Consider the following 141,464-nt stretch of genomic DNA (forward strand, 5'->3'; position numbering starts at 1 on the left):
TCCCCACTGTGCTCCGCACTCAATCCCAGGTGGGCACCCTCAGCTCAACCGACCTCTGTGAAACTTGCCTGTGTGTATGCTGCCACCATGTGGCAGGCCTTGGAACTGCAGGAGTGACTTGGTATCTTCTGGGTGAGAATCCAGCTGGGTGCAGTGATTTGCCGGGAGGGACTGGCGCTGTGGGTATCACACCCACAGGACATAAGCGCGCCACTAAGAGAAATACAAATGTCCAAGAGATGGGCAAAAGGCGTTCAGCCTTCCTGTAGTTACTCATCAAACTTTTTAAACTATAGGTCGAATCCTAGAGACACAATGTATCACATCAGGCTCTGGGAAGACACTGTGGGAATGGGGATCAATTCAATGGGGATCTGAATGTCACCGGGTACAGCGGGGTGTGACATGAGTACAGAAGCCTATAGGTCTGTGCCAGGCAGAGAAACGGCCAGGCAAAGTCCACCTCTGCAGGGCTGTGCCCATTACGAACAGCTTTGCTGGCCGGCATCCTCGAGACTGGATGTTATGGGGGTTAGGAGATGGAACAGAACCTGTAACAGACCCCTTGGCTCCCTTTGGGACATGGTCTGTGGTACAAACCAGTGAGGGAAAGACATCCACCAGGCAGGAAGTGGGGGTGGACCTGGTGGGCCGAGGTCACCTTCAGGACCTCTACTGAAGATGCAACCACTGAGATGTGCTGATGATGGGGGCGTGGGGTTACTGTGCCTCTGGGGTCTGAACCGCAGCCAGAAAGGGTTTGATGAGTGACTACACAAAGGTCGAACTGCTTTGTCTGTCCTTGACTGTTCTTGTTCCTCTCTCTGCCTGTGACTTATAATCACAGCCCTTGGGAGGCTGAGCCAGGAGGGGGCCGCTTTGGGTTTGCCAGGCCAGTCTGGAAAACTACACATGAGACTCTGGTCAAAAGACAGAGAGAGAGACTATGCATCCTTCTGTTGAACTCAGTAGTCAGCCATGGCAGTGAGGAAGCCATCTTGAGCGCATGGCCCAGCCTGCCTCTCACGTCCTCGGGGTCTCTGAGACCTGGGGTCCACCTCTCCTGTGGAGACCACAGCCACACCTTTGAACGTCACCAGCCCTATAATGGCGAGTATCTTTTCTTCTAAAGCACTGACACTGGAGGGTGACTAAATCCGGATGTCTACGTCATAGCAGGTTTGTGGCCTTCTTTACAAGGGAATCACGAACCATGAGAGAAAAAGGATTTCATTAACTCCGCAAGTCCCAGGCATGGTGACGCAGGCCTGTGACCCTGCGCCCAGGAGGTGGAGGCAGAAGGATCAAGAGTTCACGGTTCACGGTGGCACACACCTTTAATACCAGCACACACACACACACACACACACACACACACACACACACACACACTGCTCCAAAGCAGAAGCAGGTGGATCTCTCCAAGTTCAAGGTCAACTTGAGCTACACAGTGGGACCCCAACTTTAAAAAAAAAAAAGATGTTTTTTGATATTTCTGACCTAGAAATACCAGTTAATTGACAGGACTCTGACAGGCGGCCATGCACCAATGCTCGTGACGTCACGCGGGTGTGGTCCCGCAGAGGATGGAGAAGGATGAGGTGGCTTTGTGGAGGAAGAACGGGATGGTGCCGTCCAACAGAACTCTCTGGTGTGCCGGAACAGCCTCGCCCTGTGTCCTTTCAGCCACATGTGGCTCCCCAGCACCTGGAGCCTGGGCGATGCCCTTGAAGAGAAGAGTTTTCACTGCATTCTTGTATAGTTGTTTTGTCTTTGAAACAGTCTCAAGTAGCCCTGCCGAGCTGATCCCCTTTGCCTGCACTGGGGGACAAGTGTGAGCCACCACCCCGGCCGTGGATTTTAATAGGTAAGTTCTCTCCTGTGGCTGGTGACCATTGTACTGAGTGGTAATCATCTCTACAGTCTATTGTTTGGAAATCTGTTGTTTTGATTTGTTCTGTTTTGTGTTTAACGTATGTCTGTGCCTGGTGTCTGTGGAGGCCAGAAGAAGGTGTCGAATCCCCTGGAGCCGGAGTTATGGATGGTTGTGAGCCACCATGTGGGTGCTGGGACTAGACGCTGGGTCTTCAGGAAAAGCCACCCCTGAGCCGTCTGTCCGGCCCCCTCTTTGGTGTTTTGTTAAATGAAAAACAGCTGTGGAGCAGGACTCTGCTGTGTTTGGAGGGTGACAGCTCCTGCCTGAAGTGCGCCATGAGGAAGCATGCAGACTGGGGCCAGGCAGTGTACCCCAAAACCCACTGGCTTCACCTTTGTTTTAGCCTGGCTCATCGGCTATAAACCCAGCACTCAGGAGACTGAGCTGAAGAGAGTGCCAGCCTCAGCTACATGAGGTTGGGACCAGCCTGAGCTACAGAGTAAGGCCTTGTGAGGGAGGGAACATAATAAAAACCCACATGACTTACCTTTCTAGGTTTCCAGGAGTTTAAGAACATGGGCATGGCAGGCCAGCTGCCCACTGGGACATCTACCAGGTGGCTCCCTCATCCCTGAGTGTGGCCCTCAGCTAGGGTGGTACGCATGGCTGATGGATGTCTGTGACGGCAGCCTCTGTTCCTCAGTTGTTCCCCAGGGAGATGTTGCAACAGCTCCTGTGTGGTCTCCCACATGGTTTTCATGTCACCTTAGTACATAGTCCACATGGGCTCTCCCAGTGTCCTCCTCATGTGGCCCGATCTCTGTGCCTCCCAGCACACACGCTTCTGACACAGCAATGAGCTTAAATCCAAGAGTGGCCCCAGGACAGAGGTCACAGCCTTCATCCACCCTGCACACCAGGATGAGGATGAAGTGGAAGACCTCCACCCTTCTGTCAGGTTTTCATCACTGACAGAATGCCTGAGAGAAAAGACCTAAAGGAAGAAGGGTGGTGATCACGTGACCCACCTGGTCACCGATGCTGAGACTCAGGGCCACAGTTCAATCCCTGAAACTCATGTGGAAGGAGAGACAACTTCCAAGGTAATGGACGCACTCAGGAGGCGAAGGTGGAAAGACCAGGAGTTCAGGGCTAGCCTGTGCTACATAGAGACTTTGAGGCCAACCTGTGCTATATGAGACTCAACAATAAAGAGAGAGCTCCAGAGAGGCTGGAGAGACACTCTCAATGGTCAAGAGCACTTGCTGCCCCTTAGAGGAGCTGGCTCAGTTCCCAGCACCCAATGGTGGCTCACAACCATCTATAACTCCAGTTCCAGGTGATCCGATGCCCTCTTCTGGCCTCTGCAAGTACTGCATGCATTTGGTGTACCGACATGACATGCCGGCAAAAACCTATACACATAAAAAATCAAATTTTAAAAAAATGAATCTTTAGCCAGGCAGTAGTGGTGCACACCTTTAATCCCAGCACTCAGGAGGCAGAGGCAGGCTGGTCTCTATGAGTTTGAGGCCAGCCTGGTCTACAAAGAGAGTTTCAGCACAGCCTGGGCTGTTACACAGAGAAACCCTATATCAAAAAAATTTAAATAAAAATAAATCTTAAAATATATATAGAGAGAAAGAGACAGACAGACAGACATAAATGAATTAAAGAGGATAAAGAACCTCTGTGCCGGCTCACAGTTCAGAGATCTTGTTCCCAGTCAGCATCGCCACTGCTGTGGCCTGAGTTCAGACTGAAGCATTATGGCAGAAAGACCTGAGGAGGGGAGGTAAACAAGGCTGTGGGCATGCAGAGGCAGAGAAGGCATGCCCTCGGTGCCCACTTCCCCTTACAGCCCTGGTGATGTCCAGGCCCCCAATAACGCTGCCCCCTACCCCCGCCCCCACCTCGGACCAAGCCTTCATGGACCACCATCTGGAAGACACTTCAAATACAGACCACAACAGGAGTGAGAAAGCCCTGCCACCAATCTTTGCCCGTTCTCTTCCCCCTCTGTCACCCTTTCCTGTCCTTGGTCAGCCAAGGCAAACTCCCCCACACCCCTTCTGTGTGGTCCCTCAAGGTCAACCACCCTGGGTGTACCTGCAGGTGCAGTGCAAAGAGCTGCCACTAGGGGGAGCGTCCGCCCGCTGTTGCTTGACATCAGATCACACCCAGTTGATGGCCCTGAGGATGCTCACCAGGTAAGAATACGCTGCCCTGCCCCAAGGAGCCAGTGCCCACCCAGCTGGGCGTCTCTGTGCACACCATCTACATAGGCAAGCATTTTGCAAGGGGGTGACTTTCTGTGTACTAACCCTCTGTCCACCACCCACCCTGATGATATCTTGGCTTTGGAGATGGAACCTAGGACCCACTCCAAACCACTTTTTTGAACTTTCTAAATGTTGCATTTATTTATTTGTGTAAGGGGACAGGTGAAGGTCAGAGTATAACTTGTGAGAGTCAGCTCTCTCCATCATATGGGTCTTGGGGATTGAATTCAGGTCCTCAAGTTTAGCAACAAATAAGTTTTTAACCCACTGAGTGATGTTGCTCACCCCTAACGTTTGTTGTTTTTTAACAAGGTTTTTTGTGGTTGTTGTTTAATGTATTTATTATGTATACAGTGTTCTGTCTGCAGGCCAGAAGAGGGCACCAGATCTCATTACAGATGCGCACTGTGAATCGAACCAGGATCCTCTGCAAAAAGAGCAAGCTCTCTCTAACTGCTGGGCCAGCTCTCCAGCCCTCTAACTGCCCAAGCTGTCTTTGAACTCCATTCTTCCTACCTCAGTTTACCCTATAGCTAGGATTACAGGCCTGACCACAAGGTCTTGTGTAGCCCAGGCTGGCCTCACTATATAGCTGAAGATGACCCTGAACTTCTGATCCTCCTGCCTCCACCTCCATGGTGCTGGGATCACAGGTCTGCCTCAGCACACCCAGTTTATGTGGTGCTGGGGATGGACCCATCACCTTTTAAGTGTTTTAATTAGGAAATGATTTGAGGCTTAGAGAACAGTTTCTGTATCATTACCTGCCGAGTTTAATTTCACACGGGTTCTTTATTCTTGTTTCTGAGCCCGGGGCCGGGTCAGCACCTCTGAATGCCTCGGTAGGTTTGCAGAGAACAGAGCTTCACTAACACAGACCAAGGCTTCCCAGTGTCTTCCGCTCCCTCGGGTGGCACCGCTGGCCCAGCAATGTCCTCTAAGGTGCGCTGTGGCCTGCCTGTCCCTGTTGCCTCTTCACTGCCCTGTGTCTGAAACAGTTGCTCGCTCTTTTTCTTTTTTGACAGGGTCTGGCTGTCCTCAGGGCAGCTCTCCTGCCTCACCCTCCCAGGGCCTGGCATCGGCCATATTTTGGAAACCCAGGCTTTTTGTCTCAAGTCAGGAGGTGAGGAAGAGGCCGGCCATCTTGGAAATCCACCACCTTCATTACCTGGCCGTGGCCCTTCTCCCTGTCTGGAGGCCGACCATGGAGTCTGACTCCTCAGAACCCTGACAAAGGCCGCTCACAATCCCAGGTTACAGTCCGTCGTTTGGGGAAGTCACAGGGGGACATCACAGCCACAGTCAGCAGAGCAATGAATGCTTGCCCGTGTGCACTGACTGGGCCCTCTCTACATTCACACAGTGCAGGACCCCCAAGTCCAGGGAATGGTGCCACCCACAGTGGGCAGGTCTTTAACATCAATCATTTGATCAAGACATCCCTCACAAACATTCTCAGATGATTCTAGATCAGCATTTCTCAACCTATGGATTGTGACCCCTGTGAAGGTCACCTAAGAGGGTGGGAAAACACAGATATTTACATTCACAGTAGCAACATTACAGTTATGAAGTAGCAACAAAATAATTGTATAGTGGGGGGGGTCATCACAACATGTGGAACTGTATTAAAGGGTCACAGCATTAAGAAGGTTGACAATTTGTCACCCACCTCCAGTGTCCCACTAGGCACATTCATCAGTTTGTTCTCTAGGGGACAGGACCCAGGCTTGCATCCTTAGCACCTTGGTAAGCTCCTCAGGTCCCAGGCACCTGTTATTGCCCCAGTAAAGTATCAATAAATGAATACTTTCTAGCAGCCCAGAGCAGAGGCATGTCTCAGAAACCCGTTCCTGTTAAGAAGTAGGATAAACCAGGTTCGCTCACTCGCCCAGCGTGGAAGCTAGAATTCGATCTCAGATCCCTGGTTTTAATCTCGACTCCCCAGCTCTTTGCTCAGTTGCCCCTAAGGAACCAAAGCTGGGTCTGAAAACCCCTTACAACCACGCAGATGGCAGTACCGAAATCTGCCAGCAGGTGTCGCCAGAATTCCCTGACCGCAGTCAGACAAGCGTGCCCCAACACAAATATTCACGCAAATACTCGGGGTGTTTGTAGTGTGTGTTTGGAGGAGGGCGGATTTTACCTCCCAGGCAGTTTGCAAGATGTTGCACCTCAAACAAAGCTGCAGCTGCATTTCTCACCTTTGTTCACAGGCTAGACACAGAATCTCAAAGGGTAAAAGCCACCCTTAAGGTTCTTAGATAGGACCCAGAGAGGGCATGAGGTTAGCCAAGGACACACAGCAAGATAAGGGGCAGGACGCCCAAGGACTGCCCCTCTCTAGCTGTGGATTTCTCCTGCATGTAGATTTTGCTCCCCACTAAGTTGCGGCAGTCTGCAGCAGGGCGGGACGGCGCCTCCACTCCTGTCCATTCGGTCATAGACAAAAGAACGTGGCCTAGAATGCAATGGTGTATTTCTGCTTTCAGGGACCCCTCTCCTTCTGTCTTGTGTGCAATTGGAAATTTCCACCTTCTGGTCCAAAGTGGCTGCTCTAGCACCTAGCATCGTAATTACCTTTGAGTGTATGAGAAGCAAAAGAAATTAGCTTCTTGATAAGCCCATGTGTGCACGAACCATTCTGAAATCAAGACTGGGAAGGAGAGCCAGGCGGTGGTAGTGGTGGTGGCAGTGGCCCCACGCCTTTAATCCCAGCATTCCATAGGTGGATTTCTGTGAGTTCCAGAGGCCAGCCTGGTCTACAGAGGAGTTCCAGGACAGCCTGGTCTACAGAGGAGTTCCAGGACAGCCAGGGCGACACAGAGAAACCCTGTCTCCCAATAAGCTAAGCCAGGCATCATCGTCACTAACTTCCAAAGCAGGGCGGCCACCATAGAGTGTCCCTTCACCAGAGAAGATGGCTGTAGTGTATGGAATTTTCTTTGGGTCACCAGCCAGCTCCCAAATAAAGACAGAGACTTATTATTAATTATGAATGCTCAGCCTTACCTTAGGCTTGTCCCACTAGCTCTTTTAACTTAATTTAACCTGTTTCTCTTCATCTACATTTTTTATCTCGGGGCTTTTTACCTTTCATTCTCTGTGTCCTACTTTCCTGCTTCCTCCTGGCTGGCTGGCCCCTGGTGTCTCCTCGGCATCTTTTTCTTTCTTCCTTCCAGCCAAAATTCCTCCTCCTACTTACTCTCCTGCCTGGAAGTCCCACCTATACTTCCTCCTCACTATTGGCCGTTCAGCTTTTTATTAGACCAGTCAGGTGCCTTAGGCAGGCAAGATGAAACATCAACACATCTTTACATAGTTAAACAAAGTTCTGAAACAGATGGCACCCACTCTCCACCAATCACGTGCTGCAGGGAGGGTCTACCGTGTGGGTCAGTGCCCTAGGAATAGTGCAGCCAGGAGTTTAGGGTGAGTCCTGATCCTGCCTTCCCCAGCTGTGTGTCAGGATTCTCTCTGGGCCTCAGTTTCCTTGTTTGTAACATGAAGACAGTGAGAGAATGCATGGGCCCATGTCTGCACCACACACCCTCAACAGGAAAGGAATGGGAGTGATCAGAAGTAAAAGTATGTCAGACAGGTTTGCCATGAGTTTTGGGCTAGCCTAAGCTACAGAGTGAGACCATGAAAGTGGAGACATTAACTACTAACTCAGAGAGAGAGAGAGAGAGAGAGAGAGAGAGAGAGAGAGAGAGAGAGAGAGAGAGAGAGAGAGATGGACATCTCAGAAGCCCAAGGAGCAGCTGCCTGGGCTGACCTGAGATCCTGCTGTTCCATCAAAGTCCCAGTGACTTTTTCTTTTTTTCAGAAATAGAAAAGCTGTCCTCAAGGTCATATGGAATGTCAAGGGATACCATACAGCCTCGTCAACCTTGAAAAAGAAAAGCTGGGCAGGGGAGTGTTGTCCTTTTTTAAAATGTTGCTGCCTTTTAAGCCACAGCTGTCCAAATCAGCTACTGCAGCTCTGTGGCCGCCAGCCACGGTTACACTGCAAGGGCCATGGGGGGCGGGGGACACGTCTATTCCCTCAGGCTCCAACTCTCGCAAAGCTATGAAGGGGACTTCACTAAACCTCTCTCCCTCTAAAGAACTCAAGATTCAAAGGTTAAGGTGGAATTCTGCTCTTCAGACAGGCTGAATAGCAAGCAGCTCACCTCCTCTCCTTGCTCTTATCTCCCAAAAAGCCCCCCTGCTTCTCCTCACCCCTCCTTATAAACCCTTTCTCACCTGGCTCCTCCCTACCACTTCCTGTCAGCTAGTTCCTGACCACAGGTGAATTTTATTTAATCAAATACATCTTTGCATCATTAAATAAACGTTCTGGAGTATAAGCAAAAGTAACACACCATGAAATAATATTCTACAATATTTCTCCCTTTTTGTCTAAACAAAGAACGGTTTTAACTTTAACATAATAAGACTGTACACAATAAGAACAATCCTCAAAGTAAAGATTACATTCACAATGTAATGAATTCAGTTCATCTGAGTCTGGCAACTTAAAATACTCCATTATAGATCCTATCTTAATGAATCTAAAGTTTTATACCTGATTTATAACTGAGGAAAACTGCACCTGTAACTATCTAGTCTTCAACTCCATCAAAGGCCCCAGAGGACAATATTATTTGAATAAACAAAAAGTGCATTGCAAACAACTTCCGAAACTCCAGCAATGATAGAGACATCTGACTGCCTGGACAGTCACCCAAAGTTCCTTCTGCGACATTGGGGCATCCATCTTCAGCCTACAGGTCCATAGTCTGGCAGACTTCTCAGTGAAGCAGGAAATTTAAAGGACTGTCCTGCCTTGTATTGGCAAAGTTTAACAGTCTTTCTCCTGTGTGTCCTGCATGTCCAGTCTGCACAGCACATTGTCAGCAGTCAAAGGCAAGAGCAGTTTCTTTGCCCAGTGGCTAACCTTGCACAGTGAAAGCAAATTCCATAAGGAGTTTCTTCAATGCCCATCATTTCTGAAGTAAATGGGTGCTGCCAGGAGCAGATGTGTCTCATTGTCATGAAAAACCCTAAGTTAACAAAACACTTTAAGTGCTATATTCTGTGGGTCTTTGAAAGGTTTGAAGACCATCTATCTATCTAAAATATATCTCTATATGATCTGGAAAGCAAACCTAACATCTACAATTTTAATAGTTATAAATGACTAACCACTAACGTATGTTCCTGATTATCTTATATAGTTTATAATAACAGCTTTCAAAAACTAGAATTTTACCTTACATTTTTTAATGAACTTCATAGGTACAAACTTTCTTTTTTAAGATTTATTTACTTATTATGTATACAGTGTTCTGTTTGCATGTGTCCCTGCAGGCCAGAAGAGGAAGCCAGATCTCATTACAGATGGTTTTGAGCCACCATGTGGATGCTGGGAATTGAACTCAGGACCTCTGGAAGAACAGCCAGTGTTCTTAACCTCTGAGCCATCTCTCCAGCCCCCCATAGGTACAAACTTAAACAAGAGTAGAAATATATATACAATATGTTGTGACAAAAATAACCTTAAATTTTTGTCAATATACAAAAATCCTTTAAACAAACGTAGAAATATACATACAGTGTAACAAAAATAACTTTAAATTTGTATCAATATTCTATATTCCCCCAAATGATAACAAACATCCATAACCCACCAAATAACCAATAGCCTCCCACACACCTCTTGGGAATGTGAACATGTTCCCCAAACTTCTTCCCGCTGTCTGTGGACAAAGTATCTTTAGGGTCTCAGAGAGAAAATTTTAAGATAATGACCAAGTCCTGGGAAGGCCAGCAGTAACCTTTGCTGATAGATGTCACCTGTCAAGTTTCAGGAGGTCTTGCCTGATCAAACCTGATCCATATTAACCTGATGGAATCTACAGCCTCTCATCTCCTGTGGGGACAAAACTCCAAAGCATGTTTGATTTCCATTTGACAAATGTTGCTAGAGTTTTCCACCTTGCCCACAGGGACAAATCTTTGTCACCCGCCAGTCCCACAGCCGCTCAGACCCAACCAAGTAAACACAGAGACTTATATTGCTTACAAACTGTATGGCCGTGGCAGGCTTCTTGCTAACTGTGCTTATAGCTTAAATTAGTCCATTTCCATAAATCTATACCTTGCCATGTGGCTGGTGGCTTACCGGCATCTTCACATGCTGCTGGTCATGGCGGCGGCTGCAGCCAGTCCTTCTGCCTTCCTGTCCTTTTATTTCTCCTCTCTGTTAGTCCCGCCTATCCTTCCTGCCTAGCCACAGCCGATCAGGTTTTATTTATTGATCAATCAGAACAACTTGACATACAGACCATCCCCCAGCACAGCCAAGTGCAGACCATCTCAGACACCTGCACTCAGGCCCATGGTCCTAATCATCCTCTATTCAGACCTGCTGGGTAACGCCACAAAGAACCCAAGAAGGGCTCCCACAGGACATACAGAACATCCCACAGCACTTCCCCTTTTCTTTTTTTTTAAAAAGGAAGGTTTTAACTTTTACACATCTTTAAAGCCAGCTTGGTATATTTGGGAATTTGGGCGTAGCTTCTCTTACTACTTCCTGCTGGAGGGGGTCGCAGTATCTTATGGGGATACAAAGAAAATTTTAGGTTCATGGAGTAGTCCGTGAGACTGTATCGTCTGAGCCAGTTGCCTTGAGACGATTCTGGATGTTGGATCATCGGGGCCATGGTGTCATCGGAGACCTTTCAGGGGGTCTTGGCTGGTCAAACCTGATGTATCTTAATCTGGAACAAATCCATAGCCTCTGGCTTTCTGTAGAGACAAAAACAGAGCCTCTTTTCCAAAGCAACATATCCTTACATCTAAATTTTGAAGTCAAGGTACCTTTAAAATATACATTTTGGCATAACTCAACAGCCTTTGCAATCAAATGTTTTTCTTCAGCTACAAATATCAAAGAGAACATAATCCAGATTCTCTGTGTGATAGCCATCTTTATGTGGCTTATTTTTTATATTACTTTTACTTTCTCTTTAAAGACTTTATTTTTTTAAACTTTCTATTTCTTTATATAACTGTCTATGTTCCTTTTCCTCTCTCTTCCAAGCCTATGTACATTTTTACACACATTGTAAAGCATTTAAAGTCTTGTTCCATCTGAATCTGTCTTATTGCGAACTTATTGCCTTCTAAGCCTGAAATGGCTCTGTGGCTGCTGGCTCCGCCCCCTTCAATTTCCCAACTTGGCGGTGGTACGTTTTCTACCAGCTCTGGGAGCCATCAAGTCTCAGAAATAGTGGGTCTACACTTTTATCCAAGCAGCGTGTAGCCCAGAAACCTCTTTTTTTGTTTTGTACTAGCAAAGGCTAAATCCGACACGCAGCTTAATGTTCCCTTTGCAGAGGCCTCATTCCCGCCATACTGCAGGTTAAGCGCACACGCCAGGAACCCGCCAGTAGCTCAAACCGGCAGCTGCTGCTCATTTGAGAGAGACAATTAAGAAGCTGTTTTTAGTTCCGTTTTAGAATCTTTTTTCTCAGGTTTTAGGTACAAACTCTTGCCCCACGTTGGGCACCAGACAAATATATTTTTTGACTTTTAAGGCATTCCTAAGTATATAGGCTGATTTATTTCAACATTCCCTCTTTCAATTCCAGGTCACTTTGCAGCTGTCCCTTGCTTTTCAACACAAAATTCAAAGTCAACACAATAGCATACAGGATCCAGACTACCTGTGTATTTCTCATCTTAAATGGCTTTTCTTTTACTCTCTCTTGACTTTATTTTATAAACTATTCACCTTTCCTTCCTATGACTATACCCTTTTCCTTTTCTTAAGCCTACACACATTGTTAAACACACTGTAACCTGTTTAGAGGTTTTTCCGTCTGGACTTCTTTTATTGCTTATCTTCAGCCTTTATGACCATATGAGCAAACCTTTAGACATCAGGATTCTCCGCACGCAGCTCTCATCTGGCTCCTCCCACTTCTTGGGCTGGGAAAGCCAAGCCTAAAGCTCACGTCCTGGTCAGAGGTTTGTGACTAAGCTGCATTCGACCTTCCTAGCTGTGGAAGCCAGCACTGTGCTGCCACGGGCGGTTTTTTCTCAGCTTGGGTTTTTATTTAGCACTGCCGGCTGAACAGCAGCGCCTCTTCTTAAAGGAGCCTTATCTTCACACACACCCCCCCCAAAGCTCTCTCAGGCCCTATGGAAATATGGCCCACGTTGAAACCCCAAAATGTTGGGGTGTTTTACTCTTTTGAGGGGGCCCTCCACCCAGCTCCCAAATAAATCACACATACGGAGGCTTATTCTTAATTATGAATGCCTGGCCTTGGCTTGGCTTAGTTTCTTGCCAGCCTCCCTTAACTTAAATTATCCCATCTACCTTTTGCCTCTGGGCTTTTCCCATTCTCTTAATTCTGTAAATCTTACTCTGTGGCTTGCTGTGTAGCTGGGTGGCTGGCCCCTGGAGTCCTCCTCCTTCTCTGGCTACTTCTCCTTCCTCGCAGATTTCTCCCTCTATATATTCTCCCTGCCTGCCAGCCCAGCCTATCCTTTCTCCTGCCTCACTATTGGCCATTCAGCTCTTTATTAGACCATCAGTTATTTTAGACAGGCACAGTAACACAGCTTCACCGAGTTAAACAAATGCAACATAAACAAAAGTAACACACCTTAAAATAATATTCTACAACAGGGGAGTGGCACACTGTGGTCCCATCACTTGGGAGGCAGGGGCAGGAAGATCACTAGACATTTCAAGTCAGCTAGGTCTACACAGCGATTGGTACGCCAGCTGGGGGTGGAGTGAGACCCTGCTGAATAAAGGAGGAGGGGAAGCCAGGTGGTGGTGGCGCACGCCTTTAATCCCAGCACTCGGGAGGCAGAGGCCGGAGGATCTCTGTGATTTCGAGGCCAGCCTGGTCTACAGGAATTCTATAGCACAGCCAGGGCTCCACAGAGAGACCCTGCCTCAAAAGGGGGGAAGGGGAGGGGGAAAGAGGGAGGAGGAAGAGGAGAGGGAGGAGGAGGGAAAGGCTGCAGGGTTAAAGCATCCTGAATTCAAAACTCACAACAAGAAAGAGGCAGGTGGAGTGTCCCCAGCCTGAAGAAGGCTCGGAGTTCAAGGTCACCCGCTACCACATGGTAAGTGTGAAGACAGCCTGGGTTAAGTGAGATGCTCTCTCAAACCAAAACAGGTGTTGATGTGATGTGAGCATTGAGCTGTGAGAGGAGGTGGGAGGGAGGTATGGGTTCCTGAGCAGGCAGCACAGGGTGGGTGTTCCTCAAACACTGAAACCAGGCATCCCCCGCCCCCAGACTGAGCGTTTCCCCTTCCGGTCCCCCAGAGAGTTGCACACTGGAGGGTTTGACACGCCCACATTCACGACACCGAAGCATGGAAGCTCCCGGCATTCCCTGCCAGGTGACCTGAGCAGCAAAGGGCAGCCCTCACCTGAGCACAAGCCTTCCCCTTCGGGTGGGAGAAGTGGAGCCAGGCTGCCGTGTGTAAGGACCCGGCGCAGGACCCCAGAGGCCGGGCCGGGCCCAGCAGGCCGGGCTGTGACTCCCTCAGAGGCAGGACAGGGTCAGAATCACAGAGGGGCAGGATGGTGAGGCCCATCCCAGATGTGTGTGTGTGTGTGTGTGTGTGTGTATGCATATACATATATATATTCCTAATGGAAAAGGGCTGGGGACTCCACTCAGTTGATAGGGAGCTTGCTTAACATGCACAAGGCCCTGAGTTCGGTCCTCAAGACAGCCTGAAACTTCAAAGGGCATGCCTTTAATCCAGCACTTAGATGATCTAAGACAGAAGGATCAGAAGTTCAAGGTTATCCTCAGATACATAGAACTCAAGGCCAGTGAGGCCTACATGAGACCCTGTATCGTTAAAAAAATTAAATTAAATTAAAAAAGTAATTAATTAAAAAAAACCACATTCCTACCACCTACATGGCAGTTATTGATTATAACCCTCTGTTTAACTAAAGTTCCAGGGGACCTAGCGCCCTCTCTGGCCTCCTCAGTCACCAGACCCGCCCAAAATGCACTTTAAATACATGCAGGCAAGGCTCATTCATACATAGCATAAAAATAAATCTTTAAAAAAACAAAAATGTTAAAATGCTGGATTTTCTGTGTATTTTATCATAGATTTAGTATTTATTATTGTGATGGTGGTTGTTATTGACAGGATCTTATGTAGTCCAGGCTACCCCCAACCTCATTACTAGCTGAGGATGACCTTGAACTCCTGATCTTCAGGCCTCTCCCTTGCTGGGGTGATAGGTGAGCATTATCACAGTTGTGGAGATGGAACCCAGGACTAAGACTCTACCAACTGAGCCACATCCCCAGCCCCATATCACCACAATTTTAAAGCCCTAGGGAGAAAGAAATGGTTGTTGTTTTCACCGGAGCCTAATGTGGTGACTCAGCAGAGGCCCCGCCCTCCCCAGACCAGGACCTTCTGGGACAGCCCTGTAGATAAAGCTGGTACCCAGCCTAGTGCCTCCAGCTTGACTCAGGCCAACACAGTCTCCTCTCTCCCTCTCCCTCTCTCTCAGCTGCCAGTTTAGACAGCTGCCAGCTGCCCAGGGCTCCCAGGGGACCCCTCCCCAGCTGCTGTCAAAGCAGAGCAGTTGATTTGTGTTGTTTTGAGATCGTGCTCTGCATTTTGAGTTGGGGGTGGGGCACACCAGAAGCGGATGTGCTGCGTCACTGGGCTCTGGATGATCACTTTTTCTCCCGGGCTGGAGACTGAGAGGGGGCATGCGTGGGGACACGCAGTCCATTTCCTTCCTTCCTTCCCTCCTTCCTTCTTTCCTCACTGTTTTATTATTATTGGGAGGTGTGCGTGTGGAGTCAGGACAATTCTGGGGAGTCTGCTCCTTCCACTGTGGGTTCAATCAGTGCAATTGGAATAGGGAGCGGATAAAACTTGGTGCCAAGGTTCAATTTGCTGGTGTGAAAACCAGATGATGCGGGCCATGGAGAGGAATTATCAGTGACATTTAGTGCCCGTGAGGCCAGGGCCTTTAGAAATAACCCAAAGAGCGTGTGGTGGCACCGGACCCTCGCCAGCCCAAACACCAAGAGTGTCCAAGTTCACGTGAAAACTGGAACCAGCTGGGCATGGTGGCACAGGCCTGTCATCCCTGTCCGGGGAAGGCAGAGGCCAGGGGATTGCCTCAAGTTAGGGTAGGACAAGGGAAGAGGAGACTGCGATGGTCGATGGTCGTTGGTAAAGCTGCCGGCCGCCAAGCCCAAGGACCTATGTCTGCTCCCGAGGACCAAAGGGTGGAATGAGAGAGCCAACTCAACTCCCAAGAGCCCACCAACTCCAGGCAAGTTGTCCTCAGACATCAATAAATGTAAGAAAATCTTTAAAAGAAAGGAGGGGAGAGGTAGGGAGGGGACAAGAAAGAAAACAGACAGTTCCATGGACCAGTAGTCTTGCTGGCTCCTGTGACTCCAGCAGCCAGCCCCTTCCCAGCAGCTCAGTGCCTCTAGGCTGAGACCTGTCAGTCCCCAGCTCCCTGGAGGGCCCAAGGGTCAAAGGGCAACCTCCACTGCACTGTTTCAGCCAAGGAGAAATAAGGAGCAGTTCCTGGAAGCTCCTGGGTTGTTTGACTTGCCTGGGTCAACACAGGGAGGAAGTGAGACGGCTCAGTCAGGTCAAAGGCTGCAGACCAGTAGCAGGTGCAGCCCTGGATCCAGCACCAGCCCCTGGGACAGAGGCTGCATATAGACCTGAGAACCTCAGCCATCCGAACTCCACCTCGGCCTCAGGAGGGGAAGTAGGAAGATGTCCGGTGCTGGGATCGCAGGTGTGTACCACTTCACTTGGTCTCTGTGGTACCTGGGACCAAATCCAGGGCTTGGTACATATTAGGCAAGGACTCCACCCACTGAAACACACCCCAGTCCTGTGCTGGCAGGGTCCTCTTGAGACCTTCACACCCCAGGATCCTGAAGTTCACCGTGACTGAACCATCTGAAGTCACATAGTCACTTCTTACCCAATCCCCGTGACCCCAGGGACCAGAGGAGGATGTTCCTTAGCTTATACTAAGGGAGGGTCAATCCCATGCTGATCACAAGCTGCGAAGGAACAAGAAAGATGCTTCTAATTACTTCAGGAACTGTTTCCACCAAGGTGGATGTCTCAGTCAAAGTTTCTATTGCTGTAATAAACACCATGGTCAGAAAGGCATGAAGAGGAAGGGTTGATCTCGGCTTACAACTCTCAGGTCACACTCCATCACTGAGGGAAGCCAGGGCAGGAACTCAAGGCAGGAACCGGGAGGCAGGAACCGAAGCAGAAGCCATCAAGGAACACTGCTGACTGGCTTGCTCCCCAGGGCTCTCTCAACCTGCTTTTTTTTTTATACAACTCAGGACCACCTGCCCAGAGGGTACCACCCACAGTCAACTGGACCTTCCCCCTTAGTCATTGATCAAGGAAATGTCCCCCCAGGCTTGCCTCACAGAGATCCACCTGCCTCTGCCTCACCACCTGGCTGAGGTTCACCCTTTCCAGATAACTCTAACTCATGTCAAGAGGACAGAAGAACCAGCCAGGACAGAGGAGGAATGGGGGTGGCAGCCCCTGGGGACATAAGACATCTTGCAGTGAATGATGGGAAACAGAAGAAGACTGCCATGGTCCAGGCAAGCAGCACCCCCACCCTGTCCCTTGGGCACATTGTGGCATATTTGCACACACACAGACACACAGCATACAAGTAAATTAGTAATGTTGAAAAAGAACTCTGACTGGTACTCTGTCATTGTACCTAGGTCCAGGTCTCCCCAGTGAGGAATGCCAGGTGCCTGGTGTCAGCAGGGGCCTCTGAGTGTTAATAGTGTCCCTGTAGGCTCATCAGGTGTGACACACGGGCCACCCTAGCAATGAGGGTAAAGAGAACATGCTGAGTGTGTGTGTGTGTGTGTGTGTGTGTGTGTGTGTGTGTGTGTATGTGTTGGGAGGGCCTGCAGGTCTCTTGGGACTTTGTCTCAGTTGCGCCATGAATCTAAAACTGCCCGGTACACACATAGTCTGGGGCTCGTGAAATGTCTCAGTAGGCAAAGGTGCTTGCGGCCAAGCCTGACGACCTGAGTTTGATCCCCAGAACCCATGTGGTAGGAGAGATTCAACTCTTCCAAAATGTCCTCTTACCTCCACGTAGTGTGGCTTAAGTGTTAAAAGTATCTTTTAGAAGTAGGAGGTGTCCAGAGGTAGGATCATGGAGGCCTTGAATGCCGGGGGAGAGTGTGGGTCCATGGGTCAAGTGTAACAGATGTAGGTGGTGGGAGGCACCCAGTGCCTCTGCAGCTGGAAGGTTCTTCCAAAAGCTCATCCAACCTTTCCTACAAGGCTCCTTTGCTGAGTCCGGATCCCTGTGTGTGTCACCAAATTCACTCACAGTTGTCACCCGCCGCTCAGTGTGCAGCCTGAGGAGCTGCGTCGCTCCATTTCACGAGGGGGGGGCACCTGCTTCAAGACGCCAAAGCCTCCACAGCGGCACCTTCGGCCAGCCTCCCTGGCCCTGGCCTTTGCTCTCACAGAAGGTGCATAACTCTACCAGAGCTGGTCATTTGTTACTAACTGGACACAACCCAGAGTCACCTGGGAAAGGAGAGTGAGCCTTCTTCTGTGGTTCCTGCTTGACCTCCTCAGAGATGGGCTGTGACCTGGAAGTATAAGGTAAGCTAAACCCTTTCTTGCCCAAGTTGCTTTTGGTCAGAGTGTATTATCACATCAACAAATACCAGTTAGAGTAAGCAGGGGGTTGCTGTGATGGACTGGACTTTGTGGTTTGGGGGAGAACTGCAAAGATTCTGGAGTGGAAACACTACTGAGCACTCAGCATTTAACAAGCTGTTCTGTGGCAGTCTGGAAGAACACTTGAGAGCAATGCAGACAGTGAGGTCTGGCTTGTGAAGGCTCAGGAAATGTGAAAGTTAAAGGTTGTCAGGGTCGTTCATATGATTAAGAATCTGTGGCCATAAAACCTTTGCTTCGCTGGGACAATCGATGCTGGTCAGATGGAGCATGAGATCAGCAGTGATTAGGAAGAGACCAGCATCACTGAGGTGAAATCTTTTGGGAAGTGTTTCCTCAGAGTCAGCACACAGAGGCCGTGGTCCAGAGGGGGCCAAGGCTGCATCTCAAGATGACAGCCAAACGTGGCAATGTGTAGGAGTCTCCCACATGTGCTGGTTTTGAAGGCCTGAGGAAATCCTGGAGAGCAGCAGGGACTTGGCACTATGACAGAATGGGAGCCTCACAGAGGAGAGGCCAGGAGGCCACTGGGGAAGGTGTGACCTCAGTTGCAGTGGGGACCCCAGGATTGAAGGATTCATGAAGAAAAGCTCAGGCTTGGCACCATGTAGCACAGATGGAGTCCCTGTAGATGGACCCAGGGGCCATTGGTATCGGCAAAGCCTCAGTCGCAGTGAAGATCCCAGGACATTAGGGGAGGCAGGACTACGGAACGACCATGACGGGCAGTGGTGAGTGTGAGGTGGAGCAGCCCCAGCCTGGGAGACAGAGTGTGTGCTGTGGATGGCAAAGCCAGAGCAGTAAGTGGCCCGAGCTTTAAGGGCACAGGAGATCATGAATGAGTCCCAGATGTCAGACACTGAGCTACAGATTGGAATTTTCACTGTTGTCATTTGGTTTGGTTTTGATCTGATTGATCCTCTGGCCTGGTTGTCTGAGAGAAGAAAATATGTCATTTGTTTTTCCCTTTTTACAGGAGCCCACGGTTAGGAGGCTTTGGGATTTTAAAGAAACATGGGACTTTTAAAGTGCTGGAATGTTCTATCTAATATTTTAATTGAGAATTTCATACAATGTTGTTTGTTTTTGAGACAGGCTCTCACTGTGTGATCTGACTGTCCTTGAACTTATGTAGACCAGGGTGGCTTCACACTCACAGAGATCTGCCTGCCTCTGCCTCCCGGGTGCTGGACTTATCTCTGGATCACACAAGGTGTATGATCTCTCTAACTCCTCACAGACCCACTCCCATCACTGGAATTTTTTGATACTGGGAATTTTTAAAAGTTGCATTGTTGGGCTGGAGAGATGGCTCAGAGGTTAAGAGCACTGGCTGATCTTCCAGAGGTCCTGAGTTCAATTCCAGCAACCACGTGGTGACTCACAGCCATCTATAATGAGATCTGGTGCCTTCTTCTGACCTGCAGTCATACTTGCTGTATACATAATAAATAAATCTTTTTTAAAAAGTTGGATTGTTTTATATTATATTTATATGAGACCTTGAGGACAATCAAGGAAAGGTTATGTTTGACAGTGATGTGTTTATGTGTCAAGTTGACAAGGAGTGAGTTGATCCTGGTCAGTTTTTAATAGTTAACATAACCCAAAGTGACCTGGGAAAGGGGACAAACCAGTGACCAGCATTCCTCCATGGTTCCTGTCTCCAGATTCTCACCTTGAATGCCTGCCTGTTTGCCTTTAAAGATGGACTGTGACCTGGAAGTGTAAGATGAAATAAACCTTGTCTTCCCCAGGTTGCTTTTGGTCATGGTGTTTTATCACAGCAACAGAGAGGCAAACCAGGACACCACCCCTCCCCTCCTGCCTGCCCTTGCTCTTCTGTGGTCACTGCAGTCCATGTCATTCTGCCCCAAGGTTCTTTCTGTCCTGAAGGACATGTTCCAGATCTTCAGCCACCAGCCTCAGGCCACCACATGATGTGAGCCTAGCATAACAGAAGGATTAAATGCTGAACATCTGTAATTCATTGACTAGCCAGCCCTACTGTCAGCAAGGCCCTGGCTGGTGCAAGAGTAAACCAGCATCCCCCACCCAGGGGCGGGTCTTCCTTGCTACCAGTTTGATTGACAGCATCTCTCTCAAAAAAAAAAAAAAAAAAAGTCAAGGCATTTAATATTTGTCTGAATAATAATGCCATGTCCCATGTGTGTCCCGTGGATCTACCTGTGCATGCAAAAATGACATCATACAGGAGGCTTATAATGTGCAAAGAAGAAGCAACACCCAGTGATGTCTAAAACACAGCAAACAAAAGGAAAAATATAGATAAATCTGAGTCCATCAAAAGTCAAATTTTCAAAAAAGTCAAACTTTCTGTGTACAAAAGGGTACTGTCAATAAAGTGAGAGGCTGGAGAGATGGCTCAGTGGTTAAGAGCACTGGCTGCTCTTCCAGAGGACCTGAGTTCAATTCCCAGCAACCACATGGTGGCTCACAACCATCTGTAATGGGATCTGATGCCCTCTTCGGGCACATAGACATACTCTACAAATAGAGCACTCATATACATAAATAAATAAATAATTTTTTTTTAAAAATGCATGGCCTCTTTAAAAGAAAGGAAGGAAGAAAGAAAGTGAAAAGGGGTAGGTGTGTTGGTGAATTGTCTTTAATCCCAGAGGCAGGAGGATCTGTCTGAGTCCAAGGCCAGCCTGGTCTACATAGTGAGTTCCAGGACAGCCAGGGCTACACAGTAAAACCCATTCTCAAAAACAACAAACAAACTCCGACTCTTTACATGGTAAAAGGATTTGAACAAATGTTTATGTGAGAAGTCACACGAGTGGCCAATGAGCACAAGGAGCCACTAGGGAATTGTGAGCCACGGGCACACTGAGACGGGCACACGCCTGTGATCCCACATCTGGCACACTGAGACGGGCACAAGCTTGTGTGATCCCGCATCTGGCAGGCTGAGACAGGTGGATTACTGCTGCCGAGGGGCCCAGCCCCCAGCAGGTCAGAGAAACTGGAGATGAGATGTGGAGTGGGCGAACTACTGGACGGACACACAGACACACACTGGAACTTTTATCTGGGGACCAAAACTTAATCCTTCATTGAGTTTTTCTCTGCTGGTTGTTCCTACTCTGTTCCTTTTCTGTTCTGTCCTTCTGCCCCATGCTTTCTTCTTCTTCCCAGCTTTTCTAGATCTTTCCTGATGTTCTTCTACTTCTTCCCTGATGGTTCCATTCTATTTCTTTCTTTCCTGATGCTTTTCCTTCTACATCTTTTTCCTTCTCTCTCTTATTTTTCTCTTATGCCTAATACAAAGATGTCTACACAAGAAAAGATTACCTCACAACCACAAGTTACATATTTTCCAAAAACAATTAAAATCTTTACATAAGAAATCACATTATGATCACAAGTTACATGTTTTCCTTAGAAGCCCACAAGTAGTTAGACATTTTTCCTTTGTATTAATTTTACCTCCATACCATCTTCACCCCAAGCAATGATTCTTTTGTGATTGAGTAACAAAATTTTAAGCAAGCCAAGTCTATTTCAGCCGCTTCCTTTGTCCTGGAGGCAGCTGTTTGTGCTTTCAGTGTGGCAGATTTTCATTTTATAAAAAAACTTTAAACCAGTGGTCAGCTAACCATCTATTTTTCTTTACACACAATAGGGTCATTTAATTTCCTTTCACAACTTTGTTTTTGCAAGGTGCATGCCAGGGCCTCTGATTAATTCTGTAAGTTACATGACCAAGGAACTAAGGCCTAATCTTGGGTGTAGGAACATAATTGCTTTCTTTAATTATCAGCCTGTTGTTCCACAGGCAAATTCATGAGTCTATAATGCATGACACTTCCATGTTCTTGTTTTCCATCTTCTGCAAATCTCACATCTAATGAAAAGGAAGGTGACTTCTTGCCTTTTTTTTTTTTTATCTCCTATGCTAACCTGAACCATTTCCTTAATCATCTTCACTAACTGTCCTAATCACTGTATCTTTTAGGCTAACCCAGAAAGTCCAATTAAATCATAGTTCTCACTAATCATTGCTCTTATAAAAACCATCTTCATTATGATCTGCAAGTAGAGTGCCCAGTGAGGAGGAGGATTTTCCTAAGAAACAATCACACCATACTAGATACAGTGGGACCCTTCATACAGTGTACCAGAGTCACACTATACTAGATACAGTGGGATCCTTCATACAGTGTACCGGAGTCACACTGTACTAGATACAGTGGGATCCTTCATACAGTGTACCGGAGTCACACCATACTAGATACAGTGGGACCCTTCATACAGTGTACCCGAGTCACACCGTACTAGATACAGTGGGACCCTTCATACAGTGTACCGGAGTCACACCGTACTAGATACAGTGGGACCCTTCATACAGTGTACCGGAGTCACACCGTACTAGATACAGTGGGACCCTTCATACAGTGTACCGGAGTCACACCGTACTAGATACAGTGGGATCCTTCATACAGTGTACCGGAGTCACACTGTACTAGATACAGTGGGACCCTTCATACAGTGTACCGGAGTCACACTATACTAGATACAGTGGGACCCTTCATACAGTGTACCGGAGTCACACTATATTAGATACAGTGGGACCCTTCATACAGTGTACCAGAGTCACACTATACTAGATACAGTGGGACCCTTCATACAGTGTACCAGAGTCACACTATACTAGATACAGTGGGACCCTTCATACAGTGTACCAGAGTCACACTATACTAGATACAGTGGGACCCTTCATACAGTGTACCAGAGTCACACTATACTAGATACAGTGGGACCCTTCATATAGCAATCACAGCATGTCAACCACAGCAGGAACATGGCAGCAGGAAGCTGGAGGATGTACGGCAGAAGCAAAGGAACATTCTGGAGACAATCTGCTGGGGCTTTGCCTCTCCACGATGGACCCCGAGTAGCTGTTATCCCCTGGGCTGTATTCCATAAGCTCCATCGCTGCCTGCAGCTCCTCTGACATGGCCACCAGCAGATTACCATGAGTTAGAGGCAAGCGGGCTACACTGTGAGATCCCGTCTCACAAACAACAAAGGCTGGGGAGGTGCTATGTGCCTGTTGTCCTAACACTTGGAAATAGAGACAGCAGAGTCAAGAGTTCAGGATCACCTTCAGCTAAATAGTAAGGAGTTTGAGGCTATCCTGGTATACATGGACCCCGTTTCAAAGAACAGAGGAATAAATAAATGGCACGTAATTCATTGTTATTCCAGGCTATCTGTCTGTCTTTCTGTCAGGAAGCCTTCTGTTGCCGATAGGACAAGTTAAAACCAAGAACCCAAGAACAGAATACTCCATTTCTTTATGTTAAAAAGGGAAGGACAGTAAGAATATGTGCTCATGGGGCTGGAGAGATGGCTCAGAGGAAAAAACACTTGCTGCAAAAGCATAAGGACCCGAGTTCAGATCCAACACCTGCCTAGAAACAGAAAACTGGCCGGGCGGTGGTGGCGCATGCCTTTAATCCCAGCACTCCGGAGGCAGAGGCAGGCGGATCTCTGTGAGTTCGAGGCCAGCCTGGGCTACCAAGTGAGTCCCAGGAAAGGCGCAAAGCTACACAGAGAAACCCTGTCTCGAAAACCGCCCCCCCCCCAAAAAAAAAAAAACATGTTAACATGAATCTTTAGGCCGGGCGGTGGTGGCGCACGCCTTTAATCCCAGCACTCGGGAGGCAGAGCCAGGCGGATCTCTGTGAGTTCGAGGCCAGCCTGGGCTACCAAGTGAGCTCCAGGAAAGGCGCAAAGCTACAGAGAAACCCTGTCTCGAAAAACCAAAAAAAAAAAAGAAACAGAAAACTGGGGTTGGAGGGGAGAACGTGGGGGCAGAGGCAGGAGATCACAGGCTTGCTAAAGGCCAGGCTACTTCAGGTTATACCTGTCTCAGGGAAATAAGGTGGCAAGGACTGACTCTGTTCTCTACATGAGCATGCATGGATGGGTATGCAACACATACATACACAACATCCATGCACATGCATACAACACACAGAACGTGTGCTCACTCTGCGTCTGCACAGAAGCACAGGAAGAGTGCGGAAGAATCGGGTAAGAAGTGGGGGGGGGGGCTGGAGAGATGGCTCAGCTGTCAAGAGCATGTGTTTGCTCCTACAGAGAACATGGTTTTGTTCCCAGATCAGTGTCCTGAGTGGCCGCAGCCACCTGTAACTCCAGCTCCAGGAGATCCCCGACCTTCTGGCTTCCAAGGGCACCAGAACATATGTGTCATATACACACAGAGACACATACACATAAATAAAAATCTGTAATCAACAGAAAGAAAAGAGCGGCAAACGGGCAGGGCAGGGGATAGGATCTCTTTCGGGGAAGGTTATACGGCTTTGATTTTCAAAGCATGTGAATGACTTACTTTAAAAATTAAAAAGCCAGGGGGCTGGAGAGATGGCTCAATGGTTAAGAGCACTGTCTGCTCTTTCAGAGGACCCAAGTTCAATTCCCAGCACCCACATGGCAGCTCAAAACTGTAACTCCAGTCCCAGGGGATCCAACATGCTCACACAGGCATACATGCAGGCAGAACACTAATACACATAAAATAAAAACAAATAAATTATTAAAAAAATAAAAAGCCAGAGCCAGGCAGTGGTGGTGCACACCTTTGATCCCAGTACTCAGGAGGCAGAGGCAGGTGGATCTCTGTGAGTTCAAGGCCAGCCTGGTCTAAGGATAAAGCTACACTGAGAAACACTGCCTCAAATAACCAATAAATAAATGTCAGGTGTGGTGCAGGCTGTCATCTCTGTAAGTTCAAGAGTGAGTTCCGGTAGACCAGAGTGCCCTCAAACTCGGAGATCTAAACTGCTGGGATTAAAGGTGCCACCACTGCCTCCCTGAAAAATTAATGTAAATCAGATCTTGTCATTCTGCTGTGCAAAACCCTACAGGACGCCATTTCTCACAACACCTGCTGCTACATCTGAGGACCTGAATTCAATCCCCGGGACTCACATGGTTGAAGGAGTAACCCAAGAATTGTCCTCTGACTCCACATGGGCACCATGGTAAAATGGTACACACACTCCCACCAGTGCACACAAAACAAACTACAGGAAGGAACCTCCCCCAGCCATCTCTAGCAAACATCAGAGACTGTGTAGGTCCAGGCTGGTGCTTCATGAGTTGGAAGAACAGTGACACAGTTCAAGGTTCCTTGGCCTTGCAGGTCACAGAGATCACCTGAATCAGTGGTAATCTGCACGTCAGCCTGCTTGCTAATAGGCACTTGGATACTGTGTAGTTTGGGAGGGTCTGCGACCCAGCACCTACCTAAACAAATCAGAATAAACCCCTGACACCCCAAATCTAATCGTGCGGTTAATACAAGGTGCCAGGCCACCAACTTCATCGGAACCGGCAGGAACTTGGGCGGCAGCCTGGCTCTTCCTTTGAGGGAGGAGGCAAATGGAGGCAAGGAGGAAGCTGGGAACTGACTAGGTACAGAGACCACCCAGGAAAGGAGCACGGCGGGGGGGTGGGGGGAGGTAGCCTGGGGAGGCTTAAGTCTCAGTATGAAGATGGAGCCTTTGGAAAGATCCTTCAGATCTTATATCCCCTCTGCCGGGGCACCTCAGTCCTGCAGCCCCCGGGGCAAACGCTGTTTATCTTGCTCTAAGGACTTTACATAAGCCTGCAGCTCCCTTAATGTTGATGTGCTAAAGACAGGACAGTCTGCTGAGCCCAAATTCGTTCAACCCGTTTAGCTTCTAACATCTGCCAGCTGTTGGCCCAGGCAGAGCCCTCCAGATCCTTTCCTGGTTACCCATGACAAGCGCTGACAAGCGTCAGGGTGATGTCACAGTGACCGGAGGAGGGGGCACCCCAGCAAGTGGTCATGGCGCGGGGCGGGGGGGGGGGGGGGGAAGCTTCTCAGCAGGCAGTATCACTAGTTATGTTTTGCGACTGAGTCTTGCAATGTAGCCCAGGCTGGCCTCGAACGCGAGACCCTCCTGAGTAGTGAAATGAAACCTAGTGCGCGCAGCGAGCAGCTTCCCCGCGAATGCGCGTCCCGCGGCCGCCGTGAACTCAGTGGGCGCTTCGCGGGGCGCAGAAGTCAAGTCGTGGACCACTGCACGGGCGCGTCCTCCCTGGCTCGCGGGGGCGCAGCGGGAACGCGCACACCCACCCTCCCCTCCGCGCCCAGCTGAGTCCAGCTGCGACCCCGCCCCACGGCGCCGCGGTTGGCTGCGGCTCGGCGGCCTGCGATTGGCCGGGCGCGGCGCGGGCGCAGGTCTCGATTGGCTGTGACGCGCGGCCCCGCCGAGGCCCCGCCCCGGTCGCCGCGCCCAGCGCCGGCTGGTCATTGGGCGGCGTGATCTCGCCGCGGTTCCGCGGCCGCCGCCGCCGCCGCCGCAGGCAGAGCGCAGCGGGCGTGCCGGGCGACGGGCCATGGCGGGCGCCGAGGACGCGCCGGGCCGGCAGCCGGAGCTGGATGAGGACGAGACGGCGGAGAGCCGGCGCTGGGGCGCACAGCACGCCGGTGCCCGTGAGCTGGCGGCGCTCTACTCGCCAGGTAGGACGGGGCGGCGGGCCTGCGGGCTGATGGGTGCTCGGCGCCGGGCCCGCCCTGACCGAACCCCAGGCGGTCTGAACGCCCGGACCTCAACCCATCGGATCCGAACTCCAACCCATTCGAAGGCCCGGATTCGAACCCAAACCCATCCGGAGCCTGTGGATCAGAACTTCAGCCTATTCGAACCTCACCCTGACCTGAACCCCAACTCATCCGAGCCCCTTACCCCGTATCCGAACCCCAGCCCACCAGAATTCCCAAGATCCGAATTCCACCCAGATACAAACTCCAGCCCATTTGGACGCCCTTGGATCCGAACCCCACGCCATCCGAACCCTGCCCCCATCCCAACCCCAGCTTCCACCTTCAAAGCGGAACTCCGGGGCTTCCAACTTGCAAAGAGCAACCCCAGGTCTAGCGACCCCACCCAGACCCCTTCTTACTCAGAACCGTGAGGCACTAGGGCTGCAGAGACGTCCCTAGATTGAGGAACAGCCTCATTGCAAATGCACATCCGGAGTCCTAGCCCCAGGGCACCTTGGGCAGCTTAGGAACCTCACCGTGGCCTTCCTTGTGTGCCCAGGACCCTTTCCAAGGCTTCCGGTTCTCAGCAGCCAAGCCTCAGACAGCTCCTCAACCACTAGGCCCTGTCCTTAGCGACCTAAACTCACATGATGTCCTAGGGCTTCCCCCCAGCCCCCAACACACGTTGTGATTCTGCACCTTGTGCGTTTTAGCTAGGGCCCTGGGTTGCACTGGCCCACCCCCAATCTGGGACTATCAGCCCTCCAGCTGCGAGGCCCCCAGTTTGGGTCTCAACTGCAGAGTATGCCAGGAGCTCTTCCCCCAAGCCCTACCATGGTCCCTGCTTCAAGTAGCTGCCATAAACTTTGCCTTTCCCATTGGGACCGGCAGCCTTCACCTCTTCCTGGGAGGTTCTGGGTAACTACTCAGATCCTATTGAGTTCCTGTCTGGCTCTGTCCTCTCTCACACCCACACACTAGCCACTTAGGACTTTGTGGGATACCCTGGTTCCCCATCCCTTATCACAACCCAGAGCCCCTTGCCCTGGCTCTACCCCTTTCCTCAAGGCCAGGCTCTCTGGTTTCTTTGCTCTTAACCATGCTTTTACCCTACCTAACACGCTCTGGCTCCATCCTGTTCCCCAGCGCCCAGCGTGCCTCAGGAATTCCACTCTCCGACTGGGTGTCCCCAGGGGTTGAGGAAATGCCTGTTCACTCCAGAGTCACAGCCTGAGGCACCTCTGCTGGGGTGTCTCCATGAGTTGGCTTTGTTGTCCGGCGTTCTGTCTCCTTTGGCTGGGCAGCTCCAGGGCAGAGCCCTGGCCAGGGTGGGGCTGAGGCCACTACTCCCTTGGCTTCGTGCCCTGGCTGGCATGAGTTTGGTGCTTTTTTAACTATAAGTAGCATGTGACGTAGGGCCATTTGCCTCTCCTCTTTGGGTCCTAGGTCCCTAAGGGCTGCCCTAGTCTTGGATTTCCAGTCTGTATGTATGGTTTTCCAGCTTGTCTTGGGTGCTTGGTCTGTTCTGCTGGGTTCGTGGCCCACACAAACAGCCAGCCTCTGGACCTGCTCTCCTTGGGGAGTCTGGTGGCATTCATAGCTGCCTGGCCTGGGCCAAGCCTCCTCACTCCCCAGCCTGGGTTTCCTTTCTTCCCCCACAGGCAAGGCGAAGTCTCTCTTCTTCAGTGTCACAGCGATCACCCACTGTAAGGACACTCACTGTGTGGCACTAAGCCCTGTGTACAATAGGCAGTCCCTGTGATTCACCTGGCCCTCTTCCCTTCTCTGAGCTTGGAGCAAGCTTTGTCTTGCTGGTCCTCAGGCCTCTGGCCTAGGACCTAAGAATGGAGAGGAGGGATCCAGAGTGCCTCTGGCTAGGCTGTCCCCACAGCCTCGGTTCTGCTGGTCCCAATTGTTTCCTCTTGCTTCCCCCTGCAGGCCACCTCTCACCCCTCCTTCATGATTCTGTATCGGTCCCTGGTTGCTGTTCTAGAATAGTGGTACAGAAGCCCAAGGCTTCAGACAGCCTCTGGGGGCCCCAAACCCTCAGTCAAGGCCTTCTCCCCTGACCTGGAAAGAGAGGGAGAGACTGGTCGAACTGGTTCCTCCAACTTCACTAGGTCTCCCTCTGTCTGTCTCTGTCCACTGAGCCCTGTGGACTCAGAGGTACCTTGACCCTCTGGACCTGACCTGTAAACAGAGAGAACAGGCTTGATGTATGTTGAGCACCTATTGATATTATATTCATTCCAGTCTCTGTTCTCAGCCCTGAAGGCAGAGCAGCAGGCAGGACTTGAGCCGTCGTCTGGGTTGGGGAGACAGGCGATGAGCCCCCACATAAGGGAAACGGGGCCACAAGTGTGTGAAGCAGAAGTGGCAGGGGAAGTATTAGGGAGACGGGTGGCATGTAGAGCGGCCGCATCAGCCATCACTGAAAGGACAGCATTGGACTGGCTGAAGAGGGGAAGAGCAGGAGGGATCTTGAGAGAGTGTGAGGTCCAGAGAACAACTGCAAAGGCCCTGAGGTGGGAGTGTGCCTGGCACAGCCGAGGAGCACGACGAACCTGTGGGCTGGAACACAATAAGCCGCCCCAGGGTCCCGGGACTGAGTTATTGAGATTCCTGGGGCCGAAGGTGGTTTGTCGTCTTTTGGCAGCTGGTAGTGGTAAATTAACAAAGATGGCGTTTATTGGAGACTGACTTGTGTAGGCATTTTCCCCACAGGCTCTCATGTCTTGAAACGCCAGTCCTGTTTGGGGTTAGGCTGCTGTCACCGCAGTAGAAAGGCTGGCTTTCGGGGAACCCATGACACCCCAGGACCACCTTGTCCATGTCTGTGGAGAGGCTTAGCACAGGATGGTAACCTGCCCTGCTCTTGTGTGGGTTACCGGCGGCACCGGGACAGAGATGAAGTGGGTGCGTCTCCTGTTTGCTGGTTTTCTTTCACCTTGGCTGTGTAAGTGAGCCAGAAGTGCCAGGACAGCAGTAGAGCCTGTTTGTGGACAGGGTGGGTGGGATAGAAGGGGGTGATCAGGAATGAGGCAATAGTGACCACAGTGACGTCACTACTGGGGCTCAGGCATTGGGCTGAGCTCTTTCTTACCTGTGCGGTGTTGCAGCCACTGAAGGTCTTGAGCAGTGCGCAACTATGGGTTTGGATTTCCCAGCGATGAGCCAAAAGCCCGAGTTTGAAAGGAGCCTAGTGGCCTTGCTGGATCCTCCCTCCCACCTACTTGGCCAAGATGGCAGCTCTCAGAGGTGCCGGCTGCAACCTGCCTCGTAAGCCACTTCACAGGTGCCGGACTGGAAAGATGACAGAGCCTGAGGGGTGCTGAATCCAACTGTCTGTCCACCAGCCGGGGCAGCTGGGAGTGCCCTCTGCCCTGGAAGTGCTTAGGACCACAGGACAGTGGCCTGGCCTATAGGCCTGAGGTCTGCCTTAAGCCATAGCTCTGGGCCATGGGGCCACTGTACGATGTTGCTGGCCAGGCCTGGCCCCACCGCACTGGGCTGAGCTCTCTCTATCCTCACTTGGTCTGGCTTTCTCCCTCTGGGTCTTATCTTTGTGTGTCCCTGGTGTCTGCTTCCTCGGCCCATTTGTCCCTGTGTCTGGTCCTGTCTTCTCTGTCCCTCTTGTCCACTCTCTGTGGTGCACAGGATCTCCTGGTGGCCAGAGGCCAGCACAAGTGTAGGTTGTTTGGGGCAGGAAGAGACAGGGGTGCTCAGCTTGCCCTGTGAAGTAGGTGGGCCTTCCTCCTCTCCCAGGCTCCGTCCCCACCTCATATAGGCACCCAGGCCAGCAGGGGGGCACCCAGGCCAGCAGGAGGGCACCCAGGCCAGCAGGGGGGCACCCAGGCCAGCAGGGGGGCACCCAGGCCAACAGGGGGGACCCAGGCCATCAGGGGGCACCCAGGCCATCAGGGGGGCAGTCACTGTTGCACCTTGGCCTAGATTATCTGCACCTACCACTCCAGGCCAGGGACAGGCTCTAAGGCGGAGGTTGGGACAGCTGAGTCCTGAGTAAAGCACCCCCAGGACCCCCTGATTGCTGAGTAAAGGCCTCCCCAACTCCCAAATAGCCTGCCTATTTGTAAAGTTGATTGTTTTATGGGCCTGCCAGGCTGATGGCCTAGCCATGACTTTAGACACTTATTTGGTTTCCCTGGCACTGCGAAGACCGTCCTGGCTCTCCCAGGGGTGATGTGAGGTGCTGGCAGCATGTTACCATGTTGTACATGCTTTTGTAGATCAGAACTGAGGTCCATCTGCAGTTGGACCCAGGTCCAAAGTTTAAAGAGAAATACTCAGATTTCAGGGCCATTCTGCCCAATAAAGTGAGAAATGACCAGCTCAGGAGCTGTGAGCCCAGATCTAACCGTTTCCAGGCAAGGACCCACATCCAACTCTGTACCTCAGTTTCCTTGGCCAAGTCTCACTTTGGGTTCCAAAACTCATGACCACAGAGGCAGCCAGACAGCCCTGAAAGCAGCTGGGGGACCTGGAACCCATGACTGTAGTGACAGCCCTGTGTTCTCAGGGCTAACAAGAACTAGGATATATGTGGTTTTAAGTTTAGATCCCCTTTTTTTTGGCTTTTCGAGACAGGGTTTGTCTGTGTAGTTTTGGTGCCTGTCCTGGATCTCGCTCTGTAGACCAGGCTGGCCTTGAACTCGCAGAGATCTCCCTGGCTCTGCCTCCTGAGTGCTGGGATTAAAGATGTGCACCACCACTGCCCGGCTAGATCACGTTTTTAAAACCTAAGAGCAAACCTGACCAGAGGCTCTGTTTGCAGCCACACCTGGTGCCCATCAGTGGACACCGGCCATTGTCATCATTTTCGTTAATGTTTTAGTGCATTGTTTGAGTCTAATCCTTGGCTGTGACGCTGCCCATCTTTTGTCTCTCAATCCCTACAGGTAACCAAGCAGGTTGGCAAGGAGAGTCACCTGTCCTTTGTCTCCTCCTGTATTCATTCCCCCACCCCTGGGCTTCCTGCTTCTCAGTCCTGGGCCCTACCCACAGGCAGGAACCGGAAGAGACAGGCAGGCCATGACTCTAAGCAGAGCTCAGAGATAGTACAGTTGAGAAGGACTGGAATCCCTGGACCCAGATCTGCTCCTGTGACCTCTGGGGGCCTTGCCCTTCCTTGGCCTTGGTGTCCTCTTCTGTATGTGAACAAAGGGTGTGTGACCCTTGAGGTCCCTTCCCCCAACGTCAGCCTTTTCTGGGGACAGCTGCTTTAGCTCTGGCTCCAGCCGTCGGGAGCAGCCGGCTGCTGCGTGGACCCCAATGGAGCCTAATCTTTGCATCCTATGTAGTGCTAAGCTTAGGACTTGGAGACATGGTCTACGGTTTGCAATTAGACTGTTCACTCCATGAGCATTCATTGAACACCAACTGAGTGCAGGGCCCTGGTGAGGGCGCTAGACATACCCTGAGTTCACGTTCAGGTAGGGCTGTAGCCCTGGGGGTGGAGGGATGTCAGGATCACTGAGCAGGAGGAGGGTGGTAGAGGTGTCTAGGCTCTGGTCTGCAGGAGCAGGGAGGGGCAGCAGGCCTGGCATGGGCCTTCATTGACCCCAACAGGGGCCTCCATCAGGACGATGGCATGGGAACAAGGGAAGAGAGAACGCAGGGGCATCGGAGCAGGGCGCTGGGTGGGTGAGAGGAGACCACAGCGTCCCTCTGGCTGGCCCGCTGAGCTGCCCTGGGCTGCCTCCGTGACTTCTCTGACCCTCTGTCTTTTTTTTGTTTAATGTAGGAGAAATATACTACTACTCAACCTCTCCTGTAAGGTTGGAACCCTGATAAACCCCTTAATCAGCGTAGCATGTTAGGGATACATTCCTACTCCCAAAGAAAAGAGGGGCAGACATGTCCACGTGCAAGACCCTCCATCTTCTTGTCCACACCTCTGCTTCTGGGCAGGTTCTTGGTGCCTGGCAATTGCTCGGTTGATGCTACTATGACCGACAGTAGTCACATTGTCAACATAAGGGTCTCCAGCCTCGGACCAGCTGCCAGGGAAACAGGCATAAGGCTTGCCGCTCACGTGGTGTTTTTATTTCTTTTTTTAAAAAAATTTTCAAAATTAGTTGTCAAATTAGTGTGCCGGGCGGTGGTGGCACACGCCTTTAATCCCAGCACTCGGGAGGCAGAGGCAGGCGGATCTCTGTGAGTTCGAGGCCAGCCTGGGCTACCAAGTGAGCTCCAGGAAAGGCGCCGCAAAGCTACGCAGAGAAACCCTGTCTCGAAAAACCAAAAAAATAAATAAATAAATAACTCGATGCGGGTATACCAAAGGGAATACAGGGAAAGGCAGTCTCGGGTGGTCTAGAAGTTTTCTTTACATTTTTTCTGATATTATTTAGTATGTGTATGTGTGCCATGGTGCGTGTTGTGAAGGTCAGAGGACACTCGTGGGAGTTGATTCCCCCTTTCATTATGTGGGTCCCAGGGACTGAACTGGGATCATCAGGCCTGGCAGCAGGCGCCTTTACCTCCTGAACCATCTTGCTGTCCCTTTGTTGTTTTTGTCTGATGCCAAACATAAGCCTAGCGGCTCGAACATCCTAGTGCGCGGCTCCTGAGCGACACTCCTGTCCCTAGTGTTTTCTTCTCTTTTAGAAAACGTTTACGCGTATTTCCTCCTTGTTTAGTGGGTGTGTGCGTGTGGTACATGTTGTGGTGCAGAGTCAGTTCCCCCTGCCGTGTGGGGCCCAGGGACTGACCTCAGGTGATCGCACTTGGTGGCAAGCTCCGTTTCCGGCCGGCCGAGCCATCTCACCAGCCTCTTTTCTTTATTGATCCCGCCAGCAACACATTGCTTTTCTGTACCTGGGCAACAGAAGGCCATGAATGGGCCGATTCTGGCTCATCCCCAGGCCGTGGGTGCTCTGCCGATGTCCAGAGTTTTAACACCTCCACCAAAGCCACAAGAATGACAAGCTTGTCTAAGCTTGCGTCTCTATAAACGGTGACTGCATTTAAAGTGGAATGCTCACACCCGAGTCCTCAGGTCTGGTGCCTCCTCGGTCACCTGCTGCAGCCTTGTCGGGTGGGGAAGGTCACGCTCCTGGCTGGCTGTAGGCATCCAGGTGCCAACCCTGGAACTCTGGGGCCTAATGTCCCCAATACCTATTCTGTGACTCAACACCCTATTCTTCTTTGACCCTGAGGCCAATGGCCTGTGTCCTGTTTCGTGGAGGCTGGGCAGGCTCCGGGCGTCCCTGGGTTGAGGGATCAGAGGCTGGCCATGACCTCTACCTAGTTACCAGCCTGGAAACATGGTGCCAGGAAACTTCTGTTAAAATCAAGGAGGTCATTCAAGTTCCTGCAGGAGTCCCCAGCAAGCCCATCTATCTGTAAAGAATTGACAGGTGCAGGCCCAGACTCGGGCACGCACCCTGTGCCCAGTGTCCTGCTTTTGCTTTTTTTCTGGGCCTCTGGTGCTGTCGGTGAAATGGATGGATGGGAGCGCCTGGCACAGTGCACGCCAACCCCCCTGAAGATCCCCACAGCCTGTGCTTACTCGGTCCTCCTCTCTCCACAGGCAAGCGCCTCCAGGAGTGGTGTTCTGTGGTCCTGTGTTTCAGCCTCATCGCCCACAACTCGGTTCACCTCCTGCTGCTGGCCCGCTGGGAGCACACACCCCTCGTCATCCTCGGTGTTGGTGAGTGCCAGGGTCCCTCTGGAGTTTGCTCGCCTCTGTGCACGTGAGCACGCGTGTGTGCACTGTGTGTGTGCTGTGAGTGCGCGGGGTGGTCCTGCGTCAGGGACAAGCTACGAGAGTCCCACGTGCTCATCTTAGAGCGTCCATCCCAGCACCATGACAGCGCCCCCAGTGCCTGTCTGCTACATTCCGCCCTCAGCAGTCAGTCTTCTTTGAGCATACTTCTCGATCGGCTGCCCCTCCCCCACTCTCCTCCCAGCTGTTTTCCAGGCCTCCCACTGCCCTGTTCCGTGTCCTGATTCGATGGTGGCCATTTGACAGCCCCAACCTCAGCATTCCCTACTTGTCACTGTTCAGCCACACTGGCCACACACTCAGCGCGCGCGCACACACACACACACACACACACACACACACACACACACACCACTATTACCTCAGGGCCCTTGTACAAGCTGTTCAATGTGCCTGGAGCCCTTCACAGAACACCACACATTTGATCCCCAACATCTACCTAGAGGCCACATGCTTAGGCCCTCTGTGATGGCCCCTCAAAAACAGCCCTCCTTGAGTGTGGTGGTGCTGGCCTTTAACCTCAGTACTTGGGAGGCTGAGGAAGACCTCTGTGAACCCAGGCCAGCCAGGGTTACGAAGTGAGACCCTGCCTCAAACACACTGATTCCCCGACCCTGCTGGAGCTCCCTCAGTTCGGAAGTCAGATTGTTTTTTCTGTGTCATCCACTGCTGTATCCCCAACCTCAGGCACAAGGCCTGGTTCGTGGCAGCTGCCCAGAATTCAGTGAGTGAATTCCAAGTATTGAGCATGGAATGGAGCACTGTGCTAGGAAGTCCTGGTGTTTCTCTGGCCAGGCATAGGACCTGAGGCTCATCCTCTTGATGAGAAACTGGAGGCTCCGAGGAGGGACCCGCAAAATGTCTGGATGTCCTTTTGCTGATGCACGCATGGCTGTGATGTCCAGCTGCATCCCGGGCTCCAGCTGGCTCGGAATCCCTCCTTTCCAGCCCTCTGGCTCAGGTGTGTCTTCTCTCCATTTGCTGAGCTCCGGGACTGGTCAGGGGGCCATGGCACCCTTGGTTCACCCTCTGGTTTTGCTTCCACAGTCTCATTATAAGCATTCTGTCTGCCTAAGCCAATAGTGTGCAGGCCGCTAATCAAGGCATCTCTCAGTCTAGGGCAGAGCTATCACAGGGGAGAGGTTAGTCCACTCTGTGCTGGGGGGCCCAGACCCCACCTGCAGGAGTTTCCTAATCCCTCCTCACAGGAGCCCTTACCCCAGAGTTGGGCGGCTCCTCCAGCCTTGGCTGGTCTGGCTGGTCAAGAACATGGAGGCTGTGGCGCTGTGGCCTCCTGGGACTCTGCTGAGAGGGCTGGTGACTGGGGAGAGGCGTGGGGGCAGCATTGCCTGCTAAACCACTGACCAAGGCTACCTCAGCCCCTGCTCAGGCTGACAGACCCAGTGGCCTGCTGGGTCACTCCCTGAGCTGGCCACTTCCCTGGGAGCGATATTGTGCAGAGCAAAGGCTTCCACTCCTGGGAGCAGTACTGAACAGAAGATTCCAGCATTGGCCTCCGCCCGCTGGCCCTCACCTAGGCTCTCTGGCCACACCCTGGCCAGTGGTGGGTGGACACCCTGTCGTAGGCCCAGCTGTGTGTTGTCAGGCAGGCCACCCCCTCTCCCTTCCCTGCCTGGGACCCGAGTTCCGCAGCGTCCGGCCTCATCTTCACAGCCGATGTGGCCAGCTCTCCCATTGCACCGGCTTCTGGGCTGATAAGGGCGAGTAATCCCCTGATAGCAGTGTTTGCACAATCCTCAATCGATTTAAATAGCCGTCCTGATTTGTCTGTTAACACTGGGTAGCCGCCGCCTAGGGCACGGTGCCAGCTTCTTCCTGTCTCTTCAACGGTTCCCAATGCCCCAGGCAGCCCCGGAAATCAGAACTCAAGCTGAAAGGTTTCCATTGGGTGAAGCCGGGCTTGTGTGATGCAATGCTTATCAAGATGAGGTCGTGGTTGCTACAGCCCGGGGGAAGGAGATGCCAGAGGAGGCTTGTACCTGGGGTAGAACACATGTGCAAGGGCCCTGAGGCTGCTGTCAGAGCGGCCTGGCGGCAGTTCACTGATATGGATGGGCAAGTGGTACAGGACCTTGGGAGCCATGGTCTGGACAGTGGGTTTATCTGTGGGGAGTCACTGGTGAATTTCCCCTGGGGAGATGATTTCTGGTGCTGGGAGCCAGGGAGCAGATGGTGATGGGTTTCCTGCACTCAGAGGAGCTGTGCAGTTGACCTCCATGCACAGTCAGGCTGCTGTGGGGCCGGTGGTGGGGTCAGGGATTAATTCCAGGTTCCTCCCAAGACATGAGCGGGTGGCAGAGGAGAGCAGCCTGGGGAAGACCTTGGCTGGGGAGCAGGAGTGGGTACAGGGTAGAGCATGGGGATGGGGGGAACTGAGGACAGCAGGGCCCAGAGAAGGCTGCCACCAGAGTGGCCAGTACACCGGCCTAAAGGTACAGCCAAGAGACCTGACTCTGAAGGCCCCTGGTGCTGTGGCAAGGACAGTGTGTGGTGACTGAAGAACAAGCTGCTGGTCCTTTGGGAGGGAGTTCAGCACACTTGGAGCTGCGGTGGGTCCTAGAAGGAGCAGCTTGGCGATGGTGAAGGTACGGATCAGCACCGAGGTCAGGAGGTCAAGGTCAGGAGGTCATGCTGCCTAAGCCTTCTGGATTGAACTGAGCCCAGATGATGGAGACGCTCAGGGTCTGCGTCTACACAGTGTGTTGGCCTCACCCCCACCCAGCCTTCACGCTGCTGTCACTGGGTAAAGCCATGCTCGTCCCCTTCCCAGTGTCCACAGGGAAGGGTGGTGACCAGGCCGAAGCCGCTCCCTGGGTGAGCCAGCCGCCAGCCATCACCAAGACCGGAACAAAGAGACTTCTGTATGCCTGGGTTTGCCACCCTGCCCCCATTAAAGGAGCCTCATAGACAACTGGGTGGCCTGGAATGGGTACCCTAGAAACAGCTACCAGTTTCCTCATGTGGTGGGAAGGAATAGTCTCCCTCAGATTATTCCTGACATCAGTCCAGAGCCTTGTCCCCCTGAGTGCCACATGCCAGCCCTCCGACAGATGGTAAGACCGAGGCTCCCGGGGACGAAAGGCTCAGACTCCAGGCAGCTGCCGCCAGAGAGCTTGTGCCGGAGTCCAGGGCTCTGTACCCTTGCGCCTGTTTGGCTACATGAGTCCTGTGTGACTCCCCACTTCTCAGACCTGGACGTGAAGCTGAGTGCGGGCCTCTTGCCCCCTCCACAGTGACCTCAGATAGTCCTTCCCTGCCAGCTTCAGCCTCCATCACCCTCTGGCAGGTCAGGGGTGATTGGGGCCTATCACTGGACATGAAGGGAGATTACACTGTTTTAGTGGATGGTTCTCTTTGTTTTTGAGACAGGGTCACATAGCCCAGGCTAGTCTTGTTCTGTGTGGTCGGAGATGACCTTGAACTCCTGATCTCCCTGCTTTATCTTCTAGGGTTACTTGGTGGCTGCTTCTGCAGTATGGGGATCAACCCAGGGGAATGCAGGGCTTTGTGCGTGTGACTTAAATACGCTGCCAGCCGAGCTATAGCCCGGCAGTCATTTTTTTTAGGCCAATTTAGATTTACCGGAACGGTGGAAGGAAGCAGGCTAGTGCCCAGTGGGGCTGCTATCCTGGTACTCTCCCGGTGGCCACGTGACTTTGGTTTCTTAGCCGGTGTCCCTTTCCTGTCCTAGGGTCCCATCTCAGGCTACCACAGTCTGGTTACTTGTCACAGCCCTTATTTAGGACCACTGATAGTTTCTCAGCCGTGGCCCAGCCTAGCTCTGAATTCACTGTGTAACCAGGACTGGACTGGAACTCCTGGCCCTCCAGCCTTCGCCTCCTGCATGCTGGGGTTCCAGGCACAGCTGGCCTCTTGCTTTGCGTTTGAGCGATGCTGGGGTAGAACTGGGGCCCTTGCACAGGCAAGTGCCTTCCTCTGGCTCCACACCAGCGGTCTTGGCTGATTGGGGGCCACTGGTTGGAATGACCTAGGATGACGCAGGGTCTGAGGTGGCAGATGCTCTTGAGGGTCCTTTGAGCATCAGCAGAGCAGGTCAGTGTGACTTGCCACTGTGAGGTCACTTTGTCCTGCTCTAGGGAACACTTTCTGGGCAGTCTCACAGCCTGAACTTAAAAGTGAGTGAGGTCGCACAGTGCACGTTCCCTTGACAGCACTGGATCCGTGAGAGAGGCTCCCAAAGGCCGCCCTGTCCTGACTTTCTAATACTGTTCCACCGCGTTCTGATCACAGGATTAACTGCCGAGGACAGTTAGGGAGAAGGAGCTTAACCCCACGAGCCTGGCCTTGGCCCCCAGGGATTAACAGAGGAGAAACGTGGCAGTCTGGTGTGCTCCGGTTTAAAACCAAAAGTGTCAACCACAAAAACAAAGAGAAAAGGGGGAAAAATCATTTTTGAGATATGTCACACCTTTAATCCCAACACTTGGAAGGCAGAGGCAGGAGGATCTCTGAGTTTGAAGCCAGCTTTGTCTGCACAGCAAGCTCCAGGCTAGCTAAGTGGTAAGACCCTGTCTCAAAAAAAGAAAGAAAATAAAGTGTCAGTCTGGAGGCTGGAAAGATGGTTCAGTGGATAAAGTGCTTCCTGTATAAGTGTGAGGATCAGAGTTCAAATCCCAGCTCCAGCCTGCCTGTAATCCCAGCCCTTACAAAGTAGAAATGGGATCCCGAGGGCAAGCTAGCCTGCTACATTAGCCACAGCTGCACGCTTTGTGTGCACGCAGAGGTCCAGCTTCAGTACAGTAGAGAGCCACATAGGATCCCAGCATCAGTGCCTGTCTGGGTGTGGTTGCACCCAGTACTTGACAGGTTGAGACTGGAGGATCAGAAGTTCAAGGCCAGGGGCTGGAGAGATAGCTCAGTGGTTAAGAGCACTGTCTGCTCTTCCAGAGGACCCAGGTTCAGTTCCCAGCACTGATGTGGCAACTCACAACTGTCTATAACTCCAGCTCCAGAGTATTTGATACCCTCACACAGATATACATGTAGGCACAATACCAATGAATATAAAAGTAAGTAAATCAAAATCATTTTTTTTAAAAAAAAAAAAGGCTGGGTGGTGGTGGCACACGCCTTTAATCCCAGCACTCGAGAGGCAGAGGCAGTGGATCTCTGTGAGTTCGAGGCCAGCCTGGTCTCCAAAGTGAGTTCCAGGAAAGGCTGCAAAGCTACACAGAGAAACCCTGTCTGAAAAACCAAAAAAAAAAAAAAAAGTTGTTCAAGGCCAGTCAGGGCTAGATGAGTCTCTGTCTCAAAAATACAATGTCTCTGCCATCTTCAGCTGAAGCAGTGGAGGAATCTGAGCACACAGGCTTCTCCATGAGCGAGCAGTGCAGCTAGAGTTCAGCAATAGTCCAGTGGAGGGATCTGTGCGTTCCACCCGATGAGAGAGCAGTCTCAGCTGCAAGAGGGGAAATGGTCAGTGCACATGACACATGAATGACACCGCATGAGCTACCCCATTGAAGCAGGGGAACCCCAGAGACTTGCAAACAAGGTGTTGTGGGAATACCATACCCACCCACCCCCCACCCTGTGTGCTGACACATTGCCTGTGGCTGCCCTGTGATGTTGGCAGGGTTGAGCCGTAGCAGCAGAGACTATGGTCACAGAACCCGACAGCCTTCATGTCTAGCTCTGTATAGAAGATTTACTGGCCCTTAGACTCCACATGGAGCAGAAGCCACGAGGTGACCTTGAATGATCAGAGGTGCAGCCTTATGTGCGGAGGCCTTGGGCCACATAAGCCTGCACTCAGTGTGTGCAGGTGGGTGCAGTTATAACCAGATGTGAGCCACAGCTGGGGAGGGAAGAAGTTGTCGTATCCACACCCTGATCCCAACATTCAGGACAAGAAGCCTGCACTCTGGCTCCCTACCATGCTACGCCCACAAGCATCCAGTGTTCTCCACAACAGTTTGTCATGAAGACAGTGTTTAAATCTTTCTTTGACTAATGACACCAGGACAGGCCTCTGGAGCGACGCCACAGTCGCTGTCACGAAGCTAGTAAGGAAGCTGAGCCCAAAGGAGGCAAGAGGCGCGGCAAACGGTTTAGAGGTAGAGCACACCCACCCCCTCCCGCCAACCTCTCTTGCTCCCAAGCAGTGTGTCCACACCGTTTGTGGTGGTTTGGATAAAAATGGCCCCGTAGGTCCATGGGGAGTGGCACTATTGGGAGGTGTGGCCTTGTTGGAGGAGGTTTGTTACTAGGGGCCGGTTTTGATGTCTCAGCTGCTCAAGCCACACCCAGTATGGCGGGCTCTTCCTGTTGCCTGTGGATCCAGATGTAGACGTTTCAGCGACCTCTCCAGCACCCTCTCTGCCTACGTGCTTCCTGCCATGATGATAGTGGACTAAACCTCTGTTCTGTAAGCCAGCCCCAATTAAATGTTTTCCTTTATAAGAGTTGCCGTGGTCATGATGTCTTCACAGTGATAGAACCCTAACTAAGGCAGAAGTTGGTACCAGGGACTTAGGTATTGCTGTGATAGGCCGGACCGTGCTTTTGTTTAAAGGAATATGGACTTTGGGACTTTAGGTTAGGAAAGCAGTTGAATGCTTTAAGCGCTGCTTAATGGGCCATCCTAGTAGGAACCTGCAAGACAGTGGTGCTGGGGGTGATTTGAACTGTGAGGACCTGGCTCAAGAGGTTTTATGTGGCCTAGAGACCATTCTTGTGATATTTTAGTGAAGAGTGTGGCTGCTTTTTGCCATCTAAAAAGTCTGCCTGCGGCTAAAATGAAGAGTTTTGGATTAATTCCCTTGGCAGAGGAAATCTCAAAACAGCCTAGTATAGACTCCGTGGTGTGGTTACTAGTGTCAACTCTAATGAAGATTATAATGAAAAGGATCAAGCTGAGCAAGGAAAAACACAAAATGTATGGTTCAAGGAGAAAGGGGCACCAGGAAGTGGAATGGAGCTGAATCCTGTGTTCAAGGAGATTAACAGATTACTAAATGAAATACAGGGAGTGGTGACCCAGGACAACGATCCCACCCAGCTAAGCTTCCACTTGTGAAAAGGGGTTAATGAAAAGCTTGGGGCTGGGTGTGGTCGTGCACATCTTTATCCCAGCACTCTGGTGACAGAGGCAGGTGTGGTCGTGCACATCTTTATCCCAGCACTCTGGTGACAGAGGCAGGTGTGGTCGTGCACATCTTCATCCCAGCACTCTGGTGACAGAGGCAGGTGTGGTCGTGCACATCTTTATCCCAGCACTCTGGTGACAGAGGCAGGTGTGGTCGTGCACATCTTTATCCCAGCACTCTGGTGACAGAGGCAGGTGTGGTCGTGCACATCTTCATCCCAGCACTCTAGTGACAGAGGCAGGTGTGGTCGTGCACATCTTCATCCCAGCACTCTAGTGACAGAGGCAGGTGTGGTCGTGCACATCTTTATCCCAGCACTCTAGTGACAGAGGCAGGTGTGGTCGTGCACATCTTTATCCCAGCACTCTGGTGACAGAGGCAGGTGTGGTCGTGCACATCTTCATCCCAGCACTCTGGTGACAGAGGCAGGTGTGGTCGTGTACATCTTCATCCCAGCACTCTAGTGACAGAGGCAGGTGTGGTCGTGCACATCTTCATCCCAGCACTCTGGTGACAGAGGCAGGTGATCTCTGAGCTTGACGCCAGTCTGGTCCACAGAGACAGTTCCCGAGCAGCCAGGCTTAGGCAGTGAAGGAAACCATCGAAAACAGAAAGCTGGTGAACATGTAGCTGAACAAGGAGGCCATGTTCCAGCCCCAGCAAGCTGCAGAACTTGGCAGCTTTGGCCACAAGGATACAATAAAGTGGTTGTGGAATCTTTCTCTGAGACTAAGGGAAGCTGCTGAGGCCAGGCAAACATCAGCGATGTCCCTGAATGGAGGCCTAGAGAGGCCATTGTGTGAAGCTGTAAAGGTGAAGCCTGGATTGCCTTGGAGACCCCAAGATGTTAGAGATGGAAGAAGAATCTGCCGAGGAGAGCTGCTGACAGGAAGTGGAACAGCCCAGAAAGAAGTTCGTTGCAGTCAGCAGAGTTGAAAGGAGTTGGAGATCTGACTTGTACTTTGAAGTCAGACATGGAGATGTAGTTTGGAGTTTGCCCAGCTGGTTTTTGGTCTTGTGTTTGTCCAGTATTTCCTCACTGTGCTCCCTTTCCACCCTTATGGAATGGTAATGCATATCCTGTGCCATTGAATGTTGGAAGTATGTGATCTGCCTTTTTATTTTGATTTTACAGGGGATTACAGTTAAGAGATTGATTGCATGAATCTCAGAAGAGACTTTGAACTTTAAAACAGGGTTGAGACAGACTATGGGGGCTGTTGAAGTTGGACTAAAAGCATTTTGCATTATGATATTGTTACAAGCTTATTGTTACAAGAATGTGGTGGTTTGAATAAAAATGGCCTCCATAAGCCGGGAGGAAGTGGCACTGTTAGGTGTGGCTTTGTTGGAGGAGGTGTGTCACTAGGGAGTGGGCTTTGAGGTCTCAGATGTTCAAGCCACGCCCACTGAGGCACCCTCTTCCTGTGGGTCCTGATGTGGAACTCTAAGACACCATTCATAGTACACAGTAGGCGCTTCAGTATTGCCCCAGGCCGACAGGGATGCAGGGGAGCAGCAGGTCCTCCGCCTGCCACCATGCCTCCACTGAGCAGCAAGACCACCAGCACCGGGCAATGGCGCCTTTCTTTCCTCTGGCTTCTCCATGCCAGCCCGCACAGCTGCTCTGAACATCCTTGGCCTCCCATACACTCTGCCTCAGGAACTTGCAAATGCCTGTGTGACTTTGTGCTAACCACCCCGCCGCCCCCCCCCACCCCCCGCCACACACACAATGCCCTCCCCACACACACACACACACACCGCCCTGTGCTTAGATGGGTGAGTAGATAGATGGGCAATAGATGGGTAAATAGGGTGATAATGGACAGTGAATAGATATTAGGCAGGTAGGTGGATGAATAGATGGGTAGGTGGATTTGTGGATAGAGCAATAGGTAGATGGACAGATACCCCTAGCTTCTGAAGACCTACCCTTAGCTGCTGCCTTTAAACAGATTCAGACATTAGAATTCCATTCCCACAGTGACCTGCACCCTTACTCCTGCCCCCTGGGTCATGGCCTCACTCTCCATGGAGGTATCCAGGGGTTTTCCTTCGGTCTGCACAGTACCCCAAGGCCTTGGTCCTTGTTAACAAGAAAGAGTCTGAGGACATCATTGCAACGGTGCCTCCGACAAGCAGTCCACAGTGAGAAACTGAGTACAGGGAGGCGGAGGGCACAAGCCTGCACGGATCCGCATTCCCAGCTGCCATTGTGGGTCCGGGCAGCTCTGGCCTTTGAGCTTGGTGCACAGCGGGTTTTCAAAGACTGTCTCAGTAGGCTGTGTGTGGACCACAGTGTGTACCTCAGCCAAAGCACCGCACCTCGTACATCCTTGAGCCCTTGGCTGTCTCAGAGCCAAGATCCAGCCCTAAACCAGAGCCCACAGTGCCAAGCCAGAGCCGACCGTAAAAAATGGCAGAGGACAGGTGTGCGTGGAGGAGCGTGATGAGAGTTGGATGGAGGCAGGAGATGATGTCCCAGTGAGTTTGGGTCTTATGGAGGGGACGGAGGGGGGACCCTAAGCAGTGAGGAGGAGAGCGAGCCGCTGCGTTGCGTCCTAGAAAAGGAGAATGTTCCAGGCAGAGAGGAGCAGTGGGGCAAAGGCTCAGATGACGAGAAGCTGCAGGGAGTGAGGGGAGAATGGTGGGGGACACGCTGGTCACTCTGCCTCAGTTTCCCCATATGTACATGGATCCAGATTTGGCTCTCAAGGCAGGCTAAGAGCTGTACCACTGGCTGTGTGTTTGACCTGGGCCCATTGCTTCTCCAGCCTGCGGTTCACCTCCGTCAAGTGCGCTCAGTGCTACTAACAGAGGGAGGGAAAGGATTCACTGAGACCCGCAGACAGGGTCCTGCTGTGACTGTGCTCAGTAAACAGTCACCACTGCATTCTTTATCACCCTCCCCACCCCCGCCTTACAAGAGGCAGCTGGGACACAGATGTAAAGCAACATGTGTGATGTCACAGCTCATGCATGATGGAGGTGGGAGTGCGTTCCAGATCTAAGGCCTGTGGTGATGTCGTTGGTCTCACCGGGTACCCCAGGCTGGTTCTGAGCAGATTGCGAGCAAACAGGAAAATCCCAAAGGATGGAGTCCACTGCTGACAAAAGCTAGGTGGGGAAGGTGGGACACATACCTATTTGCCAATGAGGTATGACTTTTGTTTGGTGTAGCCCAGGCTAGCCTTAAACTCTGGATCCTCCTGCCTCAGCCTCCCAAGTGCTGGGATTCTAGGCAGCTCAGCTGGTGCCCTTCCTAACACCAAGGCCAGGAAGGTGTTTATGCCGCTCATCACCGCCCAGTGAGCTGCAGTGGGTGGAGAGAGACCCACCGCCCACCTCCCCTGCAGAAATAGTCTGCTCTGAGCATGCCCAGTGTAGTCTCTCTAGACTCTCAGCGGGCGAGTCTGCTCTGTGTGACCAGGGCCAGGAGTGTTAATGCTGAGTCTCTCTGTCCTCTGGGAAGGGGTGCGGATGCTTCCCTGTTGTTAGTATTTTACTCTTTGGTTGGGGGACCTGCCACCCAGCTCCCAAATAAATCACACACGGAGGCTTATTAATTGTGAATGCCTGGCCTTAGCTTGGCTTAGTTTCTTGCCACTTTCCTTAACTTTAAATTATCCCATCTATCTTTTCGCCTCTGGGCTTTTTCTGTTCTGTAATCTTACTCTTACTCCGTGGCTTGCTGTGTAACTGGGTGACTGGCCCCTAGGGTCCTCCTCCTTTTCAATACCCCTTCCCAGATTTCTCCTTCTATTTCTTCTCTCTGCCTGCCTTGCTATTGGCCATTCAGTTCTTTATTAGACCATCAGGTGTTTTAGACAGGCACAGTAACACAGCTTCACAGAGTTAAACAAATGCAACATAAACAAAAGTAACACACCTTAAAATAATATTCTACAACACGTCCCTCCCGTATAAATGAATGAATGAGTAAGCGAGAGTGAGTGGAGGACTGGCCGCTGATGGGAGGGCCCGGGATGTCTCTGCATGTCCCTGCGCTGGCTCACACTCTTGTTGCCCACAGTTGCCGGGGCTCTCGTTGCTGACTTCCTGTCCGGCCTGGTACATTGGGGTGCCGATACATGGGGCTCTGTGGATCTGCCCATTGTGGGGAAGGTGCGTATGCCAGGTTGTGTGACCGTGAGTTAGTCCCCTTTCCTGTCAGAGCCTGGGTTGCCTGACCAGTGCTTCATACCCTCCTAGACTGGTCTGAGGGTCCCTGTGGTTGGTGGCAGCACAGGTGTCAGATGGGTGGTCAGAGAACTCAGGGAGTCAGCCCTGAGCCGGGACCTGGATTTTAAGCTGTCAATTGGGCCGTCTGTGCTCACTCAAAGCAAGCTCCATTTAGCAGCATGAACTAAGAGATGGAAGGCTGCTTCCAGAAGCAGAGGCTTGAGCAACAGGTAGACAGGGTCCCCTTTGTTTATGTAAGGCCTCTTCACCGGCTCCAGGGTGTATATTGTCTCCAAGGCCCTCACAGTATGGGTGGGGAGACTGAGGCCCAGAAGGATTGGGGAAGGTTTCCACCAGTGTTGGAAGCCATCTTGCACTACAGCCCTCCAGACCTTGGCCCAGGCCGGTCTGTGCCAGGGACAAGCCAGCCCGGCAGTGTGTCTGGGGTCTTCGGGGCACGGGCTGCCTTTGACTGACAGGAGACACCACCTATCCTCTGTCCACCCCAGGCCTTCATCCGGCCATTCCGGGAGCACCACATCGACCCCACAGCCATCACGAGGCATGACTTCATTGAGACCAATGGTGACAACTGCCTGGTGACGCTCCTGCCGCTGCTGAACATGGCCTACAAGTTCCAAACCCAGAGCCCAGGTGAGACTTGGAGCCGGGGTTTCTTAGAGGAGGCATCAGGGGCAGAGGCTCCTGGGAGCCTCCAGGGGATGTGTGGGTCACGTGCATCATTGAAGGCATTCTCTGTTAGTAGGGTGCCTGTAAAAGTTGGGTATTTAGCATAAGACCACATTCCCGACTTCTCAGAGCACTCTCTGGTAATGTGCCCCCCCCCCCCCCCCCCCCGGGCCTCCTTCCCACCTCCCCATGGAGCTGCTCATTCGACACACTCCCAGGAGTCACTGCTAGCCCGCCCGCCCGCCCGCCCCCCCCCCCCCCCCCCCCCCCGTTGTATTATTTAAAGGAAAGTGTGCGCTGTGAGCCAACAGCCAAGAGTTAGCCTGACATGCCCAGACCCTGGGCTCGAGCCGGGCACCCAGATAAAAAGACAAAAGTAGGGACCAGGAGCTGAGGCCAAGCGATGCCTGTTTCTGAAGGAATCCCAAAGCTGGCCAGCTCACCGCTGGGCATCAGGGAAGGTCAGGCCACATCTGTCTGAGAGCTGGTGACACTCCCCTTTGAGAGGGCGGAGAGTCTGCCCACAGACAGGGCTGAGGTGCTGCGGGGGCCCACCCCTGCTGACAGTCTCCCCGGCAGCCCCTTCTCCAGAGAACCACCTCCTACCTCCCCCCATCCCATGAGCCGGAAGCCAGCAAGTGAAGGCCTTCAGAAGGTCCCCAACTTTGCTTCTTTCCAAAGTGAACTTTGTGGAGCCGTTGACGCTCTAGAAGCCCACAGGGCCCAAGGAGACGAATTCCCTGTTCCAGACTCGGCCCTGCGTCCCTGGCTCTGTAGGAGTCTTTCCTCAAGAGACACTCCCTTGAATACATGCGTGTCCTCAGGTCCTACTTCAGGGAACCTGACCCAGAGCCCTGCCCCAAGCTCACACAACCCACAAGTGTCAGCAGGCATCAGAACCCAGCCCCAGTTGGCGTCTGAGGGGGTGGGGGCTGGGTGCCACCTGGTACAGGAGCTGGCTGGCCGGTGGGGCAGCTGCACTGAGCCTGTGCCCGTTGCCCATGCCCTCGCCCTCGCCCTCACCCTGCAGAGACCCTGGAGCAGCTGTACCCCTGGGAATGCTTCGTTTTCTGCCTGATCATCTTTGGCACCTTCACCAACCAGATCCACAAATGGTCACACACGTATTTGGGGCTGCCCTACTGGGTCACCGTCCTGCAGGACTGGCACGTGATTCTGCCACGGAAACACCATCGCATCCACCATGTGGCGCCCCACGAGACATACTTCTGTATCACCACAGGTTCGTGGTACCATCCCCAGAGTCAGGAGGGTAGGGGGCATGCAGCCTTGGCCTGACCAGTATGCTGAGAATGCACATTTATTGAGTACCTGCTGTGTCCCAGGAGCTCTAGGTGCTGAGGATGGGGTCATGAACACACCAAAGCCCCGTCCCTACTTCAGGCTGTTGTGACAGCAGATTCTCACCCAGCCGGCAGACAATTTCCTTGGGCTTATTTTCTGCCCCGGGCTTAGGATCTAGCAGCAGTGAACAAAACAGACTGCCCTTGTGACTGCCAGGTGGAGCGGCACACACCTTTAATCCCAGCACAGAGGCAGGTGGATCTCTGATTTTGAGGCCAGCCTGCTCTACAGAATGAGCTCCAGGACATCCAGGGCTACACAGAGAAACCCTGTCTCAGAAAACAAAATAAAACAGTGGTTGGGGGAGTGCCCTGGGCCCCTCTCGTGGGAGGTCCCCGTACCCCACCTTCTTCACCTGTCTCCTGAGGACCCCACCTCAGGCAGGCCGGCTCTCTCCTCACTTAACCCCCTGACTGTGTCTGCTGCAGGTTGGCTCAACTACCCCCTAGAGGTGGTAGGCTTCTGGCGTCGCTTGGAGGACCTCATCCAGGGCCTGACGGGTGAGAAGCCTCGGGCGGACGACATGAAGTGGGCCCAGAAGGTCAAGTAGTGTGTCCAGCTGCCTGGTCGCCAGCCTTTCCCAGCCTGAACTGAAGCCATCTGCCAAATTGCAGCCTCTTTGCGCTGCCCCTCCAGTGAAGAAGAGTCCCCTGGGCTGGGCCCAGGCACCCCACAGAATACTTGAGACACCGAGTTTTCATTTCCTCCTTTTTTCTTCCCTTGGGCCTTCCTGGCCATTCATTGAGCTGCCCCAAGGCCAAGCCTGACTGCAGAAGGGGAGCCCCAGCCTGGTGGCCAGCCCCGCCCTGCGCACCTGCCCTGCACGCCCGCCCCCTGCCGTGGCCCTCACTGGTATGGGGGTCGCTGACTCCCTTGGTCTGGCCCCGGTAATCCAGAGAGCCTCCAGGACATTTAAATGTCCCTGCATCATGGTCCTCCCTCAGCCCTGCAGACCGACCCCCGGGGGCCTAGGTGGGCAGACCACTCCAGCTGCCATCCAGGGGAGGCAGAGCTGGGCACTGGTCAGAGGGCTGCTGGCAGGGAGAGACCAGAATCCCCTGCCCACATATGGATACTCCCCCACCACACACACTCCAGTTCTGTCCACATGTCCAGCCACATCCGAGGTCTTCAGTACGAAGACATCTTCACAGGGCGCAGCTCTTGTGAAGGGCTTGGTGGTCTGGGGAGGGGACACTGTCCCTCTGGCCAGTGTGTCAGAGGAGGAAGGAAGATTAGGGCTTTTTTATTTTGGGTTTTTTTTTTTTTAAAGGTGCTTGCTTGTCAATGTAAATAATAGAAAGCCTTAATACCTTTCTGTAACATGGAGTAATATTTTAATGTCATGTTTTGGATGTATATAATATATTTATAACAAAGGAAGAGTCTCCTTAACCCTGGCTGCCTCGTGATGTTTCCAAATGGCTGCACAGAGGGGGTTAGCTCTGGCCTCAGGGAGGGGTCTTTATCCCGTCACAGTGACGGTTTGTTTCGATTCATATATTTTATGTGTTTTGCCCGCATGGTGTATGTGTACCACATGTGTGCCTGGTGCCCACAGAGGTCACAGAGGGCATTGGATTCCTGGAACTGGGGGTAGTGACGGTTGTGAGACACCCATGGGTGCTGGGAACTGAACCAGGTCCTCTGAATGTTCTCAACCGTGGAGCCGCCGCTCCAGCCTGATTTTTTTTTTTTAAGGTAATGTGTCATATACTCAAGGTGACCTCACACTTTTTTTTTTTTTTTTGGAGACAGGGTTTCTCTGTGTAGGTTTGAAGCCTTTCCTGGAACTCACTCTGTAGACCAGGCTGGCCTTGAACTCACAGAGATCCACCTGCCTCTGCCTCCCAAGTGCTGGGATTAAAGGCGTGCGCCACCACCGCCGCCCGGCAACCTCACACTTCTTATGCAACCAAGGTGGCCTTGAATTCTTGATCCCCCTACCCTCACCTCACAAGTGCTGGGGTTACGGGTGTGTGCCACCATTCACAAGGCAGTGACCTTTCACCAAGGTCATGCTAGAGCAGTGCTGTGCTGGCTAACCCATCCCAGACCCCTTTAGGGGTCATAACAACCTAATGTATGTCTGGACGATGGCCTGGACCCAGGCCAACAAGGACTGGACCGCTGTGGTGGGAGCTGACCTGGAAAAAGAGAATAAATGCAGAGGAACACAGTGCAGTTTCTTTATTATTATTTATTTATTTTGGTTTTTTAAGACAGTTTCTCTGTGTAACAGCTCTGGCTGTCCTGGAACTCACTCTGTAGACTGAGCTGGCCTCAAACTCACAAGAGATCCACCTGCCTCTGCCTCCCAAGTGCTGGGATTAAAGGCGTGCGCCACCACCACACAGCTTTATTATTTTATTTTTAATTTTTATTTGTTTGGGTTTTTTGTTTTTTTGAGAGGCAGGGTCTCACTATGTAGCCCTGGCTGTTGTGGAGCTCAGGCTGGCACTCAGAAATCCGCCTGTCTCTGTGTCCTCAGTGCTGGGATCAAAGGTGTGTGCCAACATTCCCTGCTCACAGTGAAGGTTCCTGTCATCTGTGAAAAGCAACTAGCTGAAGCTGCCTTGGAGAAGCAGAGTGGAGGCTGCTGGGGAAGGAGGTCCTTTTGAGAGCTGCAGGAGGGGCGGAGGCAACCTGGGTTGAACAGAAAAGTCCTCGGGGACAGCAAGTGCGAAGGCCCTGAGACAGGATGAGCTTGAGGTTAGGAGATGCTGAGGCTGGCCCTTGGACAAGGGAGAGGTGAGGGCTGAGGCCGTCACACAGCCTCATGCCACCGGCGGACATGTCAGCCGTTCATCCTTTGAACAAGCACTCCCAAGCCTCCGGAATACAGGAGTGAATGTATATTATGGTCTGTCGTAGTCGGTCGGTCTTTGTACCGCCAGTTCTCAGATAACATGGAGACTTCTTGTTATGAATGCGTGACTTGAGCTTAGGCTTGTTCCCAACTAGCTCTTATAAATTAAATTAGCCCATTTATATTAATCTGCTTTCTACCTCGTGGCTCATTACCTCTCCTCCATACTGTACGTCCGACCTCCTCTCGCTGGCTTAATCCTGTGGGCTTCAGATTCTCTCCAGAGTCCTCTCTCCCTGGAAGTTCTGCCTGTCCTCTACACCTATTGGCCATTCTGCTCTTTATTAAAACAATCAAAAGGCGCCTTACACAGAGACACATCTTCACAGTGTACAAAAAGATTATCTCACAATAGTGTGTATGTAGTCAGGCTGCTGTGTGGCTCCAGGCATGGTGGTCCAAGCCTGTAATTCCAGAATTCAGGAGGTGAAGGAAGGAAAATCATCTTTGGCTATATAGCAAGTTTGAGGCCAGCCTGGCCTATAAAAGAGCCTGTCTTTAAAAAATGCCCCAGGGTAATTTCTGCAATATTAACGAGGAGAAAGGGGGCCTGTTGAGGACACAAAATGACAGTCTTCTGGAAAACATTTAAAATATGTGCCTGTTTGTACTTGTGTGTAGGTGCACCTGTAGGCCAGAAGAGGGCGCTAGGTGTCCACCTAGTCCTTTGAGGCAGGGTATTTCCTGAATCTAGGACTAATGTTCTTGGCTGGGCTGTATCCCAACAGGCCCCAACAATCTTTTGTGTCTTCCCTGTCTCAGACCTGGGGTTATAGGCATTCGTGGGACACCCAGTTTGTTAATGGGTGCCACGTGTCGATTTTGCCTAATGACTGCTCAGTGAGTGATTTTAACTGCTGGGCCAGCACTTATTTGTCAGATGGGACCCATCTTGCCACTGTCCCTAACGTTTGCCCACCACTGGCCACTACATCCACGGGAAGGGGCGTTAGTATTTGTCATTGCGTGAACGATAGTAAACGGTGGCGCAAACCTGACTAGCTATTCTAGAGGCCACGGCAGAGGGTTTCAAGTTCTGGACAGAAGGAGTTCAAGACTAGCCTGGTAATTTGTCAAATGTCTCAGAAGTAAAAAGTGGCTGGAAATACGCTCCGTTGAAATGAAACAGCATGTGCCTAGGTGGTGGGTGGAGGGCAGCCTGGGTTTAGGCGGCTTGTGCTGCCCTCTGGTGGCAGAGCCGGGTTGGTGACGTGCAGGTCAAGCATGACTCAGGAGGGTAGGCATCTGTGCCCACCTCTTGAGGAAGATCTAGGTGTGTGCTACTTCCCACCTGTAACTCGCACCACCTTAGGTGGAACCCAGACTTCCCAGGCCTCCCCTTGGGATGGCGAAGACCATGAGCTGGAGGTAGGAAGGCCAGCAGGGTCAGCTGACCTCAGCTGAGGGCCCCATCCAGCCCGCCTGGTTTCTAAGGCGCAAGTGCACTCTAAACGGCAGCGGGTGAGGAGGGGGCATATTTCACAACACAGTGTTCACACGTCACTAGCCACTGTGAAGTGCAGCCGTCACCCACCATCGCCCACCATCGCCCACCATGCTGTTCATGCCCACACCCTCCCAGCTTCAAGTGGGTGTGTGCAGCAGAGACCAGAAGGCCGGATGCCAATGCTGCTCTGTGGCCCTTTAAGAAAAGGCTTTGAGCCGGGCGGTGGTGGCGCACGCCTTTAATCCCAGCACTCGGGAGGCAGAGCCAGGTGGATCTCCGTGAGTTCGAGGCCAGCCTGGGCTACCAAGTGAGCTCCAGGAAAGGCGCAAAGCTACGCAGAGAAACCCTGTCTCGAAAACCAAAAAAAAAAAAAAAGAAAGAAAAGGCTTTGAACCCTTTGTAGCCTGAGATTTGAATTTCCCAAGCCCTCAGTTTCTCTCCCAAGGCACACATGCCCAGGGTGTGTGTGTGTGTACCTGAAACTCACTCTGTAGACCAGACTAGCCTCAGACTCAGATCCACCTACCTCTGTATCCTGAATGTTGAGATTAAAGGTGTGTGCAGCCGCCGCCACCCCCCAGCTTGGTTTTGTTTTGACATAGCATCCCATTCTGCAGCCCTGGCTGGCCTCAAATTTAGAGAAATCTGCCCGACTTTGCAAAGTGCTGGGTTAAAGGAAGGTGTGCACTACCCTACCTGGCCATTGTGTGTGTGTGGCAGGGCAGGCGGGGTGGGGTGGGGTGGAGTGGGTGACTGCAGTGCCCGGTGTGGGTGCTGGGAACCAAACTGGTTCCTCTGAAAGCAAGGGCAATCACTTTGACAAGACTTTGGAGTCTGGTGTATGAGCATAGAAATTTGCCCACCCCCACACCTTCCCCCGTCTCTAGAAAGACATTACAAATGAACAACTTGCCAGGCAGTGGTGGCCTTTAATCCCAGCACTTCGGAGGCAGAGGCAGGCAAATCTCCAAGTTCAAGACTAGCCTGGTCTACATAGTGAGTTCCAGGACATCCAGGGATACACAGAGAAACCCTGTCTACTACTACAACAACAAACAAACAAACAAAATTCTACCTTCCCCTTTCTCATAGGACCTGTTTTAGAAAATACTATGGTGATCAGAAAGGTTGGTTTCTTCTATTTAGAGCTGTAGAATATTCCAGTTCTAGAAAGGACCCATCTTGGGGGCTGGGGAGATGGCGCAGCAGTTAAAAGCACTGGCTGTTCTTCCTGCCTTTGATTCCCAGCACCACATGCTGGCTCCCAGGGAATCTGGCGCCCTCTCTGCCCTCTCTCAGCAGTGATCCTGTGCCTCTCCTGGCCTCCACAAGCACTGTATGCACATGGTGTGTAAACATGCATGTAGGCAAACACCAACGTATACAGAATAAAAGTAAAGTGTATGGGGAGTGCAGTTAGAGAATGGACCAATCTTGTTTTTGAGACAGTCCAGGCCGGTCTCGAATTCATAGCAATCATTCATCTGCCTCCCAAGTGCTGGGATGACAGGATATGTTACCACACAGGCAGGCCATCTTTATAGTTCTATGTGTATGTCAGGAGGGTACTCTGTGTGTGTGTGTGTGTGTGTGTGTGTGTGTGTGTGTGTGTGTGTGTGTGTGTGTGTGTGTCAATGTCAGGTGTCTTCCTGTCTGATTTTTTTGTTTTGTTTTGTTTTGTTTTTAGAGTCAAGGTTTCTATGTGTAGCCTTGGCTGTCCTGGAATTCACTCTGTAGACCAGGCTGGCCCCAAACTCACAGAGATCCACCTGCTTCTGCCTGCGAGTGCTGGGATTAAATGCGTAAGCCATTACCGGCCAACATTGTATTATTTTTTGAGATAGGATTTCTCACTGAACATGGCGGACTGACTGCCCAGCTAGCCCCAAGGATGCCCCTCTCTCTGTCCCCCAGCGCTGGAATTACAGGCATGCTGGCTTTGTGGGGGGTGCTGGGGACCATCCCCACTCAGGTCCTTGTTTGCACAGTCAGCGCTTTCTGAACGAGCCATCTCCGCAGATCCCACCCCATTCTTCAGACCCAGCTGTCTCGGGATGAGGTCAGTTCAGGCCCAGGAACTATAAACTATATTCCAGTGCAGCAAAGGACCTTGGCTTTGCTCCTGAGCGCCGTGGACATGCAGGATCGGTTCCCAGAAAAGGGCATGCAGGATCAGTTCCCAGGAAAAAAGGTCAAGGGGTGTCTGTGCTCTCCATTTTAATTGCTGTCAGCGAAAAGTCCTCCTCCCAGGCTGTGCGGTATCTCAGCCGCCTGTCTCCCGACACCCCTGCCAGCTCAGAGTGTTATCAGCTGTTCGGTTCTCTGCCCATCTGATAGGTGCTCAAATCTGCATTTCCTCTGCTCTGTTTCTCTGAGTCTGGTATGTCCTGGGTCCTGAGAGATGTCCTGATTTCCCAGATGCCCCTGTGTAAAATATGCATTTTAGAGTCCCAGAAATAGATGCATGGGTCTCTGAATTATGAAGTGTTCCAATTCCTTGTGACCGTTTCTGTTTTCCCGGAAGACAGTGCAGCAGTAATGTGGTAGTGGTTAATCCTTCTGGGGGGTGGGGAAGGTCTTGAGAAAGTCTTACTTTGTAGCTACATAGCCCAGGCTGGCCTGGAACTCAGGGTAGGTCAGGTTAGCCTCAGATTCACTATGATCCTCCTGCCTCAGCCTCCTGAGTGTTGGGGTGTGAGCCACTATACCCTGTGTAATTGATTGTCAGCTTGACCATATCCTGGAAGCATGATTGACATATGCCTCCTCGATTGTCAACTTGACCATATCCTGGAAGCATGATTGACATATGCCTCCTGGATTGTCAACTTGACCATATCCTGGAAGCATGATTGACATATGCCTCCTCGATTGTCAACTTGACCATATCCTGGAAGCATGATTGACATATGCCTCCTCGATTGTCAACTTGACCATATCCTGGAAGCATGATTGACATATGCCTCCTCGATTGTCAACTTGACCATATCCTGGAAGCGATGATTGACATATGCCTCCTCGATTGTCAACTTGACCATATCCTGGAAGCACATCGGATATTAGTAAACTGCACCTCTGTGTGTGAGAGAGAGCGTTTCTGGGGATGGCTAGCTAAGGGCTGCCACCCTGAGTACACAGCACCATCCCATGGCCTGCAGCCTGAGTGAACAGAAGAGGGAAGGAAGACGGCCAGCAGTGAGACCAGGACACCGACCGAGCTTGAGTTTTGTTGGGCGCACAACATGCTTTTCTGCCATGAGTTCGAGACCAGCTTGGGCTGTTTCGCAGATAAGAGAGAGAGAGAAAGAGAGATGGGGGAGGGAGAGACAGAGGAGGGGAGGGGATAGGGACTGGGAGAGGGAAGAGAGAAAGGGGGGGTTGGGGTTCAAGTCACGGCTCCGCCGCTCACAGGCTTTGACTCTGGTCTCAGTCACTGAGTGACGGCTTAAGGGAGTGGTCTTCTCCGTTCCACCACAGCTTCAGGGGTGGAATTCAGATCCCATTTGTCAGGCAAAGGCTTTTACCTGCTGAGCCCTCTGACCAGCCCAGAAGTGGGCCAGGCTGACCTCCCACTCGGGATCCCCCGGCCCTGTCTCTTCAGTGAACCCTACTGGAAAATGCAGCCACCCAGCCCACTTTCTTCTTTCTTTTTCTGCTTTCCTTCTTTCTTTTCTTTTTAAACTTTGTTTTTTGTTATGAGTGTTCTGTCTGCACATATGTTGACCATGTGCACATCCCATGCCCACAGAGGCCTTAAGAGGGCACTGGAGCTCCTTGAGGCAGAGTTACAGACAGTTGTGAGCCACCATCTGGGTGCTGGGAAGTGAACCAAGGTTGCCTGGAAAAGCAGCCAGTGCTCTTAACTGCCAAGCCACCTCTCCAGCCCTTCCTTCCTTCCTTCTTTCCTCTCTCTTCACACACACACACACACACACACACACACACACACACACACACACACACACACAATCATATGTATGAGACAGAGGCTCTACAGCGCTCTACAACCGCAGCTCTAGACCCCTGGACTGCCATTCCTTAACCTCCAGCCACAAAAATGACACACACAAAATCCAGACACTGCACGGAACGATTTACACCAACAATCACAGGCTGGGCCTCGGGGTGTGCCTCTGCAGCAGTGTTGAGCTGGGGCTCAGTCCGGCCCCTAGGAAAAGCCCCGAATGCTCATCAGTGGAGATGTGGATGGATGGCTCCATGACCCACCCCACCCACCCTCTCCCACTCCTGCAGGGCTGAGGAGCAATGACATCACTTACTAAAAAGTCTTCCAGATACACTCAGCCAGCCCCTGGGGAGGATCTGAAGCCATTAAGGGGCTGTCACATGCGCTGTTAACCACAGACCTCTTGCAGGGTCCCGTTCCTCCTCCTTAGTGTCCATGGCCTTTCTGTAAATAGCCTGCTCGATTTCCTGTCTGGAGTCTGTGTGCAGAAGCTGGGGCATGAGGTGGTGGCTATCGACATAAGCTTTGTTATCACTTCTTGAGTTGATTTTAAGTGACATGTGCCTTTCCTGTCCAGAGAGTCCCCTGGACTCCCATGTTTTCCCACTTTGGTAGAACAGAATTTATTTTATTTTTCCCCTTTTTAAGACAGGGTCTCACTATGTGGCTTTGGCTGGTCTCCGGCTAGATATGGAGACCAGACTGGCCTGGAGCTTGCTGTGTAGACCAGGCTGGGCTGAAACTCATAGAGCTCTGCCTGCCTTGGCCTCCCGAGCATTAGTATTAAAGGCATGTGACATATGCCCAACCTGTTTTTCCATTATTAAAAAAATTCTATCTTTTATTTATGTTTGTGTGAATGTTGTCTGCCATGTGTGTGCTGGTGCCCACAACCAGATAAGTCAGTTTTCCTGGATCTCGAGTCTCCTAACTTGAATGAGTGCATGCTGGGAATGAATATTGGGTCCTCTGGAAGAGTGGGAAGCTTTCTTAACCACTGAGCCATCTCTCTAGCCTCTCATTTAAAATGCAACCTTTTGTTTAGTATCATGATTGTAGGGGACATGTTAAACCATCTTGGTGGTCTTCCTTTGTTTATTTTTATTTTTTGAATTTTTTTATGAGTTTTTGTTTGCATGTGTATATGTGTACCATGTGAGTGCCCATGGAAGCCAGAAGAAGGCCTTGGGTCCCCTAGAACTGGAGCTGTGGATAACTGTGCACTGCCATGAGGATAGGGGGACTTGAATCCAGGTCCCCTGCCGTATGTGCTCTCAACAGCTGAGCTGTCTCTCCCCGTTTGGTTGGTTTCTGCCTTTCTTTCTTCCTTTGGGTTTTTTTTTTTTTTTTTTTTTTTTTTTTTTTTTTATTTTTGGTTTTTCGAGACAGGGTTTCTCTGCGTAGCTTTGCGCCTTTCCTGGAGCTCACTTGGTAGCCCAGGCTGGCCTCGAACTCACAGAGATCCGCCTGGCTCTGCCTCCCGAGTGCTGGGATTAAAGGCGTGCGCCACCACCGCCCGGCTTCCTTTGGGTTTTTTAAAAATATTTTTTAAAGATTTATTTACTTATGTATACAGTGTTCTGCCCGCATGTGTCCCTGCATGCCAGAAGAAGGCACCAGATCTCATTACAGATGGTTGTGAGCCACCATATGGTTGCTGGGAATTGAACTCAGGACCTTTGGAAGAGCAGCCAGTGCTCTTAACTTCTGAGCCATCTCTCCAGCCTGTGTTTTTTGTTTTTCGAGACAGGATTTCCCTGTGTAACCTTGGCTGGCCTGGAACTCGGAGATCCACCTGCCTCTGTCTCCTGAGTGCTGGGATTAAAGGCGTGTGCTACCACTGCCTGGAAAAGTGATATTATTTTTTTTTCTTTTGGTTGGGGAACTCAAAGTAACTTTTGTTTTTCGTTTTTTGAGACAGGTCTATTAATGTATTAATATTATTAATTTATTATTAATACATTATTTTATTTATTTATTAATACATTGTTATTTATTATTAATACATTAATTATTAATGTATTAATTAATATTAATTTAATGTCTATTAAAGTAGCTCTGGCTGTCCTGGAACTCTCTATGTAGATGAGGATGGCCTCACAGAGATCCACCTATCTCTGCCTCCCCACACTGAGATTAAAGCTGTGCTCAACCTGACTGGCTGCTGTCCTGGATCTCACTTTGTAGACCAGGCTGGCCTTGAACTCACTGAAATCCACCTGCCTCTGCCTCCCAAGTACTCGGTTAAGGGTGTGCACCACCACCACCTGGTTTAAATGTAATTTTTAAGGCTCTGACATTCAACAATTTACAAGAATTTCCTGAAACTGACAAGGTTCACACCTCCCCCCAACACCCCTCACCCCGCCCCAACTGCTCAGGGGAGGAGACTGATGATAGCTCGCTGAAGTCTTGCTCCAGGGCTGGGATGATCTTTTTACACTTGCACACATATATGGACACACACACAATAAATTAATAGACATAAGGGGCTGGAGAGACGGCTCATTGGTTAAGAGCATTGGCTGCTCTTCCAGAGGCCCAGGTTCTGTTCCCATCATCCACTTCCCACTTGGCAGCTAACAACTATTTGTAAGTCCAGTGCCAGGGGATCTGATGCCCTCTCCTAACCTTCATAGGCACTGGGCACACAAATGTGTGCACAGACATATATGCAGATAAAAACATCCATATATATAAATAAACTTTTTTTTTTTCCGGAGCTGAGGACCGAACCCAGGGCCTTGCGCTTACTAGGCAAGCATTCTACCACTGAGCTAAATCCCCAACCCCCATAAATAAACTTTTTAAAATTAAGTACAAAACCTGATTTCACTCCTCGATGTGTGACCCAGGAAAAACTAACTGCTCCCGCCTCAAGTGTCCTTATCTGACAAATGTAGACATTAAGCGCTGCTCTGCGAAGCTTCTTTGCTAGGGTCATTGAGGATTAAATAATACTTGGAGAGCACTTAGTGCCGAGCACTCGTCTAAATTCGGTAGTTAACAACTTTAATCTTCCCACCAATCCGATAAACAGGATTCTCTCATGCCCATCAGCTGAGCTCAAACGCACTGAGCCTGGATGAGTGGCAGGAGGACTCCCTCTCTGGGGACTCGCTGTGACGTCAGGAAAGGGGCGGAGTCTTCCCGCGGGAACGTGTGCCCTGAGTACTACAACTCCCAGCAGGCCATCGCTGAACTACAATAACCAGTATGCCCCGGGGCGTGAATTTTAACCTCTTCCTCTTGCGTCGTTCTTCTCGTGGGAATTTGCATGCTCACTTTCGCTTGCAAGATGTGTCTGCTGGCAGAGCATTTGTGAGCGTAGGGGATAAAGGGCTGTGTTTTAGCCTTCACTTCACCTACTGACTCTGAATCTCCGTTTTCTCATCTTTCTTTTCCTCTCTTTTCCGAAACAGGATCCTTCTGTAGCCCTGGCGGACTGGCCTGGAACTTCCTATTTAACCCTTATTTGAAAAGAATTTTTTGCTGCTTTTGCTTACGAATATTTTCTGTATGCATGCATGTATATACACCACACGCATGTCTGATGCCTAAGCGGTCAGAAAAGGACTCGGAGTTTCTGACAGTTGTGAGCTGCTGTGTAGGTGCTGGGAATGGAACCCGGGTCCTCGGCAAGAGCAGCAAATACTCGTAACGGTTGAGCCATCTCTCCAGCCTCCCTTTCCTCGACTGTAAAATAGGACTATTCTTAGGAGTGCCTGGGATTTGTACGTGGCTTAGTGAATGCCAGCTTTCCTGGTGTGCCTTCATCCTCTCATGGTCAAGGGGTTTCATCAAAGCATGAAGGGTGATTCTGCATTCCCTTTTCAGATGCTAGGTGTTTCAGACCTCTGGGGTATTCCTTGTCGTTTGAGACAGGATCTCAACTATGTAGCCCAAGCTGGCCCTAACTTGATCCTCCTGCCTCAGCCTCCCTACTGCTGGAACTACAGGGGTGTACCATGTCCAGCTGTCTTGACAAACCTGTTAGCAGAAGCCACCCAAAAAGGTAAACAGTGCAGACTCATACCCAAAGATTCTCACTTCTGAAGTGAGTCAGCCTCAAGAGCTAAATTGCTTTTCGGTGGCCTGAAGTGCAGAGCAAATACTGTCTGTGCTTCCAAAGGCCGATTTGTGTCATGTGATACGTGAAGCAAAGGCAAATGGCATGGCATGTAGCTGGAAAACTTGGCATTCTGAAAGTTATAGCCAAAGGGCTCTGGTTGGAGAAGTCTTGGAAGTCTTTCCCAAGGGAGTGACAGATTGACTGGTGGGAACAAGAGGAGAGATAGAAGGCTCTGAAGAGAGGGAGACCACGAGAGAGGGTCCAGCAGCCCTTTCTTTGTTGTTGTTGTTTGTTTTTGTTTTTCACGACAGGGTTTCTCGGTGTAGTTTTGGTGCCTGTCCTGGATCTCGCTCTGTAGCCCAGGCTGGCCTCAAACTCAGAGATCCGCCTGGCTCTGCCTCCCGAGTGCTGGGATTAAAGGTGTGTGCCATCACTGCCCGGCTCCAGCAGCCTTGGAAAGAACCAATGCCACACTAGGGAGGTGATGCATGTGTCCAGCCTATGTAAGGTCAAGGCTAGCGTGAGGCTGGTGTGGTATGGTGGATGGAAACCTGGAGACACACCTCAGTAAGCAAGTACAGCATTGGGACAGGGAAAGCCGCCTCCGTACTACGATGCCACAGACACACCTCTTGAGCAGCGAGCATCGGGCCAACCCTGGGAGCAGAGCCCTGTACGTTGTGTAGCCATCCTTCCCAGTTTGTCTGGAGACTGGTCCCTCTGTGTTCTGGAGGAACTGTAACAGACTCCTTTTAGTCTGGTGTACGTATGTCTGTCTTCTGCACTGGATGATAATCCTGAGCTGACCACATACTTCCTAAAGGGGGAATGCAGTGGAGATGTTAACACCCAACAGGTGACCAATGGGACCTTCTGGTGAAGGTTTCCGGCTTCCTTGTCCCTCTGCAGGCGCTTAGCAGTGCGACCTGGAGCCGGCTACTTCACCTTTCTCAACCTTGGTTTCCACATTCACTTAGGACTTCACAGCAAAGTTGGCTTCGGGATGGGTTTACAGTGTATGCAGATGCGTGTCTCTAAGACCTTTGCATATTCAAGTCTGTGTTGAAACGAGATCGACAAAGGAGGCCTTTCCTAATTGTTCCCTACTGCCCCTTCATAGGGAAAACGTTTGTTTACTTCTCTGTGCACCTAGAATGCAAGCCCTGGAGAACAGACTCTTGCTTCTTTGGGGGTGTTACCATCTCCAGCACCTAGCAGTTCTACAGAATAGGTGCATAATAAATATCTGAATGAATGAATGAATACTTAATTGCAAGAGTGAAAAGATGCGACGCTAGGGATGTGGCTCCCTTAGTAGAGCTTGCATAGCAGGCCAAAGCTCGGGGTCCTTCTAAACCACCCCCAGCCCTCCTAAAACCAGGTGTAACGCAGGCCTGCGACCTAAGCTTTTGGAAAGTGGAAGCTGTAGAATCAGAAATTCAAGGTCATCCTCCTCTATAAAGTGAGCTCGAAGGCAGCCGCGCTACCTGAGACCCTGTATCAAACAAACAAGACCCCTAAAAAACAAAATAAATAAAAAATAAAAAAAATGGCAGACGAATGCCTCAGGAAGGTTCAACTCCCTAGCAGCGCCCTCTCCTTTCAAGCCTGAGACCCCGTAGCAGCAGCGACGCTGGAAACAAGATTGTGGGGGCCACAGTCTGACCTATTCAGGCCTCTCGGCTGTTTTTCTTTTCTTCAGGTACCCCATAACAAAGATCATCTGGCCTGGGTTCCAGTTCTGACTCAGCTACTTAACAGCTGAACTGGACATCTCCTGGCTTCATTTTCGCATTTAATAATAACCTGCTCGCGACGGAGCGAGAGGGGAGCCCAGCGAAGAAAGGCGCCGGGCGCCGGGCTCCGCAGCCCTGCTCCGCTCGGCTCTCCCCACACAGCGTGCTCACCCCGGGCCCCGCCGTCGAGCACCTGCGCACCTCCTCCGCGCCCGCGCGGGGCGGGACTGGCAGGTTGCCCCGCCCCTCGTGCTTGCTCGCGGAAGACCCGGGCGAAGCCCTTCCCGCCCGGCTCGTGCGACCCCGAGCGGGCGTCAGCGGCACCGTCTGCGGCTGCGCCCACGCTTGCGCCTGCGCACCAGCGCCCGGGAAGCTCAAAGGGGGGGTGAAGAAGGGGCCGGCCTTCGAGCGACAGCGACGCAAGATGGCAGCCACCACAGGCTCGGGTGAGCGGAGGCGCCGGGCGTGCTGGCGGATGCGGCGCGGGCTGGCTGGGCTGGGCCTGGGGCTAGCAGAGGCCGTGGTGGCCGGGACGGGGCTCCGCGCTCTCCCTGCGGCTGCTCTTGGCGGCGCGGCCCGGGCCGGGACGAGCAGGCGGCGGCCGGAAGCCCGGGCGGGGGCAGCGGGGCCGTGGGCGGTGCGGCCAAGCCGGAGGTTCCGCGGGCGCCTCCGGGGGTTGGGGGTGGGGGAGGCCGGCCGAGGGGCCGAGCGAGCCGGGGAACGCCCGGGTGAGGCCCCCACTGAGCCGGCCCGAGCGACGGGGAGCCGGGGATGCCTGGTGGGGGACGCGGGCGCAACCCGAGGGAGCACGGGAGGAGACGGAGCCTCGCGGGCCGCAGGCGAGGCCACCCCAGGGCCCAGCGCCAGTTTGGGGTCGAGGCTAGGAGAGGGAGAGCTCATGGTGGTCGCTTCCCGGGGAAATCGGGGCATCTGCACGGGCTGAGCCAGGGCGTCCGTAGCGGGAGCAGGCCTGGGTGATGGAGACCAGGGTCTGCCCAGCTAGGTTTCAGGGGGCGCGCATGTGGGGTGGGCACGAGCAGGTGCCTCGGGAGCCCTGCGAGGGGTCTGTAGGGTCGTGTCACCGGTGGGAAGGCTTGGGGTGCAGTCCCGCAGATGTTTCTTTTAGAGAAGAAAAACCTCCTCTTCCTGCACCGGGCGGATGGAGGAAGTGCCTGTTTGGTGGAGGCGGTCACTTCGGATAATTGGGGAAAATATATGGGTTCAATTCAGAAACCCCCCCATTATCTGGATGGGTGGGAGAGGAACACTCAAATGGGAACTCTTGGATGACACAGAAGGACTAGCAAGAGGGGAAGACGGTGGCGCTTTTAGGGGAGAAGCCCTGCCAGTTTCTGGTGGGCTAAGAGACGCCTGCTGTGCCACCACCTGTGACGGGCCTGAGGGGAAACCTGAAGGGTCCGCCTCAGCGCTGACAACTTAACACTTGATAATTGGAGTACGGGCTCTGGCGGTCTAGAGGTGGGGTAGGCATTGATGAAGGGGATCCTCCGGGTCCGGGGAAGCAGGAGAGTCTGGCTGTTCGAGTGAATGATTCAGAAGAGAGTGGGTGCCCCTTTTTGATGAGAAGCTGCACCTTCAGGAGTCTGGTAGTGGTGGTGGTCAAGGGGTAAGCATGGGCCGCCAGCCTGGGTACTGGCATCTTGGAGCTGTGTGAGGCCCCACCAGCAACAGAGTCAGGGTTGGGTTGGTTGGAGGGGGGTCGTCTTTCCAGGATTAGGACTTGTATTCCAAGGAGCCCTCCTTGTGTGTGTTAGGAGAGGGTGGTGGTGCCGGTGGTGAAGGGATGCGAAGTAGAGAGGTTCTGCTTGCAGTGACCCACCACACACTGCCTGGGATCTCCTGGAGAAGACTGTACGGTGCTGAGTCAGTCATTCACCAACACATGGCATGGGCACTCCAGGAAGACCAAGGCTGAGTCAGGCTGGACTGGGGTGGGGCGGGGGCATCTCTCAGAGCAGTGCCCCTGCTGGGCCTGGGAGTGCAGCACCTGGCAGCCAATATTGGGGTGGCACTGCCACTCGGCTCAACTTGTCGTCACTTGAGACCATCTCACAATCCGGTTTGACAGCTGCTTCTAACTTCTGAGACCTGCCAGTGCTTCCTAAGTACAGGGAGGGGAGATACCAACAGCAGCAGCTGCTGTTGACCGAAATCCAAGAGAGCTGGGGCTGGAGTGTGGCTCAGTGGTAGAGTGTGATCTCGCATGTTGGAGGCCCTGGCTTCCATCCGTGGCACCACAGAAAGAAGCAAGAGCATCTAGTGTCGTTACATATCATAGGGAAGGCTTGGAGGTCCCGTGAGGCATCCCCCAGCTTCCCTCTGGTCCACAGATGGCTACTGGGACCTGTTGTGCACAGCAAACAAGATAGACACACCACTATCCTTGAATTTCATTCCAACTAGACAGAAGGCCATTCAGGGTATAAATAAAGTGACTCCAAAAGCAGGAAGTTCTGGGAAGAAAATTGTGTGCTGTGATGAGGGGGTCTGGAGAGGTCGGGGCAGGCTTCTGGGGCAACATTTGAACTGAGACTCCAGTGGTGGGGAAGAACTGTCAAGGCAGTGGCCCTGTAGTGGGGCCAGCCTGTAGTGGTTCAGCAGGTCAAGGTCCTTGCCCAGCCTTGGGCCCTGAGTCTGATCCCCAGGACCCAAATTTTTCTAGGAAAGAACCAGCTTCCACAAGTTGCCCTCTGACCTCCCTAGGTGCCCCTTCCCCCAATAACTAGGTGTCAGGAAGAAATGTAAAGGCCTTAGTGATGAGATGGAGAGAGATGAATGAACACGTGTCTGGTATGAAGCAGGATTCAGTGTTTGCTGACGAATGAATGCCTTGAAGAGATCTCACTTGTGCCTTGGAAGGCATCAAGAGCCTGTGGAGTGTTAAGAGTGGAAATGGACCTTAATTGGTTAAACTTAGCCTCTGCTCCCCCCTACACCCCTCAGGTGTGCTCAGGCCTGAGTCCACCTTTAGACTGAGCCTTTTCATTAATCCCTGCCCTGGTTGCCAGGAAACCACTGTGTAGCCTTGGAGTTCCTGTAAGGGTTGAGCTCAGGTTTTGTGGGCACTGCTGCTGGCACCTTCCCACATGGTTTGCTGCTGTGATCTTGGCACAAGTCTCAGGAGTGGAGATGCTCACACTACAACCACTCAAGATGTCTGCAGTGGCAGGCACCTTCCCTCCTGTGTTTCCAGGACTGCAGGATATCACACGGTGGCCTTGGCTGCCAGGTTCTTCCTCTCATCCAGCAGCCCACATGCTGTGCTACCCTGCCCTACCCTGCCAGTTAACCAGATACCAAGTGCCAGAGTGACAAGCCCTGGCAGGGTGCCACTGCAAATATGCGTGCAGGGGCGTGGCCTCATGCACACATCCAGCTTCTAGAGATGTCACCATCTGGGCGGTAGCGATTGTAGTCTTTCCTTCCACTCAAGGGTGTCCCCAGACAGCTGGAGGTGGGAGAGGAGCCCCAGTTCCTATGGGTCTCACTGTGAGCCGTCTCGGGTCCCTTACAGCCAAGTGCTTTTTCTCCCCCGTGGCCTGTCCTCGGGATAGCTGCTTCCTGATGGACCTGCCTTCAGTGGGGCCTGCTTGGTGAGCCAGTCCAAGTGGGAATTCTTCTTTTCTTTTCGTGTTATTTTGTGTTGTCATTTTAAGACAGGCTCTCTGTAACCCAGGTTGGTTCTCAACCCATTGTGGAGTTGAGGATGACTTTGACACACCCCTGATCCTCCTGCCTCCGTCTCCCAAGTGTTGGGATCACAGGTATGTGCTGCCAGCTACCACTGTATCAAGAATTGCCACACAGGGGCTGGCAGAGTGGTTCAGAGCACTTGCTATTCCTCCCGAGGTCCAGAGCCCTGTTCTCAGCACCCCAACCCCTCCCACCCCACCCCTACCCCCGTCCGGCAGCTCACAACTGCCTCTGACTCCAGCCTCGGGCTCTAGTACCTCTCTTTTGGCCCATGAGCACTTGCACACATGTGTCATACACAGACACATACATATAAACAGAAAAAAACCAGATCTTTAGAAGAGAATTGCCAAGTGAGTTTTCATGGAGCTTTTGCCCCTTCCTGCTAACTTAAGTTCGGCTCATGTAGCATACTCTCCGAGCACAGCCTTCGGTTGGTTTGGTTCCTAACATCAAAAGGACGACAAACCCATCAGCCTTCCTCTACCTCCACTTTTTCCCTCCCTCTCTTGTTCTTTGTCCCGAGTTGACACTCTACAGAAGGTCATGACAGTGGAATAAATACAAGTCTCAGCTTAATCGAGAAAGGCCACAGCAACACCCAGAGCGGCGTTAGGTGAGGTGATCCCCCGCCCCCCAGAAGGGCTCTCATTATGTAGCCCTAGCTATCCTGGAACTCCCTCAAACTCAGAGATCACCTGCCTCTGCCTCCCCAGTCACGGTGGGACTAAAGGTGAGCACCACCATGAGGTCTGCCTTTAAGGAAGTTGTTCTGTGCACCTTACTCTGAGTAATCCACACCTGCTGAGCTGGGGACACCTGTGTGTCACCCATCGAGTAAGTAGGTGCTCGTCCTCATCTGTGTGCAAGCCTTCAGGATGCTTGATTTCTGGGGGCTTGGGGGGTTTTGTTGTTTTGTTTGGTGGTTTTGAGGCAGGATCTCACTTGGTAGCTTAGACTGCTCTCAGACTCGGGCAGTCCTTCCTGAGCCTGGTCTTACAGGTGTGCACTGCACCCTGGCTCTAAGACTTGAACTTGCACTTGGAGGGCTCCCTGGGTGCCAGGTACATCTCTTCACTTCACGAACTTGTTGAGGCAGATGCCTTCTGGGATGGAGAGGAGACCGAGGCCTGGGTGACACAGCAGCTATTCAGTAAACGCTGGGCTGTTGTAATAAGTTCTCTGACCAGATGCTTGCAGGGAAATTATGTCTGACAGGGTGATGCAGAGGTGCGGAACTCAGAGTGGGGCTGTCCCTGAAGGAAGGGACGGGATTCAGTGGCTCCTTCCTGAACTGGATTTCTGTCTCGTTCTTGGCCTCTGCCCTGTCAGAGAAGATCTGATCTTTGGCTTGGTCACTGATCCCCCAGCAGTCTTCTGTCCTGTCACACTAAGCTGTAAGGATGGACAGATTATGGGAGCTGAAGAGCTGGCTCCGGGGTTAAGAGCATTGGCTGCTCTTGCAGAGGACCCAGGATGGGTTCCCGGCACCCACACCAACTCATGACTCCAGTTCCAGGAGATCCAACGCCCTCAGGCCACCAGGCACACACATGGTGCATTTACATACATGCAGGCAAAACAAAGTAAATAAATCTTTAAAGAAATAACATCAGCCTGCCATGGACTCTTCCACTAGAGCCTCTTGTCTCTGCCTAGATCAGTCAGTCTACAGGCCTGTCATATTGCTGGGCCACCCCCAGAGGTTCTCATCCTGGAATTCCCAGAGGATATCCCAGGCCGGCTTTCAGGCTGACTGGCCATCAGAACAAAAGTCATAGTTTGCCCACTGTCCGGTTTCAGTGATACAGCTTCCCAGGGCACCTGCTAGGCTTTGTCACTTCCTGAGGCTAGAGCAGCACACTGGTCCTAGCACAAGCTGTTGTCTTCCCTGAGCAGGTACCTAAACCAGCCAGCAGCCGCTCTCTCAGGACCCAGAACTCCACCATCATCAACTAGGGCCTGAGCTGAGTGGCTCACACCTTTCATCCCAGCACTTGGGAGGCATAGACGGTCGATCTCTGAGTTCAAAGTCAGCCTGGTTTACAAAGTGAGTTCCAGGACATCCAGAGCTGTTAAACAGAGAAACCTTGTCTCGAAGAGCTGGGGGGGGGGGGGGGCGCGGCGACGGGATGGGGGGGACCTGCGGCCTGGGTCCCTCTCTGCGGGGCAGGACACACAGGCTGCCAGAACCATACCATAGCTTTGTGGTCCCCAGTTCTCCAAAGATGTTTGTATTGTAATTTTATTTATTTGTTTATTAGTTTTGAGGCAAAATCTTACTTTTTTTTGTGGTTTTTCGAGACAGGGTTTCTCTGTGTGGATCTCACTCTGTAGACCAGGCTGGCCTCGAACTCACAGAGATCCACCTGCCTCTGCTTCCCAAGTGCTGGGATTAAAGGCGTGCGCTACCACCGCCTGGCAAAATCTTACTCTTTAGTTCAGGCTGGCCTGGAACTTGTGGCAATCCTCCTACCTCAGCCTCTTTAGTGCTGCAGTTACATATGTGAGCCACTGAATGAGGCTCCCAAAAAATAATTTTATTTTTTAGACAGTTTCACTATGCAGTTCTAGGTGACCTCAGACACGGAGATCATTGCCTCTACCTCTCAAGTGCTGAGGTCAAATACTTGTGCCACCACATCTGTGTTGCCTTGGCTGGCCTGAACTCACTGTGTAGACCAGGCTGGCCTCAAACTCCTAGAGATTGCCTGACTCACCTGGGGTTTTTGTGAGTTTGTTTTTGAGGCTGTGTCTCATGATCTTAGACTGACCTCTAACTTGACTTGTAAAGGAGAGGATAACCACAAACTCCTGGGCCTCTGCCTCTACCTCCCAAGTGCTGGGATTCCAGGCACATACTGCTACACCTAGCTTTGGATGGTGCCGGACTCTGAACTCACAGCCTTTGAATATTTGTCTGCTTTAGAGACGGGATTATGCTGTGTAGCCCTGGCTGGTTGCAATCTCACAGTCTCCCTGCTTCAGCTTCCTGAGGGCTGGGATTGCAGGTAGTATACGCACACCCCAGAATCCTTTTCCCAAGATTTAATGTTTCTATGCTTCGAATTACTGTATTCAGTGTTTCCCTAGGACATCGTATAAAACTATCAAACATTCATGCTTTTTCAACCTGCAGGTCGGTCAGTCTGTCTGGTTGTAGTCCTCTTCCTCCTCCTCTTCTTCTCCTCCTCCGGAGGGTGGCATGTGTTGTGGCATACTTTCGGAGGTCAGAGGACAACTTAGTGGTAGTTGGTTCTCTTCCACCTTGTCAGTTTCAGGGATTGAACTCGGGGCCAGGCTTGGTGACAGTGCATTCACCCTCTGAGCCATATTGCCGGCACCTGGATTTCAGTTGTTTTTTGTTTTTGTTTTTTACTACATTCATTTACTTTGTGTGGTTACATGTGCCACATCACAGGGGTGAAGGTCAGAATTTGCATAGGTTGACTCTTCTGCTCTGTGGGGTCCAGGGCTAGAACTCAGGGAGGCAGGCTTGGCAGCAAGGGCATTGACCCACTGAGCCAACCTGCCAGTCCTAGATTTCACTTTTTGCCATAACTGCACGTCTGATTTTGAACTCATTCTGTGTTTGAATTCATGCCCTGAGGTTCTGGGACTGAGGTGCCCTTAGGCCACATGGATTTCAGTGCTTTGTAGACAGAACAACACTAGTTGTATTAGCTTCCTGTGCTGTTTCTAAAGGCTTGGGACACCAGTAACACACGTTCATGAGTTTTCCTCTGAGGAGCCCTCTCTAGGGGTTGGGCATTATCCTCTGGGTGTAGTGCTTAGAGAGGTCTGGGCTCAAGCCCAGCACAGGAAAGAGCCTTTTCTCTTGTGAAGTTTGGTGAGGAACCAGTTCACCTTAGTATATATTAAAAAAAAGAATAAGCAAGGCCTAGTGGCCCAGACTGGTAAACCTACCCAACTACAGGAGAGGCAAAGGCAGGAAGATCAGAAGTGGAAGGGTCGCTTCAGCTGTAGAGGCAGTTCAAGGCCAGCTTGCACACTTTAGTGAGATACTGCCTCCAAAGAAGTGAAATGAGATTTGGAGATAATACAGCTCAGTAGTAGAGTCATTGACTGGCATGCGCCAAACCCTGGGTTCAATCCTCAACAACCACTACCACCCCCCAAAAAGTTTCCCTCAGATTCCTAGATTTTTTTTTTTTTTTTTAAACAGAGGAAGGCTGTTGGAACCATCTGTGATGTGGCACACCTTTAATTCTAGCGCTGCTGAGGCAGAGGCAGGTGGATCTGAGTTGGAAGCCGGCCTGGTCTACATAGCAAGTTCAGGACAGCCAGGGCTGTAAAAGAGACCCTGTCTCAAAAAACTAAGTACAAATTTTTAAAAGCTGGTCCAGGTGTGGTGGCATATCCCTTTAATTCCAAACCCTAGGGAATCAGGAGCAGGTAAACCCTGAGTTCACAGCCAGTCTGGTCTACATAGCAAGTTTCAGGCCAACCAAAGCTACAAGCTAGGCTGGGGGCTGGGAATGGATTGCAGAGGATGGTCAATGCCAGGACCACATGGTAGAGAGAACTAATTCCTGGGTGCTACCCTCTGAGCTCCACGGGCCAGCTGTGGCACCAGCACATCCAGACAACATATGCATGTAAAATGAAATAATTTTAAAAGCTACCAAACTTTACATAAAAACTCTGAGATGACTCATGGATAAAGGTTCCTGCCACAGAGTCTGGTGACTGGAATTTAACCTGAAGAGCTGCATGGTGGAAGAAAACCAGCTCTTGAACGTTGTCCTCTGACCTCTCAGGTGCATTGCGGTGCTCACAAAACAAGTAAAATGTAACTGAAAGACAAACTCGCTGGGCGGTGGTGGCGCATGCCTTTAATCCCAGCACTTGGGAGGCAGAGGCAAGAGGATCTCTGTGAGTTCCAGGCCGGCCTGGTCTACAGAGTGAAATCCAGGAAAGGAGCAAAGCTACACAGAGAAACCCTGTCTCGAAAAAGAAAGACAAAACTCTGCGATTGGGCTGGCAATATGGCTCTGTGGATAAAGGCATTTGCTGGCTAAACCTGGAGACATGAGTTTGATCTCCAAAACCCACGTAAAAGGAAGGAGAAAACTGTGTCCACAAGTTGTCCTCCGACCGCCACACACACAATAAAATTAAGACACTCACCTACTTCAGTTGTATGTTATTACCCAGTGTTCTGGTCTCGGTCAACTTAGAGTTCCCAGTATGAGCAGATGATTCTGCTGTTCATCCAGGAGGCATTTATTGAGCACCATCATGTGCCAGACAGCAGGCCAGTTGGGGGAGGGGCGCGCTGAATGAGTCACAGCTCTGTCTGAGAGGTGCAGAGATGGAGTGAGATAGCAAAAGACAAAGCAGGAAACAGAAAGAGAAAGTACTGGTGTGGGGGGCAGGGCTGGCAGGAGGTCAGGGTGCATGGCTGCTGGCCTCTTCAGTGGGAAGATTGACAGCTCTTACACTTGTTCTGTTTGCATATGTTATGGAATCTTGCTTAATTTAAAATCCATACTTACTTAGCCTTTTGATGAGATTCTCAAGCCAAGCATGGTAGGCACACCTGTAATGCTAGGACTTGGGGGTAGAGGCAGGTGGCTCAAGGCCAGCCTGGACTACCCTGTCCTCACCCCCCAAAATAATAATTAGACTCCCTTTTAAGGGTTCTGTGACTTTCCTGGATGCGTTTTCAGAAATCTGTTAGAATTTTGTAGGGCTGAGGGTGTGTCAGCACAAATCACGTACCTGCTGGAGAAGACAGTGAACGTTCATGGAGGTGTGCTCAGATGGGGCGAGACAGATGTGTGTGAAGTGTCCAGTCAGTTTGCACTTGCTGAGCAAGAGGCAAGGGAGGGAGTGCGTGTTGGCAAGGACGGAACTCGTAACTAGCCGGCCCTCCGTGCTGGGAGAGGCCATAGCGAGCAAAGGCTGGAGGAAGACAAACCTCCCCTGGAGCCTGAAAAGCTGCTGCTGTAGTGGCGGCAGGGAGGCCCAGTGGGGCAAATCCCAGTCGTAATGGGAGGTCAGCGGTGGATTCCTATAAGGAAATGATGGTGTCTGTTCACCGCTAAAGGATCGTCCATGGAGAACAGACAGGGTCCCCGGCGGCAGTCACCAGTGAGGTGATGAGCACGGCAAGAAGACCAGACTGAGGTGGAAGGAGCCAGGAGGTGATGGAGTCTGGGGAGGAATGCAGCGGGCTCTCTTGGACGTGTCCTGGGTGGTTGAGGCCTGTGGCAGGTGCCAAGGAGGGCACGGCGTTGCCTTGGAGGTTGAAGGTCAGTTTATTGGGGCCTGTGGCTCCTGTGGAATCACTTGAGCAGTGGGTCCTATCAAGAGCTTAGAGAATGGATCCAGGAGTCAGATTGAGCTTAGAGGCAGGAGCTGAAGGAGAAAGCTAGCAACCTGAGGCAGGGGCATGGAACTGACCGTAATATCTGGCCAAGGACCCATGTCCTGGTGCAACATGTCCTGATGTGAATGACCAGGTGGCAGGTTCAAATAGAGCCACAGATGAGACTCCTGCTTGGATGGCCTTTTAGGGTTGTGACTGCTGAGCTGGGGAGGGTGTGGGTCAGGAGGGGCTTGTTTTGCTTTGGTATTTGGAAGACATACATCGTACTGAGGGAGGGGGTACCACACACAGCAAGGTGGCCATGTGCCGGGCATCATCCCCACAGAACTTTCTGGGCTCACTCCTTCTGTAGAGGTCAGAGTATTGTGATCCCTTCTGTACTGGGCCGAGGGAAAGTGCTCAGCTTATATAGCAGGACTATTGTAAACAGACTGCACACACATGCACACTCACACATTCTTGACTGATCTCAGCTCCTGCATCTAATCTGCAGAAAGAGGATGCCTCGGATCTCTTGATTCTCATTGGTGGGAGCGTGGCACTCTGATCTGCCCTTTTTTTTTTTTTTTTTTTTTTTTTTTTTGGTTTTTCGAGACAGGGTTTCTCTGCGTAGCTTTGCGCCTTTCCTGGAGCTCACTTGGTAGCCCAGGTTGGCCTCGAACTCACAGAGATCCGCCTGGCTCTGCCTCCCGAGTGCTGGGATTAAAGGCGTGCGCCACCACCGCCCGGCTGATCTGCCCTTTTAAAGAGCAGTCCATGCCATGCCGCTCTCAGTCCCTGGTTCTCCCTCTGGGGTGCCTGGTGGCTGTAGTGGAACTCAGTAGTGCAGTGCTTACCTGGCACATACAGCTGTCATATGCTCTGCACACTTGTCTTTTACTTTTGAGTCTGGGGGTGGTGGAGGCGGGAGGTGTATCCCTTTACAGCCCAGGCAAGTGCCACCAAGCCTGTCTTCTCCTTTCTGGTACTGACAGCGAAACCCAGGGTTTCCCACAGGCTGTAGGACACGGTTCACTGATCTATATGTGTCCTCAGTCCACTTTCTACTTTTGAAATATTTTGAGGGGGACTCACTAAGTTGCCCAGCCAGGCCTTGAACTTTCCAAGCCTTCAACCTCAGCCTCTTGAGCGTATGGGTTGCAGGCCTGTGTTGCCATACCAGCTTTGGTTTTCATCTGGCGTGTGTCTGTAGCTTGTCGAGTCCAAGAAGAGGGGTGGAAGTATTGCCCCTTTGGTAACCCACACATAAACGCTTGCCCATGTGCCTCATCCCCCCCCCCCACTGTGGTGCCCAGTACCCGCTGGCTCAGTCTAGCATTCCTCCTCACCACCTGCCAGGCCTGCGGGGAGTTGGTGGCAGGTGTCTGTCACTTCCTCTTCTGGCAGACACCCATCCTGAGCCATGGCAGAAGCAGTCCGAAGCTGGGCCATGCCTGCTGGCTCATCTTGACACTGTCCAGAGACTTGGTTTACCTCTTCTCTGCTTCTCCTCAGAGCCACGTGCAGCTCCCCACATGTTACCCTTAAGGGGTGCCCGTCACTTGAGAGCCTGTCAGCATCCGTGGTTAGGAAGGCTGCTCAGCGGTAGAGCCTCTTTCTCACCGTTTCCTCCCGTCGCCTACATTTGAGTGTTGGTGTTCTTTCTGCACTGACACTCCATGGTCCTCCCTGCTGCCCGTGTTGTCTGGCATGGTGCAGACACAGGGTTGCCACACTGAGTGACGGTGGGTACCCATTGTGTTGATGGTTTTTGAGACCAAGTCTTGCTGTGTAGCCCTGGCTGACTGGAACTTACTATGTAGACCAGGCTGGCCTTAAACTCACAGAGAACCACCTGCCTCTGCCTCCAGAGTGCTGTGACTAAAGGTGTGTGCCACCACACCCAACATGTTTATGTAAAGGGATTCTGTTGTTTGAGACAGGGTCTTGAGTAGTCTAGGGTGGCCTTCAGCTCCCAGTATAGCTGAGGCTATCTCTTTAGACTTCTGGTCCTTTTATACCAGCCTCCAGAGTACTCAGAGATGGCAGGCCACTTCACTTGGCTGCATGAAGGTGAAGAGCCTAGACCACTTTCCACTGCAGCCCACAAGTGGGTGAGTTTGGTACCGATTGAATGCACATGGTGAGACAGGAGTTCAATGTATCTTTAGAGAGACAGAATGAGCTGTCCCGTGGCCCTAACTCCTGACTTTTAGCCAGCTGTTACTATTCCCCCAAAACTTTTCTTTTAATCAAGATTTTACTGTGAATTAAAACTTGTTTAGCTGGGTGGTGGTGGTGGTGATGATGCACGCCTTTAATTCCAGCATTCGGGAGGCAGAGGCAGGCAGATCTCTGTGAGTTCCACGCCAGCCTGGTCTACAGAGTGAGATCCAGGAAAGGCACCAAAACTACACGGAGAAACCCTGTCTCAAAAAACAAACAAACAAAAAATTTGTTCAGAAAATAAATGAGTTGTAATTGGGCATGATGGCACACGTTGTTAATCCCAGCAGAGGCAGGCAGATCGTTGTGAGTTCAATGCCAGCCTGGTCTACATAGTGAGTTCTAGGATGGCCAGGGCTACACAGAGCAACCCTGTCACCAAAGGAAAAAAAAAAACAAAGGGTGGGGGACAAATTGGAAAGTAACATGCTAGCCAGGAATAGTGGTGTGGGCCTGTCATCCGCTTACTCTAGTAGCTGAGGCTGGAGGATCAAAAATTTAAAGTCGTCCTTGGCTATTTGTTGAGTTTGAGATCAGCCTGGGTTATAGGAGACTGTCTCAAAAGAAAAGAAAAAGACTTGCTTGGATACTTTGGACTCAATGGTATGAGGTGAGGCAGAGAGGGATACCAAGGGCTGGTGGTGTACTTGTGGTACATGTTTGTGGGCATGAGTGTGGAGGTCAGAGGATACCTTGTGGGAGTCATTTCCCTCCTTCTACCACATGCCTTCCAGGGATAGGCTCAGATAGTCAGGCTTGGTGGCAAACACCTTTGCATGCTGAGCCAGCTCGCTGGTTCCCCCGCCTGACAGAAGAAAATAGCAGATTACTGCGCTCAAGTGTCTTAGAACTGAGTCCCCAGAGAAGGTGAAGGAGGCTGTCTTAGCACTGTCTGAAGAAGTCCTCAGAGACTAGAAAGTGCAAAGGCCAGGTGGTGGAACCCTGCCAGGAGTGCCCTGGGCACACAGGAGCGCTCACACACACCATAGTTCAGCTGAGGAGGCTGAGGCAGGAAGATAATGTCGGTGTGGACTGTAAGGCCAGAACAGTCCTTGTATACAGAGATGCCTCTGCTGACATCTCCGTCTGTTTCCTTCCCGAGTTATCGCCCACCATCTGAACTGCTATAACACAATACCCAGACAGATTTTATTTCTCTCTAGAGACAGGAAGTCCAGAATCAAGCCCTCTGATGTCTTCTGAAGCCCCTCCCCTTTTATTGTTTTTTTTTTTTCCGAGATAGGGTTTCTTTCTCTGTGTTGCTTTGGTACCTTTCCTCGAACTCCAGCCCAGGCTGGCCTGGAATTCACAGAGATCCACCTGCCTCTGCCTCCCGAGTCCTGGGATTAAAGGTGTGTGCCACCACCGCCTGGCAGGCCCCTCCCTTTTGCTTGTAAGTTGATTCCTGCTGGTGTGTCCCTAGGGTCTTTCTGTATCCTAATGATGTCTTAGGGAGTCTGTAGGTTGGTTTCGAGTCCCAAGCTGCCTCCTTCTGAGTTCGGGAGGAGCAGGAGTCAGTCTGTGACTCTTACCTTGGCTGTGATAGGGTTGAAACCCAGGGCCTCGTGCCCACTAGGCAGACACTGAAGCCCCTCAGATGGGGGGTGGCTGTCTAGAGGTGTGACTGGTGCTCTGTGGTCATTTGTCCCTGCTGTTGTGGACTTAGGTGACAGCCAGGAGTGATGTGCAGTCATTTGCTTCACAGCCAAGTTTGTATCGTTATTAAACATTTAAATTTAGGTCTGGGCCTAAGAGTATATACTGCTCTTGCAGAAGACATGAGTTTGGTCCAGTGCTGGATTTAGAGGCTCACAACCGCCTATAACTCCAGCTCCAGGGGATCTCTCTTCTGGCCTGTGTGGACACCACACTCACATGCATAGACACACTTTATGTGTGTTGTTCTTTTTTTTTTTTTTTTTTTTTTTTTTCCCCTGAGACAGGGTTTCTCTCTGGAGCCTTGGATACCCTGGAGCTCAATCTGTGGACCAGGCTGGCCTTGAACTCAGAGATCCATCTGCTTCTGCCTCCCATGAGTGCTGGGATTAAAGGTGTGCACCACCACCACCACCACCACCACCACCACCACCACCACCACCACCACCACCACTCAGCTATATATGTGATTTTTTTAAAAGAGATTAAGGGCTATGAAGATGGCTTGGCACTTAAGACACTGACAGACTGGGTTTGACCCCTGAGAACCAGCTCGTGCAGGCTGCCCTCTGACATACATATACATGGATCTAATAAAGAAATTCAGAGTAGCCAAATGTGGTGGTACATGCCTTTAATCCTAGCACTTGGGAAACAGGCAGGCAGATCTCTTGAGTTTGAGGCCAGCCTAGGCTACATATGAAGACCCTTTCTCTAATAATAGTAGTAGTTAGATTTAACTCTGGAGGGGTGCAAACACATATGCAGGCATGCACACCCATGCACACGGTACAGGAGCCAGAGCAGAGACTAGTTAGTGTTTGCTTAACTGTTGTGAGACAGTCTTGCAATCAGCAGCTCTCCTGACTCCACCCCAGTGGTGGGGTCATAGGCACATAGGTATGTTCACCCATGCCCTGATTTCTACATGGGTGTTGGGGGTTTGAACTCAGGTCTTCATGCTTGCAGAACAAGTGCTCTTGCCAATGAGCTATCTCCCAATCCTCCCCCTCCTTTTTATTTAACTCGAAGCAAAATAATTGTGGTGTTTTCGTTTTGCCTCTGATGTCTAAATCTCTTCGCTTCATGTTTGCTGTAGGACGTCACCAGCCAGACAGTGCAGCTGGCTCTCCTGAGGGTGACACATGCTAGCGTTTCCCAAGCCAGTGAGTCAAGTATGCTGTTAGGCTTTTGCTGCACACACACACACACCCCAAGACCACATGTGCTATTATTTAGTGTTTTCAGTCAAATGGCTCTTTTGTTGCACACTTGTCCCTGGGGGTGGGACAGGTGATACTGCCTTGTAAGACTGAGGACCCGGTTTTGAGCTTAAACACTCAAGTAGAAAGCCCGCCAGCCAGGCATGGTCTGTGATCTCAGTGTTTGGAGGTAGGACAGGATCCCTGGGGTTCGCTGACTAGCCATTGTAGTCTATTAGTGAGCATCAGGGGACAGCTCCTGAGGTACATGCATGTACATATACACATGTGCGCAATTATTATTCCTTTAGACAGGGTTTCTCTATGTAGCCTTGGCTGTCCTGGAACTCACTCTGTAGACCAAGTTGACATTAAACCCAGAGGACACCTGCCTCTGCCTCCTGAGTGCTGGAATTAAAGGTGTGCTCCACCATCCCCAGCTTCAAACACAATTTTTTAAAAAGGAACTTCACTGTTACTGTTTGTAAATGGGAATTAGGATAATGTTGTTTGCCCTAAATAAGTTCTGTGTGCTGGAAATAGAAGCAGGCAAGTGCCTGCTAGGCACGTGCGCTGCGCCCCAGCAGTAAAGAAGTCACTCTTTTTGGTGGTGGTAGTGAGAATGGAACCCAGGGCCTTTCAACTGCTGGGCCCTGTACGCTCCTAACCCAGTAAGTCACTCCTAGTAATTGTGGCCTGGAGGATGAAGCACTCCATCCCGGCCCCGTGAGCACGGCTGCCCCAGATGCTCACACCACACCTCTGGGTACTAGAGTTCACCTCTCTTTCTCTCACACCACAGGCCACTTGACAAAAATCCTGTCTGCTGGACCGTTGCTCTTCCCCACATGGCCACTGGTCCTTTTCAGCATCCCCCTCATAGCACTTGGGGTCTGTCTGGGTTGGGAGAAGGACTCCGGTCACTCTGAGAGCTCCAGTGGCCTTCGTGTTCCCCAGGGGCTGCACTGTCAGAGCCCTTTCCTGCTGCCCTGGCTTCCCTGTTTCCTCTGCTCCTTGACCCCAAGAAATGTCAGACCTGGGGACTTTGGGCATGCTGTCCCTTCAGCCACCCTTCAGCTGAGATCCGTCTCCCCCATCTGTATACAGTTCACTCATTGTATCTGTCCCACACCTCCCTAGGGTGGTGTGCTCCAGGAACACAGACACTGCTCTCTGCCTCTCTGTCGCCCAGCGCCTGTGGCATGGCTGCCATGACGGGGCAGGTGAGCTAGCGCTGGCCTGTGCCCTGCACATCAGGAAGCCCAGGACACCCCAGGAGCTCTTCCAGTCTCCTGGGATCCTTTCCTCACTGTGCTACACAGTGAGTGCTGGAGTCTGGCAAGTGGGGCTCTGGGTTCAAAGAGAGCCTGTGGCTTGTGTAGGTCCTGAGTTGTCCCCCCCCACCCACAGGGAAAGTTGCAGGGGAGTCTAGGAGTGAGCTGTCAGCTGCCACTGCTGGCATTTGTACCCCCAAGCCTGAGCTCTATGCAAGACACCTTGCTTGACCTGAGGTGCCTCCAGCCTCAGGCCCTGCTTAGGTATCTAAACCTGGCAATGTAAGTCAGAACCAGCTGCCTCTCGTAGCATTTTTCACAAATGAGGAGAGGAGCCATGACTTCTGGAATGGAAGAGCCTTGAGAGCCTGCCCTTGGCACCTCTGCTGACAGCCATGTGTAGGGACAGCATTTCATGGGATACAATGCTTTTTCCTCTAAGGCCACCAGTCATCCCAGCCAGGCGCGTCTCCAAAATGTGCCATACCAGGACCCGGTAAAAGGAAGTGCTGTGTCTCAGGCTGCAGTTTGCACTTGGCATTCCTCTCAGCCAGCTCTCACAGCCGAAGGAAGGAGCATCCAGACCGGGAGTTGGGGTCGGGTGTATGGAAGGGCTGGGGTGGCTGAGCTCCGGCTCCCCAGAGCTCAGTGTGGGCTGCAGGGAGACCGCTGTGGGCACCTCATGCATGCTGCCCTTGTGTTCAGACAGCGACACTGAGCAGCCTGCTCTAGGCTTACAACCCCCCTGGACTTGCTAGCATCTTGAATTTCTTTCCATTTGTTTTAGGAGTAAAAGTCCCTCGAAATTTCCGACTGTTGGAAGAGCTGGAAGAAGGCCAGAAAGGAGTAGGCGACGGCACAGTTAGCTGGGGTCTAGAGGACGACGAAGACATGACACTTACAAGATGGACAGGGATGATAATTGGGCCTCCAAGAGTAAGCACCAAGCTGTGGCTGTAACTGTCTTGTCTTAAGTTCACCGTGCCTCCTTTTGAATCAGTGGTTGTGGATGAACCGTCTTGTTAAATAGGAAACACAGAGCCAATGCAGAGATGAAAGCCTAAGAGGTCAGAGCAGTAGCTAAGAGCTAGAAACCTTACCCTTCACTGCCGCTGCTGTCTTTCCTCTCAGCAAGAGACCTACACCCTGTCTGTCCTTTTTATTGACTTTCTATTCTGCCTTCTCATTGGTTGTAAACCCAACCACATGACCTCCTCGTCACTGCCCATCTATACAGACCTCCAGGTCTTCTATGGTTGATATTGAGATTAAAGGCATGTGTCTCCATGCTGGCTGTATTCTTGAACACACAGAGATCTGCCTAGCTCTGCCTCCCAAGTGCTGGAATTAAAGGTGTGCACCACCACCGCCCAGCTTCTGCTATGGCTTGCTATTAGCTCTGACCCCCAGGCAACTTTATTAACATACAAATAAAATCACATTTCAGTACAAATAAAATATCACCATAAATGGTAGCCTTGTTGGCAAACGCTCACCAACGGTGTTTTCTGAAATGTGGCTGGCCAGTTTCAGTTTAGACATCTGAGCCCCTCTGGTGATGTCTCTCCATCTTGGGTAAATGAATCCTGTGTAGTCAGTAGTGTGAATTTCCATGACAGTGTAGACACTGGCCTTTGAGCCTGCTGTGCCCCGAGCTGACGTTTAGAACACGCTCTGAGCACCTGGACTGCCTGCAACACTCCTAAGGCGGCGGCCACCACTGCCCAGCTGTACTGTGCCTTTGTGTACTGCTCGTCACTGCCAGCTCTGCTGGGTTCAGAGGTATTTTAAAAAACCAGGGCCAGTGAGAGTTCTGGTTTGTGAGTTCCTGGCCAGCTGTGTTTGAGGATACATGGTTAGCCCTCCAGAAGTGTGTTTAGTGCACACAGGTTGTTGTCAGGTCCTCCTACGTGACCACATTCCAGGTCACAGGTGGGGAAGCCGACCCGGGAGTGAGGTCACCTGCCCAGTCGCACGCAGAGCTGGCACCTTCCAGCCTGGGTCGGTCTGTCAAGGCTTCACTCCTCCCTGCCCACTTGAGAAGCTGAGTTTTCATTGGTCAGCACTGGGGTGGTAGACGTTTCCTACTTGATGCAGGAGAGAATTGGGAGAAAGAAAGACCCTAGAGTGGGACACTCCAGCAGATGAGCCCTGGGAGGTGTGGCCTGAATGTGGCTAGACCTGTCCAGTGTGTTTGTGTGTGCCTAAGGGTGACAGCTTCCTTCCTTTTCAGCTTGAGCAAGGCAGTGCCTGTGCACTTTGGAGATAGGAGGACTCCAGTTGTGGGCACTGGGAACTGACACCTGCCTCAGGCTCAGGAGCTTTCGCATACTTGAAGTTCATCTTCGAGGGTTGTTGACGCTGCCGGGGAACGACCAGCCATGCGCTTTACTGTGTCTTCCTGAGTCGTTTTCGCAGTGCTGACGCTGGCTGGTACAGAGTTAGTGTGTGTGTGTGCGTGCGCCGTCCGGTTGTGCCCTTTCCCTTCTCCCTGAGAAGCAGCTTACTGACTGGAGTCCTGGGGATGCACAGCTAGATGGCTCTACAGATCCTTCTTTGCTAAGAGGATTCAGCCTCTAGAGTCCTTCCTTCTCCCCAGAGTGCCCGCACATGGCTCGGGGTCAGGCAGCTGTGGGGCTGTGAACCACTTTCCTGCTTCCCAGGATCAGCAGCCTGAGAGCAGAGCATGTGCAGCTCTGAGCTGCTGCTGCACAGACAAATCTCAAACAGCCCATAAGTGACACTGACGGCACTGTGCTGCCTAAATGCAGGGAACTAAAGGGAAGGCGTCAGTGCTGCAAGCTTGAGGCAGTTGGGGCTACATACCAAGACCCCGTCCCTAACGAACAAAAACTGCTTGGATTGTCCTGAACTTGAGTTTACTCTTTCCTGAAGGGGTGGAGAGCTGAAAGAGCTGCTAAAGCACTGGGGACTTTCCACGAGCTAATGTGTGCACTTGCAGTGCAGCCGGTATTACAGAGCTACCTTAGGACCTCACAGAGTCTTGCTTGGCAAACCCTGCAGCATGCCACTGAGCCACACCCCAGACATGCCTGCACATCTTTTAATTAAGACAAGGTCTTGAGCCGGGTGGTGGCTCAGACCTATAATCTCAACTCTTGGGAGGTTGAGGCAGGAGGATCATTATTAGTTGGAGGCTAGCCTGGGCTACCTATCCAGACCCCATTTCAAAACTAGAACAGGATCTTTCTTTGCAGATGAGGCTGGCCTTAAACTTGGCATCTTCCTGCCCCAGCCTCCCAAATGCTGGTCCTAGAGCTTTGCACAAAGCAAGCAGGTCTCTACCACTGGCCTATATCTGTTGGGCTTTCTTATTTTAATTATGCGTGTTTGGTGTAGGTATGTGCATGTATCTGCAGATTTCCAAGGAAGCAAGAGGTGTTGGATTCCCCTGGAGCTGGACTTACAGGAGGCTGTGATCTGCCAGTAGGGGGGTGCTGGGAACCAAGTAGGTCCTCTGTAAGAACAGTGTGGGCTCTTAACAACAAAGCCATCTCTCTGGGCCCCAATCCTTGGTTTTAAGGTACAGTTTGATGTAGTACAGGCTGGCCTCAGACTCAAGAGTTATTGCTCTTTCTGGTATACTGAGAGTACGTGGATGTCCCCATGCTTGTTTTAGAGTGTGCTCATAACGTGTATAATTGCAAGTTCTTATTATTGGACTTTTCTCAGCGCTCTGATACAATACCTGGCAAAAGAAGCCTGCTGGTCACACTGCATCCACGGTCAGGAAGAGAGCGTGGAGAGCTGGTGCTCAGCAAGCATCCTCTTCCTATGGTCTGGGGCCCCAGTCTGCAATGATGTTCAACATCCAGGGTAGCTCAGTGGATAAAGCAACCAGAGTTCAATGTGTACGTACACACACACACACACACACACACACACACACACACACACACACACACGAGTGAGTGAGTGAGTGAGTGAATGAATGAATGAATGAATGAATGAATGAATGAATGGCATCCAGTTAACAGGGCCACCCCAGAATCTGTCACTTCACATCGTATCATTTTCATCATTCTAAAGAACTGTTGGGAACTGCTACAGCTCATAGGCTTCCCTTCCCCCAGCTCCTCATTCCTATATAATCCTGCCATTTCAGCTCTGTGTTCTCGGCCCCCTCCCCCCCCTTGGTTGTCTCTTCTTTTCCTTTCTCGCTCTCCTGGTCTCTCTCCCTTCTCACTGCCCAGTTCACTCTACAGGCCATGTTGAGTGTACCTACTTTCTCTCCCTGCTCTGCACACTCCCAGATGCCTCTACAATAAAAACCTTCCCCTCAATCAAAAAAAAAAAAGAACTGTTGGTGGTGACTTCTTCCCCCTCCCACTCTGAGCTGCAGGCATGTGATGCTGCTGATTCCAAGGCATCTGTTTCTGGCAAAGCCCTATAGCATGTGGTGATAGATTGTGTACCCTATAAATTTTGCCTGAAGATCAGAGAATAGGACAAGCCACTAGAGTAAACATAGAGGCCAGGCAGTGGTGGTGTACACACCTTTAATCCTAGTACTCGAGAGGCAGAGATCCATCTGGATCTCTGTGAGTTCAAAGCCACCCTGGACTACATGAGATTGACTCAGTCTAGGAGAGAAACAGAGCCAGGCAGTGGTGGCACACGCCTTTAATCCCAAGACTTGTTGGGGGCTGGAGAGATGGCTCAGAGGTTAAGAGCATTGACTGCTCTTCCAGAGGTCCTGAGTTCAATTCCCAGCAACCACATGGTGGCTCACAACCATCCATAATCAGATCTGGCGCCCTCCTCTGTATACATAATAAATAAATAAATCTTTAAAAAAAAAAAAAAATCCCAGGACTTGGGAAGCACACACGCCATTAATCCCAGCTGGGTGGAGAAAGATATATAAGGCGTGAGAAGACAGGAACTGAAGCTTTTTTAGGCTGAGGACTCCTAGAGGTAAGATGTGGCAGTGGCTTGTTCCTTTGTCTCTCTGATCTTCCGGCTTTTACCGCAGTGTCTGGCTGGGGCTTTATTAAAGACCATGTAGGAACTCATGGTACCGTAGCACCTGCGGTACTCCATGCCTTTGCACTGTCGGCAGGAGCGCCATCCTGGGTGTGCCCTTGTAGTGGTGGGGCGGACACTGATGGCGGTGTGTGTGGAGTACTGTTTGCACTTCTTCGGGGGTATGCCTAGGACTGCCATTGCCAGAGGAGGCGGCTGCTGCCCAGCCTGTCCGGCTCTTAGTGACTCTCCTTCCTTGTCTCCTGTGGTTTGGGTTGTAGTTTTTTTTTGGTTTGTTTGTTTTTTTATTTTTTTATTTATTTTTTTATGTTTTTTTATGTTTTGTTCGAGACAGGGTTTCTGTGTAGCCCTGATTGTCCTGGACCTTACTCTGTAGACCAGGCTAGCCTCAAACTCAGAGATGCGACTGCCTCTGCCTTTCCAGTGCCAGGAGTATACCAGGCATGCCCGCCATCACTGCCTGGCTGGGGTGTATTGCTTCTTTTGTTTTAATGTATGGGTGCTCTGCCTTCATGTATTTCTGCATGCCAGAAGAGGGCACCAGATCCCATTATAGATGGTTGTGAGCTGCCCTGTGGTTGCTGGGAATTGAACTCAGGACCTCTGGAAGAGCAGTTGGTACTCTTAACCTCTGAGCCATCTCTCCAGCCCTGTTTTGTTTTGTTTTTAAAGATTTATTTATTTATTATGTATACAGTATTCTGTCTGCATGTATACCTGCAGGCCAGAAGAGGGTGCCAGATCTCATTAGAAGAGGGTGCCAGATCTCATTACAGATGGTTGTGAGCCACCATGTGGTTGCTGGGAATTGAACTCATGACCTCTGGAAGAACAGTCAGTGCTCTTAACCTCTGAACCATCTCTCTAGCTCCCCCAGCCCACACTTTTAAAATTCCAGCACTCAGGAGGCTGAAGCAGGTGGAGCTGTGAGTTCGAGGCTAGCCTGGTCTATAGGGCAAGTTCTAGGACAGCCAGGCTACACAGGGAAACCCTGTCTCAAAAAATCTAAGATAGGATCTCTGATCTCAGTCACTGCTAGCCTGGAACTCACTGTCAGCTCAGACTGACAGAGATGTGTCTGCCTCTGCCTTCTAAGTGCTAAGATCCAAAGTGTGTACAAGCAACTTTTTATTTTATTTTATTTATTTTGTATTTAGTTATTCATGGGGCTGGAGAGAAGGGCTCAGAAGCTAGAGTGCTTGCTACTATGGAGGACCAGGATTCCATCCTGGCTTCTATGCTGCTTCAGGCTCCTGCAGTTTCACCTCAGGCCTCTCTGGTCTCTGGACACTGCACACACGTGCACAACTTTATGTACACATATAATAAAATTTATTTAGCTATATATGTGTGTACACACCTGCATTGCGTGCATTACAGTGTGCATGTGGCCGTCAGAGGCCCCTCTGAAGCGTTTTCCTACTCTGTGGGTCCCAGGGATTGGGCTCAGATGTCAGGCATCTTTACCTGCTGGATCAGCTCACTGGCCCTTGGCAGAGTATCTAAATAGAACCCCTGAGGGACTCAGCTCTTTTTGCTTATTTATTTTAGTGCTGGGGACTGATGTTAGGGCCCCCTGCATGCCAGGGAGGTGCTGTTTAGCTGAGCTACAGCCCAGCCCTCTTACTTGATTCTGAGACAGTACCTCAGTCACAGGCCTGGACCGCCTGGCCCAGATTGCCCATTTATCTTCACTAGTTTTTTTTTTAATCATTTATTTGTATTTTTTTAAGGCATGGTTTCACTGTCGTTCACAACAATCCCCCTGCCTCTGCCTCCTGAGTGCTGAGGTTACAAGCAGGAATCCATGTGCCCAACTTTGTAAATGTAAAGGTATACGATGTGTGACCTGAAGTTCTGCTAAATTCACTGTGGATTGGTAGGTTGTTTTTTCCTCCTCTGGGTTTTGTTTTTGTTTTTGTTTTCCAACATACTGCGCAAAAGCTGTGTATAAAATCATTTTATGCCACATAGTAAAAGGAACACACTGCAATCCAGCACTCGGTGTTGGTGCAGAAGAGTCAAGTTCGAGGCCAGCCTGGCTACAGTGAGACCCTGCCTCAACCTCCCAAGTGTGGGGGTGACTGGTATAAGCTACTATACCCAACCCTCCAAAACACTTTTTGTTTTGTTTTGGGGCTGCCTCGCTATGTAGCCCAGGCAGGTCTTCCTCGTGCCTGCTGTTCCCGCCTTCTGAATGGCAGAGTCACAAGCAGATGCCACCACACCTGGCTAGGTGCCTTGTTAAGAATCCCCGCTTCACAGATGTAGGTATGTCTGCAGAGGAAACCCCGTCACCGCGTTAGTGAAGCACGTAGTTGTGTTGGTTTGGGGTTTTCTGCTGTGGTGGGGATGGAACCCAACACCCTGTACAAGTAAGCAAGCCACATAGCAGCTGCTGGCTTTTTGAGAGGGCCAGTCTTACGTGTGTAGGTGCTTAGCCTGCATGTGTGTTTATGGACTCTGTGCATGTCTGGTGTCCACCGAGGGCCTCAGGTCCCCTGGAACTGGAGTTAGAGGCAGTTTTGAGCTGCCATGTGGGTGCTGGAACTGAGCTGCAGTCTTCTGCTGTGACCTGCTCTGAGGTTCCCCCCTCCTTCATTTACTGTTGGTCTTTTTTCTGTTTGTTTGTTTCTGAGGCAGGGCCTCACTATGGCTCTTACCTGGCTGGAACTCTGCACTTCTGGCAGTCTTGCCTTGGCCTCTCCTGGATGCCCCTGGGGCTTATGGGTCTTGACGGAGCCTGAGCTGAGAGTTGAGGGGTAACCCTGCAGGCTTGGGGGCCTCAGCGATGTGAACCGGGAGCTGTGAGGGCACTCCTCCACCCAGACCCTGCAGCTGGGTTTTGGTTGACCATGCTGGATAGGTGATGGATGGCAGTGCTCCGGGGGAGGGAGGAGGGAGGGGGGAGACCATGTTTGAGCGCTGGCTTAGTCAGCTTATCAGGAGAATGGTTTGCATAGGTGCATGATGAGTAGTGACCTGAAGAACCTGGCTTCTTAAACACGTGTCCAGTGGTTTTAAAAAGACACGGAGACCAGTAGGTGTCACTGTTTGCCAGGAACAACTCAAGGGTGGGGCACAGAGTAGGGATACATGCTGGTTGAGGCAGGTCTTAGAGCTGTGGGGGGTCCAGTCGGAGTGGATGTCCGTGCAGGATGGGGCCCGGCACAGCCATGCTTTACTGCTGAGCATTGCAGCCAGTGGTGCTGGTGTGGAGTTGGGCTGGCCTGCCTTCTCCTGCAGGCGTGACTGGCTTTCTAACTGGGTGCGTAGAGACCCGCAGACACCGTCTGTACTCTTTTCCGTCTTTCCGCCTTGACAGGCTGGCATGACCAGCCCTCAGCCCTACAGTTGGCATTTTTGTTTATTTGAGACAGGGACACACGTAGTCTAGATGGGCCTCAGAGTCACCGTGTAGTTACATAGAACCTTGCTTGAACTCTCGGGACACTTCAGATCGATGTTGTCCCTGGTGGGCTGTGTCAGCTGTATGGCCGCCTTCACTCACTCGATGCTGGTGGCTACTTCTCGGGTCACCATGACTACAACAGAGCAGAGGGTTGGACGTGGTGACACTTACACCCGAGCAGCACGAGCTTCGTTGTTCTGTCCTTCACTCACTTCTCGGAGGCCGGTGCAGGCCTTGTGCTCTCCACCTGTCCACCTGTCCCCAGGCACACCATCACGCTGTAGTTCCAGGGCAACAGGGTCTCAAGTTGTACTTCTCCTAGCTCTTTGTAACTGACATCTCTGTACCCTTTTTTCCAGACAATTTATGAAAACCGAATATACAGCCTTAAAATAGAATGTGGGCCTAAATACCCAGAAGCACCCCCATCTGTAAGATTTGTAACAAAAGTCAACATGAGCGGCGTGAGCAGTTCGAATGGAGTGGTAAGTCCTGCCCTGCTGAATGCGGGGGCGGGGGGGGGGGGGGCGGGGGGGGGGCGGCGTGCTCTGCTGCCTTATCCTCTGCAGGCTATCACAGTGTGTCTGCCACGCAGGGCAGGGCTGCCTCCATTGTGTCTTGTCAGTCCTCTGAGCTCACTCCCAGAGCCCTGGACTGTCACTGAGATAAGAGTGCTCAGTGCTCGTGACACCATGAGGTGGAAATGCAGAAACTGAGGCAGAGGCATGACCTTTCCCACATCTTTACATGGACCCTGACCACTGCTATGTGATAGTTTAATATTTGCTGCTTGCTTATTTATTTTATGAGCGTAGGGGTTTTGCCTGCATATATGTCCTTGTGAGGGTGTTGGGTCTGCTGAAACTGAGGTTACAGACAGCTATGAGCTGCCAGGTGGCTGCTGGGAATTGAACTCAGGTCCCCTGGAAGAGCAGCCAGTGCTCTTAACCGCCGATCCATCTCTCCAGCCCCTTTGCTTATTTTTTTGAGAGGATCCTGTTCTATAGCCCAGGCTGGCCTCTACCCCAGCAGTCCTCCTGTCAGCTCCTGGGTGCCTGACGGGAACCTGACTTTCTTGTTGTTTGGTTTTGTTTCAAGGCAGGCTTTCTCTGTATAGTTTTGGTGCTTGTCCTGGAACTCGCCTTGGAGACCAGGCTGGCCTCGAACTCACACCTGGCTCTGCCTCCCGAGTGCTGGGATCAAAGGCTTGTGCCACCACCGCCCGGCAGAACCTGACTTTTTAAGTGCATTTTGACAACAGACTTTCTAATCCAGAGCATTCCCAGGTCTCAGACTGATGACCAGGACACTGAGGCCCTCCGGAGTGGAGCTCGCATGCCCGAGTGGTTCAGCTGCGCGGCTCACTGGTGGTCCCAAGCACTGCGGCAGGGGCTCTTCCTCCTGCATTACCGTTTCCTCTTCCTGGGTGGGACTGCCAGGCCTTGTCCTGAGAAGTCCGTGCTGCAGCACCGTTGTAGACGAAAGCCCGGGCGGGGCCTTCCTTCCACAGCCTAGGGAGATCTGCCTCGCAGCCTCACTCCAGCCGCAAATGCCGAATCTGTATGTTGCTTGCCAGAGGCTTGGGGGCATGGTGCGCAGCCTCTGTCCTTGAAGACTTCAGAAGATGGCCCAGAGAGCGAGAAATGACCTGTCAGAAGTGTGTTACTGTATTAGAGCCACCCACCCTTGGTGACCTGAGAGACAGACCTGGGTGCCGCTCCCACCTTTATCAGCCCCACCCTGGTGTAGAGAGGACAAAGGACAGGGCTGGGTGCCCAGGTGCTGGTCTGTCAGGATGGCCGAGTGTGGCCAGGTTAAATCTCCCCATGTGCCACAAGCTCTTTGGTTCTTCCATGCTGGGTGGGACCCAGAGAAGGAGGCAGACTGGCTGCAGGGCAGGGGGCACTTGGCATGGCCTCTGTGTTGATGGAGCCGTGCGGGCTCAGCAGAGCCACCTTGGGGAGGCCTTGCTCGGAGTCGGGGTGATCTCTCTGGTGTTTGCCTCTCTGCAGGTGGATCCAAGGGCCACGGCAGTGCTGGCCAAGTGGCAGAATTCCCACAGCATCAAAGTCATCCTGCAGGAGCTGCGGCGCTTGATGATGTCAAAAGAGAACATGAAGCTACCACAGCCGCCAGAAGGACAGTGTTACAGCAATTAGTCACCAAGGCCCCGGCCTCCCCTCCCCAGTCCAACCTAAGTCTTCATTTCCCACAGTAGTGAATTTTCTAGATTCATCTTGTAGACCTCAAAGGACTGGAGAGAGAGCTCCACTGAGACTCCATCCTGGAACACTGCTCTGATACTAATTTCTTGTCCATTTGAAATACATAGGCTGTGCTGTGTAACATCTTCTGTTGAGTGTAACCGCTGGCTGCCTAGTTGAACTTCTGGGATCAAGAAGGTGTGTTGAAATCGGTTTCCTTTGGGAGCGGTGGGCACAGCTAACGCAACTGTGAACCGACACGTCACACAATCACCTGCTGCTGACACATGACCTGGGTCTGCCTCTGCCCGCCCCGCCCTCCTGCCACAGCCGTGTGGTGGCCCTTAGACTAGATGGGAAGGCTTCAGGTAGCAGCTGTGGGACTACTGCTGGGCTTGGGGGTGCTTTGGCCGCACCCCTGCTTTCTTAAGTCTTAAGTGATGCCCCCTCCAAGCCATCGTCCCCCCCACTCCTCCACTCCCACCCTTGGCCAAAGCTTAGATTGTAACCCTCCCCTCCCTCAGAAATTGGCCGTGGGTGAGGAATTCAGGGCTTCCCGTCTCCCCACCTTTATCAAGGGGTGCTGCTCTCCCCTCCTCCTCAACTCCCTTGTTGCCCATCACCACCCAACACTTGCTGTGGCCAGAAGCCATCAGATGAGGTTGGAAGAGCCTGGCCTCCCTCACTTAGCTCTGGACCACATGTTCACTTGCCACCAGCCCGGGAAGGGGGGGCCGGGTCCTCAGCCCTGCTGCCACCATCAGCCGATGCACTTTGAGCTCAGGTCTCGAGGTGAACAGAGCAGTCTCGGGGCCACAAACCTGCCAGCGCTCAGGGGCCTTGGTGGTGACGCCTAGAGAAAGGCCATGCGGAGTCCGAGCGCACAGGGTTCTGAGTCGGTTCCTTCTCTCATAATCGCTTTGCTTTTACACACTGAAGAGGTTTGGACGGGGCTCCCTGGCCACCATCAGGTCTGTGTGGAGCCTGACAGCTGAACAGAGCCCCTGACCCTGCGGACTCAGGTTTCAGTGTTGCTGCTCCTCAGACCCTCGCCAAGACCCGAAGGAGCTCTGTGTCACGAGGTTTTAGATCGGTGGGCCTGGCCTCCTGGCTCGTCACCATGTTCCCCACTCTGTTCAGGACCACTAAATGTTGAAATGTGGATGCATACCGAAATAAAGGCAATTCGTTGTGTTGCAAGGGTTATTTTGGGTTTGGGTTTTTTTTTGGGGGGGGGGGTTTAAGCATATATGTGAATTCACCTGTTGAAGCAGCAACTATCAGGTCTGAAAAGTGGCTGGTGTGGCCATTGATCTTTCTGGGGCAAACTAGCTGTCCGGGCGAGGCATCCTGTAAGTCGAGTTTAACAGTGTTCATAGCAGCGTGTTGTCAGTCATTGCCTGATTTTACTGTAATAAACAAGTGTGCATTGATACAGAGCAGGCTGTGCCCTTTTTCCGCCAGGCTTATTCAGCAAGAGGGTCAAATGCTTTTAGATGCTCTGGAAACTGCATGATGTCTGAAGCGGGCGAGAACACTTGGGGTGTTACAGCCAAGTCCAGGCTCTTCATCACTGTGAAGTAAAGGGACAGATCCCTCGACACTTGGTGAGATCAAAGCCAGGCACAGTGGTGTTAGCCTGCTGATACCCATGGGGGCATCTGTGGGTGAGGTTTGCCCTTCATTTGAGAGAGTGGTTAGAACAAGCAGTAGCCTGGACTGGTCTGTGCACCAGTTTGTCCTGTGTCAAAGGATGTGGGGGTTCTTGTTTGTTTTTAAGACAGGGTCTCTATTATGTAGCCCTGGCTGTCCTGGAACTTGCTTTGTAGATCAGGCTAGCCTCAAACTCTCAGAGATCTGCCTGTCTTTGCCTCAAGTGCCAGGATTAAAGGTGTGTGCTCCACTACCAGCCAAAAAAGCAGTTTTTAAAGGTTTTTATTTGGGAGGTGGAGGCAGCAAGGTCAGGACTTCGACCTATAAAGACCCTGAGAGAAAAAATAGCTGGGCATGGTTGTGCACACCTGTAATCCTCGTCTTTAGGGGTGGAGGCAGGAGGATCAGGAGTTCAAGGCCCCAGCTATTGGTGAACCCATCGTGCCTCAGTGGGCTTAAGTAGCTTTGGGATCCTCTAGCTCCTTGTTGATTGGGGAGAACCTGTGCTGGCTGGGCTTTCATGCCAAAAGTAAAAATACTGCTGTGATCATAGCTGTGAGGTTGCAAACAAGAATTCTGATCTGAAAATTGGCAGCTTATCCGCAGCTGTCACCATGCGAGGAGAAGGGACAGAGTAGCTGCCTTGTCCCAGGACTTGAGCTCCCGTAGACCCGCTGCGGGTGCGAACACAGGCCTGTGCAGCAGGAGCAGAAATGCCCTCTGGCTCTGGGCCAGTTCAGGAGAAAGGCTGGGCAAACACAGGCGGCCCTCCAGACGGCTCGGCCAGAACCCAGGTGCATGAACACCTTGCCCTGGGGGTCCCCAAGGAGCCAGAGGATGCTGACAAGTTCTCTCTGGCTTGAATCTGTTTTGCTTCCTCATCACTGCCAGGTAAGGGACTTGGGGTTCAGTCCTGGGGTCCCCTCCACTAAGCAGAGCTCGCAGAAGCACACGGTCTCTTGAGAAGTGACACCACCAGGAGTCCACAGGACCTGGCCCTGGGCTGTGAGGTCCACATGGGTCCCTTGATGCCCACCAGTTGCAAGGCTCGGGAGACAGATCCTCAAGCTGGAGCCAGCCTTGTGGCTGCTGCTGGCAGCTGTCATTGAGAGGAACACTGCGCACATGTGTGAAGGTCTTCAGGTTTGGGGCGTGGGCTCAGTGAACACCAGAACTTTGTGTGGAAGCAAAATTTTATGTGAAGTCTCCCAGCAGCCAGAGTCAGTTAACCTACGTGTAACAGCAGCCATGCCTGTAGCCGCTGCACAGGGCACCTGCCAACCCCGGGTCCTCCTGTGATGCTTAATGTGTATCCTTTGGCTTCTTGGGACCGTGGTCTTAGGAGCTCTTTGAGGAACGTGTCCCCAGGAGCCTGGGTGTTGACGCTGGAACGTGTCCCCAGGAGCCTGGGTGTTGACACCTGTGTTCACAGGCTGGGCAGGAAATCGCCCCCATGGTCTCCAGGAGCTGACCAAAGCATCATCAACGTGTCCATCAACACGGCTGCGAAACACCCGTCACTGTGAGAAACCAGACATGCTGGTAGAAAGACATGGGGGACTCCAGTGTCATTTTTAAATAATATAAACAATACTGGGTTTCATTATGACATTTTCACACGTATTAACGTCTTGATCATATGGACTCCCAGTTACACTCATGATTGTGAGATGAGGTTTCGTAGCCCAGGCTTTTTGAGTGTCCCCAGCAGATCCTGGGCAGACGCAGCTAGACCGTCCCCACTGGGGGCTAGCTTTATCTTGGGGGCCCCAGGGTTACCCTTTCTGGGCACCAAGGACACTAGGTTCTGAAGATGTGTCAGGTTGGGCGTGTGACTGGAACTGGGACACGTTCAGGCTCTATCACACCCGATAGGGACATATTTACACCTATTGTCTGCCCCTCCCATCCCACTGAGCGTCATCTGTGAGCAGCAGGGCAGGGCTATTGTGTTGCTGTCCGCTGAGCTCACTCTCACTGTCTGGCATGCCCTAGGAACTCCATAAATACTAGTGAATGTGAGGGAGTGGGTGGGGGAGGGACCTCAACAGCTCTTGCAGACCTCAAGGCTAGGCTCTGCTGCTCTGTGACTCCAGGCAGGTTCACTAGCCCCTCTGTGCCTCCCCACATACATATCACAAGTTATTCTGATGCTTAGACAAGATTTTAGGTAGAGAGGGCTCACACACAGCTGGTGTCCCACTTGGCTGCCCTCCTTCCTTCCTGGCCCAAGTGCGCACGCAGTTCTGACCTCCAGGTTCAGCTCAGGCCTTGGTCCCCACTGTGGCCAGCAGAGGGTGCGCTTGTGCTGCAGACTGCCACCTTGCCCGCATCTGCTCCCAGCCAGCTGTACTGAGTACTAAAGCGGACAAGTGGGGACAGATGTGGCCACTGGGCAGGGGAGGAGCCAGTGGCCCACGGTGTCCTGCAGAAAAAGGCGATGCCCTCATACTTCCCCTGCTCCCAGGACCCTGACATTCCAGTGAGGGTGGAGGCAGGGGTGAGGGTCCTCGAATGGCCACTGACAGCCACCGTCAAACTCAAAGCCTAGAGGGCCAGACATGCCCCAGAGAAGGGTGTCTGAAACACAGGGCCAGGGCCAGGCTTTCCCCTCCGGGAGAGAAGCCCGGCAGCAAGGGAGGTGAGGTGTCTTGCTTCTGTGGGCTGAAAGTGTTTGTTTTGGCCTCCATCACCACCTTGCCTACTCCGGAGCTGCCTCGCCCTCCCCTGAGGCCTGTGTTTGGGAAGAAACTCCTCCCGCTCTTCCATCTCCCATGGGCCGGCCCTTCCCCAGGCGACTAGCCCTGACAGTCCCTTCCACATCCGGTAGAGCCCCAGCCCTGAACTGCCCCGGGAGCCTGCCTTTCCTCCACACTCACCCAGCAAGCATTTGTGTGTGCTCGCTATCTGTCAAGGCCTGTGCGGCGAGCCGGAGCTGTGAACTAGAACAGGAGGCGAGGAAACAGGTGCACTCCGTGTGGCTCCAGAGGTTTCCAGCAAGTGTCCTGTGGGGAACCGAGGGTGGAGGACAGCCCAGGGCAGGGGCCCCTCCAGGTCGGGGGGAGGCTGAGAACAGAACGCAGGCCTGAGCTGAAGTTCCCAGTGCTTAGCACTGAGCAGGCACCCGAGGAGCTGGGGCGGCCACACCCACCCACTCACAGTTTGGGAAATCTCGCCTCTGGCCCGGTGAACTCCCAGCATTCCTGACCCTGTGACTTGACCCGGTGCCCCTCCGGCAGGGTCATCTTCCTCACCAGCTCCCCACCGCACCCCGCGGCTCTGGCACTTGCTTATACCACAGCTTCGTGGGAACAGAATTATTTTTTTCTCCCTGATAATTCGGGCCAGGAGACTACCCTTCCGGCCACACTGCCTATCCAAAGGTAGAGCTGACCAGCAGGTGCCGGCACCGGTGACCTGGGATGTCAGCACTGCAGGGACAGGAAAATGATAGTGACAGATCTGGGGACATAAGGCAGGGAAGGGGCAGGGGTGACAGAGACGGGACTGAGGTGTCACTGGAGCTGGAGAAAGCCGTGAGAAGAACCAGGGAGTCCGCCAGCACCCGGGGAAGAAGGTTTCCAGTGAAAATGAACACAAAGGCCCTGAGGCTGGGGCAGGCTGGGCTTGGTTGTAGCTGGGAGGGAGCCAGGAGGAAGGAGGCAGGGGACCAGGAAGTGACCATGTCCCTCCCTGCAGCAAGGCTGGAGTCTATGCTGGGGCCCCAGACATTTTACCCAGGTTGCCCCTACAGCCTGGTAGAGCAGAGGCCCCTGGGGACTCAGTTCAACAAGTTAGCCAGGGCTCCAAAGATGGAGGGCTGGGACTGCGACCTCTGAATCCCACCCCATCACTAATGAAGTCTGCCCCTCCTGGAGTTCAGCAAACTCTTAGCGGGCTGCTTGCCTCTGGGGGTGAGCAGGGACCCAGATACCCAGAGAGGGGCGCCATTTGCTCAAAGACATTAGAGCTCTCGCTGGCTGATGGGCCCTGTCCTCCAGAGGACCCTGGAGCAGCATGCCCTGTGACATGGCTGAGCACAGGCTTTGGGGCAAGCTGCCTGGGTTCAAGTCCCAGACCCACAACCTCTGCAGTGTCCTCTAAGTGACAGTGGCCTGAGTGTGACAGGGCCTCCAGAATCCCACACGGCACAAGGGCCTTTAATCCCAGCGCTCGGGAGGCAGAGGCAGGTGGATCTCTGTGAGTTCGAGGCCAGCCTGGGCTACAGAGAGTTCCAGGAGAGGCGCAAAGCTACACAGAGAAAACCTGTTTCAAAAAACCAAAAAGAAAAAAAAAAAAAAAGAACCATGTCCTGTGGTTGTTATGAGGGACCGGCCTTCTTACGGGGGACCGGCCTTCTTACGGGGGACCGGCCTTCTTTCCTGCCACCTTCCCTTCCTACCTGACACCCCTTGACCCAGAAATGAGGCCTTTCTACAGGCGCTGGGGTCAGAGGTCATCAGATGAGTACTGGAGGGAGACACCTGGTACATAGCCCGAGGTGTGACACTCACTCCTCATAATAGGTCACCTGTGTCCCACAGGTCTCAAGGCTGTCTCCCCAGTAGCCAGGGACTTCCTGCTGCAAGAAGGGGGTCCTTGAGGGGCTGTGAGCCCTGTCACACCAGAGTGGCCTCTCCAGGGTCAGCCAGCTGTCATACCGGTGAGGCTCAGTGGGCAGGAGCCAAGGATGCTGTGAGCCCCAGGTGCCCAGGCAGTGGTCCCCCCCCCTGCCCCCCCCACACACACAGGATCTGGTCCCAGCATGGTCTGAGCCAACACAGCTAGTGAGCGAGGTTCTCTCCCGCCGAGCTCTACACATAACCTGAAGGACCAAGGGCATGCATGAGCAGTCAGGATAGCGTCTGTCTGTCCCAGTCAGCCTCAGCTGTCACCTCGACACAAACCCAGCAGCGCCCAGGAAGAGGGAACCTCAGCTGAAGAAGAATTGCCCAGATCAGGTTGGCCTGTGGCCACAGGTGTGAGGCATTGTCTCGATTGTGAATTGATGGAGGAGGACCCAGCCCACTGCGGGCGGTGCCAGCCCTAGGCAGGCAGGTCTGGGCTGTGTAAGACAGGTTGCTGAAGCCAGGCATGGTGGCACACTCTGGAAGCAGAGGCAGGCAGACTTCTGTGCCTTTGAGCCCAGCCTGGTCTACGGAGCAAGTTCTAGGACACCCAGTACTACATATGGAGACCATGTCTCCAAAAAAAAAAAAAAAAAAAAAAAAGTAACTACATAAAATTAATGTAGTGACTGGAGTGGTGGCCCATGCCTCTAATCTCAGCACATGGGAGGCAGAGGCAGGCAGATCTCTCTGTATATTTAAGGCCAGCCTGGGCTACAGGGTGAGTTCTAGGATGGCCAGGGCTACACAGAGAAAGTTTGTCTCTAAAACAAACAACAAACAAGTAAGAGCGTAGTGGCTCACACCTTTAATCCCAGCACTCAGGAGCTCTGAGTTCGAGGCCAGCCTGGTCTGCATAGAGAGTTCCAGGACAGCCAGGGCTACACAGAGAAACCAAAACCAAAAATAAATAAAACCAAGCTGGGCGTCAGTGACACACACCTTTAATCCCAGCACTCTGGAGACAGAGCCAAGCAGATCTCTGAGTTTGAGGCCAGCCTGAGCTACGGAACAAGATCCAGGACAGACACCAAAGCTACAGGGAAACCCTGTCATGGAAAAACAAGCAAGCAAACAAACAAACAAAAAACCAACCTGCAATTGAGGGCCAGAGAGATGACTCACAGCTGGTAAGGGCCCTGGCTGCAGTTAATGAGCTGAGTTTGTTCTCTGGGTACCAGGTGATGGGGGGAGAGACTCAAGTCCCACAGGTCGCCCCTGACTCCCATACATGCATGTCCTCACGTACACACGCACACACATACGATGAATAAGTATGACAAAACCATTTCTACAAAAAGGGGCGTGGGAGCTGAGCAGGCGGCCCGGGCCAGGTGGTAAGCAGTACGGTCCTCTTGGTTTCCCCTTCAGGCTCCCGCTGTGGCGTCCCGGCAGGATGGACTGCAACCTAAATACACCCCTTCGTCAGAAAGAAAACTAGAACAGGGTTCGAGTCTCAGCCCTGCCTTCCACCTGCTGTGTGCCCCAGGCAGGTGTCCTTCAGTCTCTCATCACTGGCTCCCGTGACTACAGCCAGGGGTGGGGCGCGTCTCAGAGGAGGGAGATCAGTAAGATGGGCTCCACGGAGTTAGTGAGGGGACCCCAGCAGGGCGCACCACACCGGTGTCCCAAGCTATCATTCACCACCTTCACCACAAGCCTGAGGGAAGGGGTATCCCCCCCTCCTTTCGTGGATGAGGAAGCTGATGCACCGAGATCAATGTACACACGTCCAGAAGCAGAGTGGGGACCAGGCCAGGCCCGAGTGTCTGCACCAACCAGCGCCCTCTCTGCCTCTGTGACCATGAAGGCCCCTCGGCGCCACCTGTCTACACTTGGAAATTTGTCTCCAAATTCTGACAGAACTCCGTTTTTCTTGAGTTCGCGGCCTGCCCTTTCAGCTCCACCAGTCTGCTGCCAGCAGGTTCCCCAGAGGGACAGAGACACCAGAATTTCACACCCCCTTCCCCACCCCAGCCACTTCAAAACCCTGCTGGCCCGAGCCAGCCTTGATTCCAGGCCTTTCCACGGCAGGAAACCCAACTGTCCCTCCGAGGGAGGGCGCCTGCGCCTGTGGCCCTGTGAGACCTCAGGACAGGCCTCAGGACAGGCCTCGGGGCGGAAAGCAGATCGACCTGGACAAGTCCACACCCTGCTTTAGGGGGTCTGTGTTCAGGAGGCACCGCCCCTGGGCTCATGTCCTAAGTGACCACCTACCGACCGCCCAGTACTCCACCAGCCCGTTAGCAGCCTCCACTCTCCACAACAGTTTTGGCAAAGTCAGGTGACCTTTCCCTCAATTACAGGTGGGGAAACTGAGGCTCAGTAGGGAATAGTCAGGACAGAGCCAGGCTTTGGGCCCTTTCTTGAACTGCCTCCTGCTGACTTCCAGAACCACAGCAAGAAGGACTAAGGGCAGACAGGTGGGGGACTTCCCTCCACCTGCCTGACTCTGGGCTGTGCCTGAAGGGACCAAGCGCTGGCTGCAGCTTCTCTGGAGGCATCAGGAGAGAAGGACCTGAAGTTTTCAGTGGGTGCCGGCTTCACTTCTGAGGTTGAGGGGTGGCGTCTGTGTCAGCCAGGCCCTAACGGTCATACCCAGTGTTTCACCAGCCGGACCCTATCCAGCTCCCCTAGGTCATCACGGTGAGTGGCAGCTCTGTCCCAGCTGCCGGCCCCGGTGAGGGTCTCAGCCTTGCCTGCCCCGTTCTTCCTGCAGAAGCTCTTGGTTTCCCCCTCTACCCACTCCCTCATGGAGACACCCCCAACACACACAACACTGACCAGGGCAGCCACACAGAGCTCCCAGGACCTACAGCTTAAATCTAAAGAAATGTTTCCTGAAGCACATGCCTGTAATCCCAGCACTTCACAGGTGGAGACAGGAAGATCAGAAGTTCAGGGTCATCCTTGGCTACATAGGGGGTCTGAGGCTAGCCTGGGCTACACCTGACCTTATCTAAATAAAGAAACACAGAGACCCACAGAGACAGAGAGAAACATTTCTTCTCATGGTTCTAGGGCCGAAATCCAAAATGGGACACGGGGTGCTGCTCCCCTAAAGCTCTCTCCATCTCCTGGTCCAAGGGGTCTCGACCTTCCTGATGCTGGGACCCTTTAATACAGTTCCTCATGCTGTGATGACCCCAACCATGAAATTATTTTTTCGTTGCTACTTCATAACTGTAGTTTGGCTGCTGAGCGGTGTCCTTGAAAACCCAGAGGAAGTGAGAACCGATGCTCCAGTGGCACCTGGCTCTCCTTGGCTTCCAGCAGCCTCACACCAGCCTCCTGCTGCCCCATCTCAAGGCCAGTTCTCTTTCTCTGTCCCTGTGTTCTCTTGGTGGTCTCACCGTCTGCCATTACCTAACTGTGTCTTGAGACCCTCAGTTAATGGGTCTATGAGAGTCTATGAACTAAGTCCCAAATACAGTCCCTTCTGGGGTCCCAGGGGCACACGAGTCAGAAGGGAACACATCTCCATCAGTTCCAAGCACCTACTGTCTTCTCTGGGGATGGAATGGTAACTGGGCAGGCTAGCTGGGGTCCGCCTTGGAGATCCAGTTCTGGGAAGGGGCCGGCAGGGGCGGAACCAACAATTACAGGACTGAACGCGGCTTTAATTACAGCCTCTGAGACCCCACAGAAGACATGGCTGGCCTAGCCAGGCCACCAGGCAAGAGCTGACCTTGGGATGGCTGGGGGCCCATGTCCCCTCTTTCCTGTGTTCTCTCAGTTCCCCAGGCTCCCCCATTTTCGCCCATGGCCACAGGGATGGTACATTTTCAAAGACTTGGGGTTTGGGGCTTGGGTGCTGGGAATGGAATACAGAGTACTGTACAAGTTAGGCACAGGTTTTTGAACCACAACCCCCAGCCCCATTTGGAAATATTTGTTTATTTGCTAACAACAACAACAACAACAAAATGGTTTCCGGGCTGGAGAGCTTGCTGCTCTTCCAAGGGACCCAAGTTCAGCTCCCAGGTCCCATGTCAGGCAGCTCATGACCGCCTAGAACTCCAGTGGATCTGACGTCCTCTTCCTGCCTCTGTGGGCAGCTGTGTTCACGGGCACCGCCAGCCATGCCAGTAATTTAGAAAAATAATAAATTAGTGGGGGGTGGGGGGGTGCACACCTTTAATCTCAGCACTTGGGAGGCAGAGGTAGGCAGATTTCTGAGTTTGAGGCCAGCCTGGTCTACAGAGTGAGTTCCAAGAGTACACAGAGAAACCCCTGTCTCAAAAATAAATAATTTTTTTAAAGTTTTTATGACTGGGTGTGAGAGCTCATGCTGTTAATTGAAGTTCTCTGGGAGGCAGAAGCAGGAGGGTTTCTTTGAGTTCAAGACCAGCTTGGTCTACATAGTGAGTTTCAGGCTAGCCAGAGCTACACGGTGAGACCCTGTCTCAAACAAACCAGCGGAAGAAGCAAGAAAGGTTCTATGGTGGGGCTTTCAGCAGGGGCATCTGCCTCCCAGGGGCATCTCCCTCCCACCCCCAGGTTCCACCGGGTCTGCAGCCTCCGGTCACAGAGATCCCAGGCTTTAAAGATTTATTTATTTATAATGTATACAGAAGAGGGCACCAGATCTCATTATAGATGGTTGTGAGCCACCATGTGGGTGCTGGGAATTGAACTCAGGACCTCTGGAAGAGCAGTCGGTGCTCTTAACCTCCGAGCCATCTCTCCAGCCCCGATCCCAGGCTTTAGCAAGGGCAAGCGCGCCACTACTCTCTGAGGAGGCAAGACTGCCACACTGCAGAGACTCTCCTACCAAAGCCCAGAAAATACTTTCCCAGCCCTGGAACACAAACACCGTGAACCCACTGTGCACAGTCTACGGTGCGCGCTACAGGAGCGACCTAAACACCCATCACGACAGGCCTAGGAAACAAGGAAAGTATGGACTGTGGAATACTACACAGCTGTGAAAATAACTTAGCTTTAGAGCCATGGATGGGTAGACTTCGGAGCAGGGGATGTGCATGTGCTGCTCTGCCCTTCTCCAGTCCGCAGGGCAAGCTTGCCGCCCTGCCACACTCCCAGCCTTGAACAGTTTGTATTTTATGCCATTGGGAAAAACAAAACAAAACCTAACTAGGAAAGAGGTGTGTGGTATGCTCGGACTAGCTGTACCAAGCGGCTCATGGCCACAAGGCTGAGGCCGCAGCAGGCAGAAGTCCTGGTCTATTTATTTACTTTTTGGCTATAAGTTTTAGTATTACCCAGAAACAGAAGAGTGTAGCAGCACCCTCGCCAGCCCCATCCAACCAGAGAGTGGAGGGGACCTCCTGGCCCAGAAGCTGGGCGCCCAGCGGTCTCCGCCCACCCCACAGCCCCATCTTCTGTCCCCCACCAGGCAAGTGGGAGCGTCGTCGGTGCGGTGCGGAGGGGAGCTGCTGACTTGGGCCCTGGCTGCAGCAGCCGGGTGGGGCGCAGAGCCAGCAGGCTGGAGCCAGGCGGCCTCCCGGGCCTCCTCGCAGCCGCTTTTGATAAAGCCCCTCTGTGCGTGGGGTGGGGGCCCGGCCGGCTGGAGCCAGCGCACATCTGGAGGCCAGCAGAGGCCCAGGCAGCCGGCGGCCGACAGCGGCGCCATCCCGAGCCACACGCCCGGCCCTGGGTAAACACGCCCGCGCCCACCCAGCGGCTCACCTTTCGCCCACAAGGCTGCCTTTCTTCTCGGACCCGAGCCCATGCCACCGCGAACATTCCTCCCGGGCACAGGGCAGAACAGGCCTCTCACCCCAAGGCTGGCTGAAATCCGAATCCAAGCAGGCGCAGGTTGAGGCGGAGGGGGTGGCTCAGGGAAGCATCTCCTACTTGCCAGGCCCTGACTGTGGTTCAGATCCCCCACCCACCCACCCAGTGGGGACGTGTGGGTGAAGGTGATCCCTGAATTCCTACGGAAGCCAAGGTTGAGGTCCCGGCTCCAGCTGCGCGCCCTTCGGAAAGTCACGTCGCCTCTCTGAGCTCAGGCTGGGGCACGCAGCTGCCCTACACTGGGAGGGTCGGATGGGTGTTGAGAAGTTACCATGAGTGAAGTGATGGGAAAGAAGATGGCTGAAGCCTGGGTGGGGCTCCCCGGGGGGCTAGTCCCATCGGGCTCTCCCAGGCCACTCTGTGCCAGTCACTAGGGTGAGGTGGTGGATACTGGGCACAGGCCTTGGAGCTGTGTCATATCTCGGGGGAGCAGCCCCTCACCATGTCCGGCTACCCCAGGACTAGACTGCTCCGGCCCAGTTGGGAAACCTGCAAGCTTCTCCGTCCCTTCCCCTGGTGGATTACTACACCGTTCCAGCCACGGGGACAGCAGGCCTGGGACCTCACCATCTGCTCCAAGAGGAAACGGGGTCTCCTGGCTCCAGCAGCACACTGTCAGCGCTTTCTGCCGCCTCCACACCTCCTGAGCCGTGGGCGCTGGTGGATGTGGCGGCCACAAAGGGCTAGAGGTGTGGGAGCAGTCAGGGTGCTTCCTGGAAGAGGGGGCCTTGGGGTTTTCAGGTTGGAGGAGGAGCGGGCATGATTGATAGCTGTGCACCTAGCTTAGCTTGAACACTTTGTAGAGCTTCAGCCTTCCCAGATGACCTAAGAGGAAATTGAGGCCCAGAGGGGGAAGCTGCTTTGTTCACTGGGAAGGGTGAGCCGGCCTGGGCATCTGGGCCATGGGCATATTCCCTCCTGTTCTTGTTAGTACACAAGTCTAGTGTGTGCCAGGTCCCCAGTACTGAAGTGGTGCTTCCCTTTGGGGGACCCCTCCTTGCCTCTCTGTCCCTGGCCTGTTTCTCTCCTCTGAGCAACAGCTTCATCCTCCAAGGTGCCTTTCTGGTCAGGGTCCCTGACTGGCTGAGGTATGTGGAAGTAGGGCTACTGAAGCGGCTGGTGGGGAGGGTCCTCCACCTGCTGGCCCCCCTGGTCCCATGAACCTGCTCGCCAGGCTGGAGCCAGCCGCCATCTGGAATGCCGGGCTGTTTATGGAGCCGGGCGGCTGCGGCCCTGGCCCTGACCCGGCCAATCTGGAAGCGATTAGCAGCTGGGCCAAGGGGTATTAGGAGTTCTCATCAGTGGTGGGATCCACCGCCCACCCCTGCACCCATGGATCCCAGGCTGTGCTGGGGGTCTCTGAGAAATCAGCTCTCTCCCCCAGCTCCTGCTCCTCCATGCCGGCAGCTCAGAATCCCATGATCCACAGTGGCTAGGCCACATGCAGGCCAGGGGTCTGGGTGGAGCTGCGGGCCAGAATCTGGGGCTTTCCCCAGAGAAGAATGCCTTTTCAGAATATAAAAGTAGACAGAAGGAATACTGACTCCATCAGCAAAGCCCAGAGGCAGACAGAAAAAGCCACTGTCACCAAGGTCTGGGGCTCTTGCTGTGGTGGGAATACCCACCCATGGAAACCAGCAAACCTTCCTTCCTTGTTTCTGGGAGGGAGGGGAGGTCGAGATAGGGTCTCATGTAGCCCAGGCTGGCCTCAAACCCTTTATGTAGCTGGGGATGACTTTGAACTTCTGACCCTGCTGCCTCTGCCTCCTGAATGCTGGGATCATAAGCTTGAGCCACCAAGGCAGGTTTCCGCTGTGTGGGGTAGAATCCAGGGCTCGGCGCGTGCTTGGTGAGCACACTACCAACTGTATTTCCTCTCCAGCCGTCTTTCTTTCCTTTCAGTGCTGGGAATGGACCCCAGGGACCTACCTGCTCATGCGGGGCAAGCTCTCGACTTCCTTAAGCTATCACCTACCGAGGAGAGGAGGCTAGCCTGGAACTGTCTTCCTGCCTCTTCTCCCCAGTTCTGGGATTCTAGGCCTGTGTCGACAACACCTGACTTCTCTCTCTCTCCCTTTTCACACAGTGACAGCCCTCCCTCTGTCCTGGCCCTGCCTTGGCCTCAGGATGAACCTGTACTTCTGCCCCTGCAGCTCATGAGAGTGAAGCCAGAGGCTGCAGCATGGAGGGAAGGGTGTCTTGCTGTGCACCCCACATGTCTGAATGTTTCCCATGCATTGACGGGATGGGTGGGAGACCCCGTTGGGAGGCGTCCACATCGTCACTGTCCCCATTGGAGGAAACAAGGGCATAGGTGAGGTGCCTGCCTGGTGTCACACAAGGTGACGGGCAGAGCTGAGATGCAGGCTCTGACTGCCAGTTCCCAGGGCTGAGTTCCCTGGGCTACAGAGAGTTCTGGAGAGATCTGGTATCTGGACAGGCCTCCAGTGGTGCACAGCTGGCTTGTTTCCACCGTGGGCTGGCCAGACGACATCTGTGGCAGTGGTGGGGGTGTGGGGGTGTTTCCATTCCCAGAAGGGGCTGTTTGTCACCATGGTGACCATTTCCTGGGCTGAGGGCCATCCGCCCAATGTCCTCCATGGGGAGGTGTTGCTGATGCTGACCTGGACCCCTGCCCTCAATCCCATGTCCTAGGCTTGCTTCCAGGGACCTCAGGGCATGTAGCCATGTAGCTCCTTCCCTCTGCACTGAGGCTCTCTACTTCACGACTCCCCCAGCTTCCCTTCCTTGTACGGCCTTCCCCCATCCCAGGCTCCCACTCCAGCCAGAGAGGAGACAGCCCAGGAGGGGGAGGGGCGGCAGAGCTGGCTCAGCTCATTAAGAGCACTTGCTGCTCTTGCAAAGGACCCAAGTTCAATTCCCAGCACACATGCTGGTGGCTCAGAGCCACCTGTAACTCCCGCTCCAGGAGATCTGACGCCCCCTTCTGGTCTCCATGGGTACACACCACACACACATGCACACGCGCACACACACACGCACACATTAAAATAAAGCTAAAATAGAAAAAGCAGAATCATCTCCCACCTGAGCCTCCGCTCAAGCCCAATTCCCCCTTCTCTGGCCAGCCCCCCCCTTGCCCCCCCCCTCGAAGGACACAGGTAACCATGACTACAGTGCATCCCTGGCAATGCTTGGCAAGGACCCTTCCCCGTCCCTTGTTCATGTGTCCAAAGGCCTAGAGCCTGGCCTGTGCCCTAACAGCACCTGATGATGCAGTCTGTCACGCCATCCGCTCAAGAAGCCAAGACAGGAGGATTGAGACAAGGCCTGCCTGGACCGCAGAGTGAGCGCAAGGACAGCCTCGGCGACTTAATAAAACCTTGTGGTAAAATTAAAAAGTAAACACAGGGCTGGGCTTAGTGGTGCACTCCTTTAATCTCAGTCAGCACTTAGGAGGCAGAGACAGGCAGGTCTCTGAGTTCGAGGTCAGCCTGGTCTACAGAGTGAGTTCCAGGACAGCCAGGGCTACACAGAAAACTTGTCTCAAAAAAATAAGAAAACAAAACAAAAAAAAGAAAGAAAAGAAAACGAGAAAGAAAAAAGAAAGGGAAAGGTGAGCAAGAGAAAAGGCAAACTTGTAATCTTTGTGGTTATGGGTATCCTGGGCTGTGGGTGTCCCTAGGCTGTGGGTGTCCCTGGGCTGTGGGTATCCCTGATGGTAGCCAACAGGTGACAGTGTGTCCCCAGCTCACTAACAGCTCATTGAATTCTCAGCTCACTCCTCCAAAGTAGGGACTATTATCATCCCATCTTACAGACGGGAAAGCCGGGGCTGGCAATGGTATGACTGGTCCAGGTAGAGAGACGCAGGAAGACATACGGACAGGTTGTGGAGGGAGGAAAGGCAGGACCACAGAGGCAAGAGAAAGCACAGGGTTCCCACGGCCTTGGCAGGCCGTAGCCTCGTCCTCTGGGAAGTGGGGGTGTGGGAGCTCAGACTGCATCCCCGAACTTCATTGCAAGTCAGAAGAGCCCATCACAGCAAGTGACCGCGGAGCCCCACCGCAAGATGACTAACAGTGGCCGTGGGGCAAGCCTTCGGTTAATTCTGAGGCTGCAGCCAGCCTGGGCGTGGACCCTGTCTAGTCCTCCCCAGCCGTGGGTCCTCTGGCCCTTGGTGACGCAGCTGTGGCGGTGTTTGGCAACTCCAGCTGCCCACAGTTATGACAGCTGGGGGTGGGGTAGCTGGGCAGGCCCAGGCGCTGCCAGTGACCCCCTTCTGACAGACTAGCAAGAACTGGACACCCCTCCCCCTCCCCCCCCGGCCCCACCTCCCCCCCTCTTCTGAGACTCTGCCTTATGTGCCTTCTCTGACAGTGAATTGTTAGCAAGAACTAGAAAGTCAAGGCCTTACAGGCAGGACCTGCCTGTCACTCTACCTTTCTCTCCGGAACCAGATGGCACCTGGCCTTCTTTTTCTTTTCTTTTTTTTTTTTTTTTTTTTTTTGAGACAGAGTGTTACTATGTAGCTCAGGCTGGCTTTACTATGTAGCCTAGGTTGGCCTCAAAGTCCTGGCAATTCTTCTGCCTCAGCCTCTCCAGTGCTGGGATTATAGGCATGAGTCACCAAGGCCAGCACAGCTGGCAGTTAGTACCAAATAAGGAAAAGAAAAACTCAACAGTAGCTGGGTGTGGTTGAGTACACCTGTAATCCCAGCATGGAGGATCAGAAGTTCAAGGCCAGCCTGGGCTAGATGAGATCCTCTTTACATAAATAAATAGGAAAGAAAAACTGAACAAAGGAATGTAGTGATTTAGTCCCTTACCCCACACCCCCCAAATAGGTGTTAAGCACCTACTGTGTGCAGGGCACCAATCTTAGCCCCAGGGGTGTGACAGTATAGGAAACATTCCTGTGCTGTTGAGGCAACAACAGAAGGCTGTGGCTGGTGCAGAGGGGGTGGGTCGCCCCCACAGGGCAGGCAAGCACCAGCTCAGGCACAGCTCTGAGGCTAAGGGGACAGGGACCTTCAGTTTGAGCAGGACATTCCTTATGAAAGCGGAAACCCTCAAGGCTCTGAGCAAGTGCCTGGTCAGGAAGGTCCCTGAGGAAGTGACGTGTGTGCTGAACTGGGACGGGGCAGATCTGCAGGCCACTGGAGGAAGAACTTTCCCAGCAGGGGCAAAGCTGGGGCAGAGGCAGGAAGACAGTCGCCACCCCTGGGAGCTGGTGGCCAGCGGGAACGCCCCTTGGCCTTGGGTTTCTCCTCCGTGGGGAGGGAGCAAGGGCCTTTCCTCTGAGGCAGGCATCAGGAAGCATCTCTGCAAGCTGCTGGGATCCCCCAGGGCCAGGCACCTTTCCCCTAGCAGTCCTGGCCCAGCTGCCTCAGCCTGACTGCGTGGCAGGTGCGTGGGGAAGGTGTACCTGTGGCCCACCACTTTCCAAGGAGCCTCAGTTTCCCCATGTGTGGAGAGAGAGAGCGAGCTGATGTCCCTGTCTCCTGACGGTGGCCAGCCCCTCTGAAGCCCCGTTTAGACTGAGGTGAAAGGGATGGTATGGGTGGAGTAGACCGTGCTCTCTCAAGAGGAAATGCCGCTCAGTCTCCTGTACAAAAGGAGGAAACTGAGACCACAGAAGCCCCAGCGAGGCGGGCTCTGGCCCTTGCTGGGCACTCACACTGAACTGGACACTGGGCCAAGCCCTCTGACCCCAGCTGCCTGGCCTGGTTCTCTCAGCAGGCAAGGTAGGAAGCAGCCACTGGGACCCAAACTCTGCGAGTGAGGAAGTAAGTGAAGGATGAGAGGAAAGCCAAGGCCATGGTCAGGTCACGGGGAAGCCGGAAGAGCCACCGGACTCCAGACCCAGGCTCTCCACCTGAAGCTGCTGGCTGTGCAGGCAGGATGAGGAACACGCACACACCCACACATGCACACATGCACACACATATGCACACGCATGAGCGTGCGTGCACACACACACACATGCACAGGCACGCGTGCGCACACACACATGCTCGTGTGCACATATACACTCACATACATACACACATGCTCTTGCACGCACACACACACACACACACACACACACACACACACACACGCACGCACTGCTGGATGTGGTCAACAGGGCCTTATCCGACTCAAGGGCTGTGAAATAAGAAATAAGCAGTCGCAGGAGTGAGGGGCCAGGAGAGGCTGGTTCCATGTTTTGTTTCTTTTCTCTTGAGACAGGGTCCCATGGAACCCAAGCTGGCTTAAAATCCACTATGTTGCCAGGTATGATTTTGAATTCTGATCCTCCTGCCTCCACTTCCTGAATGCTGGGATCCCAGGCTTGCACCACCACACCTGGGTTACCATGTGGATTTTAGTTGTTGTTTTTGAGACAGGGTCTAACAGTGCAGCCCAAGCTGGCCTTGAACTCACAGCGTTCACCCCACTTCAGCCTCCAGAGTGCTGGCATGCCAAGATATGAGTCAACACTCATACCTCAGTTTCATGTTTTTATACCTGGATAGCCCAACACAGCTGGGGAAAGCCAAAATCTCCACCGACCCAGCAGCCCAGAGTGTGTTCATTCATTCATTCATTCAGCAGAAATGATGCGTAACTGAAATGACACAAGACTAAGGATAAATGTAAATAGATTAACTCAGCAAGACCCTGTCTCAAAAAGGAAGGAAGGGGCCAGCTGTGGTGGCCAGTCCTTTAATCCCAGCACTTATGAAGCGGAAGCGGTGGATCTCTGTGAGTTCGAGACCAGCCTCATCTGCAAGGCTAGGCGTATAGCTCACTGTGGAACACTTGCATGGCATGCACAAGGTTCTGCTTTTGACCTCTGCTCCGCATGAGCAAACACAGTAAAAAATATCCTCAGTTGTTGGGCAAATATTTATAGAGTGCTCAATCTGTTAGAAATGCTGTTTTAGACCTAGTGAGAGTGGATAAAAATAAGATCCAGTGAGGACAGAACACGGGGAGACCAGGGAGAGAGCCGCGCAGGTGCTGATGTGGAAGGTGACAGATCTGGAGGCAGGAGCTGGGAGAGGCCACCGTGATTGAGTAACTGCCTGGTGGGGGAGGGCGGGAAAGGTCTGTCAGCCAGGCCACCCTGGAGCATAAACAGGACAGTCACCCTGTCCATGTGCTGGCTCTCCAGCAAAGCCAGCTGGGGTGGGCTGGAGATCGGGGGCTTCCTCCAGCTGCTTGGGCCACCCAGGGCACAGGCTAAGCCCCGCTCTGGGAAGAAGAAAGTGTGAGTCACTGGCCCAGGCTCAGTCACTACCCTACCAGTTCTTTAAGTCATGTCGTTAGGCTAGTTTTCCTCCCATTTTACAGAGGTGAAAACTGAGGCTCAGAGACATAGAGTAAGCAGCCTGGGGCCACACAGCCAGCCAATGGCAGGGCAGGGGGTTGGAGTTCTTGTATTAGATACCATCACGGCCTCTTAGGGGTTGGAGAGGGACAGGCCTCCATCAGCTATATGTCCTTATGTAGATTCCTCCCCATCCCAGGGCCCGAGTTTCCTGTCTGGGAAACAGCACACAGAATCAGGACCCTCCATTAGGTGACGGCTCCCCAAACACTGTGTGGACAATTCCTCGATTCCTCCTTACAATGAGAAGGAGACTAAGGCGTGGAGAGCGGGGTATTTGTGGCCTTGGGGCCTCCAGGGGCTTGAGGTCAGCGCATAGGATTGCTGGATGGTGAATTCCCAGAATGGGGAAATCTGAGACAAGGAGACTGGGTAGTGGTGGGACCAAGGACACCCAGTGGAACTGGGCGAGCGTGAGTCAGGCCCAGGATGGAGGACCCAGTCCCTGCCTCCTCGATGTAAGCTTAGTTCCTAAGTGGAAATCCCTGTGTCTCTCCTCAAGCTTTGCCTGGACCCTGCCCAAGCAAACAGGAAATGCCAGGTGGTCCCACCCCCACCAGGGCCGTGGGAAGACTCTGGAAGAGGGCTGTGATGTGAGGCAGGACTCCAGCTCTGACCCAGCTTGTCTAGAGCCTGGGCCCAGGAGGGCTGCCTGGCCTCGGGCACGGCCTACCCTGCTCTGGGGCTGTCTCCCCGCATTGCTAGTCACAGCTCTGGCGAACGTGTGACCTGGGCAGTGGCTGTGGCCCTCCAAAGCCCAGCTTTCTTTTTCATGCCTCATCCACTGAGTCACTTGTGACCTTAGTGAGCACATGGGGGGGGGGGAGGCTGGGCTCTGGAAAGTGGCCACTGGGGACAGCTGAGGGCTAGAATGCTTGCCTAGCATGTAAGGGGCTCTGGGTTCCATCTTAGTGTTGCCCCCCAACGCCTCCCCTTCACACACACGCACACGCACACGCACACGCACACGCACACACACACACACACACACACACACACACACACATTATAGGGCCTCTGCAAATGGTTTCCAATTCTCCCGTGGGCTACTCTGCTGCTTCCGTGCCTCAGTTTCCCCTCACCACTGAGGAGGTCAGCCTGTGACTGATTTGTTGCTGGGAGTCACTGGCAGTGCAGGGGCAGAGGAGGTATGGCAGACTTGGGGTGGCCTGGGTCCAGGACTGTGGAGGTGGGAAGATGGAAAGTTTACCTCCCACACATAATGAAGTTGAGGCCAACGTGGGCAGCATAAGACCCTGACTCAAGCAAAAGGTCTCCTCTCCTTAATCAGGGGAATCCCTTAGAGGTTCTAGGGGCCTGTCCCAAGACCCTAGGCACACTGACAGAGGAATTGTGCAATGGGTTGTGGCTGAACCTTGCTGAGGGAAACAGAATGTCAAACTCATACCCAGAGAGCAGAGCCACAGCCAGCCAGGGCCATAGCTGCTGTCATAGGAGATCTGCCGGCTAGTTCCGGGGGTTTGGGCTCCTCCCACAACAGCGCCTGCGCAGAGCCCCACAAGGCGGAGTCTGTCCGTGACACTCAGACGGCTCCTTTTCTCACCATAGAGCAGAACCTGGCACACAGTAGGTGCTCAGCGTGGACCAGCCATTGCCCTGACTCGGGGTCCCTGAGGCTGAGATCCAGGGATTTTCTTCCCACCATGCTCTGCTCACCCCTGCAGAGCACTTGGATGGTAGCACCCGCGGCTCTGAGCTCCAGGTCCCCTCCTGCCTCCAGTACAGACCCATGTGTCAGGAACTGGGGACAGCTGAGGGCTTTGGGAATTCTGGCTTCATGGATGGGGCAGGAGCCACAGGGGGCTCTGAGCAGAAGAGAGATGTGGTCTGACTCAGCTTCTCCACCCCGGGGGGCACTGGAGGGCATGGAGGTCGGGCCAGGAGGAGGTGAGAGCTACTATGCCAGCTGGTAGTTGTCTGAGACAGAATCTATGTAGCCCAGTCTGGAACTCGCTGTGTAAGACCAGGCTGGCCTCAAACTCACAGAGACCTGCCTGCCTCTGCCTCCTGAGTGCTGGAACTAAAGGTGTGTGCCACAACGCCAGTCCTTTCCTTCGGTTTTGTTTGTTTGTTTGTTTTTAGACAGGGTTTCTCTGTTTAGTTTTGGTGCCTGTCCTGGATCTCGCTCTGTAGACAGGGTTGGCCTTGAACTCACAGAGACCTGCCTGGCTCTGCCTCCTGAGTGCTGGGATTAAAGGTGTGCACCACCGTCTCCTGGCCTCCTTCATTTTTTTTTTTTTTTTTTTTTTTTTTTTTTTTTTTTTTTTTTTTTTTTGAGACGAGGTCTTGCTACTCAGCCCTGACTGACCTGGTACTCACTGTGTAGTCCATGCTGGACTCAAACCTTTGGTGATCCTCCTGCCTCTGCCTCCAGAATACTGGGAATATAGGCAGGTGCTACCATGCCTGGCTTTGAAGTAGGACTTCAACAAAAGCTACCCAGGAAGGTCTGGAACTTTCTTTCTTTCTTTCTTTCTTTCTTTCTTTCTTTCTTTCTTTCTTTCTTTCTTTCTTTCTTTCTTTTTCTTTTTTTTCTTTTTTTTTTTTTTTCCGAGACAGGGTTTCTCTGTAGCTTTGGAGCCTGTCCTGGACTAGCTCTATAGACCAGGCTGACCTCGAACTCACAGAGATCCACCTGCCTCTGCCTCCCAAGTGCTGGGATTACAGGCGTGCGCCACCACCGCCCGGCAGTCTGGAACTTTCTATCTAGCTGCTTCAGCCTCCCCCGGTAGCCCTCAGCTGTCTGCATCCTGCCAAACAGTGGAGAAGAGGGGCCCCAAGTTCCGGCGACCCCTTCGGCGTTCCTGGAGTCCCCAGGCTGAGGCACAGATGCACCGGAACCAAGCCTGAGGAGCTCCCACCTCTAGGCCCTGCTCTGAGGGGCACTAGAGGAGGGACTGTCACTTCTGTCCCTGCCCGCTGTGGGCATCACACCCCTAAGCCTCACTGGGGGAACAAAGCCACGCCCCCTGGCCAGGCCTGGCCAGCGCTGTTATCCACCAACCAATAATGAACTGTAACTATAAATCACAGTGAGAAAATTCTACAGCCTGAGGCTGCTGAAGAGAGACTATGGCCACCCTCATCTTCCAGCTGAGGACAGGGGTGTGGGGGAGGGCTGTCGCTGTCTGAGGTCACAAGGTCACAGGACTGTGTTTGAAGACCCCCCCTCACCACCTCTGTTCCAGAAACAGGCTGTTCAGGGGCTGCAGGGACCCAGCCTTGTAAGACAAGCCAAGAAATGGAGGCCTCACAGGCTCAGGGACCTGCCCTTAAATGTAGGGAGTCCCCTGGCTGAGAAAGGCTTTCCTGGGTCCCCGTTACATCCCCCACGAGCCGGGGGCTCTGGGCCCCTGCAGGAAGTGGCCTGGGCCGGGACAGGCCTGATGCTTTGATCAGCTTTATGAGCCTTGGCTGTTTATGGAGTGCTGGGCCCCCACCCTGCCACCCAGGGCTGTGTCCCGTCAGTGACACTCGGATATATTAGCTGTCCCCGGAGAGTCTGCTGCTGGGGCCGGGCCTCAGCCCCATTTCCTCTGGCCTGGCCCTTGGCCTTGGCTCCTGGGAACAGAGCGGCCCCCCAGACAGATGTGGGGGTGGGGTGGAATGGGGTCCTGGAGCTGAGAGCTCATGCCCACCTCTGTCTTCGCCCTTATCGCCCTGGCTGGCCCTGGCCCTTGCCCACCCCCGGTGCTCCCCATGTCTCTGTTCAGGGTGCTCCACTCTCCTCCCTGAATGGAGTAGCCCTCCCTGCCCATGTGACTACAATCAATCAGTTTCATTCTCCATCTTTGTTCCCAGGCTGGAAGGCTCTTGTATGTTTTGGTTTGGCTTTTTTCCTTCCTATGGACGTCTGCCTTCCAACTCAGTGCAGAGACCACACTCATCCCCCAGGACTGGCCCAGCTTGTAGCTGACGCACAGTAGGTACTCAACAGGTGCCTCTGGAGTGAAGATAAAATCTTAGGCTGGGTGTGATCCCAACACTCAGGGGGCTGTGGCAGGAGGGCCAGAAGTTCAAGGTGTTCTCAGCTACACCATGAGTTCGAGGCCAGCCTGGGTTATATGAGACTCTGTTTCATCCCCCTTCAGAGAGAGTTGGGGAGAGGGATCAAGCCTTCCTTGGGGACAGACCTGTAGGAAGCCAAAACCCCGTCCGTCATAGGGAACTTGCATCCATGCCTGTGCCCGGAAAAGCCACCCGGATGTGGACTCCGAGCTGCCCGCAAGAGCCTGCAGCGCCTTTATGGATGAGGGAACAGGGTAGGGAGGCGACTGATTGTCCAGGGCCCCAGACCCCATGGCCTCTTCTTCCCTAGACCCTGGCCCCAGCCCCACCCCCACCTCCAGCCCCAGCCCCAGCTCACACCTGTGTTGGCTCTGGACAAGAAGCTACCGTGCAGGTGTCTGACCAGCTGGGCTGGTTCCGGGGCGCGAATCTGAGGGCACTTCCCTAGGGGCAATGCTGGGGGATGCTTGTGGACACCTGCCCTGCACCTGCCCTGCATCTGCCCCACCTCCCCTCCTCCCAGCCATTCAGGCCCTGTGGTCCCCTCCCAAGGTCTTCCCCCCAAGTCCTCTGCACCTACAGGGCACAATGGCAATCTATTCTCAGAGACACTCACCCCCTCATCCTCCTGCAGTGTGCTCTGTGACCTGGGGCAGGTGCAGCGGTGACTTGGGAAGGAGACAGCAGGTGGGCGCTGGCCAGCCTGCTCCCTGAAGACTCCACCATCACCCAGCCAGCTGTGACCCTTCACTTCTGGGGGACCATGGCGGTGCCAGGACAGGCTGCCTCTCTGCGTGCCAGCAACCCGATGATCTCCAGTTCTATCTGTGGCTGTGCAAGTCCTGAAACAGAGGACAGGGCACCTGCCCAAGTTCACACAGCATGCAGAATCCAAATCCAAAATCGCACGTCTTTCTAGTTCCTTCAATTTGTCTCCCTGTAGGGAGCTGATGTCACATTGGTGGTTCTGCTGAAACCTACTGTATACCACCACTTACCATGTCCAAATCCATTCAATAGACAGGGACTTGGGGAGCCTTGTGTAAGGTCTGGGGACACTGGTGACTAAGGCTGACCCGATGTTCCAGCTGGGGACCGAGAATCTGCCAGCACACCGACAGTGATGTCAGCTCAGATGTGAAAAGGGCCACAGGGGTAGGTGGGCTGAGGAGTAAGATCCAAACTGAGAAGGATGAGTGTGCAGGAGAGGGGAAAGCGAAGCTGAGGAGCCTTCTGGAACGAAGGTGAGCCTCTGTCTACATGATGGTAACCCCTAGGCTTCCCATCTCTGAGGACAGCTAGCACTCAGCAAGTGTGGGCTCCCCAGCCCATGGAAAACAGCTGTTATTCCTGGTGGCACAGGCTGAGGCAGGAAAGTCACGAGTTCAAGGCCTTCCTGGGTAACTTTGTGGGACCCTGTCTCAAAATAAAAAAATAAAAATAGGGTCGGGGCATAGCTTAGTGGTAGAGTTCTTAGGCTCTGGGCTCGATGCCCAGCTTCACAAAAATAAATAAAATAAACAAAGGCTGGACACTTGAGAGGCAGAGGCAGGCAGATCTCTGAGTTCAAGTCTAGCCTGGGCTCCAGAGGAAGTTCCAGGATAGCCAGGGCTGCACAGAGAAACCCTGTCTCAAAAATACAAAAACAAACAAATTAATTAATTAATTAAGCAAGGGCTAGGGAGATGGCTCAGCGGTCGAGCGTCTGCATGGCAAGCGTAAGGACCAGAGTTCAGATCCCCAGCACCTGCCTAAGGAGGTGAGATGGCCCAGCCTGTAACCCCGGTGCTCACGAGGCTGGCTGAGACAGGGATCCTACAGCAGGCAAGGTGGGGGGGTGGGGGTGAGGGGGTGAGGGGGTGGGGGGGGATTGTGACAGACTGAATAAGCTCAGCCAGAGAGATCTGCCTCAGTACATAAGTGAAGGGGAAGGGGGAAAAGACTCTATGCCAACTCTGGCCTCTGCACACATGCACACCACACACGCAAAAACTAATTAAAGGGCAGAGTTTGGCAAACTAGCTTGTGTTCAAGCCCTGGTTGCCACTTGCTAGCTGTGTGGCCTTGGGCGAATTCCTCAACCTCTCTGTGTGATGTTTCTCCATACATAAGACGACTTTCCCTCACAGGGAGAGCCCAGAGTCTGAGCAGCTGGCATCCTATGCTCCTTTATTTTGCAACTATTGTTTTCTGAAATGACAAAGGGTCTTACTCGGCAGTCTAGGCTGACCTAGAACTCAAAGCTATCCTCCTGCCCCAGCTTCCTGAGTCCAGGAGTCACACATTTGAACCATCACACCTGGCTTATTTTACAATTTGTTTTATTTATTTATTTATTTGGTTTTTGGAGACAGAGTCTCTCTATGTAGCCCTGACTATGCTGAAGCTGGAGCTGGCTATGTAGATCAAGCTGACTTTGAACTAAGAGAAATCCTCCTGCCTCTATCTCCCAAGTGCTGGATAAAGGTGTGCCTCACTATGCCGGGCTATTTTACAATTTTTTAAGAAAGATTTATTTATTTAATGTACTTTGGGGTTTTGCCTGCATGTATGTCTGTGTGAGGGTGTCAGATTCCCTGGAACTGGAGTTACAGACAGCTGTGAGCTGCTATGTAGGTGCTGGGAATTGAACTCAGGTCTTCTGGAAGAGCAGTCGGTGCTCTTAACCTCTGAGCCATCTCTCCAGCCCTGTTTTACAATTTTTATGGAGTCTCTACAGTATATCTGGGTGTGCCTTGGGAACTGGGCACACAGAAGTGACCAGGGAGACATCATCACTGTCCTCTAAGGCCAAGCCAGCTTCTTTGGGAACCCCGCCTCCCGGCCACACTCTGGGACTTTCAGGAGGACATCGACACCTGCTACAACGGTACCACAGCCCCTGGCCTGGAGCGGACGCCAGCCGAGCTGGAAGAGGCTTGCCCAGGACAGTGTCTTATTCATTAAGGTCCTGGCTGCAGAGCTGACTTTCCCAGACCGTTGGCCCCGCTGTCCTGCCTGGCTCTCCTGTGGCCAATCCCAGCTCTCCATGTCTAAGTCCCCAGACCTGGCCCGGAGACACTGGACTCAGAGGGCACTGGGGACTTGTCTAAGGCACCCAGCGAGCCCACGACTCTGGCCTCCGTCCACAGGCAGGGACCACACCCTGGGAGTCCTCAGACCAAGCCAGAGCCCCTGAGGGACAGGGGTGGGGAATGGACCCCTTTGATCTCAACAGGGCTTGAACTAAATGTCCTAGCCCACAAGCTTTCCAGCCATACCCAGACTGTCTGGTTTCCATGGCAATAGCCACCTCCCTGTTGCCCCACCCTTCCTGCTCTGGAGCACCTGCAGGCCCCGGAGTACCTACCTGACCCTGCTGAATGCAGGGGAAGGGACAGCGGGTGTGGGTCTCACAGGAGGAAGCATCCTGAGGAACTGAACCTAGCTTGGTAGGGAGGGAGCCCCTGGGACCTGCAGGGCTCTGCTGAGCTTCCAAAGGCCTCCTCCAGCCAGACCTGCCTGGGGGTGCTCACTCTGTGCCTAACCCAGCTCCCACCCTTTGCACACAGGTGTGAGGACAGAGGACTTCGGGAGGCTCCAGTTTGGGGTTAGCCACTTCCTGGCGATGGTCCTGGGCCAGGCTCTTCTCTTGCAGGGTCCTGGATTCTCAGATGTAAAAATAAAGTCAGAGCTGATGCCAAATGTCCCTGTGTGACATGAACCAGGTGCATGGCCTGTGTCACACCTGCATTCCTCACACAGGTGTCAGAGACAGGACCACCAACCAGGCCAGCAGGACCAACTGGAACTCAGGCTTCTTGGCTTCAGGGGCCACGTGAACCCACACGGGGGGGGGGGGGGGTGAGCAGGGGTCAGGGGAGGCAGGATTCACTGGCAGCTCTGTAACAACTGTTGTTGTTTTAAAGATTTTATTTAATTTTGTTTGATGTGCATTGGTATTTTGTGTACATTCATGTCTATGTGAGCGTGTCAGATCCCCTGGAACTATCATTTCACACACTTGTGAGCTGCCGTGCGGATGCTGGGAATTGAACCTGGGTCCTATAGAAGATCAGAGAGCTCCCTTAGCCACTGAGCCATCTCTCTAGCCCTGTAACAACTGGTTTTGCTCTTTTAAGACAGGGTTGAAGCCTGGCATGGTGGCTCACAACTTTGATCCCAGAACTCGGAAGGCAGAGGCAGGAGGATCTCTCTGAGTTTGAGGGCAGCCTGGTCTACAAACCAAGTTCCAGGACAATGAGAGCTGTTATACCGAGAAATCCTGTCTTGAAAAATAAAAAAATAAAAAATTAAGTAAAAAAAAATAAAAGACAGGGTAACCTGGAACTCACTATAATCCTCCTGCCTCAGCCTCATGGATTACAGAAGCGCATCACCAACTAATTATTCTTTTTTTTCCTGTGACAGGGTCTGTAGTCCAGGTGACCTTGAACTTCTGATCCCTTGCTTCCAGCTCTCCAGGACCTGGCTTATTAGGTTTGCGCCGCCAGCACCCCAGCTGCTGTGTTTAGTCCCGGGGACGCCAGGGCTCTGTGCACACTAGGCAATCCTCCACCGACCCAGTCACATCCCAGCCCTCCCTGCAGCCATCCTCACTTTACAGCTGACGAGAAGTGGGGGAAGAATGGATGAGCCGCACGGAAGACAGAATAACTGAACGGCGGCGTCCGTCCTGGACAGCTGACTAGGTCAGGAAGGAAGCCGGAAGCCAGACCAACCGGGCGTCCAGGGCCAGCTCTGGCCTCAACCTGCCCACGCATCCTCAGTGGTGAGCTGGCTGCCAGAGCTGACTGAAAAGGCCAACATGATCCTTGAAAACCTTTCAAGAGTGGGAAATGTGCAGACAGTGTATCTCCGCCGGCCTCTTCTTTGTCTGCTCCGGACTGCAGCCTTGCAGACGCTCCCTGAACGCTCCCTGAACACACCGAGCACATTCCAGCCTCAGGGGCCTTTGCACTTGCTGCTCCTTTGGCTGGAAGCTTTTCCTGTCCCTCAGGTGTCTACGGCCTCCCTCCTCCCTTCAGGATTCTTCGCAATGGCCGACTTGAAGCTATCCTGAGCCCTCTTCATTCACAATTGGAGGCATCTGCCCCTCCTCTGGATTTCACCACTTCTGAGGATGGGAACACTCTGTTTGGCTCCCCACCAGCTCCCGGGGACAGGGTCTCTGTCCCTCTAAAGCTGTAGTCCAGTGTCAAGAACGTCACCTGCAGCTGGGTGTGGTGACGCACACCTTTAGTCCCAGCACTTGGGAGGCAAGGGCAGGTGACCTGTTTGAGTTTGGACTATCCTGGGTTACGATATCAAGTTCCAGGACAGCAAGGCTGCATGGAAAGACCCTGTCAAAATAAAACAAAAAACAAAGAGTTTGAGACCATCTGGACTACAGAGAGACACTTTATCTAAAAAAAAAAAAAAAAAAAAAAAAACAAAAAAACTAAAGGATAAACAATCAGTAATCTACTCACTGGGGTCAGGTGGGGTGGTGTACACCTTTAGTCCCAGTACTTTGGAGGCAGAGGCAGGAGGATTTCTATGAATTCCAGGCCAGCCATGGCTGCATAGTGAGTTCCTACCTTATAAACAAACAAACAAATAAATAAAATCCTATTCTCTGGAACATAATAGATGCACAACAAATATTTGTCAACTAAATAGACAACAGAATGGAAAGGGATGGAAGGTGCTAGAACAGAGCAGAGCCCACAGTGGGAGGAAAACGGAAGGGCAGGGTACAGCAGTCGGATGTGACACACCCTGAGGACCCACACACCTCACCAGGGCTGTGCTTGAGGCTCCAACAGAATAGCTGGGACCTTCCCAATGCTACCTCAGCCCACGAGGGCATCACCGGGCAGAGAGCGAACCTGGGAGTCTGCCATGTGCCTGTCCCTGAGGCTGTCTGGCCTGAACCGAGGGCTCTTGGCCCTTTCTGCCCAGCTCCTGTTCCCTAGCAGGTCAGAGGTGGTGGTTTCCGATCTGGATATGGACAGGCAGTGAGTGTCCCAGATGAGGGCAAGTCTTGATGAGTCACTGGCTGAGCTCTGACCAGAATCCCACTTCCCACAAGCCTATCATGGGGAGATGTCCATCACAGGAGACAAACCATGTGTGTGTGTGTGTGTGTGTGTGTGTGTGTGTGTGTGTGTGTGTGTCTATGTGTCTGTGTATCTGTGTATGTGTCTGTATCTGTGTGTGTGTCTGTGTGTGTCTATGTGTCTGTGTATCTGTGTATGTGTCTATGTGTCTGTATCTGTGTGTGTGTGTCTATGTGTGTGTGTGTGTGTGTGTGTGTCCCTGTGAGACAGAGCCCCGGACTTGGGTCCTGACCACCCTTAGGGGCTGGACAAAGTGGGAGCCCCCCATGCCTTCAGGGCTGGGGCGTTGTGGCTCCTACAGCTCCCCTTTCACCCCAACCTTTCAAGGACACAGGTGCATCTTCCGCCAACTCTACAGGAAATCTAATCATGTCTCAATCCCTCTGAGGCCCCTCTCTCTGGGACCCTCCAAAGTCTTCCATCCGTCAGCTCAAGATTCAAATCCTGCTCAGTCTCCCTGCTCAATGGCTAACCTTGAGGCCTGTAACCTTTCCCTCCTAGCTCCAGCCACACTGGCCTCAGCTGCCTCCATATTATGGCTGCCATAATCCTTCCCCAGGGCCTTTGCACTGGCCAATCCTACTGCCTTCTTCTTCTTCCCTGATGACCCTGTCACGGGGCAGCCTGTCCTAAACGGCAGCTCTAAGGGAGCAGGTGAGCAGTACACTCCATTCACTTCCATCCTGGGTGTCCAGGGCAGGGTCTGACCACTGTAGGTTCTCAGTACCATCCAGGCAAAAGAATGTGAGGAAAGGTAAGCTAGAGGAGACGGGATGGGAATGGGAAGGTCACATTTAAAGGACAGGTGATGAGGACGATTCTCTGAGATAACAATAATCTAGCCCTTTGGAATGGAAAGAAGAGAAGGCACCACAGTACAAAGGGCCTGGGGTGGAGCTGATCAATAGACTCCGGAAACAGAAAACGTGTGTGGCTGGCCGAGCGAGAGATGCTGGGAAGGATTGTGGGGGCTGCCTGTGACCTGGGAGTGCCAGCACCCCACTCTGGTACCTCTGGATGGTTTTCTATCTGTTCTGTCCAACAAAGGCTAAGACAGAGGTCTCAGCTCTCCACAGCCTCCCTCCCTGTCTCCACCCTGGCTCCCCAATTTCCCGCCTGCTTTGGCAACAACTGGAAACAGTGACTCAGGAGTCTGGACTCAGGTTATGTAGCCATGTCCTGGCGGCTGGGCTGGTGCCAGCCTTGGCCTGATGTGTGGCCTCCAGCCCAGCGTCCACTCAACGTGGCCGGGGCTCTCCCTTCCCACGGCAGATGTTTCACAGACTGAGCCATGGCCCTGCCTATCCACCATCCTTAACCAAGGATGTGCCAGGCTCATCTTCCAGGGCTGGAGACAGAGGCTTCAGGTGCAGTGATGCTTGTCACACAGCAGAACGGGTGACCTGGGGACAGGCTGTTTGTGAGCTGAGCCTCACAGGGAAAATCAGGGATCGTGCCTCCTTGGGTAACCCTAGGCAAAAGGGACCCCAGGTTGCAATCGCAGAGCTGGAGTCCCTTCCACCCAGAGCCCTGAGTTCCCAGGCACTCACAGGAGGTCAAGGACAAAGGAACTTCCTGGGGGCCACCTACTTCTCCCTGTTCAATAATCAGCAAGGTCCCCGGTGGCCTGGGCTGCAGAGATGGCTGGGCAGGTAAGACTCTTGCCATGTAAGCCTGACTTTGATATGAAACACACAGCAGCAGGAGAGAACCGACTCCGACTCCTGAAGGTTGTCTTCCGACCTCCAACACAGACAGATATACTAGCAACAACAACAACAATACAACACCACGTGGCTTCTGTTCTAAGCCACACTCAGCTGCTTCTTAGCTGTGCACACCTCAGCAAATGTCTCTACCTCTCTGGGCACCCTTCCCAGGTTGCTTTGCTCAAAAACATTCCTGTCTCCAGGCGGTAGTGGCACCCGCCTTTAATCCCAGCACTGGGAAGCAGAAACAGGTGGATCTCTGTGAGTTCGAGGCCAGTCTGGTCTACAGAACAAGATCCAGGACAGGCACCAAAACTACACAGAGAAACCCTGTCTTGAAAAAAACAAAACAAACAAACAAACAAAAAAACCCAAACATCCCTGTGGTTCTCCCTGAGCCCCAGATGTTCCGGGCCTCATCCATGCACGAGGTTTGTAGACTCCACCCGGTACCCACACTGCGGCTTCGCCTATGGCACATGGCAGGCCACACTGTCCCTGCCATGATTAAGATGCAGGTTCAGTTCCATCGTAGGAGTCCACGTGTGATATGGCCACAGTTAGTGTTTCTGGCGGAGTGCATGGCGGTTCTGGGGACCTTATAGGCACAGCCACCTTGGCTTTCGATGCCCTGGAGTCCAAGCAGTTTGAGGAAACCGTCACCTCCTTCAGACTGCAGCTAAGGTGTGGAATTTTCAAAGTGGGCGTCACTTCCTCCCACTGGGCAGCCCATTCCTCCCTGCCCATGGCCTGTGCCCCGCCAAGACCCTTCCGCAGAGGAGACTCCAGGGGCCCCCAGAGTCCTCTTGTCCCCAGCCCCACCCTAACTCAGCACAGGGCTAAGAGCATCCTTCCTCCTACATCACAGGAGTCTGCTAAGCTGGGCGCCCCGGCACACCCCTACAGTCCCAGCACTCAGGAGGATCAGAGGCTCAAGGCTGGACTGGGCGACATGAGACCCTGTCTCAAAAATAAAATGTTAAACACATGGCCCCGCTGTTGGATGTGGAAAGAGGGCCGGAGAGGTGAACCAGCTTTCCCCATGTCACTCAGGCAGGAAGGGACAGATGAGGCTGGCATCCAGGTGAAGGCCTGTGACACTTTGACCTCTGACCCCAGCTTCCTCTGCAGGTGGCACCCGGGGAAGCAGAACCTGGCTTGAATACAAACTTCCTTCTCCCTCACACTTCCTCTTCCTCTCCCTTTCTCTCTCTCCCTCTGCCTTTCTCTCTCTCTCCCGCCCCACCTTCTCTCCATCCTTTTTCTGCCTTCTAGTTAGTTTGGAATCTAGCAGCCCTGAAGCTCTCACATTACCAGCACAACAGGCAAGTTCCACCTCCGAGGCCTCAGTTTCCTCCTCTGATGAATGGGTCAACGCAGACCCCCTTTACTATCCAGTCTCGAGAATCCCAACACCATGGCTGCTTTGTTGTTCCTTGTTTGGTTGGGGTTTTTTGTTGTTGTTGATTTGTTTGTTTTTGAGACAGGGTTTCTCTGTGTAGCCCTGGCTGTCCTGGAACTCATTCTGTAGACCAGGCTGGCCTTGAACTCACAGAGATCCACCTGCCTCTGCCTCCTGAGTGCTGGGATTAAAGGTGTGCGCCACCATGCCTGGCATGCTATGACTGCTTTTAACAGGTTAGTTGGCAGTTCCTGAGTTCAAGGCAGACTGACAGGACACTGCTGCTAGACACTGACCCCGATGAGTTCTGGAGGGGGATGGTCAAGCAAACCCTGATGTAGCTGGGCGTGGTGACGCATGCCTGGGATCCCAGCACTCGGGATGCAGAAGAATCAAGAGTTCGAGGATACCCTGTCTCCAAGACAGAAAGACAGACAGACTTGCCCACAGTGTTCCTAATGGTGCCAGTCTTCATTCTCAGTGGTCAAACCATGGATATAACTCAAATACCACTGACTGACCACTGGGCAGACAATACCGTTTATTGGTCAGATGGCACATTCTTCACCAATTAAAAACAGATGAGCAAAAGGCACTTGGTAGGTTGAGGCAAGAAGATCACCACAAACTCACTGCATGGCTGACCATGGACGAGCTGCTAGCCACAGAGGCCTCCCCACGGCTCATTACCAGAACTGGGGAGGGAACCCCACAGCAATGGGGAGCAGGGAGCTGGGAGAGAGGGTTGGCAGAGCCTCTTGGGTGAGGGCTCTCTTTTGGGGTGATGGGAATGTTCTGGAACTGGAGAGAAGTGATGACCGCATGGTGCTGTGACAAGCCAGCACGTGTTTACCTCACCTGGAAAGAAAAGGTCCCCCTACCCCACCCTGTGCTTGGCATAGTAAGCAGCTTGGAAAGCTAGCCTTGGCCATCGTCGCCATGAAAGGGGATCGACTCAGCGCCCGGCTTCAAGGTTAGCACGTGAGGCACATTCGGACACGAAACTCTTTCCAGTCACCCTCAGAGATGTGCTGGCTCAGCAGCTGTGGACCTGGTGCCACAGGGGAATTAATGGCTCCTGGTCATTTGGGGAAAAAGATATTTCCCATGGTCGCCACTTCCAGTGAACAGAGGTCCTGATGACATGTGGCTGTGAGTGTCAGGAGAGAAAGCATGAACTAGCTGAGCCCAGGCCACCAGGGAAAGCGCTATAGAAGAGGTGACAAAACCCAAGATGACCCTGGTGGCTCTAACTGGGACTTGTACAGCCCTGTGAGGTCCACGATGTCTCCCCACCTGTCCACCATTTGTCCCGTTCCCCAGCCGGGACCACACCTGGAACACACAGCTGGCTCTGCCTCAGGACCTTTGCACTTGCTGCTCCTGTCCTGGGCATGTGTCCTCTGGACCGGTTCCTTCTCACTCTTTGTATCTCTATTCAAACAACACTCCTCCTGGCCTCCCTGTCCCAAGGGACCTCTGTGCTCCCTGCTGGTCGTCCCCACTGCCATCTTAGTACTTTCCCACCCCAAATTCTCTTTGATCTGTGTCCATTTTCTGCCCCCTGCCCCATGAGACCATCAGTTCCCTGAGAGCCAGGCTGCCTACTTACCATTGCCAAGACCCCCTCCCCTGCACACAGTAGGTGCTCAAGAAACAACTGTGGATGTCTTTTTTGTTGTTGTTTTGTTTTTTTGAGACAGGGTTTCTCTGTGTAGCTTTGGTGCCTGTCCTAGATCTCGCTCTGTAGACCAGGCTGGCCTCGAACTCACAGAGATTCACCTGTCTCTACCTCCCGAGTGCTGGGATTAAAGGTGCGCGCCTCCGCCGCCCGGCTACATCTGTGGATGTCAAACACAAATTAATAAATGTATACATAAGTAGATGCAGACTGATTCTTTGTAGAGAGGAGGGGCCTCAGGCCCAGAGAGGGCTAAGGCCTCCTAGAGGACACACAGAAAAGGGGTGGGCCGGGGGCTCCCTCTCATTCCAGGTATCACCCAGACACCCTTGTTAACTATGATAGGCCCCGAGCAGGTAGACCAGTGAAGCCTCGAGGTCCCCTGCGCACCTGTGACTTCCTCCCTGTGAGGTTCACCCACTGAGCTCTCCAGCCACGTCCTGGCTGGGCAGGTCTCAGCTCAGGTGACCCGTGGGGACTTTCACCATGCAGGGACTGGATGGTACAGTGCCAGGCAGCAATCCGGACAACTGAGCTTCTGAAACCCATGCGGGAAGTGAGTAGAGGGGCAAAGGCCATTTACCCGAGGCCCTGAGGACACATGCCTGAGGGGTCCCTGAGCTTCCCAGCCCTCCGGATCATTCTTGCCTTACATGGCCATCGCAGGCTCCTCCTGGATACACCGACTGACACCAGCAGTATGTGTGACATAGGCGTGCAAGGTAGGGAACACCTGTGAACCCAGGACTCGGGAGACTGAGGCAGGAGGATCACTTTGGGTTTGAGGCCAGCCTGGGCTACAACAAAAGAAAACAAAGCAACAAAGGGAACACTGTGTCCACCAAAGGAGTGAGTGTGTGAGGTTAGGAGAAAGCAGACTAGGGCAGCGGACAGGGTGACCAGCCCAGGCCAACGTTGCCTCTCCTCTGGCTCCCAATCCCTGCTTCCCAGCACATTCCACCTTGGCCTTCTGACAGCCTCTAGGGGGACGAGGAGGCCTGCGGGAAATGACTCAGCCAAGGCCTGCAGGCTGTCTCCAGCTGGGGCCGAGCCTGCCCATGCTTCCAGGCAGCTCCTCTCCTCCATGCACTGACGAAACCAACCCGGATTCCTACACAAGACTCCTTTCAAACTCAGAACAGCTTCCAATGGAGAAACTGAGGCGGGCAGTTGAAGAGGCATTTGAGCAGATGAAGCCACTCCTGGATGTGGCCCTTGCCCAGGGGCCCAAGAATTTGACTGACGTTTCTGGCCAGGCCGGGGGAATAACTCAGCCGGGCTCTGCTCTGTGAAGGAAGTTCGTGTCCTGGCAGCCTCCGCCTGTCCCTGGCTCTGAAGACGGGAACTACCTCCCCCAGGGCCTGTCACTCCTGGCAGCGGCAGCAGATGTGGAAATCCAGAGGCTGAGCTGGCAGACAGCGGGTGGCGGGTGGGACTTAGGCCAAAAACCCTGGGCTGACTGAGTGTGTGAAACGCAGCCAGTGCTGTATTTCATTCAGTCATTCAACAAACATTCATGGAGGGTCTGCTAGGCAAGGCTCCTGGCTCCTGTCCCTGGTACCGGTTGTCAGAAGAGGGTTAGACAATGAGTGTTTACAGCGATCCAGGACACAGGCTCGTGTATCTACCCATCCTGTCCCCGCTACCCTGACTGTGTGCTGGATCCTCTGTGTGGCCAGTGAGAGACAGATCGCATGGGGGACCAGAGGAAGAGAAGACTAGCCCTCTGTGCACATGGGCCATCGGTAGACATGCTGGGACTGGGGTTCTCACGTGTCATCTCATTCATACAGAGTGTGTGACAATCCAGCGGGAGAGCACAAAGCAGAGTGAGATGCCAGGAGTGTGTGTGTGTGTGTGTGTGTGAGTGTGTGTGTGTGTGTGTGTGTGTAACACAACAGGCACCCAGGAGGACGGGGCTGCACTGAGGCTCCTTTCAAAGGTAAGCTCTCATCATTCACTCATTCATTCAACAAACCCTTATAAAACCCGCCACAGGGGCCAGCGAAAGGGCGGGTGCAGTGAGTAAAGTCGCTTGCGGTGCAAGCCTGATGACCAGAGCTTGATCCCTGGAACCCATGTAGAGATGGAAGGACAGAACTGACTCCAAAAGTTGTCCTCTGATCTCTACACATGTGCTATGGTATGCACACGCACACACACACACACACACACACACACACACACTCACACACACACTAATAAACTGTGTTTCTATTTTTTTAAGATTTTTAGCTGGGCATAGTGATACACAACTTTAATCTCAGCACTCAGGAGGCAGAAGCAGGCAGATCTCTGTGAGTTAAAGGCTAGCCTGGTCTACAGAGTGAGTTGTAGGCCAACCAGAAGCTACATAGTGAGACTCTGTCTTTAAATCTCTCCCCCCAAAAAGAATTTTTTTTAAAAAAATATGTATGTGTGAGTCTGTGTGAGAATGTGTACCGTGTGTGTAGTGCCCACTGAGACCAGAAGAGGGCATTAGATCCCCCTGGAAATGGAGTAACAGGTGGTTGTGACCCACCATGTGGATGCTGGGAACCAAACCCAGGTCCACTGAAGAGCAGTAAGTGCTCTTAACTGCTGAGCCATCTCTCCAGCCCCCAGGTGGAATTTTGAACAGCTGTTTTGAGACAGGTGTAGTGGCTCAGGCCTATAATCCCAGCACTCGGGAGTGAGGGAGAGGAGGAGCTGGTTAGAGGCCCCTGGGCTGCATGGTGAGACCCTGGCACAAAACTAGGCCAGCAAGAGGTAAGTGGAGTCTGGACTCGGCACAGCCTCCTCAGCCACCCACTCGGTGGACGGAAGGGTTCATGTTAACTATCTTAGTCAGATTTCCATTGCTGTGCTAAAGACCACAACCAAAAGCAACATGAGGAGGACAGGGTAAGTCCCACTTACAGCTCGCTCTCAGGTCACAGTCCGTCACTGAGGGGTCAGGGCAGGACTGGAGGCTGTAGCAGAGGTCACGGAGGGGAGCTGCTCACTGGCTCCATCAGCCGGCTTTCTTACAGAACCCAGGACCACCTGCCCAGGAGTGCATCACCCCCAATGGGCTGGGTCTTCCCATATCAACTACTAATTAAGAAAATGCTCCACAGGCCCATCTGGTGGAAGTATTTTACCAGTTGAGATTCCTTCTTCTCAAATATAACGGGGACAGTAATTTAGGCTGGACCTGTCTTAGATGTGTCTCTTGTGGGACCATGTGATGTCTGGCTCCAGCTTGGGTCTCTGCAGCACCCTGCCAGCGAGATATGGGCTTTGCCTTGAATACGGTCCTCAAGCCTTGAACCTCAATCCCAGAACTTGGGAGATAGAGACAGGTGATTCTCTGTAAGACTGAAGCTAGCCTGGTCTATACAGTGAGTTCTAGGATAACCAGAGCTCTATAGAGAAACTATGTCTCAAAAACAAAATAATACCACTTGGCCCTCCAGCCTCTGGGCCCATGACATAAGCAGGCTTCCGTTCTATGTGGATGTCCTGTCTATGGTGCCAAAAGGGAGTCACAGTAGGACAGGGCCTGAGGCCATGAGGTCCTTCAAGACTCGGAGCATTAACGGGGTATGGTGGTGCATGCCAAGCACTGGGAAGGCTGAGGAAAGACGGCCTTGAGTTCAAGGCCTATTTGGTCTACATAATGAGTTCCAGGTCAGCCCTAGCTGTGTATCTAGACCGTCTCAAAATAAAATAATAGAATAAAATAAAACACCCTTGTTGTCTTTGGGAAGGGTCCCAGGGCCACTAGTATCCCAGCCTTCTCGGCATCCTCCTCCACAGGTTCGAGCCAATGCACCAACACACCAAAGCGAGCAGAGGTCCTCATGGGTGTCCTATTAGGCCACACATATGCCTGCTCACCGTGCGGAGGGGTGGGCACAAGCCACAGGGCCGAGAATGGGGGGTGGTAAGCAGGCTGTCCAGGCAGAAGCCAGCAGAGGACCCTGGGGCTGAGGGAAACTGGGTACGACCTGCAGGAATGGGGGTGAGGGAGGTGGGGTGGGGGTGGGGTAGGCAGAAAGAAGGAAGGACAGACAGAAGACAGGGGTCTGGTGCTGCAGGCCAGTGATCTTGGCTACTCTAGAGGCTGAGACCGAATCTCAAATTCAAGGCCAGCCTGAGCAATTTAGTAAGATCCTGTCTCACGATAAAGAGTGAAAGGTGGCTGTGGCTGTAGCTCAGTGGTAGATCACTTGCCTAGCGTGCCTGAGGACCTAGGTTCAGTACCCAGAACGGCAGGAAAAGGCAGGAAAAAGAAAGAAAAGGCTGCCCAACGTGGTGGCTCATACTCAATCCCAGCACTGCGGAGTCTGAAGCAGGAGGATCACCATGAGTTCAAGGCCTTCTCAAGCTACAGAGTGAAATCCTGTTTCAAAAACAAAAAATAAAAATACAAAATAAAAGAGAGAGGAAGAAAAGAGACGGCAGAGCGGGAGAAGGGTGAGGACTAAGAAAAGAATTCTCCTCTGTCCCAGGCTCGGCACTGCGCTGGAGCCAGACCACAGGGCTCTCATTTTCTGCAGATTTTTCCGCCAGAGGCAGGAAACGTTGTCCCCTGGGAAACTCCGAAATAGCTGAGCTCCAGTGCAGCGAGGCTGGGGGCGGAGGCCGCGGCCAGCAGGGATTTACACCCCGCTCTGCAGCGCCTGGAGCTGAAGAGGGCTGCGGCTGGCGCCAGTCAGCCTGGGTGTGAGCCCCTCGGCCGCCTCTGCGCCCCTCACTCCACAGGGATAGGTTACGGCAGGGGCATGGCGGCATGGAGGCGTTCCCTGCTCACCGCCAGGACTCCACCGCCGCCATGCCAGGCTCCTCGCCTCCCTCTCCCAGGCAGTGTGAATCCCACACCCAAGAAAGGAGAACCCCACGTCAGGCAAGGTGAACCCCACATCCACCCTCATGGGGTTAGTAACCCCAGTAAAAAAAATTAAGTAGCCCTCATAGGGCCCGCTAAAAATCCCAGACTTGGCTGTTATTGGCTGAGAGGAGGTAGTTCTGATTGGTCAGTCCTGCCCATCCCTAAGGCTGGGGCTACCCCCACCCAAAACCTTTGGACTGAGACCCAGAGAAAGGAGAAACGGGGGATGGGCGTGGTGGAAATCAATATCAGATACCCAGGAAGGGGGTTCACAAGGGGAAAGAGGAGAGTGAAGGCCGTTTGGTGTTATTGAGCAGCTAGCGCGCTCCGGACACTTCACTCAGTGTTTAAGTCACCTAACAGGGTTCCTCCCAAAATGTCAGACTCAGAAGAGGTGGCTGACCAGGCCAAGGCCACCAGAACCACCCTGGCCCATGCACCCTGCTCCCTGTACACTGGCCCTGCACCCTGGGCCCTGGGCCCTGGGCCCTGCACACTGGCCCTGCACCCTGGCCCCTGTACACTGGCCCTGGGCCCTGCACACTGGCCCTGCACACTGGCCCTGCACACTGGCCCTGCACCCTGGGCCCTGCACACTGGCCCTGCACCCTGGGCCCTGCATACTGGCCCTGCACCCTGGACTCTGCACACTGGCCCTGCACCCTGGGCCCTGTACACTGGGCCCTGCACACTGGCCCTGCACCCTGGGCCCTGTACACTGGCCCTGCACACTGGCCCTGTACACTGGCCCTGCACCCTGGCCCTGTACACTGGCCCTGCACCCTGGGCCCTGCACCCTGGGCCCTGCACACTGGCCCTGCACACTGGCCCTGCACACTGGGCCCTGCACACTGGCCCTGCACACTGGCCCTGTACACTGGCCCTGCACACTGGCCCTGCACACTGGCCCTGCACCCTGGGCCCTGTACCCTGGGCCCTGCACCCTGGGCCCTGCACACTGGCCCTGTACACTGGCCCTGTACACTGGCCCTGCACACTGGCCCTGCACCCTGGGCCCTGTACCCTGGGCCCTGCACCCTGGGCCCTGCACACTGGCCCTGTACACTGGCCCTGTACACTGGCCCTGTACACGTACCTGTACCCTGGGCCCTGCACCCTGGACTCTGCACACTGGCCCTGCACACTGGCCCTGCACCCTGGGCCCTGCACACTGGCCCTGCACACTGGTCCTGTACACTGGCCCTGCACCCTGGCCCTGTACACTGGCCCTGCACCCTGGGCCCTGCACACTGGCCCTGCACACTGGCCCTGCACACTGGGCCCTGCACACTGGCCCTGCACACTGGCCCTGCACACTGACCCCTTCTGATCTCAGCCTCCATAGATGAAAAGATGACACAGATGGATTGGGGGAACTTGTTTGAATGTTTGAAAGTTGCCCAGTTCCTCACCGCTGACCCTGTCCCCTAATACTCCTGAGGGCGGAGACCCCTTAGGTACTTGTGCTGAGTCCCGCAGCAGGGAGAGTCTGGCTCTGGAACTGCCTGCTCTCACCAGTGGGGCCAAGGAAAGAGTCAGGGGGACTGAGACCCCAGACCAGACGACCTCCAACAACCTGGAGGACCATCAGCGGCCCAGCTGTGTGACCTCACCTGCTGTGACAACGCCATCCTGGGGGACAGGCCTCTCCAGTCACTGCAAAGCAGCCTCCAGAGCTCCTTCCTCGGCTTCCAGAAGCTTCCACCTAACATGAATGAGATACAGCTAAATGCTAACATTACCACCACCCAGGGACAGGAAGGTGCCAGGATCATCAGTCTACTCTTCAGAGGGGAAACTGAGGCACAGAAGGAGGTGGCATAATAGATTTCCCGACCCCGGCCTGGAGTTGTGCCCTTACTGCCAACAGCTTGGTGGCAGAGCACAGTGGATAGACCCCTAGGTCACTCATACGGGGACAGAGCTGCATCATTGAGCCACACTGTAGCCCTGGAGTCAGAGCCTTGGTCCATGGCTCACTGCCCTGCAGACAACCAAGGTCAACTGCTTTTATTACCACTGACCTCGTGGCTGGTGACATCTGCCCCAGTGTGGGCCAAAGTCTCCGATATTCAATTCTAAATAGCCCACCCCGTTAGGGCACTACAGGGGAAACAGAGGCACAGAGTGAGTGTGTGTGGTACACAACCCTGTGGTCGTTGTAGCTTCTCGAGACAAAGTCATCTCACCCAGCCTGAACAGCCCCACTCCACCCCACCCCCCGCCGGTGCCCCAGCACACACACACACACACACACACACACACACACACACACACACACACACACACACGAGTCCCCTGTGAGGCTGCGGCTGCCTCCCTTTGGCTCCACACTGGCTACAGGACATTTGTTATAGTGTCAGCTTCAGGTCCCACCCCGATGGGGGGCCGCAGGCAGGGGGTTTCCTGGTGCTGGGAGGGAAGAATGTACCCCCGCCCCCAGCCCCATATGGCCTGCATCCTGGCCCATCTGCTTTCCATTGCCCAGCACCCGCCAAGGGGCTGCCGCAGCCCGCCTGCAGGGGTGTGAAGTTTATGTGGCCGGGTTTGGAGCCGCTGGTGACAGGGCCACACACACACATGCAGACACACTGGACATCCCCTACCTTGCTGTATGTGAATACGTCAATCTATCCTCATGTGCCCTGAAGTACCCTCAGAGTCTCACACTCACACCACTCAATACCAGAGGCTGTCTCCAACCTGAGACCCCACAGCTAAGACACAAACGCCAGCCACAGCTACAGCAACACACACACACACACACACACTCCCAGAATACATCTCTGTACATGCAGATGTGCCCACTGACATACCCATACCCACTGACTGACACACAAATGTGCTCCTCACTCACAGCTGCCACACATATCTCTGCACCAACATGCGCACACTTAGGCAAGCCAATTCAACTCCAAAATAGTGACTGTACATAGGCCCAACTTAAAGAAGCCGCCAGCTCCTGAGCCTGTGAGGCCCCCTCTACTCACGGTCTCCAGTTCTGTATCTCCTACACCCCAAACCTGTGCAGCTATGGGAGCCCAGAGCCCCACATCTGCCTGACACATGTCACATCCCCTCAGGCCTCCTCAGTCCTTCCCAGGGCTCTGGGGCTTCTCCTCCTTCAGGAGAGACCCAAGGCTGCCGCGGTGCCCCCAGGGAGTGTGTGTAGAGCCAGGCTTGAACTCAGGCCTAGTGGTGTCTGCACTTTCTAACCACCCTCAGGAGATCCCCACTAACCCCCCCAACACACACACACACACACACACACACACACACACACACACACACACACGACATGACTCTAGTTCCAAGCCTTTTTTTCCCCCTCTCCCTCTTTAAGACAGAGTCTTAAACAGTACCCAGGCTGGCCTGGAACTGACTATGTAGACCAGGTTGGCCTTAACCTCACCACAATCCTCCTGCCTCAGCTGCCCTAGTGCTGGGATTCCAGATGGAAGGTACAGCCCAGCTCTGCATTTCTTCCCCTCTTAGCGGACATAGAGACAAGCTTCACAGGAGGCAGACTCTGACTCGTCACTCCAGACCCCACTTCTGCTTGTCGGCATGTCTCAAGAGTATCCTTCTCCCAGGTTCAAGTCACCGTGGGGCTGAGGCTCAAGGGACAGTGTGTGTTGTCTCAATGAACGGAGGAGCAGACGTAGGCCCAGATCTCAGCTCAGTGCCCTGTCCCCAGGAAGAGAATTCCGGGGTCAGGTGGCCCTGCCACACACTCATCTAGTCTGGGAGTTGAGAGTCTCTGGGCTAGCCCAGACATAGTCCAGCCGGCTGCCCCGCCAGAATGGAGCTGGAGCCTCCTTTACAACGTGTGAGAATTCTCACTGGCGGCAGGCAGGGCAGCAGGCGGCTCCCAGGCCCCCACCCTGCCAGGGCGCTGCTGGTCCTGCAGCTGAAAACCAGCCTTCCCTTGCTGGCAGAGTCCAGCCCTCCATCCCTGTCCCTCCTTTCTACCTGGCTCTCTGCCTGTCTGTAGCTCAGGAAACCTGTCCCTTGCTAACCAGAAACCAAGTCGCCAGAAAGAAAAGAGACAGCTCTGGCCTCCACCCCTGGCTTTGTGCATTCACCAATTTGTTTTTCCATTTATGTGCACCTACTGTGTGCCAGGGTGGTGCAGAGGCTGTGCCTAAGCACAGAGTCCCACTTTCTTGGCCCCCAGGCAAGTGGATGAGGCAGGCAAGAAGCGAGTGTATAGGCCAGGCAGTGGTGGCACACACCTTTAATCCCAGCACTCGGGAGGTAGAGGCAGGCGGATCTCTGTGAGTTCGAGGCCAGCCTGGTCCAGAGTGAGATCCAGGAAAGGCGCAAAGCTACACAGAGAAACCCTGTCTCGAAAAACAAAAAACAAAAGAAGCAGCAGCAGCAGCTAGTGTATAATATGTATATATATATAATATGTGTATAATATGTATATAATATGACCAGGTGAGGGGTACATGCTGTAGCCCCAGCCATTGGGAGACAGAATTAAGATAGCTGGAGGCCGGTCTGGATTATCCAGTGAGTTCAAGCCCAGCCTAAGCTACATACCACATCTCAAAACAAATGAAGAGCCTGTATGGTGGTACACACCTATAATCCACCAGCATTTGGAAGGTGGAGGCAGAAGGATCTCAGTGGTTCAAGACCAGCCTGGGCTACATGAGACTCTGTCCCTAAAACACTAGGGTGTCAAGACAGTTTAAACAGTGATTCTCAACCTGTGGGTCGAAACCCCTTTGCGGGGTGGGGTGGGGGTGTTTACATATCAGATATCCCGCATATCAGATATTTACATTACAATTCATAACAGTAGCAAAATTACAATTAAGAAGTAACAACAAAATAATTTTATGGTTGGCGGTCAGCACAACATGAGCAACTGTATTAAAGGGTCACAGCCTAGGAAGGTTGAGAACCCCTGGCTTAGAGGGCACAGTGCTTGCTGATAAGCCGGATGGCCTGAGTCCAGTCCCCGTTATCGACACGAAGGTAGAAAGTGCCACTAATTGTCTTCTGCCTTCCACACTGGACCTTCCCCCAACACCATACACATACAATAAAAATGAATAAAATGGGGCTGGGGAAATAGCTTACGGGAGAAATGGCTGGCTGTGCAAGTCCAAGGACTTGAGTTCGAATCCCAGAACCCACATAAAGCTAGGTGCTCATATCTATAATCCCATACTACCTCTTCCCAGGTAGGAAGAGAGAAGATTCTCCAGAAGCTAATGGCGTCCAAAGGCCATGAATGAGGCGGAACACATGACAGTGTACCCATACACACACACACACACACACACACACCGCACTCACGCGCACACACACAGAGTTAAGCAAAGACAGCTAGAGAGACTGCTCAGTGGTTAAGAGTGCCTGCCACTCTCTATAGGACATGAGTTCAGTTCCAGCATCCACATGAGGTAGCTCACAACAACTTGTAACTCCAACTTCAGGGAGAGTCAGTGCCCCTGCACACGCATGCACATACCAACACGTAAATATACATAATGAGAAATTAAAATAAAAAAATTAATTTAAACTATCAAATAAATAAATAAATACTAAAACCGGGGCAGACAAGATGGATCAGTCAGAAAGGGCACTTGCAGCTGGGCGGCAGTGGCGCACGCTTTTGATCCCAGCACTCGGGAGGCAGAGGCAGGAGGATCTCTGTGAGCTAGAGGCCAGCCTGGGCTACAAAGTGAGTTCCAGAACAGCCAGGGCTACACAGAGAAACCCTGTCTCGAAAAACAAAACAAACAAACAATTTAAAGTGTGTAGTGCAATAAAGACCAATGATGAAGAGAAAGGCTAGAACCGTGGGGGGGGGGGGAACAAAACCGAGTAATTTGAGAAGACCCTCAAGACTGTGAAGGAAAGGGCTGAAGGGAGGTGAGTGATTGGCTGGGGGGTGAGGACCTGGTTCCCGGCACAGAGAATGACCCATTCAGGGCTGACTTTACCACTGCTTTCCACCTTACTGGGATTTTTTTTTTAATTTAATTTTATTTGTTGGACAGGGAAGCCCAGGCTAGCTCAGAACTCACTGCGTGGTTCAGACTGGCATCTTACGGAAATCCAGCTTCAACTTTCTGAGCACCAGGATCGCAGGCTAGCAGCACAGGTCCGACCTTACTTTCTACCTTCTTCCAGCCTCATTCTGACACGGAGCTTTGTTGGGGGGGGGAGTCTTGCTGTCATGCCCCCCCCAGCTCCATCCTGGGCTCACCTGCGGTCCCTTCCCCTTCCATCTTCCCCTTCCTCCCACCCACGCTGTTAATAGTACAGGCAGGCACATGTGCCAGCTTGGGCAGGTGTCTCCGTATCTAGGAGCTATGGTCTAAATGTGGTTCCTCATGTCACTGTCAGCAGGGTGGGTCTCCTCCTCTTCGTTCTCCCACAGAGGTGACCCAGCAGGAGGACCTCATGTGGAGGCCACCAGCGTCATGAACTGAGCAAGTGTCTTTGATTTATACGCAACGCTGCCTCAGGCATTCCATTCCAGCAGAGCCAAGAGATGAGGGGATTCTTCTGTGCACCCCCACTCGGCCAAGGGGCCCCAGCGTCCGGAGCTGGTGGGCCCTTCCCCCTTCTCTAAGCATAGCTGGAGCCCTCGGGTATCATGGTACTCAGCTCCATCCACACCTCAGTCCTACCAATTCCTGGGCAGGCGGTGGCCACCTCCACGCGCCACCCTGATTTCAAGTGTGGCTCAGCGTCCCAAGGCTGCGGGTGCCACCCTGAAATCTAGCTGTGGGAGTAAGTGCCTGGGAGGTGGAGGCAGGAGGATCAGGAAATCAGCGTCCTCCTCCTCTACACAGCCAGTTAGAGGCCAGCCTGGGCCGTCTCCGAAACAGAAAAAGAAAGAAAGAAATGTGGATGCGATGCGCGGCTCTGTCACTCGGAGAGCGGCTGGGCGGGCCACCCTGACGACAGCAGCCCTCGGCTCTCCCGCCTCCACCTGCCGGCGACGCCCCCGCGCCTCCCGCCTGCGAATTTTCCACGCAGGGTTAGGCTGGCGGCGCGCTGTCTGCGGCCCATAAAGGGGGCCGTGTGCTGCATTCGTCTCGCTGCGCCGCGGGCGGGCGGCCGGGGCTGGAGGGGGCCGCGCTCTGGGACCCGACAAGCTGGGGTGGAAAGAAGCGGCCCCAGAGTAAGGAAGGAGTGAGTGGTGGCCATCGCCAGTGAAACCAGCATTAGGGATAAGGAGACCGGAGGGTGGAGGGGACCGGGCCTGCTTTGGATACATTGCAAGTTTGGAGACCAGCCTGAGCTACAGGAGACTTTGTCTCCAGACAGACAAAAAGAAAAGGAAGGAAAGAGGGGGGAGGGAAGGAGAGAGACAGACAGACAGGAACAGAGAGAGACATTGAGATGGCTCGGTGGGTAAGGGTCCAGCCTCCAAACCTGGACCCACACGCTGAAAGGAAAAAACTGACCCCTGGCCTCCACACTGTGTCCTGACTCACACATGCCCACACATGCACCTATACACGACAAATAAATCAATAAATGTAAAGGAAAGCAGTGGTCCAGGGTCACCCAGCAGGGAATGGGGCAATTCGGTTTGACTCCGTTTCAGCTTCTCCGTGGTACCCTGCCAGGTACCATCAGAGACTGGACTATCTCAGGAGCCGAGCACAAACCACCCAGCCTCCTGTGGGGGTGACATGTTCCGTGGGAGAGCCAGACACTGGCAAATCAACACCTAAGTAAAGTGCCAGATGGCAGTCAGTGCTGTGGGCGGAGGTGGGGTGTGAGGTGCTGGAGGGACCGGAGGGCCAGGGGACATTCAAGAGTTACTGAATGGTCTGGGGACAGCTGTGGGGAGGCTGGAACCAGAGGGCATCCAAAGGAAGGGTGTTCTGGGAAATGACAACAGTCTGAGCAAAGGCCCTGCGACAGAAACACACTGTCATTCACCACAGGTACCTTCTAAGTGCTCAGACACGGGCTAGTCAAGCATGCATCAGTCCAGCTGCCCAGAGAAGGGAAGAGGCCCAGTCAAGGTCCTCACCAGTCAGGGAACTAGGCTGTGGCCTGAACTACCATTCCGATTCCGATTTCTCCCTCCCTCCCTCCCTCTCCCCCCCCCCCCTTTTTTTTTGAGACAGGGTTTCTCTGTGTAGCTTTGCGCCTTTCCTGGATCTCGCTCTGTAGACCAGACTGGCCTCGAACTCACAGAGATCCGCCTGCCTCTGCCTCCCAAGTGCTGGGATTAAAGGTGTGCACCACCACCGCCCGGCTACCTTCCCCCTTTTTTTTAGCCAGTGTCTCATGTACCCCAAGATGACATCCAACTCACTGTGCAGCCAAGGATGACCTTGAATTTCTGATCCTCCTGCCTCCACCTCAAAAGTGGTAGGATTGTTGGCATCTGCCACCAAATGGAGTTATATTGTGCTGGGGCTAGGAACTGGGGCTCCACGAATACTAGGCCACCACTCTATGACTGAGTCATCCCCAGGCATAGGAAAGGGTGTTGCTATGTAGTCCAGGCTACCTGAGAGCCTTTCTCAAAACAAAGCTCTCAAAATTCAATAAAGTCCATTTAAAATGAGCATAAGATTTGAATATTATCTGTCATCAGCAATTAAGATAGGTGGATTGTATTGTAAATTAGTCATAGAAAGATGTTGAACAGTTATCAGGCATTAGGAAATGCAAGTTAAGATCATGAGATAGGAGCTGGAAAGGTGGCTCAGTGGTTAGGAGCACTGGCTGCTCTTCCCGACGACCCTGGTTTGGTTCCCGGAACCCTCGTGGTGGTTCAGATTGCCTGTACCTCTTAGTCCCGGGGACTCTGTGGACACACATGGTGCACGGATATCCATTCAGGCGGGACACTCAGACAAATAAAATAAAATGAAAAAAAAATATTAAAAGCCTGGTAGTGGTGGTGCACGTCTTTAATCCCAGCAATCAGAAGGCAGAGGCAGGTGGATCTCTGTAAATTCGAAGCCAGCCTGGTCGCCAGATCAAGTGCCAGGACAGCCAGGACTACACAGAGAAACTTTGTCTCGGAAAAACAAAACAAGCAATAAATCAGTAAATAAAAATTGGCCAGGTGCAGTGACAGATGCCTTTAATCTCCGCACTTATGAGGCAGAGGCAGGCGGCTCTCTGAGTTCAAGGCCAGCCTGGTCTACAGAGCAAGTTCCAGAACAGCCAGGACTACACAGAGAAACCCTGTCTTGGAAAAACCCAAAATTAATTAATTAATTAAAAATTAGAGCTAGGTGGGTAGTGCACAACTTTAGGTACTTGACTACAGCCCAGCACTCAGGAGGCAGAGTCAGGTGGATCTGTGAGTTCGAGGCCAGCCTGGTCTACAGAGTGAGTTCCAGGACAGCCAGGCAGCCAGGGCCACACAGAGAAATCATGTCTGGTAAAAACAAACAAACTATATATATTTATGTATATATGATACATAGAGCTATAAAAAAAAAAAAAAAAAACTTGGCTGGGCACAGTAGGACATACCTGTAATCCCAGCACTTGGGACACAAAGACAGAAAGATCAGGAATTTATTTATTTAGGTTTTTCGAGACAGGGTTTCTCTGTGTAGTTTTGGTGCCTGTCCTGGAGCTCACTCTGTAGACCAGGCTGGCCTCAAACTCACAGAGATCCACCTGCCTCTGCCTCCTGAGTGCTGGGATTAAAGGCGCGCGCCACCATGGCCCAGCTTAGGTATACTTTTTTTTTTTTTTTTTTTTAATGAGCTAGAGATGAGTGGATCAGTAGTCTTTTTCCAAGGGACAGTTGTGAGCTGCCTTGTGGGTGCTGGGAATTGAACCCGGGTCTACCAGAAGAGCAGCCAAGGGTCCCAACCACTGAGCCATCTCTCTAGTCCTAGGTATACTCTTAAACAACATAAAGAACTTAAAGCCTACTTGGTCCCTGGGCCATCACTGTCAGGTGCTGGTCTCAAAACAAAACAAAAACCCAGCAGAGGCAGGTGGATCTCTGTGAGTGAGTTCCAGGACAGCCAGGACTACACAGAGAAACCCTGTCTCGAAAAACAGAAAAAAAAAAAGGGGGGGGGGGAGGATGGCTCAATGGGGTAACCTGGAGACCTGAGTTTGGTTCCTGGATCCACAGTAGGAGAGAACTGACTCCTTCAGGTTTTCCTTTGATCTCTGCACACGAGAGCTGCACTCAAGCACACACAAGAATAAAAACTTAATCCTAAAGCTGGGCAGTGGTGGCGCACGCCCTTAATCCCAGCACTCAGGAGGCAGAGCCAGGCGGATCTCTGTGAGTTCAAGGCCAGCCTGGGCTACAGAACAAGTTCCAGGAAAGGTGCAAAGCTACACAGAGAAACCTTGTCTCGAAAAACCAAAAAACACACACAAAAAACAAAACAACTTAATCCTAAACAGTTGAAAACTAAGAAAAAGATGAAGAAAAAGAAATATGGTTGTGTTTCTTCCCCCCTGGGGAGGGGCTAGTTCTACACCGTCAGTCCAAACACCTCAGACCTACCCTACCATGGCCCTGCCCAGCCACAGAGACACCTGAGGTCCATTCCTCTCTCAGCTGACTGGCCTCTGTCATCGTCCACTTCCTTTCTGTGGCTTGAAGCCTAAGGGACTGTGTCACCCTCCAAGTAAAATCCCCTGGTGGCTTCCTGTGGCTTAGAATAAAATCCCAGTGCTAGGCCTTGGCCATGACCCTTCTGGGCCTGAAGGTCCAGCCAGCCTGCCCATCTCTCCATTCACACTGACTGGCTGACATTTCTTTTATTTCCTTTCTTTCTTTCTTTTTTTGAGACAGTCTCACTATGGCTGGTTGGAACTCTACACAGACCAGGCCAGCCTCTAACAGCTCACAGAGATCCACCTGCCTCTGCCTCTGGAGTGCTGGGAATAAAGGTGTGTACTACCACACCTGGCTTTATTTATTTATTTATTTATTTATTTAGAGACAGGGTTTCTCTGTGTAGCCCTGGCTGTCCTGGATCTCCCTCTGTAGACCAGACTGGCCTCGAACTCACAGAGATCCTCCTGCCTCTGCCTCTTGAGTGCTGGGGTTAAAGGTATGTGCCACCACCACCCGGCTATTTTTATTTAGGTAGTTAGTTCCATTTCAAACTTTTTTATGTGTACGATGTGGGTATAAGTGTTGTGGAGTCAAAAGGCAACTTGCAGGAGTGTGTTCTGTGTTCCCTCCTTCCACCGTGTGGGTCACTGAAGTCAGACTCAGGTCACAGTCTCGGTGGCAGATGTCTTTGTCTTCCGAGCCATCTCGCCAGCCTCATTTTATTTTATATTTGAGACAGGATCTCCCGTAGCCCACACAGGCCTTGAATTTTCTGTGGGAAAGGATAGCCGTGCACTCCAGATGCTTCTGCCTCCGCCTGTGTAATGCTGGGATCCCAGGCAGCGCCGCCATGCCTGCTTTATGAGGTGCTGGGGATGGGAGCCAGGGCTTTAGGCATGCTAAGCCAGCGCTCTGCTGACTGAGCCACACCCCCAGCGCCCTCCTGCTGTTTTTGGCCACCCCCCACCCCCTTCCACTTTTGTACCAGTTGGTCCCTGTGGTCCCTGCTGAAGGTCTGCGGGAAGTCTCCCTTCAGGCCCGTCCTGTGCCTGATGTTTTTCGTGTGTTTCCCAGGGTGCCTGGGTGCTGCAAGTCTTCCCATGATGTCATGACAACCACCATTCTTAGGTTCCAGAGCCAGGCTGGCTTGTGGCACGATGCTGAGTGACGTCATTTGTGTCAGACCAGCTGGGAGTCCAGGTGGCTCACATCTGGCTCTTTACACACACACACACACACACACACACACACACACACACACACACACACACAACCAGTGCCCAGTTCTGAGCAGAGACCCAGAGGGAACCCCGGTACTGGCTCTCTTCCATCTTCCCAGGCACTGAGTCCCCACAGAAACCTCCAGGCCCTTGGGAGAGCCCAGATCAGATCCTGCCTGGACACTGAGGGTCACACACATGCAGCTGTATTTCTCCAAGAGGAAGAGCAGCTCACCAGATCACACACTACACAGGACATCTTGAGGGAATGGCTTCACACACACACACACACACACACACACACACACACACACACACGATGGGGGTTGGAGATTTAGCTCAGTGGTAGAGCATTTGTCTTGTAAGGGCAAGGCCCTGGGTTCAGTCCTTAGCTTCAGAAAAACACCATCAACAAAAAAACAAATAAAATGTAACAAGAAACTTGCCAGTATGGGGTAGGTCACTGGCACCTATAATAATGTCCAAATTTGAGAGGTGTAGGCAGAGGGATCAGGAACTCAAGGCCTGGTCAGCTACACAGCAACTCCGAGACCAACCTGAGCTACTTGAGATCTCTCCTGTTAAACAAACAAACAAACAAAATAACTTTAAAAGTAAAAACTGGAAAAGGCAGGGCGTAGTGGTACATAACTTTAGTTCCAGCACTTGGAGGCCGAGGCAGGTGGATCTCTGAGTTTGAGGCCAGCCTGGTCTATAGAGTGAGTTCTATAACAGCCAAGGATACACAGAGAAACCCTGTCTTGAAACACACACACACACACACACACACACACACACACACACACACACACGCACACACACACACACAAGTATAAAGGGCAGGCTGGAATGTCTCTCAATAGCATAGCACTTGCCTAGCCCTCCTGCGGACCCTGCATTCAACCCTTAGTACCACAAATAATAAATAAAAGTAATAAGTCAACAAAGACTGAGGATGCTTCCAAGAAGGGGCAGTTAAAGTCCCCTGGGCTGCTTGCCGTCCACACAAACAGGCGCAGGAATGTTCCCAGCAGGGCTTTCCCTAAGAGCAGAGGAGAAAACAAGCGCACTCCCCTGATGGGTGGATAACATGTATCCATGAGAGGGAATATTATTCAGCCTTAAAAAACAAAAACAAACAAACAAAAGCCTCACCCGCAAAGCCACCTGGCTGGACCTTGAAAACATGGGTAGTGAGAAAAGCCAGACCCAGAGCAGACATGCGATGTGTGTGACCCACTTTATGACTCCATGTATAAGAAATGTCCTGAACAGGCAAAGCCACAGACACAAAGCAGATGCAGCTTGCCAGAGGCGGGGGCAGGAGAGGAGGGGGCAGGAGAGGAGGGGGGCAGTGGGGGTGGGCAGGAGAGGGGGAGGGACTGCTCCTGGGTCTGGGATTTTGTTTACTGGTGATGGAATGTTCTGGGGTAGAGAGTCGGGTTGGTGACACAACCCGAGGAACATGGGGGAGCCTGCTGTGCTCTGCCCTAGAAAGCCATTAAAAACTCCAGCATGTCACCACTTCCTTGACAGCTGTGTCCTTGGACAAGTCCTTTGTCCCTCCTGACCTGACCTCAGTCACTGACTTCTCAAAGGGGCTGGAGACTGAGTCACCAGCCAGGGCTGCCCTGCTGTGTGTGTGTGTGTGTGTGTGTGTGTGTGTGTGTGTGTGTGTGTGTGTGTGTGTGTGTGTGTGTGTGTGTGAGCGCATTCTGGTCTCAGACCCACAGAGACCCAGAGACTGAGGACCAACAGCCCAAGTGACCTCATCTCAAAACTCAAACA

General features: G+C 52.8%; 2 protein-coding genes and 1 non-coding gene across 7 annotated transcripts; 2 read left to right on the forward strand and 1 right to left on the reverse strand.

Moving 5' to 3' along the window:
- The first annotated feature begins 26,302 nt into the window (after positions 1-26,302).
- Positions 26,303-49,031, forward strand: Peds1 (plasmanylethanolamine desaturase 1). 2 transcript variants are annotated; one of them, XM_042276855.2, is made up of 6 exons: positions 26,303-26,495; positions 34,072-34,191; positions 45,433-45,524; positions 46,091-46,235; positions 47,302-47,514; positions 48,065-49,031. In XM_042276855.2, exons 1-6 carry the CDS (start codon positions 26,372-26,374, stop codon positions 48,184-48,186), a joined length of 816 nt encoding a protein of 271 aa, XP_042132789.1. In that variant the 5' UTR covers positions 26,303-26,371; the 3' UTR covers positions 48,187-49,031. The 2 variants fall into 2 exon arrangements, with proteins under 2 accessions (XP_042132789.1, XP_042132790.2); XM_042276856.2 differs by lacking the exon at positions 26,303-26,495 and adding an exon at positions 29,616-29,798.
- Positions 32,273-32,407, reverse strand: LOC121829253 (small nucleolar RNA U109). Its single transcript, XR_006072032.2, has one exon. It is a non-coding gene; the product is annotated as a small nucleolar RNA U109 (small nucleolar RNA).
- Positions 49,032-62,003: 12,972 nt separating the features above from the next.
- Positions 62,004-90,189, forward strand: Ube2v1 (ubiquitin conjugating enzyme E2 V1). Of its 4 annotated transcripts, none has more exons than XM_006992626.4 (4): positions 62,004-62,173; positions 78,921-79,069; positions 86,912-87,037; positions 88,565-90,189. In XM_006992626.4, exons 1-4 carry the CDS (start codon positions 62,152-62,154, stop codon positions 88,709-88,711), a joined length of 444 nt encoding a protein of 147 aa, XP_006992688.1. In that variant the 5' UTR covers positions 62,004-62,151; the 3' UTR covers positions 88,712-90,189. The 4 variants fall into 4 exon arrangements, with proteins under 4 accessions (XP_006992688.1, XP_076427230.1, XP_076427231.1 ...); XM_076571115.1 differs by lacking the exon at positions 62,004-62,173 and adding an exon at positions 62,427-62,455; XM_076571116.1 differs by lacking the exon at positions 62,004-62,173 and adding an exon at positions 78,064-78,082.
- Positions 90,190-141,464: the final 51,275 nt, after the last annotated feature.

This window comes from Peromyscus maniculatus, chromosome 4 (assembly GCF_049852395.1).
Source record: "Peromyscus maniculatus bairdii isolate BWxNUB_F1_BW_parent chromosome 4, HU_Pman_BW_mat_3.1, whole genome shotgun sequence".
Taxonomy (NCBI): domain Eukaryota; kingdom Metazoa; phylum Chordata; class Mammalia; order Rodentia; family Cricetidae; genus Peromyscus; species Peromyscus maniculatus.

Bases quoted from the DNA above. Each gene is read 5' to 3' on its own strand.
- Peds1 (XM_042276855.2), top strand. From the start codon at position 26,372: ATGGCGGGCGCCGAGGACGCGCCGGGCCGGCAGCCGGAGCTGGATGAG. The intron at 45,525-46,090 runs GTGCGTATGCCA...TGTCCACCCCAG, and splicing joins ATCTGCCCATTGTGGGGAAG to GCCTTCATCCGGCCATTCCG. The intron at 46,236-47,301 runs GTGAGACTTGGA...CTCACCCTGCAG, and splicing joins GTTCCAAACCCAGAGCCCAG to AGACCCTGGAGCAGCTGTAC.
- Ube2v1 (XM_006992626.4), top strand. From the start codon at position 62,152: ATGGCAGCCACCACAGGCTCGG. The intron at 79,070-86,911 runs GTAAGCACCAAG...CCTTTTTTCCAG, and splicing joins TGATAATTGGGCCTCCAAGA to ACAATTTATGAAAACCGAAT. The intron at 87,038-88,564 runs GTAAGTCCTGCC...GCCTCTCTGCAG, and splicing joins TGAGCAGTTCGAATGGAGTG to GTGGATCCAAGGGCCACGGC.